We start from the raw sequence: 124,598 nt of genomic DNA, 5'->3' as shown, positions 1-124,598 counted from the left end.
CCCCGAAGCCACTGTCCCCTGGGGCAGGAAGCAACCAGAGCCAGGAGGGGGTATGGACGCCCAGAGAGGGCGGGCCAGCTGCGGGGGGGGGGAGGGCCAGCGGGAGGATCGGGCAGAGGCCCCCCCTGCCCTCCCGCCGGGCTCCGGTGGGAGCGAGTCCCCATCGCCGTGGTCACGCGTGGCTCGCGTGGCTGGATCATTCTGGAACTCACTTGCTGAGATCGCAACCCAGGCCTCAACCTCGGCGCCCCCATCTGTCCATCTCCAGCTCCTCGCCCGCCCTGGCCCACGCCTGGCCCCTGCGCACCCCTGGTCCCGGATCTGGGGGTGCTGGGCTGTGCGCCCCTCGCCAGCTCCCCGGGCCGCCCACGCGCAGTGCGGGTCAGGAGAAGCTCGTGTGGGGTCAGGAGAAGCTCGTGGGTCAGGAGAAGCTCGTGGGTCAGGAGAAGCTTGTGTGGGGTCAGGAGAAGCTCGTGGGGGCCAGGAGAAGCTCGCGGGTCAGGAGAAGCTCGTGGGTCAGGAGAAGCTCGTGGGTCAGGAGAAGCTTGTGTGGGGTCAGGAGCAGCTCGCGGGTCAGGAGAAGCTGTGGATCTCTGTTGCTGAGCTCGACTGTTGCCGTGGCAGGCGGTCAAGCAGGCTCCTCAAAAAGAGGTGCGGACCCGGGGGGGCCCCGCCTGTCCTCCCAGCCACTGGGGAGGCTGAGACCTGAGGCTGGAGGTTCAAAGCCAGCGGGGCGGGAAAATCAAGGAATCCGCACAAAGCCACAGCGGAGCTGGGTGCGGCCAAGCGGTAGAGCACCAGCCTGGGTACAAATCACCCCAAAAATTGAAAGGAAGGGAGGGGAGGGGAGGTCGTAGGGGAGGGGGGGAGGGAGGGGGAGGGAGGGAGGGGAAGTGGAGAGAGGGAGGGAGGGGAGGGGAGGGAGGGAGGGGAGGAAAGGGGAGAGAGGAAGGGGAAGGGAGGGAGAGGAGGGAGGGGAAGTGGGGGGAGGGAGGGAGGGAGGGGAGGGGAGGGGAGGGAGACTGCGTCAAGCTCTGTCCAGGAAGTTGCAGAGCGCTTGGTTTGGAAATAGAATCTCCGAGAATGACCAGGCAGGGTGCGGTGCTATTGTGGTGGGCCAGGGGGAGGGGGAGGCCGGGGGAGGGGGAGGCCGGGGGAGGGGGAGGCCGGGGGAGGGGGAGGCGGGGGGGGCGGTGCCGCCCTCCCCATGATGCCTTCCCAGGCTCCAAACCCCCAGCACTGGGACAAAGCCAGCCCGCAGCCCCGGCGTGGGGGGGCAGCAGGTCCTCCCCCCTCCCCCCCGCCCCCCTCCCCCACAGTGAGCGTCCCCTGGGTCCCGAGTGGCCCAGGCGGGGACAGGGCTGGCGCCACGTGTGCACACATGCACGCACACACACACACCCATGCACAGAGGGAAGAGTGGCAGGTGGCTGGTGGTCCTCATGCGGCCCCCCTCCCCCGCTCAGCCCCCCTCCCCCTCCCCCTGCCTGTGCAGGCCCCGCCTGGCTAGCAGCCCAGGGCTGTGTGACTCTGGGCCAGCACCTAACCACACACACGCACACACGCACGCACACACGCGCATGCACGCACACACACACACACGCCAGTCCTGGGGCTTGAACTCAGGGCCTGGGTGCTGTCCCTGAGCTTTTGGTTCTATGGCCTCCCGTTTGGGCTCCAGGGCCCTCCGCCTCCTGACTCGCTGGGATTACAGGCGTGAGCCGCGGCGCCCGGCCAAGCCGGTTTCCTGTGAGCCAGCGTCGGCTGAGTTGATCTACGTGGCCGGTACGTGGTCGCCGGTCGGTGCGCAGGGTGGGGACCGCCCACCTGTGCTCCGGGGCCCTGGCCCGGCGGCGTGCGCCCCCTCTAGGCGGGACGAGGCAGCACAAGACCTGGTTTGATAAACAGCAGCCGGGATTTGCACCTGTGCGGGCTGGGCCACCGGTGTTTCATCAAATGGAGACATGGCCCCCAAAGGGGCTGGGGTGCCGAGGGGAGGCGGGGTAGCAGAGAGGCACAAGTGCAAAGGCCCTGGGGTAGCAGCCAGGGAACTACTGCTTCATCTGCCCTTTGTTTCCTCAGTGCCAGGGCCGGGTTCAGGACCCCGGGCCCTCGCGGGCCGCTCTCATTTTGGTTTGGCTCTGCGTTTCGGTGGTGCTGGGGGTTGAACTCGGGGCGTCCCCCCGGAGCCCCGGCCCTGCCTCCTGTGTGTCATGTGCCGTTCACACGCTTCATATTCCCATCTTTCCTTCTTTAATGAAATAAAAAAAATTCCCATCACATTTCTAACGCTGACCACCCGAAGCCCCGGGGAGCCCGGCCGCCCCCGCCACGGCTCGGGGGACACCCGCAAGCCGCCCCGGGGCCACTAATGCGGCCCAGATGTGCCCAGAGGTGGCCCCGCCTGCCTGGACGCCCGCAAGGATCCTTTAGAGCCCCTCGATTTCCTGGAGCCGTTTGAAAGCAAAACCGGGGGTGGGGGTGGGGGGATCGAGGGGCCGGGCCAGACCCCGCGTGGCGTCACCCCGGGTCCCTGCCGCCCCCCCCCCATGCGCTGCCGCCCCGCGCACGGAGCAAGCTCTCAGCGTGGACAGGGATGGAGGGACCGAAGCTCTCCACCGCCGCCGCCACCTCGGTGACAGCGGATCCGGTGGCCGTCGAGGTACGCTGACTCCCCAGCTAGGGTGGGAATGGAGAGGAGAACGCCCCCCCCCGACCCCCGGGGGGCTGGAAGGGGGCAGCTCCCCGCCCCACCGGGTCTCCGCACACTGAGGACAGAGCCAGCGCCACCGCTGCGGCCTGGGGAGGAAATGGGAGGCTGGGGCCCAGGGCGGCAGCCGCAGAACCACCAGCAAGGAGACACTGTCCCGCCCGTCCTCCGACCTCCTCAGGAGCCTGAGATCTGAGGATCACAGTTCAAAGCCAGCCTGGGCAGGAAAGTCCCCAAGACTCTTCTCTCCAATGAACCACCAGAAAACTGGAAGTGGAGCTGAAGAGCTCAGGGACAGTGCTCAGGCCCTGAGTTCAAGCCCTAGTACCAGCACACCCAAACACACACACACACACACACACACGCACAAGCACGCGCACACACGCACACGAAGTAAACCTCCACCTCCCTTTTCCTCCTGACCCCCTCCACCCATTGTCACCCCTGCAGCCCCGAGGGGCCCCCTAGGCACTGAGCCGGGCCAGGGAGTGGCCCCGGGGCACAAACCCTGTCTGCCATCAGAGCCCCGGGCCAGGCCACTGTCACCTGTCACCGCGCACTTCCTCCTCCCTGACCCTCACCTCTGCTCCCCTAGCCGAGGACTGTGTCCAGGGACAGCGAGCCTCGGCTGCAAGGCCCGCGGTTGCCCTCCAGGCTGGACAAATGCCACCTCCCCAGCCCAGCTGTGGAGCAGGGCCGCGGTCCCCCGGGCGCCCGGGGGGGGGGCATCTTTGTCCCCATCCAGGCCTGGGTGGGACGGCAGCCTCCTCGCCTTCCCCCTGCCCAGCATGGTGGGGAAGAGGCTTACTTGATCCCTCCCCTGAGCGCAGGGCCACGACCAGGTGCCATCCACCGCGTGACACTGAATAAATGAATGAATGAATGAATGAATGAGCAAATGAACACCTCCTCTCAGTTGTGGTCAGGAAGCAGGCTCTTCCCCATTCCAGAGGCAGAAATTGGGGTGGGGTCTGAAGTGGGGGAGCAAGGGGGGACTGCTTGCTCTTACACCTACACCCTGACAGTCAGGAGCATGAGCCAGCCCTACCTGAAGTCCAGCGTGACTGGGCTCAGGGAGCTCCAGCTGGGTGACCTCAGGCCAGCCTCCCGGTGCTGCTCCCAGAGGCCCGTCCCTCGGGGCCTGGATGAAGTCATTCATTCCCTAGCATCAGCACCTCCGAGCGGGGCCTTGTGACCCCCAGGAGCCCACGGGGCCTGGGACACAGTAGGCCTTCACCCCCCAACTTCCTTCTGGGACGCCAACCACAATTTGGTGATTGTCGGAGAACATGTTTTCCCCTTTGGAGAGGAAAGCTGCAAGCCATTAAGAGCGGCTCCCGGCCTGCGGGTCACCATTTCCTGTTTAGAAGAAAGACTCATCTCTCCTTTGGAGTCTGGAGCCCCCCCCCCCCCGCCCGCGCCCCCCCCCCCCCCCGGCCTGGCCGGGCTGCGGCCACTGCCTGCCTGCGGATGGACAAGGCCCCCGCTCCCTGCAGGAAACTGGCACCTTCGGCACCTTTTGTCCTCAGAAAGGACGCTGGTTTTCTGCTGGCCCCAGGAGGCCCCCAAAGGTGACATCACCAGCAGCAGCGGCCAGGCCCGGCAAGCTGCTGTCCCCCCCCCATCCGAGCAGGAAGTGACCCCTACCCTCTGGCCTGGCTTCTCACCCTCCTGGCTCCAGCCAGCCAATTTCCTCGCATCAAAGGCCATTTGGTGCCCAGCAGCCAGACGAGGTGTGGAGCGGCCTCCCAGGGAGGCCCCGCGGGCAGGAAGGAGGCCAGGAAGCCCCCCAAGGGGCGCAAGCCGCAGCCCGATCCAGTGTCTCCTCCCAGGCCACCCAGCCAGGGGCTGCCACCCCCCCCCCCCGCCCAGGTCCCAACACGGCCCCCCAGGACCAAGGAGAGCTTCTAGTATATAAATTAACCACTTTATTGAATATCAATAAACTGTATATATAACTATACAAAATGTTTCCTTAATACAAAATGTTGCTTGTAATATAAATACCAGTGTACCTTTAAAAATGTAAACATCTTGCTCCCAGGACGCCTGTCGGCCCCAGAGGAGGTGTGGGGGTTCTGGGGGCCTTGCTGGGCCAGGCGATGGCTATCACTCGGTCCCTGAGGGTGAACCAGGCGTCACCATGACACACGGGGGGGCCGCCTCCAGTCCAGGCAGCCTCCTGCCCACCCCTGTGGGGTGGGACTGCTGCAGGGCTGCACCCAGGGTTCCTGGGGCGGGGGGCAGCGGGGTCCCCCGAGTGGGGGCGGGAGCGTCCCGGTCTGATGGCTTCTGTAGCTCAAAGCAGCTGCGTGGAACAGCTCTGGATGCGCACACCCGAGGCGGGGGCCCCCGGAGGCGGCTCCAGGGCGAGGGCCCGGCGGGGCGGCCATCCCGTCCCCACGGACGGCCCCGGAGGCCGGGGCAGAGGTCAGAGCCAAAGTCCTGCGGGCCCCACACGCCGCGCAGCTGAGAGGCGCGGGAGGGCGGGTCAGCGGGGGCCGGCGGCGCAGCCCGCCTCCCGGTGCTTGTGCAGGAGGGACATGCGGGAGAAGGTGCGCGCGCACGCCTGGCACTGGTACTTCTTCACCTCCGAGTGCGTCTGCAGGTGCGCGCGCAGGTTGGAGCGGTCGGCGAAGGCCCGGCTGCAGTGGGGGCAGGAGAAGGGCTTCTCACCTGGGGGGAGGGCAGAGGACAGGGGTGAGCGGCCGGATGACAAAACCCCAGAGATTCCCGGGGGCCCCGGGAACGCGGGCCCGGGGGGACCCCTACCACGCCGCCCTGTCCTGGGGCTGCTTCTCTGCCTCTGGGACTCAGGGTGGCGACTAAGAAGACTCACGACACCCCGCAGGTGCACAGGCGCCCCACGGACCGACCACCGACTCAGCCCAGAGGCACTGGGTCCTCCTGCGGGGCCCACGGTAGGAAGGGGGAAACTGAGGCAGGGAAGCCAAGCAGCATTTCCAGGGCGGGCCAGCAGGTCTCGGCCCTTGGCCCAGGGAGAGCGCGGGTGGCCATTCCTTCATTTACTTTGTCCGGGGCCCAGGGTGGAGAGGCAGACTGCAGAGGTCCCTCCGCCCACCTCACACGACGCTGCCGGAGAGCCACAGGCCCCGGCCTCCGGAGCCACCTGGGCTCCCAGAGGGGCGACAGAAGCCTGCGCCCTGACAAGGCTTGTTACTCTCCCAGGTGCAAACCATGCCTAAAGTGTCAGGAAGTGCTTGCAAGGCCAAAAGAAAATACGGTTGTTGTTTAAAAAAAACAAAGGCCAGACAGAACTCTAAGTCCGTGGCTCTCACCTATAATCGTGGCTACTCAGGAGGCTGAGAGCTGAGGATTGCAGTCCAAAGCCAGCCGGGGTGGACAAATCCAAGACACCCCAACTAGCCAGCACAAACAAAGCCAGAAGTAGAAGTGCGGCTCAAGCGCACCGCGGCCCCAAACTCAAGCCTCAGCACAGGCGCGCACACAAAGGCCAGAAGGCTGCAGGGGACCTGAGCCCTGCCTCTACCCAGCCAGCCAGGAGGGGACAACCCAAACCCATCAAGAAAACATGCAGTGAGCGCCTACTGAGTGCCAAGCACTGTTCCCTCACGCCCAACATCCTTCAGAAACCCGCGTACTTCTCTCCTCCTCTCAGCCTGTGCTGGAATGCAAGACAGGCCAGGGAAGAATCAACACGGCCCAGTGGGCGTGGCCAGGCCGGGGAGGGACCTTCCCAGGGGACCACGGGGCTGGGAGGCGCACCACCCTAGGACGGGAGGCCTGGTAGCATGGCAGGGAGAGACCAGGCAGCGGCTGCGGCCTCCCACCGGGCCCCCACATAAAGCCCTTTCCCCATCGTTAGCTGATGGTCAACGAAGGGCTCACGGAGCCCACGGCACCCTGTCCCACCCCTCCCGGATCCCCTCCACCCCTCAGAGGCCTTTCTGGTGCTCCTGGCAAGTGTGAAATCGGCACCAGGCTGGCGGGGACAAAGGCCGCCAAGGGGGGCACCCGTACATGCGATACCCCGGATTAAAAGGGCCTGTCACACCATGGGTAGCAGCTGCGGCAGGAACAGGTGCGGGCACCGCTGCCCGGTGCACCTGCTCCACCTCCCCCCACCCACTGGGCCGACCATTAAGGCACACAATGGGGTCCAGGAGGATGGCGCATGTCAATGGGGGTGGAGGGAGCCATGCCTTTGCATTAAAATAATGTCTGTGTGGGAGGGCCCCCAGAGCACCCCAAGGGTTCAACTCCCTCCAAACGGAGCCTGCCCCCTCGTTGGACCTTTCCAGGTCGGGCTATGTGTGCACTCAGTAGGAGAATGGGGGCCTTCCTCGGTGGGGTTCCGGGCCCCCACAGACTGTTCAGGTCAGCCACCGGGGCAAACGGCAGCCCTCAGGCGCCAGTCACAGGACCAAGCTGTGACCCCTGGGTGTTCTTCCTCAACAGTCTCTCTCTCGAGACCCCCCCCGCCCCCCGCATTCTCCACCACTCAAGTTCTGAAGGGGGAGGGGGCTGCCCAGCCTCACCACAAAGTTTGGTATTGTTTTTGAACCGCCAACATGTGGCGTCCCGTGGGGGGGGGGCAGCAGCTGTGAGAATCCTGACAAGGAAGGGGCTGTGAAGGGATTCGCCACCTTCCTGCCACCTTCCGGGGAAGCGGGGTGCCAGGCCGGAGCGGGAAGGCGGGTGGGGGCCGCCCCTCGCAGGAAGGCGTCAGAGGCGCCTTTCCCCGGACCTGACACCCTGACCCTGCCCATCTGCCAGGCCCGGAGGGGCCCCACTCGCTCCCAACACCTCCCAAGGGCCAGAAGGGAGCCGGGGCCTCCCGCTGAGGCGGGGGGGGGGGGGGGGCGGGCGGCGGGGACACTCACCGGTGTGGGTGCGGACGTGGCCCTGCAGCAGCCAGGGCCGGGAGAAGGCCTTCCCGCAGGTGGGGCACACGCAGGGCAGCGTGTGGCTCCGGATGTGCATCTTGAGGGCGCCCAGGCTGAGGTACTCCTTGTTGCAGTATTTGCAGTTGAAGGCCTTGCGGGCCTGGGGGTCCCTGGCCGCGGAGAGCTGGGAGTGGAGGGCCAGCTGCTTGGGCAGTTGGCCTAAGGCAGGGAAGGCGGCGTAGGCCTCGGCCTCCAGGGAAGAGGCCGAGGTGGACGAGAGGGTGGACGGGGCCGGCGAAGGCGGGCTGGGCGGCTGCGAGCCCTTCCCGCTGTCCTCATCCGACAGCGAGGTCAGCTCCACCGCCGCCTTGGGGCTCTCCTGGGGCTGCAGGGCACCCCAGGCCAGCGGCTGGACTTGGGGTAGCAGGAGGGAGTCCCAGATGAGGGTGGGCAGGGAGGCTGTGGGGTTGAGGACCTCGGGCGGCGGGATGGCGGCCAGCAGGTGAGCCTGGTCATAGGGCTGCTGGAAGGTGAACTCTGCAGGGAGAGAGGCCAGAGCGGGGTCAGCTTCAAGTCCATCTCCCAGCCCGGCGCGGGCACGGGAACGAGGAGCAGGGCGGGCCCGGCTCCTCCTCAGCCAGGTCCCCCGCCGGAGCCCCCCGGCCCCGGGACCCCCGCCAGGGCGCCACCCGCCGGTCCCCACCCGGCCCGGCCTCCGCCCCTCCCCCCACCCGGACTCCGGACTTCTCGGCCTCCCCTCCCCAGCCTCTCCGTCCGCCTCTCGGTCGGGCCGGACCACCGCCGGGACCCGGGGCTCCGTCCACCTGCCTGCGGCCGCGCGTTCCATGAGGAACGCTGGCCTGGAACGCTGGCCTCGACCCCGCCTCGACCCGGCCCCGGCCCCGAGCCCTCCTCCCCCGGGCGCCCCCCGAGGCGCCGGCGCGCGATCCCCGCGTCCGCTCACCCAGGGACGAGTCCTGCAGCTCGCTGTAGTTGGGCTTCCGGCGGGGGTCGGAAGGCTTCCTGACCAGGAAGGAGCGCGGCATAGTGGCCGAGGTCGCCGGGTCGCGGGGGTCCGCAGGGAGCTGCTCTCGCTAGGCCGGCTGCAGCGCGGGTCGCGCAGCGGCGCCGCCAGCTCCCTTAAGTACTCGGCGAGGGCGGGGCGGGGCGCGCGGGGCGAGGGGCACGCCCCTTTGTCAACAGCGCGCCAATCATAGACGCGCCCGGAGGAAGCCCCGCCCCAAGCAGGTGCGCCTGGACGGGCGGGGCTCGCGCCGCGTGGCGCTGGGAGCCGGCTCGGGGCTCCTCTCCCGCCGGCTGTGAGGGCGGCGCCGGTCACCCCGCGGCGGGCCGGCGGCGGGGCGCACCCGTCTCCGCGGGGAGAGACCCCAGTGCCCGGCCGGAGGGCCCGCCGGCCCCGGCCCCCGCTCGGCGCCCCGCGTCCGAGCGCCTCGGGCGGCCCCTGGCGGCGGCGCGGCCGCGCACCCCTGCGGAAGTGGCGTCCCGGGGCGGGCGGTGGGAGACGGGGAGGCGCGCCCGGGAGCCCGGCCACGGCGCACGCCCCGCTCCCGCCGCGGCGGGCGGGGCCCTGCAGACTCGCCCCGCCCGGGGTCTCCGCCGAGGCGCGGGGGCCGGCGGGGGACAGGCGGCGTCCGCGTGGGTCCCTGGGTGCTGGGCACCCCGCCCCGCACGCCTGCGCTCCGCTCCTCACACCCGGGCCTCCCACCCCAGGACCCGGGCACCTGCCGTCCCTCCGTCCTCCCCTCCCCCGCCGCCTGCGGCACCAGCAGCTCTCAGCCATGCAGAGGAGAAGCTGGGTGAGACGCCACTTCGTGCCCCCCCCTCCCCGGGCCCGGGTCAGAAAGGAAGGCTGGGTCCCTGTCAAGTGTCGCCGAGGTGTCCACGGGCCCAGCTGCCAGGAAAGCCCTCTCTCTCCCAGCAAGTCTGCTGGGCTCCCCGAGAGATCAAAAAACACCTGGAAACACCTTCCCGCCGCCACACCTCCTGATTGAGTTCCCTCGAGGGGGTGCATCTCTGGCATCACCACGTAAGGAAATCCTTCCCCCCCCCCCCCCTGCAGAACCGATGCCCGGCTCCAGAGCCACGCCACGCCGGCCGGGACCCCAGCACCTCCCACCTGCGCAACCAACCCTGCGGCAGAACCGAGCGATACAGAGTGCTGCGTGCTGACTGTGGCAGAGGCCAGAGACAAGCGTTCCAGACCCGGGCCTCAGACGAATATCTGAATGAATGGAGACAGAACCCACACACAAAACTGTAATTCCACGCAACATCCGGATGAAGGTCAAAAACAACGCGAAGCACAGATTCCCAGACAGTTCAAAAGCAGGCAGAGTAAAAAAGCGGTTATTATAAAGGTGATGTACAGAGCGGTGACAGTTATGTAAGCCCGGTATGAGTGATATATTTAAAACACATTAAGATGGAACATACCCGAGGCCCTGGTTCAGAGACTTTTTTTTTTTTTTTTAATGCAGTCACTTTCTCAGGCAGGACCTTAACCACCAAAGTCAAACCAAAGTCACCACTTTCGCCGGAGTGGCACCCCGCCCCACCCACAGCACTGTTATTGTTTGTGTGTAGCCCAGGCTGGCCCGGAACTTGATCCCCTTGCTTCAGGGCCAGGATTACAGGTGGTGCCGCCAGGCTCGGCTGTCAGTACCTACTGCCTGGTCAAAGCAGGTAGTAGGAACTAAATCCACTGCTTGTTGAGCGGCTGCCAGCTGGAGTCTGCACACCTCTCTGCCCTCAGTTCCCTAAGTGTAAGGAATAGGTGGAGAAGTAGTAGGGATAGGGACCGGGACCCCCTGCGGGCCCCTTAGCAGTCGCCAGCAAGCACCTGCATGGGGGAGGGGGAGGGGGAGGCTGCCTTCCGCCCACACCTGCTTAGATCTGATTAAGTTGTCCTGCTGCGCCCCTTCCCCTCCCTCCCTCCGGGAGGCCTGGGTGGCGGCTAGGCCTTCCTGCTGAGGTCCGGCGGTGGAGGGCACTGGTCCTCCAGCCAGGAAACTCACAGGAGGTCCCACTCCTTAGCACGGGCTGGCCTCGAACTCCAAAGTGTCCCGTCTGGGACTACAGGTGTGAGCTACCATGCCCAGGAAGGTGGCCCTTTAGAGACTGCCGCGTCAGCGCCTCCCACCCATGGGCACCCTTGTGCCCTGAGCCTTCCTAGCCCGAGGGGCCCGTCCTGGTCCACACGTGCCCCAGGCATGGTCCTCGGGCGCCCTCTGCTGGCCGTCCTGTCCCCGCTGGGCCCAGGGTCTGGGTGAAGCAGGTACCCGGGCAGCCCCTGGAAGACAAAACCCAATGGATGCCTGCATTGTCTACAGGTGCCCGTCTCCAAGAGCGGAAAATGTGACCGTCAGCCCAAGCGAAGGACCCGTCCCAGGCCTCCAGAGACAGCTCTGCAGATTGGTGAGTGTGTCCCTTTACATCACACACGGAGCCGCCACGCTCGCCCACAGCCAGAATCATAGTGTCCCGAGAATCCTGCTACCATTTACACAAAGCTCCCTTCATATTCTGGGCCATGCTTGTTTGTCAGCCATAGGACTTTTGCTCAAGGCTAAAGCTCTACCACTTGGAACCACGGTGCTGCTTCTAGTTTTCTGGCGCTTAATTGGAGATGAGAGTCATGGACTCTTCCTGCTGGGGCTTTGAAGGGATTACAGGTGTGAGCCACACCGTGGTAGTCGGGGCTGTCTGAGTTTGAGGCAGAGTCTGTGCATTCCAGCCTGGCCTTGAACTCACTTTGGAGGTGTGAACCACCACACCCAGATTATTTTGCACCCCCTGGTTTTGTTTTTGTTTTTAAGACCTTGCTATTAGCAGGCCACATGCTGAGCTGCACCTGCAAAAGCTCAGCTACTTTGCTGGGAGGAAGACTTTCTCTTTGAAGGTTTTTGTTGTTGTTAGCATGCATTTGTTGTAGGAGAGGGGACCGTTTCATTGTGACATTTCCATCTGCATACAATGTATCCCAATCAAACTACCCCCCCTCGCCCACTGAAAAAGTCATCCCAACAGGATTCATGGCTGTTTCCACACCCTCCTCTGAAGACTTTCTTCTTTTGCCCGTCCTGAGGCTTGAACTCAGGGCCTGGGCACCATCTCTAAGCTATTTTGCTCAAGGCTGGCACTCTACTACTTGACCCACAGCTCTATTTCCAGCTTTTTGGTCTCACCTGCTTTCCTGCCCTGCTAGTGGAAGGTCTGCCCCAGAGGGCTCCGTGCAGATACCACCCGCCCACCCCCCACCTAGTTAAGTCTCCACCCAGTTGCCTGGGTAACTGGCATACCTGGAGGCAGTTACCTCCCCCTTCCCTGAGGTCACATCCAAATCCACCTGGCCACACCCCCCTGCCCCTGCCCTACATAAGGCAGGGGCGGGATGGGGTCGCCCCTTCTCTCCGGCTACGCTTCATCTGGGCCACTGGCCAGCAGTTCAGTAATACTTTTCTCCCCTGCATGAATACCACATGGTGTTCTCCTTTACTGGCTACCTACTTTAAAAACCTAACAGCTAGCTTCAAACCTCAATCGTCAGGTCTCATCCTCCTGAGTAGCCACCCTCAACTGACCTTGAAGACTTAATTGCCTGAATTTTATCATCATCCTATCATTGAACCCCGGGGACTGAGAATCCACGGAGATGGTATTGCAGTGTGTTTCCTGGCAATTTCAATAGGCGGCCTGCACACACACACACACACACACACACACACGTAGTTTTATGCTTGCTTTTTTTATTTTTTAAACTTGGATGGTGCTCGTTAGGCACGTGCTCTACCACTTGAGCCACAACTCCAGTCTCCGCTACCCATCTTTGCAGAAGGCCAGAAGATAGGTTCTATATAAAACAATGTTGATAGGCTTGTCTATCAAGGTTAAATTACAGCCCCACCAGCCAGGGGTTGAGGGTTCCTTCTCCAAAGTTGGCCAATAGGGGCTATTGTCTAACTTTATCTTCACCTGACTGATAAGACAAATCCTGAGCGCCTGCTTGGCCATCTTCAGTTCACCAGTGTGCAAGGTTTCTGCTGCTTTTCTTCCTTTTCTTTCTCTCTTTATTTTTGCCTAACTCATCTTGAGCAACTTTTTCCATACCCTGGAGTCATTTCCATTTCTCCACGTTCCAAACTACTTTTCTAGTCCTTTGGGCTCAGGTTGAGCAAGCAGTCATTTCCCGGTGCGGGCCTTCCTAGGCTAACAGGTTGATTGGATCCTGACTCACCGTGCCTTGAACCCACCCTGGCTGCGAGTTTATCTTGACTTCAAGGAAAGGAGATTTTGACTAGGGAGCGTCCATGAAGAGGGGAGGCCCCACCTCGGCTTTCCTCCTTAATCTAGAAAACCTGTCCCAAAGGCTCACTCCTGCCTGAACACAAGCCATGGGCCGTGTAGCCTTGCACCCTGACAGACGCGCGAGCTGCTTCCAGGTCCCGCCCCGAGCGAGCAGGAAGCCCTGAGGGGAGCTGAGCTCGCCTCCTCCTTCCTGGTCCACAGCACCTGCCACGTGGGATGGAGAAAGCGCTGCCTACCCCAGCTGCCGAGCCAGCTCGGTTCCAATGGCGACGAGATGAGGCCCGGAGACATTCCACGGGCATTGCTCAGATACCAGCGAAGCAGCCCTGGAGAGACCGGAGACTGGTTGTGCTGGTCCCCGGGGAGGGCGGGGAGCCGCTGGCAAGGCGGCCAGAGGGGGCTCGGACTCCATGCCCGGCTCACGCTGCGGTCGCTTTTCCTCCGTTAGCGTCTGCGAGTGTTTCTCCTGCCTCCTACTCTCCAAGAAAAGCCAACATCTCCGGCACCACAGGGCAGGCCCTGCAGGATCTGCGCCCCCCCATGGCCCCACAGAGCCCCTGCTAGCCACAATGGACATTCCACCAAGGGCCCAGCCACCCCGCTTTGCCCTCCTTCCCTTCCTCTCCAGTGCCCTCTCCTCCCTGCCCTGCCTGTGTCTCTCCTCTCTTTCAGGTCTGTGATCGTGTGTGTGTGTGTGTGTGTGTGTGTGTGTGTGTGTGTGTGTGTGATGGTACTAGAGCTTGAACTCAAGGCCTGGGCACTGTCCTCCTTAGCTTATTCTGCCACAGCTCTATCTCTGGCTTTTTGGTGTTACTTGGAGATGAGAATCCTGCCCAGGCTCACTTCAGGCCATGATCCTCACTCAGACCCAGCCTCCAAAGTAGCCAGGCTTGCAGATGGGTGCCACTGCGCAGGCCAGATTTCAGTGTGACAGGAAAAAGGACGGGGAATGGGAAAGAGGCAAACAGTTGCTGAGCACCATACAAGGAATGAGTTAAAAATGGGAGGGAGGGAGGGAAGGAAGGAAGGAAGGAAGGAAGGAAGGAAGGAAGGAAGGAAGGAAGGAAGGAAGGAAGGAAGGAAGGAGCAGCTAGAAGTTCTGGAGAACTGGGCAAACTTAGGAAGGACAGAGTCCCCTGGCAGAAAAGGAAGTTGTCTGAGGCCTGGGGGTGGCTGGGCAGAGAGCTGGGCGGGGCCGGAGCGGAGGCTCTGCTACCTGCAGGATTCACCTGCTGAGCCCCGCCACGCCCAGGAGGCGTGGCCCAGAGCTGTAGACCCGGAGAGGCCGTTGGGTCTGTAGGCCTCATCCCAGCTAATCCCGCTGCAGAGGATGGGAGATTGGCCACCGGGCAATGAAGCTGCCAGTTCCCCCAGCACTGCCCTCTTTTGGAGGCGGAATCGGCTTGGGGCCCCCTCCCCACTCCCCAGGGCCCCAGCTTCCCACCTCTAAATTCTTACTCTGAGCCACAGAGGGTGCACGGTGCGGCGGTGGTAGAGAAATGCTTGTGTAGGAAAGGCCCTGAGATCAATTTTTTAAGTTAATTTACTTTATTCTAGAGATAATATACAGAGGGATTACAATTATGCCAATCAGGCTAGAAATGCAGCCTAGTGGTAAAGTGCTCGCCTCGTATACATGAAGCCCTGGGTTCGATTCCTCAGCACCACATATATAGAATGGCCAGAAGTGGTGCTGTGGCTCAAAGTGGCAGAGTGCTAACCTTGAGCAAAAAGAAGCCAGGGACAGTGCCCAGGCCCTGAGTTCAAGCCCCAGGACTGGGGGGAAAAAAGATTCATCAAAAATTAAAAGAAAGATTTCTTGTTTCCGTATTTTTTTTTCTTTTTTTTTTTTGGTCAGTCCTGGGCCTTGGACTCAGGGCCTGAGCACTGTCCCTGGCTTCTTTTTGCTCAAGGTTAGCACTCTGCCACTTGAGCCACAGCGCCCCTTCTGGCCATTTTCCATATATGTGGTGCTGAGGAATCGAACCGAGAGCTTCATGTGTAGGAGGCGAGCACTCTTGCCACTAGGCCATATTCCCAGCCCCTTGTTTCCATATCTTGGAGTTCATTTCAATATATATAAATATGAAGAGGCGTGTGGACATCATGCCTTTGTGATTCTCTTTTAAGAATATCCTCTTTTGGTCTCATTGTATCTAGAATCCTGTATAATTCCTCAGATCAGTTTTTTTTTTTGTTTTGTTTTTTGTTTTTTTAAAGAGAGGGGAATGAGAGCCAATAATTTTTCTTTTCCTTTTCTTTTCTGAGTGGCAAATGACTTTTTGCCAGTGCTGGGCCTTGAACTCAGAGCCTGGGCACTGCCCCTGACCTTGTTCCACTCAAGGCTAGCGCTCTTCCCCTTGAGCCACAGCACCACTTCTGGTTTTCTGGTGGTTAGTTAGAGGTAGGAGTCTCACAGACTTTCCTGCCCAGGCTGGCTTTGGATGGACCCTCAGATCTCAGCCTCCCGCGTAGCTAGGGTTACAATCGTGAGCCACCCCACCAGCACCTAGCTTCTGTACATATTTTGAAAGATGGTTAGTTACTTTGAGCCACAGCTCCAGGCTTTCTTTTTTTATGATTAATTGGAGATAAGAGTCTCACACTTTCCTGCCCGGGCTGGCTTTGAACCATGACCCTCAGATCTCAGCCACCTGAGTAGCTAGGATTACAGATGTGAGCCACTGGTGCCTGGCTATGATTTTTTATTTCATATATTGATTTTTATAAATTTTGGGGAGGATGGAATAGGGTTTGAAACCAGGGCCTCATACTTGCTAAGCAAATGCTGTCATTCGAGCCCTATTTTATTTCTTCTTTTTGAGGCTATGTAGTCCAAGCTGTCCTGGAGCTCGGGAGCCAATCATTTCCCTGGGTCAGATTTGGCTCTTAGCCAGGCGCTGGTGGCTCCTGCCGCTAGTCCCAGCTACTCAGGGGACAGAAATCCAAAGATCATAGCTCAAAGCCAGCTTGGGCAGGAACGTCCTTGACACGCTTATCTCCGGTTAACAAGGAAGAAGGGAAGCGGAAGACGGAACTGCGCGTCAAGTGATAGGGCACTAGCCTTGAGGAAAACAGCCAAGAGATAGTGTCGGGGTCCTGAGTTCTAGCCCTACTACCCCCCCCCACCGCCGCAACACACACACAGTTGGTTCTTCCTTTGGATTCAAGCCCTGCTCAGGATGTCCCTGTGCCCCCTACCCCACATCTGGCCTCAGTTCAGACATGAGTCCCTTCTGCCACCCGGGCCACGGGACCGCCACTTCCCAGCTAAGGAAAGCAAGGCTCAGAGGACACTCTGGCCGAGGGGCAAAGGGCCCTGTAATAAGCCAGCCAGGCCCACGGCAGGGAGGAGGCAGGGGACAGCCCTTCGGTGCTGCCCTCGAGCTCCTTTGTGCCCTAGGGTAGCGTTCTACCAATTGAGCCCTAGCATACTTCCAGCTTTTTCTGTGATTAGCTGGAGATCAAAGTCTCCAGGAAGCTCGCTTCCCTGGCTGGGTTTAAACCCTGATCCTCAGACCTCAGCCTCCTGAGTTGCTGGGATTACAGGTGTGAGCCACCAGCGCCCAGCAAAGGGATGTGGGTTTTTTTTTTCTGATTTTTAAAAATTAATTTATTTTTATGTGGTACTGAAGAATCGAACCCAGGCCCTCATTGCATGCTAAGCAAGCACTAAACCATTACCACTAAACCACATTCTTAGCCCTGACAGGTTTTTTTTTTTTTTTTTTGCCAGTCCTGGGCTTGAACTCAGGACCTGAGCACTGTTCCTGGCTTCTTTGTGCTCAAGGCTAGCGCTCTACCACTTGAGCCACAGCGCCATTTCCGGCTTTTTCTGTGTTATGAGGAATCAAACCCAGGGCTTCATGCATGCTAGGCAAGCACTCTACCACTAAGCCACCTTCCCAGCCAACAGGATTTTTTTTTAAATAAAAAGTATTCAAATGGAGCTGGGCACCAGTGGCTCACGCCTGTAATCCTCGCTATTCAGGAGGCTGAGATCTGTGGTTCGAAGCCAGCCCAGGCAGAAAAGTCCCCGTGAGACTCTTATCCCCAATTAATCATTAAAAAATGGGAAGTGGGACTATGGCTCAGAGTGGTAGAGTAGCCTTGAGTAAAAAGGAGCTTCGAGTCAAACGGGAGACTAGAGGCGTGGCTCAAATGGCAAAGCATCCAACAGCTGGGAGAAAGCCAAAAGGAAAATGGGATTTAGGAAACGGGCAGTCTTCCTATTCTTGTTGAATGCACGGACATCTCTGGCTCGGGTGGGGAAGCGGAGGAACGCAGAGGCCCGGGCTCACCTGGTCCATCCCCAAGCGGGAAGCAGGGCGCACGGCCACACCCGCGAGCGGCCCAGGCGGCTTCACCTGCGTCTCTCACTTATCTGCAAGATAGGGTGGCCAGATAAAAGAGGTCCATGAAATTTGAATTTGCTAGGATTTTAGCATAAGATTGCACAGAGCATTACATGCTTCATCTGAAATTCAAATCTCACTGGGCCTCCTGCAGTTCCAGTTGCTACATGGGGTCCCCACCTGGAAACCGGTTCTGACCAGCATTTCGGCACAATCTCCAGCCTGCGGACCAGAACCAGAACTTTCCAGATCTTCTTTGCTGTGATGACCTTTGCAGGCAGGCCTCTCGGCTCCAGCCGCGCCTGTAAGGTGCGTTCCTGAGAGTGGGACGCTCACGTTCACGGCGGGACGCGCACGGGCAGAGGACGCCATGCGCAGGCTCGCCCGCTCCTCGTGTCTCGGCGGCAGGCCCCGAGCGTGGCCCTGCGCTCTGCCTGCAGCTCATCAACCGGAAGCGCTGGGAAGGCCGCGTGCGCTCTGTCCTGTGGGGAGCAGCATGTAGGGAGTCTTCTGACGCAAGGTGTGGGGGGGAGAGCAGCGTCCCCTACCTGACGTTTCAGCTAAAGCCCTGGTCACCCAAAAGAACGGCTCCGGCGAAGGGCTGAGCCCGGGGGCCGGGCTCCACTGTCTTCCTCGTCTTCTCCCTGTGAGCTATGCTCCCCTTGGGGGTGAGGGTTGCAGGTGCTGAGGTTTGAACTCAAGGCCTGTCTCCCTCTTCCTTGGCTTGACTCAAGCCTCTATGCCACCTGAACCACGCCTCCACTTCGGGCTTTTTGCTTGTTAACTGGAGATGAGTCCCATGGACTTTCCTGCCCCAGCCTGGCTTTGAACCCTGATCCTCAGATCTGAGCGTTATGAGCAGCGAGGCAAGCGACGGAGCGAGACGGGTGATGGGCACGAGCGGCCACTACCCCAGCACGGAATGTTGAGGTTTGGCCACAATGGAGGCAAGCTCTTCCACCACCGCAGTTAAAATGCTCTGTAGCTTGTACTTAGCTGCACGTCACTTGTAGTTACATAGAGATTTAAAATCAATGACCCAAGCTGCTTGGGTGTCAAACCCTGGAGTCACTCTCTGGTTCAGTGTCCCCAAAGACGCCTGGCCCAACCGGCCAGCTAACACCTCACCGTGCACCGCACTGTCTACTGCTGTCTGCCCTGCAGCCAGCGGCCATGTAAACCTAAGCTAGGCCTGACCCTCTGGACCAGCCTCCCGGTGGCCTCCTCGGAAAAGGGGCCTCCAGCGGGCTCCGGCCTGGGGCCCTGCTCTTCCCCTCCTGGCCCGTGGCGGCGTGGTAAGGGCTTCACTTAATGTGTACACGAGGCCAACTGCAACCCGGGTCCAGGGCCGCATGGACAGGCACAGGTGGGAGGCAGTGACCTGCAGCATGGAAAAGAGGGGGTGTGGGCGGAGACTGGAGGTGCCAGACCTGGTTTCAGCCCCATTTGATTTAAAGATCCAGGGGACCAGGCCAGGAAAGGCAGCCCAGAGGTGCCTTAGGGCACAGACATGGTCCTGTGAGCAGCTCCGAGGGGTGGGGCGGGGGAGCCCCCCCAGTGAGAAGTGGGGGCTGTGCGTGTTTTCCAGGAGGCCCAGCTGGCGAGTGGCTGTGGACGCGGGGGCCGGGAGCCAGGCCTCGGGCCGGACAAGGGCTCCCACTCGGGGCCACCTTCTGGAGTCGCCCGGCCCAGACTGCAGCAAATGGTGTTTAATGAAAACACGCACGACAGCCTCCCAGTTGGATAAATTATGAAATTTATTTATACTTCACCTTTTAAAAGCCAGACAAATTTCACTTTCTGGAAAACCATCTTATTAGAAATACATGAAGTGCACTTAATACAAGGAGGAAGTTTCTGGACGCTGGGGAGGCAGCGCGTTCCTGTTCTTCTCGCCCTGGAGGAGGCGGTCGGCCACTCGGGAGGCCCTGGCGCCTCTCCAGGGATCGCAGTGCCCGCGCGGCCGGGCCGCGTCTCCCCGCACTCAGTGTCTGAGCAGGCCCCCCATGGCACCACCCCGCACCGCCCGGCGGCGACCACTTCCAACCTTAGCCACGGCCACAAAAATAAACCCCGCACCTCCCGTGCCGCGCCTAGAGACGTGAGACATGCAAGGAACACCCACCCCCGCCCTCCGGCCCCGCGCGGCCAGCTCCTCCAGCTGCTGCAAGGAAGCTTCCAGAAGAAAGCTGCTCTTCCCTGCCGGCACCAAGCAGATGCAGGCTCCCGTCACTGAGGGCACCCACAGGCGTGGGACAAGAGTGCGAGCACCGCCCCCCAGACCACGCACTTCAACCTGCCTGACCAACACGGCCCTCACGCACGCGCTTCCGCTAGCCTAAAAGGCGCCATGCGGGCATTGGAGATGGAACTTGATCATTTTATGGGTGTGCAAAAAGCACAGGAAAGCTGGGCACTGGGAGCTCACACCTGAAATCCTACCTACTCAAGGCTGGAATCTGACGATCACAGTTCGAAGCCAGCCCAGGCCTGAATGTCCGCAAGACTTATCTCCAATAAACTACTCAGAAAAAAGAAGTGGGGCTGTGGCCAGAGTTCAAGCCCAGGACTAGAAAAAAAAAAGAAGCACAGGAAAATATGAATCAAAACTTCCAGCATCGGATTGCGAGAAACCCAGCAGGTTCACCCCAGGGGGCTGCTCCCTGTCCCACACCGCGCCGTGGCCAGGTTCCCGCACCCAAGGGGGAGCCGGGGACCCTCGCTTCGTTGTGCTATTCGTGACCCAGAAAAGGTCCTGGCTGGCGGGGAGGACCTGAGCGCTGACCAGCGGAGAACAAACGGGAAGCAAGGCCAGGTGGAGGTAAAAGCTGGATTATTGTGCAGAGGAGGAGGCACCGCTCCAGGAAGGAGCTGAGGAGCAGTGAGACGAGGCCACGTGACAAGGGGGCTGGCTGCGGGAGACGCCTGCGCGGGGGCCGCCTCCGCCAGCGCTGGCGCTGCAGGGGTGTCACAGGGGAGGGACAGGAGTCGGAGGTCTCACGCTCAGCACGCCGTGGAAGCTCTAGAACACGAGACGGACAGCAAGGACCTGCTACTGATCCACGAGGGAGCGCTGCAAGACCTGGTTCATCATGTCCTCTTCATCCACCTCGTAGTCCTGAGGGAGACAGACACGCGCCTCTCAGGAGCGACGCCGGGCGCGCCGGCCAAGGGCCTCGGGGCGGGGCCGCCAGGAGCCCAGGCACACCGCGGGGCCGCCGGGAGCCCAGGCACACCGCGGGGCCGCCGGGAGCCCAGGCACACCGCGGGGCCGCCGGGAGCCCAGGCACACCGCGGGGCCGCCGGGAGCCCAGGCACACCGCGGGGCCGCCGGGAGCCCAGGCACACCGCGGGGCCGCCGGGAGCCCAGGCACACCGCGGGGCCGCAGGGCCGCCAGGAGCCCAGGCATACCGCAGGGCCGCCGGGAGCCCAGGCACACCGCGGGGCCGCAGGGCCGCCAGGAGCCCAGGCACACCGCGGGGCCGCCAGGAGCCCAGGCATACCGCAGGGCCGCCGGGAGCCCAGGCACACCGCAGGGCCGCCGGGAGCCCGGGCACACCGCGGGGCCGCCAGGAGCCCAGGCACACCGCGGGGCCGCCAGGAGCCCAGGCACACCGCGGGGCCGCCGGGAGCCCGGGCACACCGCGGGGGCGGGGCAGCGCGTGGCGCTGGCGCGCACTAAGCGCTCAGCAGCTTCTCGTGGCTCCGCGCCGGGCGGGGCCGTCTCCGTCCAGCAGAGAACGCGGCCTCCGGAGGCCTCCGCGCACGGCGCCGCCTCTCACCGCATCACAGCCACCTCGGGCCTTCGCGGCACGGTGCCAAGCGCAGCGGCCCCGTGTCTGCGCTCCGGACACCATCAGACTCCCCACAAACATTCTATTTGTTCTTGCCAGTCATGGGAATTGAACTGTAGGCCTGAGCACCGTCCCTGGCTTCTTTTTGCTCAAGGCCAGCACTCTACCTCTTGAGCCACAGCGCCACTTCTGGCTCCTCCCCCCCACCCCCCCTCCCCGTGTATGTGGTACTGAGGAATCGAACCCATGCATGATGAGTGAGCACTTGACCACTAAGCCACATTCCCCCCACAACAAATATTCTTTATAACAATGTGGAAAGAACTTTTATCCCCATATTCTGAAAAACAGCCATTAAGAACAAACATTAAAGCCAGATACCAGTGGCTCATACCTATAATCCTACTCAGGAGGCTGAGAACTAAGGATCACAGTTCAAAGCCAGCTCAAGCCGGAAAGTCCCTGAGATGCAATCTCTATTAACTACCAAAAGGCCAGAAGTGGAGCTGTGGCTCAAGCTGCAGAGTGAGCAAAAACACTCAGTGCCCAGGCTCTGAGTTCAAGATTCCAGACCAAGAGAAAAGAAAGCAAATACTGGTAAACAGTGAAAGCCAAACCAAGCCGGGACTTTGTAACGACCTGACCTTCCTAAAGCCCAAGGGAGAGGGGTGAGGAGGGAGCAGGAGCCCTGGGCTGGGCGTGCAGGCACACGTGCATCTGCCTACCCGACTGCGGTTACCACACACGCCCGCAGCGCGCCCCGCCCTTCCCGATCCACAGCTGGAGGGGCTGCGGAGGCCCGGGACTCACCACAAACGTGTCGTAAGAAAACTGGTGCCGGCGCTGGATGTGCTGTATGAAGTTGGCGCTGCGGTAGCTGGGGTCTCCCCAGGGCATCGAGGCACATATCGGGCACACCTGTCGATGGAGGAGGGCATCTTACACAGGGCGCCGGCCTCCGCCTCAGGGCCCCCGCCTGGCCCCACCTCCCAGGACACAGGGCCTGACACCACAGTGCGGGGCAGGGCGCTGCAAACACTGCAAAGCTGGCGGCTCACGCCTGAAATCCTAGCCCCTCAGGAGGTAGCGGTTCAAAGCCAGCCAGGCAGGAAAGTCCACTAAACTCTTTTTTTGTTGCCAGTCCTGGGGCTTGGTTGAACTCAGGGCCTGAGCACTGTCCCTGGCTTCTTTTTGCTCAAGGCTAGCACTCTATCACTTGAGCCACAGCGCCCCTTCTGGCTTTCTTTCATGTGGTGCTGAGGAATCGAACCCAGGGCTTCATGTATGGGAGGTAAGCACTCTGCCACTAGGCCATATTTCCAGCCCCCCATGAAACTCTTATCTCCAATTAATCACAGAGGCGCTGTGGCTCAAGTGACTGAGCCCTAGCTTTGAGCAAAAGGACAGAGGAACAGCGACCAGGCCCAGAGATCAAGCCCCAGGAGTGGCAAAACACGTACTGCCAGGCTCCTGCTCTGGCTAATGACGCGTGGAGCGAGGAGTCACGACACTGCCCTTGCGGAAGCCCGCGGAAGGCGAAAGTGCAGCCTTCTAACCAGCACAAGAATGGTCCAACGGCACAGGGAGCCCAGGGACTAGACGAGCGAGCGAGGCCAAGGAAGCGAGGGCAGCCTGCTTGCCGCGTGTGCTGACACACACACGTGTTCACGAGGCTCAAGCACAGTGCTCCTTCTTCGGGCTGCCCGGGCACGTGGCCCAGGCGGCCCCACGGCAGCCCCAGGGGCCAGCGTGGCTCAGGTGAGGGGTGGGAGCACCAGGCGCCCTGAGCACGGCCGCAGGGACAGTTCTCTCATGGCAGGCAGGGCAAACCCCAGTTTCTGCTCCCCAAGTCTGGCGCAGACTTCTCAGCCGCCTGGCAGAGGTCTGGGCAGCTGGCTGGTAGGGCTGGAGCTGTGGCTGGGCACTGGCTCCTCCCACTCCCTGAACCCAGGCTCCGCCCACAGCTCCGGGCCTCAGGCAGCGCAGGGAGCCTAAGTTCCGATGGCTCAGCCGTGCTGGGACAGTAAAGCAGCAGCTTCTCCAACACACCCGGGAGGCCCGGGACGCAGATGCGCGGGGCTCCTTAACGCCGTCAACTGCCTCCCTGACCCAGGCAACCCACTCCGTTCCAGCTCTCAAGCCCACAGAATCGTTGCCTTCCCGGACTCTGAACTCAGGGTGGCCCCACGTCCAGGCCCGCCAGGTCACCTCTCACGCTGCAGGAGGGAGTGTGGAAGAAGACCCCGCCCAGTGATCTCCCAATCTTGTTCTTATTTTCTAGTTGGTTGAAGGGCTCGAGCCTGGGGCCAGGGTGCTGTCCCGGAGCTCTTTTGCTCGAGGCTAGCATTCTACCACTTTGAGCCACAGCGCCACTTCTGGTTTCTGGTGGTTAACTGGAGATAAGAGTCTTAGGAACTTTTCTGCCCAGGCTGGCTTTGAACCGCGATCCTCAGCCCTCAGCCTCCAGAGTGGCTAGGACTGCAGGCGTGAACCACTGGCTGCTGTTGACAGTCTACTTCTTATACAATGCCCTAACTATACACAAAAAAGTAAATAAATTTTAGCCAGGAACGATGGCATGATGGTAGTCCTAGCACTTGAAAATCTGAAGCAGGAAGATTGAGTTGAAAAGTTAGAGACTACGTTGGGAAACCTAGCAAAAAATGTGTTAAAAAAAAAGAGGAAAAAAAGTTTAAAAAGTCCTAGATATGATAGAAAACAAAGACTCCAAGACTAGCATCACATTTTAGCAGAAGGGATAACAGGCAGAAATCCGAACTGGAGAGCAGAGACAAACAGAGTGCTCTCCACCAACTCCCATCTCTCCCTTCTCCCCCCACTCCTTTTTGTCTTTTTCTTTTTAAGCAAAGAGGCTTAAATAGAGGCTCAGAAATAGCGTCCAGGCCCTAAGTACCAGGACTGGCAAAAAAAAAAAAAAAAGTTCTTAGGATACACTAAAGTATTTACGGAGTAAAGGGTCATGGTACCTAGCTTAATTCCAAATAGTTCAGAAAATATGCATATAGAAAGCATGGCCAAGCAAATATTGGAGAAAGTGTGTGTCAATCCCTGGGCCTAAGCACTGGACTGGAGTTTTTTTGCTCAAAGCTGGCGCTCTACCACTGGAACCACAGCTCCATTTCCAGCTTTTTGCTGGTTAACTGGAGCTAAAAGTCTCATGGAATTTCTTGTCTGGGTTTTGAAGCCTGATCCTCAGATCTAAGCCTCCTAAGTAGCAAAATGTAGTAAAATGTTATTTTCCCGCTGAAGAAACCTCAGAGTCCACTGTACGAATTATGTCATTTTTCCTGTAGGTGTGAGGTTTTTCCCTTTTAAAGAGTTTAAGAAGGAGATGGCTGCTCTTACCACAGGCTTGGTGTCCGCGCTGTGGAATAACCTGCAGTGCTCCACGAGCCCTTCCTGGTCAAAGTTCCTCTCGGGGCAGTAAGGACAGGGAAAGGTGTAACGGTTCGGAACGTTCCTGCAAGACAAAAGGTGCAACCTCCCATCTAAACTCAGCACCAGATTCCCCCCCACCCGACCTGACACCGATACTTGCATTAATGATTACGCTTCCTTCCACTTCCTAAATCCACACACAGAAACACCTGCGAGGGAGGCTGAGCCGCTCACCTGGGCTGAAGGGACGCATCCTTCGTGGTGGCCTTCACGCCTTCCATGATGTAATTCTGGTACTTGGAGCAGGCAGCCACATGGGCCCGGATTTTAGACAGGAAGAACTTGATGAGAATCAGAGCCTATAGTTAGTGAGGACCTTATACCAGGCACAGTCCCAAAACAGGTAGGTAAAAACTAGAGCTACACCCCCCGGTGCACAAGCTGAGCACACTCCCATGCTAACAGACGGAGCCCTGACCAGCGAGGCGCTGCATTCCTGCCCGGGCTCAGGTTTCACCAAATCACCACCTCCGTTCTAAATGAACTCTCCTGCAAGTTTTCTTTGCTCACAGACATGCTCTCTGCTGACAGATGTGCTCCAAACCCCAGGTATGCGCTAAGTATCTTCTACCCTTGCACTAAAATTGGTCCTCTTACAGCAGCTATGAACCTCCATTCTTTTAACTCAGCATCCTGAATAGCTAGGAATACAGGTGTGAGCGATGGGTTTCTGGCTACCTGGCATGTTTAATTAAAGAAAAACTTCAGGGGGCTGGGGATATGGCCTAGTGGCAAGAGTGCTTGCCTCGTATACATGAAGCCCTGGGTTCAATTCTCAAGCACCACATATATGGAAAACGGCCAGAAGTGGCGCTGTGGCTCAAGTGGCAGAGTGCTAGCCTTGAGCAGAAAGAAGCCAGGGGCAGTGCTCAGGCCCTGAGTTCAAGGCCCAGGACTGGCAAAAATAAAACCAAAACCAAAACTTTAAGGAATCAAGAGGCAGGGGAGGGATACGGAAACGAAATTTTTGAGCCAGACACTTGTAATTCTGGCTACTCAGGAGACTGAGACCTGAGGATTGAAGTCTGAAGCCAGCTGGGGCAGGAAAGTCCATGACTTTTGTCTCCAATTAACCACCAGCAAACCGCAAGTGGAGCTGTGGCTCAAGGTGGTAGACCACTAGCTTTGAGCAAAAAAAAAAAAAAAAAAAAAAGCTCAGGGACACCACTCAGGCCCTGAGTTCAAGCCCCAAGACCAGCACAAAAAAATAAATACACCACATGGCACAGCACCCCGTGAGCCACTTACACCAAGTCACCCTGCAGGAAGAGATGCTAAGCCACACCCACGCCTGGGCCACTCACTGCGGCGCCAGGCTCACGGGAGAGGACTTGCCTAGTAATGTGAAGGCCCTGGACTACATCCCCAGCCCAAGAAAGAAACTTCCACCAGAGGCTGTCCAGTAAATCATTATTATAAACAATTCACAGTTTCAAAAGTGAAAGTTGATGAAATGCATATGATCCCATTGTGTGAAGACAAAAACAACTAGCTGTTTGCAAATCTTTATATCTACGTTTGCCAATAAAAAAAATAGTCATAACCCAGGTGCTGGTAGCCCACGCCTACAATCCTAGCTACTCAGGAGGTTGAGATGTGTGGATCATGGTTCAAAGCCAGCCTGGGCAGGAAAGGCTGTGAGACTCTATCTCCAATTAACCACTCAAAACATGGACGTTGAGCTGTGTGTGGCTCAATGTAGAGAGTGCTAGCCTTGAGCAAAAAGAACTCTAAGGCCCTGAGTTCAAGCCCCACCACTGTCAAAAAAGAAAAAAAGGCATGACTTTAAAACCAATAAGGTCACTGGAAAATAAGACAGATCTCTCCCTTCTCATAGCAGTTACAGTGAGCATGGACACATTCAGTGTCAGAGTTTGCCACTGAAATCACATGACTGCACACTGACCTTTGTGTCCCAATCCTTTTAGTGAATAGCTGAACCATTACAGTGCATCTCTAGTGACACAGAAAACAGGGCTCTCGGGCTGGGAATATGGCCTAGTGGTAGAGTGCTTGACCCATATACATGAAGCTCTGGGCTCAATTGCTCAGCACCACATATACAGAAAAAGTCAGAAGTGGTCCTGTGGCTCAAGTGGTAGAGTGCTAGCCTTGAGCAAAAAGAAGCCAGGGACGGTGCTCAGGCCCTGAGTTCAAGACCCAGGACTGGCAAAAGACAAAACAAAACAAAACAAAAACTAAACTAAACCAACTCATGAAAAAAGAAACAAAATCCAGTAAGGTTATGGGTCAAACAGCATAGCCATCGCTGGCATGGGAGCGTGCTGTCGCCTGGCACGCTCTGAGTGCAGAACGGACATGGCCAGTGCTCAGTGTACCCCATCTCAGCACGGAAAGACATTGACTTGTCCATGTTCTCCCACATACATTCTTACGGCAGCCATGGCAAGAAGTCTCTGTGCTCTCGATCTGCCGCTCGAGCTCCACAGCTCGGACGCCAGGTGCCAGAGCGCTGCGACACACGCCACAGAGAGGTTTCTTCGGCTTCAGACATTCCTGCAGGCATGCAGAGCAAAAGCTAGAACAAGACACACAGAGAACCTCCGTCATGCATTGTGGAGACAGAAAGACAAATGTGGCTCAACTCTTAACAGACACCAATGAAAAATGGATTAAAACTAACTCATTCCCTGTGCCCAACTCAACACCAAGTCCTTCTAGGACAGACGTGCGGCAGCGGGGTCTTCCGACACAACGTGTCAGGCTACCTGGCCGAGGTGTGGCCGGGAAGCCCTCTCTCCTGCGCCACCAGGGCACAGTCCCTACCACCAGGGCTGCTGCGAGGATGGGCAGCTAGCACACACGGAATACACGGTAAATGGGAAGTGGTGTAAAGAGGTGAGAGCAAAGCAGGATGGGAACACAAGGCCAATGACAGCTAACAGCAGCGAGTGTAACCGGGGTCGGGGCCGGCGCCCCTCCAGAGGCGGCCTCCATGCTGAGCCTACAGGAGGGGTGGGGGTCGGGGGGAAGAAGGGAACGATTCCAGGCCTAAAGGCTTAACACACATATTGCACTTGAGGAAATGATTTTTCCTCCAAAGTAAAAATAGCCAGGTTTCAGGGAAGATAACTGGCACTTGGTGAAGAGAGCTTTCATTGTGCTTTGTTTTGAGGTGAGGAAGGAGGAGAGAGCAAGTGCAAACCTAGCGGGATGACTCAAGCAGGGACCGCGGCACAGAGAGGGATCCAGGAAGTGATTCAGACGCAGAGGCAGCGTGACCTAGTGACTGGCTGGATTTGGAGAAGTCAAAGAGGAGAGACCTTCCGCCCCGAAGCCAGGCAGGTGATGAGGCTGAGATACGGCAGAAGGGATGGACAGCAAAGCAGGACGATACGCTGGGCAACTTGCCCACGCGGCTCAGATTTCTACAGCAGATTCAGCAAACCTGCCAGTAGGGCTGAGGACGGGGGGACATTGGGGGCTTAGAGTTCAATTCCTGCTACCAGCAAAAGGAGGGAAAGGTAATCTTTCAGCTTGACCACATTTTGCTTTCTTTCTCATTTTCTTTCCTCTATCATTGGATGCTGCCAGGCAAAAACTCCAGGGCAGGCTGGGGGCAAAGGGTTATATGTTCACCTCCGAGGTCAGGGTGGAGCAGAGACCAAACCCCTGTCTTCCCGATGCTACATTCTAAGTGGAGGAACGCACTCACATTAGTTTCATAGACTACACAGATGAAGGAAATAAATCAAGGCAGAGCTGCCTGGGGACCGGGCCGGCAGCATTTAACAGAGACCTGACTGTATGTAGGGCAGATGTGGTTGTGGAGTGCCAGAGAGTTGATACCATGTGCCAAGGTGTGTGTGGAGGGCAGAGAGCAAGGTCTCTGGGGCTGGGCTGGGTGACTACCTGGAGAAAAGCAAGCACCAGCAAGGGGCAGGTAGGGCCTCTTTATGGAGGCAGACCACAAGGGTAACCAAGCGGGCACAAAAAAGTCAACTCCAGCAACTTAAGGCAGCTCAGTGTACCCTATGCATAGCACGGTACAGCTCATCAAATGCACACAAGCAATGCTCACAACTGTTTGCAAATGCTTCCAACTGAACTACACCCCCACAAGCCTGTTTCTGAACTGCGTGTCTCGGGCTGACTTTCAGTTTCCACTTCCTACTACACCCTTTCCTAGTTCAGCCTTCCAGATACCCTGCCCTGTCACTGGGCTATACAGAAATTCCCTTTTCTTAGGCACTTCGCCACCTGCCCTTCCCCAGCTGAGTTTCACCAGACTGAGGAGGACGGGGTCCTTGGGGCAACCACAGCGGCAAGGGGACCGAACTCCCAGACACCAAAGTTCAAGCTCAAGTGGGTAGAGCAGAAAGCACAGGGATAGATCCAAGGGAGAGCTCTGGGTTAGGCTGTCTTCAAACAGCACTGAGCGGCTGCAGGTGAGGCGGGTAAGGTGCCGGGAGCGGACAGGCTCGGCTCCCATCCTGCTCCTTGACCTCTGACCCTGGACAAGTTCAGCGGGCTCAAAGAAACCTCCAAAACTGCTGCTTCCGGTTGGGTCAAGACTTTCCTAGAGGTCAATGCCCACTCCCCCAGGGCACAGTGGATCTGCACGGGAGGGGAGGGGGGCAGAACCACCTCCCTCTAACCCACACCGCCGCAGGGAGGGCAGAACACCCCAGCAGGTGGACGGCTCGGTGCGGGGCACCGGGGTGTGGTCGGGGGCGTGCTGTGGAGTGCTGCTCCCTGGCAAGGAGGAGGCAGGGGAGGAGGGGAGGAGGTCACGGAGTCGGGCGGCGGGAGCTGGAGGGGCGGTGGCTCACGCAGCTGGCGGGAGGCGCAGCCCCGAGCTGGACAGCGCTCGGTGGGTGGACCCGACGCAGCCGCGCCAGCGCAGCCGGCCCGCACCGCGGCCCGCACCACGACCGCGGGCGGCAGGCCCCGCGGGAGCCCCAGCCCCCCCCCCACCCCGAGGACGTTCACCCGTAGGGCGGGCCCGCCGGCCCCCACCGCCCGCCGCTCGTTTCCCGTTAGAACGGTAGGCAGAGCCGCGGCCCGGACGCCGCCGTGCGCGCGGGGAGGGCCTCCCTTCCCGTGGGGTCCCCGGCCCGGCGCTCCAGCAACTCCAGGGCGCGGTGCAGACCCGGACGGAGCGCCCCGGGCCGCCGGGGGTGGGGGGCGCGCGATCCCCGCCGGCCGCCGCCCCCTCACGCCCGCCCGTCGGGGCCCCGCTCCCCGCCCGGCCGCGCCCGCCACTCACACGTGTCCGCAGGGCACCTGCACCGGCTTGTCGTACACCTCCAGGCACACGGGACACGTGAAGCGGCCCAGGGGGTCCGCCTCCGCCGCGGCCGGCCGCGCCAACGGCGTAACGCCCTCCCGACACTGCTGTTGCGCCGCCATCTTGTCACCGCCGCCGCCTCCGAGCGTCCCGCGACGCCGAGGAGGAACGGAGCTGGGGGGGGGGGAGGGGGCGGGGCGAGGAGGCGGGACGGTGTCTGCGCGTGCGCGCGAGGGCGGGCTGGGGGCGGGGCGGGGCGATGCGATAGGGTGGGCGAGGCGTTGCTGCGCGGTGGGCGGGGCGGCGCGCCGGGGTGGGCGGGGCCGAGCGGGGCGGTGGGCGGGGCGGCGCCGGGGGTGGGGCTTCCCGCGCAGAGAGACGGGGAAATTGAATTGTAGCTGCGGAGTCGGCCGCCCCCACTGGAGAGCCCAGCCCACGGGGACCGCAGTTCATGAGACCTAAAGAAAGGACCACTGCCGGGTGTACGCGTGCACACCCAGCACAGGGTGCACACCCACGCTCCTCACCCACAAAGGGCGCGATTACGTGCGTGTGTATTGTTTATCCCAGCAACGGATAAGCGCCTGCGACCTTCTGATCCGATACTAAGTGTTCCGAAGTTTCTCTTTCTATTTTGTTATTCTTTTTTGGTGGTTCTGAACCATGAACTCAAGGCCCTGGCTCCTGCCAGCCTCGCCCACACTGCCGGGTGAACCTGCCGCCTGCCCAGCTTCTTTGTGTTATTTTGGAGCTGGTCCTAGCTGGCTTCAAACCTCCACCCTTCGGCCTTCCTCAGCCTTCCTAGCGGGAGGACCTGAATGAGCGCCCCGCCTGGATCTACCTTTTCTGTTTCCAAAATATTATTCTGTAGGTTCGTGATGGCCAACACTCGTAGCTGTTTACACTGAAGCCCACTTGTTAATTTTTTTTTTGCAGTGCTAATGATGAAACCACACCTTTGAGTGTGTTTACAAGTGCTCTACCACTGAGCTACACTCCCTACCACTAAATCGAAATGCATTTAAGCTAGCAAATTAGAAGTTCAGTGATGTTGGGCACTGGTGGCTCAAGCCTGTAATCCTAGCTGTTCAGGAGACTGAGATCTGAGGATTGTGTCTTGAAGACAGCCCAGGAAGGAAGGTCTGTGTGATTCTTATCTCCACAAAAATACAAAGAAAAATAAAAACACCCTCAAAAGTCGAGAGTGGAGCTGTGACTCGGATCTAGTGCTCAGGACCTGAGTGCAAGGCCCAGAACAAACACACACACACAAAACAGTTCAATTATTCAGCCTCACTAGTCATAATTCTAGTGAATAGTCACATGTGGTTGGTGACCTCATATTGGACAGAGCCAATTCTGGGGCTTGAAATTAGGGCCTGGGGGGCTGGGGATATAGCCTAGTGGCAAGAGTGCCTGCCTCGGATACACGAGGCCCTAGGTTCGATTCCCCAGCACCACATATACAGAAAACGGCCAGAAGTGGCGCTGTGGCTCAAGTGGCAGAGTGCTAGCCTTGAGCGGGAAGAAGCCAGGGACAGTGCTCAGGCCCTGAGTCCAAGGCCCAGGACTGGCCAAAAAAAAAAAAAAAAAAAAAGGAATTAGGGCCTGGGCACCATACCTACTACTCTACTACTTGAGCCTCACAGCACCACTTCTGGCTTTCTGGTGGTTCATTGGAGATGAGTCTCGCGGACTTTCCTGCCCAGGCTTGGCTTCACCCTATGAGCCTCAGATCTCTGAAGTAGTTGTTAGGATTACTAGCATAAGCCATTCTCACCTGGCCTGCAAAACCTATTTTACTGAAAGTATCACTGGATACTGAGTAATTGGGTACTGATACAGTGTGTGTCTTTTGGAAGGTAGGCTGATCAAATTCAGATTTTCACTGCATTATTGGGTCTCCCAGCACGTGAGACTTTCAAGGCTCAAACTGAGACAGTCCCCTGACAAACCAGGAGGGACTGATAACCTGCTGGACCGATTCCCAGGGAATCTAGGGAAACTAGGGATGGACCTGGGTTCTAGACTTGAAAGACTTGTTCTGCATCCTCTCATGTCCCTAAACTCTCCACCAGCTTCATACATTGATCTTGGTTTTGTTCTGCGTTAGTTTATTGAGGTAGGATCTCCCCATGTGGCCTCAAATTCATGATCCTCCAGTCTCTGCCTCCTGAGTGGAGGTCTTACAGGTGTACACCACCACGTCTGGACTCATGCATCACATAATAAATAAAAATTAAATGTGCATTAGGAATAGTCGAGACTAAGTAGAAATGAACTCAATCATCAGATCCCGAAAGCCTCAAGCCTCAAGGGTTTTTCAACCTCAGGACGCATGTGAAGTCTACCTTTGCACTTTGTAAGTTGGGCAGCATTCACCCGATTATCAGTGACAATGATGTAGATCTCACAATTGGATAGATCAGGTCATCTTGATTCCAGCAGATTCTTCAAGTCTGACAAAACCGTGGGAGCCAGGCAGAAGAAATGTTCACTGATACCACTAGGAGGCACTCGTGTGCCTTTGGCTCCCCCGGCCTACAGCGTGAGCACGGCTTCCTTCCCTTATTCCAGTTACCCCTAAGTGTTTACTGCCCAGCTGGTGGCTCACTACGCCTAGCCAGCCAATAAAATCCAGCAGCATCTCAGCTTGTAAGCAAGTTTGAAGAGCAGACACTGGCTAGGTGTCTACACAGTGCAGTAAGTCTGATAGCCACCTCTCCCCTAGCTTTAGCATGCTCTCTTCCTAGGCAACGATAGGCCCATGAAGTAAGGGTGGCAAATATGTAGCCCACCACCTTTCCCAACACGACATTCCTTTAGTACATTTATGACCATGTAAGGCAACAAGATCCCCTTCCAAGTGACCCCCCCCCTTGACACCAGCCATCAATCATAGCTGGACATGGTGAAGATCCTGGTCTGCAGGTCCCCACCTCCAAGACCTCCTAGGTTCTATATGTCACCCCAGACAATAGACCCCGCTTCTTCTCATCCCTCCCTGGTGAGAAGGGGTCTCGCCAGTCCCTTGGCTGGCAATAAACTTTTCCGTTGTTCTCTCGTACTTGGATATCTGCGCGGTTTCTGGCAATGTCTAATATATTCTAACACAACCAAGATGGGGGGTCAGGGACTAGTGATCACATGAAATGCTTTGGCATGGTGGCACACGCCTGTAACCACAACACTCGGGAGGCAGAGGTGGGAGAATCACCAGTTAGAGACCAGCCTGGCGATATAGGGAGGCCCCGTCTCAAACGAAAATGCTGCCTCTAGGCTGTGGCTCAGCACATGAGACGCCCTGGGCTTGAGCCGAGCTGCAAAAACAAAGGAATAAAAGGAGTCAAGGCCAGCTTGTGTTGAATGCCATGTTGTACATAGCTGAATCTCCCCCTCGCCCAGGAGGGGGCACTTCAGCCATTTCGCTGATCAGGAAATGGAGGCCAAAGAGACTAGGCAGTTCACCCAAGGTCACGCTCATTGAAGGGGGCAGAGGTGGGAACTGAACTCTGGCCCGCTGGCTAAGAGCCTACAGCTCCCTCCCACGTAGAGAAAACAACTCGGGTGTGGCTTTTCTCTGCTTCTAAGGATTAAGAAGTCCAAGATGTTCAGTTCCTACAGCCCTTCCCAACTCGCTCCTTGAGACTGTATCTTGCCCACCTCTGTTACTCTTTCCAGTGCCAGCAAAATAATCGAGTCCACCCCTATGAGCTGAGTCTCCTCAGAGGTAAAGCGTATCTGCCCTTGGCCAGCAGAGTTACCTTTGGACTCAAGGTGGTTTGAAAGTTTTGAAGCCATTGGCAGTTAAGTCCATATTGCAGGACAGAAAGCTTTTCTTTTTTTCTTTTGTTGTTGATTGTGGCGCTTGAACTCAGGGTCTGGCGCTGTCCCTGAGCTCTTTCGCTCAAGGCTAGCTCTCTACCACTTTGAGCCACAGTGCCACTTCTAGTTTTCTGGTGGTTAATTGGAGATAATCTCTTTATTTTCCCGCCCTGGCTGGCTTTGAACTGTGATCCTCTGATCTCAGCCTCCTGATTAGCTGGGATTATAGGCATGAGCCACAAGTATCCAGTCAGAAAACTCTTCCGGATTGTGATGAAGTCTTCTCTGGGGTTCCGTGGCTCCCCTGCCCTTCCCGGTGGAAGGTCACATGGAGCCTTTAGCCTGCAAGTTCAAGTTGCAGTGGGGCGCCAGTGGCTCATGCCTATAATCCTAGCTATTCGGGAGGCTGAAATGTGAGAATGGTGGATGGACCAAAGCCAGCCCACGCAGGAAAGTCCATGAGACTGGTGGCCAACTAACCACTAAAAAGCAGGAAGCAGAGCTGCGGCTCAAGTGGTATACGGCCATGTCAGCCTTGTGCAGAAAAGCTAAGGAACAGTGCCTAGGCCCTGAGTTCAAGCCCCAGCATGAGCAGACACACACACACACACACACACACACACACACACACACACTATGCTCACAGCTCAGAGGGAACAAGGATCCTGGAAGAAATCACTATCACTTAATTTCATTCAAGAAAAAAAAATCAAGATGACTGTGGGGATGTAAAAAAGCTTAATGCTCAGCCAAGCTCTCACCTGGGCCAGCTCATGCGAGCTATATGCAGTGGCTATTGTTTCCCCACCTCGTAGATGGGGAAACTGAGGCACGGAGTGGCATCACTGCTTTCTCATTGTAATATTTACTAGATGCTTACCGTGAGACTGCATCCTGCTAATGTCCTAGTACCATAGAGGACCAGGCTATAGCTAGTACTTAGTACTTAGCACCCATGGCACGTGTTTGCAGGCAGTTGGGTTTTCAATTTCTGGTTCTTGCCTTTGATTGCTTGCTTCCTTCCCTCCAGAAGAGCAGGGCCTGCGCGTGCTGGTCACTCCAAGCTGGAGTGACAGACACGGCCTCCTCCAGGACCCTCAGCCTGCCTTGTACAAGTCCCCGCTCTAAGCTCCACCCTAAATTAAAACTATCCTAATTAAAATTATCCTAAATTAAAACTCTCATATCCTTTGTTGTTATTGTTTTGTGTCATTCTGGGGCTTGAACTCAGGACACAGGCACTGTCCCTAGGGTGTTTTTTTGTTTTGTTTTGCTAGCCCTGGGCCTGAGCTCAGGGCCTGAGCACTGTCCCTGGCTTCTTTTTGCTCAAGGCGAGCACCCTACTACTTGGGCCATGGCGCCACTTCCAGCCTTTTCCATTTGTGTGGTGCTGAGGAATTGAACCCAGGGCTTCGTGCATGCTAGGCCAGCATTCTACGGCTAGGCCACATTCCCAGCTCTGTCCCTGAGTTTTTGTGCTTAAGACTAGTGCTCTACCACTTGAACCACAGCTCCACTTGCACCTATTTTAGGTAATTTTTTGGAGTCACAGACTTTCCTGCCCAGGTTGGCTTCAAGCCATGATCCTCAAATCTTAGTCTCCCGAGTAGCTAATTACAGGCCTAAGCCCACCAGTGCCTAGTCAAAGTCTTTACTTAATGTGACTGGGCAGCCCTTGAGAGCAGAGGCCGCATCTGTCTGGCTCCCAGTTCTGGCTCTGTGGTGTGGGGTTTGAACTGAGGGCCTGGAGCTCGCTAGGCCAGTGCTCTAGCCCAGGAGCCCGGCCTCTTGCCCACTCACACACCGCAGGCATTGGAGAGATCTGTTAAGAAGTAAAACTGCAGTGGGCTGGGGATATGGCCTAGTGGCAAGAGCGCTTGCCTCGTATCCATGAAGCGCTGGGTTCGATTCCTCAGCACCACATATACAGAAAAAAAAGCCAGAAGCGGCGCTGTGGCTCAAGTGGCAGAGTGCTAGCCTTGAGCAAAAAGAAGCCAGGGACAGTGCTCAGGCCCTGAGTCCAAGGCCCAGGACTGGCCAAAAAAAAAAAAAAAAGTAAAACTGCACACACCTCTGCTGCATGCTGGGAGCGTGCCTGGAACAGTGGTATGGTTGTGAGTGAAACAGACACAGTTCTGTCCTGTGGAGGGAGACAGCAGCTTCTGGAACAATCACACAAAGATGTATTTTTGGAATAATTGCACTGTAGTCCTGTCCTCGGTTGACATTAGACATTTACATGTATCCTTGGAAACTAGATAGCAATGGTTGATGTTTTCTTGCTTTTCTTTTTTTGTTGATCATGGGGCTTGAACTCAGGGTCTGGGTGCTGTCCTTGAGCTCTCTTGCTCAAGGCTAGTGCTCTTCCACTTTGAGCCACAGCTCCACTTCCGGTTTTCATACTTAACTGCCCGGGCTGGCTCCAAACCTCAATCCTCAGATCTCAGCCTCCTGCGCAGCTACGATGATAGGCGTGAGCCCCTGGTGCCCAGCTCAGCTTTCTCTCTCTTTTGTCTAATGGTAATGTTAAGATTTGAACTCAGAGCCCTGAACTCTTGCTATTTTTCTTAACCACTCATAACTGGTAGTCTACCATGTGAGCCATACTGCTAGTCTAGCATTTTACTGGTAAACTGCAGTTTTGCAGACTGTTTCTGCCCAAGCTGGCTTTGAACGTCGATAGTCAAGGTCTCAGTAGCTTGGGTTATAGACATGAGCTACCGATGCCTGGCTTTGTTGGTCTTTCTCCTGCTCAGTGCCCAGGATGTCTTGCACAGTTCTGCAGAACAAGTGACACGTATTCATTAATATGGATGTGGACACACCATTCTTCTACTGGCGTTTAATCAAGCTCTCATTAAGAAGGCTTCAAAGCCGGTCACTGGTGGCTCACCTGTAATTCTAGCTACTTAGGAGGCTGAGATCTGAGGATTATGGATCAAAGCCAGCCTGGGAAGGAGAGTCTGTGAGACTCTGACCTCTAACTAACCACCAAAAATAGCAGGAGTAGGGGCTGGGAATGTGGCTCAGTGGTAGAGCGCTTGCCTAGCATGCATGAAGCCCTGAGTTTGATTCCTCAGTACCACATGAACAGAAAAGGCCAGAAGTGGCACTGTGTTGTAGAGTGCTAGCCTTGAGACAAAGCAGCTCAGGGACAGCGCCCAGGCCTTGAGTTCAAGTCCCAGGACTGCTCCCCCACCCCCACAAAAGTTGAGCTGTGGCTCAAGAGGTAGGGCACTAGCCTTGAGCAAAAGCAGCTTAGGAACAGTGCTAAGGCCCTTAATTCAAGCCCAAGGACTGGCTGGTGCTGGTACTGGCGTGCGCGCACACACATACACACACACACACACACACACACGAATGCTGCTAGTCTTTGTTTTTGCCTTCCAGTGTGGAACAGGTGGCTGGCTTTGTGCACGTGTCTGTTTCTCTGACAGATGCCAGGAAATCCAATGGTTAAGTCATGGGGTAGCTTTTCTTGTTCACTTTTTGTTCAACACACTTCTGTATTGGACTCATGTGCTACTTTCATGATTTAAAAAAATACCCTAAAAAATAGAAAGAAGTAGGTAGGTTGTCCTGTTGGCTCTTGGGAAGGAAGGAGCGGCGTCTGATCAGCCAGTGCTGGTTACGTAAGCTCCTGGTCCTTATGTAAGAAAACCCGAAAAAGATACTTCTACCGTGTTCACACACCAATTGGCAGCTGAGTATGAAAGATGGGAACGGGGCTGTGTCCAGAGAGAGCTGACATTTTAACAGGAAGTGTCACTGACTTCCCAGGACTAGGGTTTCCTACTGGAAAAGCCCTTCTTAAAAGCCTGCTTCCCCCAAGCTGTCCAAGAACTGCAGAGCTAGAAGGGACTTTTCCAGCAGTCTCATGCGTGCAAGGCTTGCTGAAGGGCGAGTGTGTGACCTTGTAAAGACAAAGTTCAAAATGTAGGTAGGAGGGTTTTTTGTTTTTGTTTTTTGCTTTGGTTTGGTGCAGGTCCTGTTTTTTTTTTTTTTTTCCCAGTCCTGGGCCTTGAACTCAGGGGCTGAGCACTGTCCCTGGCTTCTTTTTGCTCAAGGCTAGCACTCTGCCATTTGAGCCACAGTGCCACTTCTGGCTTTTTTCTATATATGTGGTGCTGGGGAATCAAACCCAGGGCTTCATGCATACAAGGTGAGCACTCTTGCCACTAGGCCATATTCCCAGCCCCAGGTCCTGGGGTTTAAACTCAGGGCCTGGGCACTAGCTCTGAATTTTTTTTTTTTTCCTGAAGGCTAGCACTCTACCACTTGAGCCACTGCATCACTTCTGGCTTTTTCTGTGTATGTGGTGCTGAGGAATCGAACCCAGGGCTTCATACATGCTAGGCAAGCACTCTACCACTAAGCCACATTCCCAGCCCCCTGTCTCTGAACTTTTATTGCTCAAGGTTGGGATTTTTTTCACTTGAGTCACAGAGCCACTTCCGGTTTTCTGGTGGTTAATTGGAGATACAAGTCCCATGGGCTTTCCTGCCTGGGCTGGCTTTGAACTGTGATCCTTGGATCCTAGCCTCCTTAGCAGCAGTTGGGATTACAGGCATGAGCCATTGGCACAGGGCTCTGGGTGGGAGTTTTTCTCAGCTGGAAAATCTTTGCAGGTGATGAAGTACTTAAACAAATGCTGCTAAGTACACAGACCTGCAGGAGTGCTGGGGCATAGGCACTAGTAGAACTGCAGCTCCAAAATGTCCCTTAGAATCATGCCATTGACTGCTCGGACGACCCACTGCCCATAGCAGTGGCTCAGAGGGAGGCTCTGCAGCCTGGGGCATCTGCTGGGCACCTTTGGATCAACAAGCACAGACATCAGGACCCAGAAAGGAGGAATTTGGGAGCTGGCAGGGCTGTCAGGTTAAATATGTGTGCAATCTGCTGTGCCATGATAAGATGATGACAGTGCTGTGGGCGCTCTGGAGAAGTCAAGACTTCAGAAAGGAAGTGAGGATTGAGCTGGGGCTGGAAGCCAGGAAGGCAAGGGCGGGAGAGAGGTGCAGAAACAGACATCCACACCAGAGGGCAAAGGAGCGAGGTAGGGGCAGGGAGCCAGGAGCTCCTTGGAGAAAGAGAAGCTGGCTCAGGAGTGGGCTGGAGTCTCCTGTAATGGCACGTGCTAAAGCCAGAGACAGAACACCCCATTGTTTAGCCAATGGAAATGATGCTCCCGGAGGGGAGTGGGTGCCGGCACGCGGCAGGGAGCAGCCTGGCGGGCCGGGCAGGGGCGGGCTACTCACCGGCAGAGGGAGACGAGTTGGACTGACGTCCTCGTGGAGCGTGCGAGCACCGGGGGTGCTGCTACCGAGAGCCAAACGAGGGGGCTCGCTAGTCCGCACCTCTGGTCAAACTGAGGACAGGAGTCATTTTGCTTTGCGCAGGATGAAAAACAGACTGTATTTAATTAATCTTTACAGCTTGCAAATTGCTGTACCAAGCGGTTTCTGTATATTAATTGTGACAACAATCTCTTGAAGCAGGGATTATTATTATTATTATTATTATTATTATTATTAGCGGTACCGGGGTTTGAACTCGGGTGCTCCACCACCTGAGCATCGTCTCAGACCAATAAGTCTACTTTACGACGGTAAAGAAGAGGCTCAGACGGGTCGAGCGCCGGGCCCGGGCCGCACAGCCGAGGCTCCGAGCGGTCGGGCGCCGGGCCGCACGGGGGCCGAGCTCGCGCCGGGCCCGGGCCGCACGGCTGAGGCTCCGAGCGGTCGGGCGCCGGGCCCGGCTGGCCGGATCCCGTCTGGGCCGCGGCCTGCCCGTCTGTGAAGTGGGGTGGAAGGATCCGACCACCCGTTCCCGTGGGCGCGGGCCCTGCCCCGGAGCGCGGCGGTCCCGGAGGTGAGGAACCCCGCTTCACAGCTCCCGACCGGTTTCCATGACAACCCGGCCAACCAGCGTCCCGCGGTGGGCTGTTGCGTCACTTCCGGCTAGTTGACTTCCGGGCCCCCGTCCGAACGACCACAAGGCGTCCTGAGGTCCGAAGCGGCCTCCGAGAGCCCCGTGGCAGCTCCCCGGCTTCCTGCCTCCTCCTCGGCCGCCAGCTAGACCTCGGCGCGAGGCGGACATGGCCCTCTTTCCAGGCCCGGCGCGCAGCCGCGGCCCTGGCTCGCCTTGGGCCCGCCCATGCGCTCGTCACTTCCGGGACGAGTGCTTCCGGGTCGCTGCTGACCCGAGGTACTGGTTTCGGTGCCCTGCAGCCGGCCGGGCTCCGGCGGCGGCCGCGCCTCCTGCTCCTCTCCCTCGGCTGGGCGCCGGCGGCGGCACCTGGGGTGAGTCGGGGCGCGGTGGGGCCGCCTCCAGCCTCCCCGAGCAGGGGCCTCCCGGGGCGGCGGGGCTCGGCGGGGCTGGCGGGAGCGGGGACGCCCCCAGCCTGCGGTCGGGACCCCCACTGCGCTGGGGGCGGCCTCGCAGGCCCCCGGGGCCGGCCGACGGCGGCTCGGGGCCGCCCTGGAGGGCACCCCGTCTCCGGTCGGGCCGGGCCGGCGGACGCCCGGACCCTCCGGGGGGCGGCGCGCGAGGAGGGCCCGCGGGGCCGGGTTGGTGCGCGCTGCGCGACCTTGCGCGGGGCCCTGCAGTTGCGGGCCTCGCGCCGGGGAAGGACCCCGCGTGCCAGGCCGGGTGCCGTGCGGTGGTGAGGCCGTGCGGGTTGGCGCCGCAACTGACCTGCAGCTGGCGTCCAGTAGCAACAGCTCCTGGTCGGCTAGCTGCGGGGTACGGGCGGGACCCGGTGATCGATCCCGCGCCGGCCCGCTGTGAGGCCCGGGGAGCCAACCGTGAGAACGGTCCAGCCGATGGGACCCTCCGACGGCAGGCGGTACCGAGACGGAAATAGCTGCCGCTAGCCCGGGTCCCCGCGGGGAGGGAGATCCCGCCTCCCTGGAGAGGATCCCAGGACCCCTCGAGAGGCCGCTGCCCGGAGGAAAGCCGCCGCCTTGCTGCCCCACCCGGGCTCTTTTGAAAAGCGGGGAGGGCCTCTGTGGGTGTCTCGGAAGGCTGGTAGAGGCATGGGGCCTCTAGCACCCCAAGATGCCGAGCAAGTGTCAGGAGCCCCCTGCTTGCGAGTGCACGGAAGGTGGGGTGAGCCGGGCCTGCCTCCCACCCATCCTGTTTGGAGGCTGAAGCTGGACCCAGGATGTTTAAACCTGTAGATTGAGGCACTGGCACCAAAATAGCTTCTGCCTGTGCAGGGCGGGGGCGCCTTCCAGTGCTGCCGGGGCTCTTTCTGCTTGAATGGACCAGCTGAGCAGCCGAGGTAAGCCAAGCTAGGCATTGCTGCTCAGAATCATCTCAGTTTCTTTAGATATTTAAAAATCCGATCCTGACAAAAGCTAGCATCTCCCCACCTGTACAGTATCTTCACCTTAAAGGATTTGCTTTACAGAGGGGCTCAGGTTGTGGGTGCAGGAGGTGCCACCCAAGAGCCTTTGGCTCTGGGCATCTGCCTGTTTTTGCATTCAGGATTCATAGAGCATATCCGTCCCTGTCCCTCCCCCCCCCCCAACCTGGCACGGCTTGTCATTCCACTCTTTGGGTTGCTTAGAGAAATTAACAGCTTCTGTGGCAGGGCTGTCTTGCTCCCCGGTAACCAGGCTGTGTTGTGTCGCGAGCGTGTTTTCTTGTGCATGCAGAGTACTGGGAATCAAATGCTGGCTCTGTACTTGGGAAAGACACCAGCTCTGGCCGCCACAAGGCAGCCTGTATTCTCAGAAAATGTCTTCAGTAAGGATGATGTAACTGCTTCACCGCCGGCCGGTCTCTGGCCAGCCTCTTCCCATGGCCCTAGAGCTGACATCATAGGATGCCCTACTCTGTGTGGGAAGATGGGAATTTTACTATGACAAGAAGTTTTAGAAGTCAGCCCTGCCACCCTGCCGCCGGCATGCACTGTCGCCGACAAGCCTTTCCGGTAGCAGTGCTCACGGGGAAGCATCTCGGCCTAGCTAAAAGGCAGCATCTTGGTGTGAGACTCAGGTCTCGTCCCAGCTTCACCTCCTGTGGCCTTGTGATGAGGGGCAAGCTGGTTCTGTAAGCCTGAGCTTCCTCTTTGATGTGGGGGGGGGGGCGGGTCAGGTAGATTTCCTTGTGTTTTGAAGAGGATTTGGCGAAGGCCCTGTGAGTGGCTCCGATTCTAACAGTTCATGGGGGAGGCCAACTCTGTGTGCCCCAGTTCAGAGCTGAGCCTACCTGGCCGTGTTGGGTGGGTTACTTAGTGGCCGTGCCTCCATGTCCTCTTCCCTGAGAAGTGCAGTTGCCAGGGAAGCCTACTAGTTGCCTGTGCTCAGTAGGGCTCATTGTTGGTGTCCTCTTTCCTTTCCCTGACTGGCTCTTAGCATGTGCCTTTTTGCCTTTTCCCTCTCTCCAAGGTCGGCTCAAGGTTCCTCCTCTGGGCTTTGCAGCCTGGGCGGCAGGGCTGCGAGCACCAGCTGGACGCAGGTGGCCTGCTGGCCATCGCAGAGCGCGGAGCTGCGAGGCCGGCTGTAAAAAGCGCAGCCTCTTTGGGCTCGAGGCTGACTTCCTAGGAGAAAAACCATGGCAGTGTTTAGGGGGCGGCATGGTGTCCTTTTTCACAAAATGTATTTTTGCAGTGTTGGGTGGAGCCCAGGGCCTCTTGAATGCTAGGAACGTCGTGCTTTACCCCCGAGCTGTACCCTAGCCCCTTGATGCCATTTTGAAATGGTTTTCAGATGAACCAAAAAGTAGACGCTGGAACCAGAGGCAGGATAGAAGCTTCCGGTGGATAAAGAACAGCCAGTGCACCAGTGCATGACTGGTGCTTTTGATTGTTACGTGAGTGGACATGCGTTGGTAGATGCTTAGCTCTTTAGTGTTGTATCACGCTGTGTCTTCTCTGCCCGTCTCTACTTTGCCCTGGCTCCACCCTGGCGCTATCCAGGCCTGGGCCCAGATGGTGTCGTGTTGTATCAGGGTCAGAGACCAGCGTGGAATCTTGACTCATCTTCCACTGACCTTAGCTACTGGGAGCATAGCCCACCACACTCCCTGGTCTCCCCCTGCAGCTATCTCCCAGGACTTGGGGGCACCCACAACAGCTGAAGGGGGGGCCCATGGGTACTCAAATCCTTTTTTTTCTTTTTTTTGGCCAGTCCTGGGCCTTGGACTCAGGGCCTGAGCACTGTCCCTGGCTTCTTTTTGCTCAAGGCTAGCACTCTGCCACTTGAGCCACAGCGCCACTTCTGGCCGTTTTCTGTATATGTGGTGCTGGGGAACCCAGGGCCTCATGTATATGAGGCAGGCACTCTTGCCACTAGGCCATATCCCCATCCCTCAAATCCTTTGCATTGTTCTTTTCACCTGTTTCAAACAACTACTGTGTTAGGCACTGTGGGAGACAAAACAGACCCGTTCCTTGCTTTTGTGAGCTTACCATTTGCCAGGTAGTGGGGAGACAGAGAGGGAAGTAGGAACAGCAGGGGATTGGCGATTGCAGCCGTGGCTTCGCCGGATAGAGTGATAGTGAGGTACCGAAAGCTAGGACCTACTCAAGGTAAGGGTTTACAGGTGGCCCCTGAGGCTGGGGCTGGAGCCAAGGCCTGAACAATGAGTTGAGTCAGCTGTGGGGGAAAATGAGCCCATGCAGAGGGACCCGTGCAAAGGGCCTGAGGTCGCCAGGAGCCTGGCTTGTCTGTGGGTGGACATTAGCAGTGGAATGCCAGCCTGAGTGGTGCTGTGCCCTCTTGAGCCGTCCTGCTAACGCCCCCCAGAGTCTCCCCAGGACTGAGAGCCAGGCCACTGGCTCCCTGGCCACATCCAGCCCCTTGCCCTGCCCACCCAGGCAGTTGTGGGGCACAGTGCACAGGTGACCTCAGTTCTGAGCGGGGACAGCCACGCCCTGCCCCGCTTCTGTGGGGGAAAGGCAGGACCGGAGTGTGGGATGGGCGGGGCCCTTGGAGAGCACGGTGTGTCGAGGGGCGTGGCCCACAGAACCCTGCAAACTACCTAGTAAAGGCACTGCCCCAAGAGGTTGAGGGTTGGCCCAGGTGACCTGGAGGAGCCGCCCGGGTTCCGGACGAGGCTGCCCGCTCTGGGCCCTGGCTGCACTCCTCCCTGGCCCTGTCCTTGTCCCGGGTGAGTCCAGATGTGCCCAGCTTGGTGGCAGTGAGAACGCTGCTGGGTCCGTGCATGCCCTGCCAGTGGCTAAGCAGACCAGGGGTTCAGGTCCCGCCTCCAGCTCAGGACGGTCTCTTCTCCCCTCCTGCCGCAAAGCTGGCTGAGCTGGACACTGTCAGGAGGCACCCGCAGGGGGCACCCGTTGCCGCCCTCTCCCTTGCACTAACTCTGCAGTGGCTTCTTCTGGTTGTTTTTTTTTGCCAGTCCTGGGGCTTGGACTCAGGGCCTGAGCGCTGTCCCAGGCTTCTTTTTGCTCAAGGCTAGCACTCTACCCCTTGAGCCACAGCGCCACGCCACTTCCGGCTTTTTCCATGTATGTGGTGCTGAGGAATGGATCCCAGGGCTCTGTGCATGCTAGGTGAGCACTCTACCGCTAAGCCCCATTCCCAGCCCGTCTTCTGGTTCTTTGGCTAAATAAAATAGGAAATTGTAGTGGGGTGCTAGTGGCTCACGCCTGTCACCCTAGCTACTCAGGAGGATGAGATCTGAGAAGGTTCAAAGTCAGCCCAGGCAGAAAAGTCCTTGAGACTCTTTATCTCCAGTTAACCTCAACAAGCCAGAAGTGGAGCTGTGGCTCAAGAGCCAGCCTTGAGCACATAGAGCTCAGGGATGGCGGGTGCCCAAGCCCTGAGTTCAAGCTCCAGGTCGGGCCCTCTGCCCTCCCCCTCAAAGTAAAGGAATTGTACATGGCCGAGGGTGTAAAGATGAACCCTAGGGCCTTCACGACTGACCACACCCCCATCCCACTAGAAGGTTCCAGTTGCCCCTTCGGAGTGCCGGGGTCAGGCTCTGCTGTGCCACAGCCAGGGGTCCCGCCACTCCCTCCCCCCCTCCCTCCCTCTCTCCAGCCCTGCCCCCCACGGCAGCGCCTGCTGCAGGTGCCAAGCTCCTTCCTGCCTTAGGAAAGCCGGGTGTGGCGGGAAGGGCACAGACGCGTGGACTCTGGAGCCGCGGCCCCAAGGAGCCAGGCCGGTTCTGGGCTCAGCTTTGCCTCCGCGGGCCGAGCCATCGTGGCCCCCCGGGAGTGACCGGATCTCCGTGCCTCCCCTTGCAGGGCCTCCGAGGTCCCGGCCGGCGCCATGGCCGTGAGCTCAGCCAGGGCCCTGCCTGCAGCCCCGCGGCCATGGAGGAGGTAAGGTAGCCCCGCGCGGGGAGCCCAGCTCCATGGAGACGAAGTACAAGGACGAACTGTTCCGGAAGTACGTGCAGTTCCACGAGGGGCAGCGGCCGGGCAGCGATGAGTTCCTGCGCGTGGCGGCCTCCACCCTGCTCGGCCTCTACAAGGTGGATCCCTTTTATCGATTCCGGCTGATCCAGTTCTACGAGGTGGTGGAGAGCGCCCTGCGCGCCCTGCGCGGGTCCAGCCTGCGCGCCCTGCACGGCGCCTTCAGCGTGCTGGAGACGGTGGGCGTCAACCTCTTCCTGTACCCCTGGAAGAAGGAGTTCCGGAGCATCAAGGTGAGGCGGCCCCTCCCGCCCGTGGGTCAGCCGCGCGGGCTGAGCCCCGCCTGGGGCGGGGGGGGGGGGGGCGCCCCGGCCCTCCGCCACTCCCCTCCTGGGCTTGGCTGGGGCAATGGCGGGAGCCACTGGCGCCCAGCACCGTCTCTCCCGCCCCTCTCTCTTCCTAGACATACACGGGCCCCTTCGTCTACTACGTGAGGTCGGCGCTGCTGGAGGAGGACGTGCGCACCATCCTGAGCTACATGGGCTACGCGCCCGAGCTGGGCAGCGCCTACCGGCTCCGGGAGCTGGTGGAGACCCTGCAGGTGAAGATGGTCTCCTTCGAGCTCTTCCTGGCCAAGGTCGAGTGCGAGCAGATGCTGGAGATCCACTCGCAGGTGAAGGACAAGGGCTACTCGGAGCTGGACGTGGTGGGCGAGCGCAAAAGCAGCGGCGAGGATGCCCGCGGCTGCTCGGAGGCCCTGCGGCGGCGGGCGGAGGGCCGGGAGCAGCTGACGGCCTCCATGGCGCGCGTGGCCCTGCAGAAGTCAGCCAGCGAGCGCGGGGCCAAGGACTACTACAAGCCGCGCGTGACCAAAGCCTCCCGCTCGGTGGACGCCTACGACGGCGGCTGGGAGAGCCGGCGGCCGCCCCTCAAGGCCTCGCTGAGCCTGCGCAAGGAGCCCGTGGCCGGCGACGCGGGGGACGACGCGAAGGACGAGTTCGTCCGCCCACCCGCCTCGCCCCTGGCCCTGGCCAGCTCCCCGCACGGCAGCCCGGGGGCCATGCCCCCCGCCTCGCCCAGCAACGGCCTCGGCCTGCTGCGGGGCACCTACTTCTCGGCCCAGGAGGACGTGGATCTGTACACAGACTCGGAGCCCAGGGCCACCTACCGGCGGCAGGACGCCCTGCGGCCCGACGTGTGGCTGCTGCGGAGCGACGGCCCGGCCCTCTACCACAAGCGCTCGCCCCCCACCAAAGAGCCCGCCCCGTCCAAGTGCCAAAACTGCGGCCTGCCCTGCAGCTCCTCCCTCTGCCAGCGCTGCGACAGCCTGCTCGCCTGCCCTCCGGCCGCCAAGCCCGGCGGCGCCTTCCCGGGCAAGGCCTCCGCCCACGACGGCCTGGCCCACGGGGCCCCGCCGCGGGAGAAGTACGCGGGCCAGACCCCGGCCCCCCACGCCAAGCCCAAGCCCGCCGCCGCCGCCGCCGCCACCTCGCGCTGCGGGTTCTGCAACCGCCCCGGCGCCTCCCACACCTGCACCCAGTGCTCCAAAGTGGCCTGCGACGGCTGCCTGAGCGCCTACCACTACGACCCCTGCTGCCGGCGAGGGGAGCTGCACAAGTTCCTGCCCAACAGCCAGCTGAGCTACAAGAGCGCGCAGTTCCCCCACCTCGTGTACAGGTAGACCCCGCGCGTGCGCAGCCCGCGCCGCGCCGTCCCCAAGGGCTACGCCACCGCGCCACCGCGCCACCGCCGCCAGGCCGTGCCGGCCACCCGCCCGCCCGCCCCCGCGCACGGCCACCCCCACTCCGCGCGCGGCTCCCCGTCCTGTGGCCTGGGGGGGGGCGGCACTTCCGTTCAGTCGAGTTTTGCTAATCTCTCCACTTCCTGTAGGCTGGTTTGGCTCCGCCTCCCGGAGGCGGGGTCTCTGCGGGACTCCGCCCCCGGAGCCCCGCCCCCCGCGGCGGAGAACTAGAGCCCCGTTGGCTTGCGAAATGAGCCCTCCGGCCACGCGGGCCCGCGGCCCCTCTGGCCGCCCCTCCCGTGCGGGGCGCAGGGGCCCGTGCAGACCCCGACCCCGTCTGTGTGCACACGCCCCTCTCCCTGTTCTGTACATAGATATTTTTTTGAGATTTATTTTTAAATAAATATTCAACTTGCTGTGTTCCAAGTGGTTAGAAGTGAACGATGTAGCTATTTATAAACACACTGGGTTCCTTCGTCTTCCAAGGGCGGCTCCGCCCGCTCCGGCCGCCTCTGCCGGGGGAGCGCGAGGCCGGGCCGCCCCTTCCCCCTCCGCTGGAGCTCCGGAGCTCCGTCTTCCGCTACGCCTACCTCGGGGTGCAGCGTCTGGCGGACTGGCCCCCACGGTGTGGCCCGCGAGCCCCGGATCCGGGCCCCGGGGACCCTGGCCCTGCGGACTTCTCCAGGCTCGCCCCGAAGGAAGATGAGGCGGGGCGCGCGCCCGGCTCGGCCCTGCCCTCCTCACCCTGCGGAGACGCGGGCCGGGGGCAAGGCCGTCATTTTGCACTAGGAGTGGGCAGAGCAGCGACACACACCCCGCCTCGCACTTCCGCACCCGAAGCTCCTCGTGAACAGCCGGCCTCTGGGTTTTCCTTTTGGGGGTGCAGCGCAAGAGTGGGGCAAGAAGTTGGAAGTGGATGGCTCCTCCTGAACTGACGACACCCGGCTGCGTCCTGAGGCCACTGTGAATCCGCGGATGCTCTTCCAGCTCAGCCGAGTGGTTTTAAGGCTTTCCTCCTCCTCCACGGCTCCTTTTAGATCCATCCGGGAGACCCCGTGTGGATGTGGATAAAGCTGGATTTCAGCCACCAGCCCGCGGGGCGTCCGTGGTGGATGTTCCTCCTTTTCCCGTGTCACAGCTGGTGAGGTCTGGGCCACTCCGGAGAGCTCTGGTTTCCTAGTTTTCAATTTCCAGATTGCGCCAGCATGGCGGTCGCTCTGAGCACGGGTCCTTTCCGGCAGGCGAGCCGAGCCGGGGCCCTGCTGAAGGGGCAGGGCCGCGCCCACCCTCCTGAGCGGCTCTTCAGAGATGGGGCTGGGACTGTTGAGTAGATGCTAATTAACCATGCACATGTTTTGCATTTGATTTCTACTAAGTATTGAAATGTTGAGAGATGATTTTAAAAAATAATAAAGTGTCTTCCATTGTTAAATGAAGTGTTAGGGTTTTATGTCCCCTGTCCCTCCTCCGCATTTCCAAGTTGGAGTTGCTGTTTTGGAAGTCATATTTAGTTCACCACAAGACTCAACTTTTGTCCTCCAAGATTGACAATTAACAGCAGCCCCCAGGCCCTCTGCAGACGCCACACTCGTGTTGTGATCATCCAGGCTTCCTCCAGGTCCACCGTAGGGCACATCGGCAGCAGAACTAGATTTTGATCCATTGAAAATTCCATTTCTAACACCTTCCATCTCCAACTTCCCCGGGAGCCCTGCCTTGAGCCCGGCCCCGCCCTGGCCCTGCTGCTGTGGGAGCCTCAGCCCGTACTTAGCTTCTCCCCGTGCAGCTGAGAGATTGCCTTTGAAAGCCAGCTGTTAGAGCATTGCTTTGGTGGCAGGCACAAGGCAGTTCAATCCCTATTTTTTTTTTTTGGCCAGTCCTGGGCCTTGGACTCAGGGCCTGAGCACTGTCCCTGGCTTCTTCCCGCTCAAGGCTAGCACTCTGCCACTTGAGCCACAGTGCCGCTTCTGGCCGTTTTCTGTATATGTGGTGCTGGGGAATCGAACCTAGGGCCTCGTGTATCCGAGGCAGGCACTCTTGCCACTACTAGGCTATATCCCCAGCCCTCAATCCCTATTTTGAAAATGATAAATATTAGCCAGGGGCTGGTGGCTGTAATCCTAGCTACTCAGGAGGCTGGGATCTAAGGATCACAGTTCAGAGCCAGCCTGGGCTGGAAAGTCCGTGAGACTTATTTCTAATGAGCCACCAGAAAACAGGAAGTGGCACTGTGGTAGAGTGCTGGTGTTGAGCAAAAGAAGCTCAGAGACAGTGCCCAGGCCCTGAGTTCAAGCCCCAGTCTCTCACACACAAAAGCAAAACAGAAGTGTTAAGGGTGAGAAAAGTGCCGTGGTTCTAGCAGACCTGCTTTTCTGCACCAGTCCCAGAAACCTCGCTGGACGGGTCCTGAGGCAGGCCACGCAGCCACGGGAGGAGATGGTGTGTGTGGATCACGCACTGGGCTAAGCAGGGGCCCAGGGCCCCATGCTGGCATTGCTGTCCGCTGCCATCAGCTGACAGGAATAGTGGGTGCCTCAAGGTTCCCCAGACACCAGCCCGGCCCAGCCATCCAGAGGATGTGGGGACGGAGCAGATGGCTTCCTTTGTGTATGGAAATGACAGATGTATTTAACCATCACCAGGGGCGCCAGCTGTACAGAATTAGTCCTGATGCCAGCTCCAAGGGTCAGGCCGTGGCACCGTGTTCTGCCCACTTGCCATGGAGTGTGGGAGTAGAGGCACACACAGAGTCGCGCCCCAAACTCCAGTCACCTTTTCTCCTTGGTAATGGAATCCTGTTGTTTTGTTTTCTTGCGTCCTGGGGCTTGAACTCAGACCCTGGGCGCTGTCCCTGAGGCTCTCTGTGCTCAAGGTTAGCACTCTACCACTTGAGTCACAGCACCGCTCCCAGCCTTTTCTAAGTAGCTTACTGGAGATGTCTCACAAACTTTCCTGCCCTGGCTGGCTTTGAACTGTGATCTTTAGAGCTCAGCTCCTGAGTAGGTAGGATTACAGGCATGAACCACTGATGCCTGGCTCTTTGATATTTATTTTTTCTTTTTTGCCCAGTCCTGGGGCTTGAACTCAGGGCCTGGGTACTGGCCCTGAGTTTTCTTTTGCTCAAGGCCAGTGCTCTACCACTTGAGCCACAGCCTCACTTCCAGTTTTTGAGTGGTTAATTGGAGCTGAGTCTCACAGAGACTTTCCTGCCCTGGCTGGCTTTGAACTGGAATTCTCAGACCTCAGCCTCCTGAGTAGCTGGGATTCCAGGTGTGAGCCATGGGCGCCCAGCTGTTTTCTAGTTTTTGACCTTACAGGCGTGAGCCCCCAGCACCCAGCTAGGCCCTACATTTTGTATGTGGCATAAAGTAGGGGTCTAACTCCACCTTCTGCATGGCGATGTCGTTCTCCCAGCCCTGTTTGCTGGAGAGACTCCCCCATTGAATGTTCCTGGCAGCCTTATGGAGGTTTGACCATGACCACGAGGGTGTGTTTCCAGCTATTCTATTCCTCTGGGCTGCGTCCTGGGCAGGCCAGAACTCCACACTTCCCCGTGCCCGCTGGATGTGCTGTGGAGACAGCTCAGAAACCTCTTGAGGGCGGGGTCAGCAGCAAATATTTTAGGCGTTACAAGTCATCAAGGCTATGTAGATGCTTTTCAAGCGAGCAAGGACACATTCCTACTTTAGGGACAAAACCCCAAACCTGGACATCTTGAGCCTGTGCAGTGGATTTCTGTGGCCCTCCTGGCCTCCCGTTAGCCTTTGGCCTCTAGGGTGATTTCTTCTCCAGCCTGCTCCCCTCACTCCCCGGGGGGTCTGTGCATGACTGGCCCGGGCTGGTGTCCTGGGCTAGCCGGGACCCACCCCCATCTGATTAGCGAGCCACTCCCTCCTCCCCCGCCCCCCGGGGGGGCACAGCAGCCTGGAGCTCTGCTACGTGCCAGGGCCCCACACGGAGGCCCAGTCGGCTCCCACGTGTCCCCACACTTGCAGGTTCCATGATGGGGGAGAAATGGTCCTTGGAGCCCAGCCCCCTGTAGTGGTTGCTGCCTGTGGCTGGCAGCTGGGGGATGGCCAGGTCCTGTTGGCTCCCGGGCGTCTTCTGCCCCTCCTGCCTGGGCCGTGGCGGGGTGGGCAGCAGGAGACTCAGCTCTTGCCGCCTCCTGGGTTCCTTCAGCTGGGACCTTACGCAGCCCGACGCCCGGTCCCATCTCCCTACGGCCTACCTGAAGACAGCGTGGGCACCGGAACTGCCACTGCGAGACAGCGGGCTCAGCTCGAGTGCCAGGCTGGCGCCGCCCCACTGTCCCGAGCAGTCCCAGGCCCCACGCCTGGCACCGCACGGAGCCCGCTGCTGCTGGCCGAGAAAGGATGGGCAGGCAGGGCCCCAGTGGCATCTGGAGGGGAAAGCCGGTGTCTGCCAAGCTAGCTGACATGGTGGAGACCAGCTCTGATGGAGCAGCATCTTTATTCTAAATAAATAGCCAGTGATTTGACTTCTCCAACCACTTCTAAATGCTTAAAGACGACAAGACAAGCAGGGGCAGGAGGAGGCCGGCCCCCCCCCCCTCCCGCGGGGCAGCCAGGGGGGCTGGAGAGGAGGCCTGAGGCCTCTCCTGGCCTGCAGGGGGCGCAGGCCCCCAGGGCTGCACAAATCACAGGGGAGGTGGGTAGAGAACAGAAGACTAGGAGGAGGTGGACTGGGGGGGGCGTGCAGGGGACACCCCATCGGTGCTTCCCCCTCATGCACACCGTGGTGGCCTCTTTGAGCCCCCACTGCCACCTCCGCCCAGGCCAGGCCGGCTGCGCAGGGGGACGCAGCACGGTGACCCAGAGCGGCGGAGCCAGGGAGAGGGGTGCCCGTCTGCCCCTGGCACCGAGCTATGTCCCGCCCCGGAACCGTCAAGAGCCCAGGAGGAGCCTCGTGCTTCAGACGCCGGGCGTGGCCCGCTGGGTGCTGTCCAGCAGCGCGGGGGCGCTCGCGGCGGGCGCCCAGCACCGGGAGGAGCGGCTGGCTTCCCGCCTGAAGGTCTTCGTCTGTGGCAGGTCCAGGTGCGCGCGGCACCGTCGCATGGCACCGAGGGCAGCTCCAGGCCCGGGACCCCGCCAGCGTGGGGCCCGCGGGAACACGGCCCCCAGCGCTCAGGAGGCCGCATCCGGCCGCTGGGCTGGGGACACGGGTGGACGACTAACTCCCCGTTCACCAGCCTTCCCCGCGCACAGGGCTGGGTGGGCAACTGGGGCCCTGGAGACTCGGGTGGGCGCTCCATGGTGCGGGCCCCCGGCCCAGCCACAACCGCCCCTGCCAGACGCAGTCACCACCTCTACGCGTGCGTGCGTGGGTGTGACTCAAGGCCACGTCCACGTGTGTCCCAGGTGTGGAATCCCTGCTCTGCTCCTGCCCGGCGTCTTGAGGGGCTGCGACCCGGCTTGGAGGGCTGACGGGACCCAAGACGGCAGGAATGGAAGAGGGAGACGGGGACGGAGTCCTGAAGGGGGACGGGGCGGGCAGGAGAGCAGCAGGCGACACCGCAGCCTGGACCGGGGCCTCCGGCTGGCCCGTGAGGAAGGGCAGAGGCACTGGGGACAGGGAGCCGTGACTCACGCGGGCACAGTGCAGGACCCCGTACTGCTCACCTCGCCCACCAGGGGGCGCCGGCACCCCACACTGGCGTCCCTGCAGCTGGGGGGAGGCGGACTCTGGGTGGAGCGAGGCCCGTCGGGAGTGGGGGGAGCGGGGATACCGCTGAGGGCGCGTGATGTTGCCACGGTCTCTGGGTCCTGCCGCTGGGTCAGAGTGGCGGCCATGCCTGCAGCTCAGGATGGGGTGGCCTGGCACTCCCGGGCTTGCCCCCAGCAGGCAGAAGTGGGGGGACATTTACCTGGGGCTGTGGTCAGCCACTTAGTGGGCCGCCTCGGCGAGGAGTGTGGAGCTGACAGGCATTTCTGAACCGGCTACCTCCAAAGGCCTGGAACCTTCCACAAGGGCTGCAGCCACCTTCCGCTCCCCTGCCTTCCATCCCAGAGAAGCTGCGGGAGGCAGGCCCGCACCCCGGAGGCCTCGCCCTCGGGCCGTCAGAACAGCTCCTGCTCGTCGTCGTCCTCCGAGCCCGAGGGGCCCTGGCGCACCTCCTCGTACCACTTGTTGGTGAGGCTCTTCATCTGGATGCGCCCGCGGTGCAGGTCCTGGGGGGACACACGGCGCAAGGTCACGGAGAGGGGGCAGGAAGGACCGGGCCCCTGGGGGCACACGGGAGGGCCAGGGGGGTAGAGGGCATGCAGCCTCTGGAACAGACCTATTGCTTCAATTTTCCCCCAAAACCTTGGGGAACACAGCCCCTTCTTGTGCCTCAGTTTCCCCAGCTGTCAAGTGAGCTAGCGCTGGGTCTCCTGCGTGGCTGGAGGGTGCACTGGTGGCCCCCGCAAGCCTCCCGCAGCCTGCTCCCCCCGGCCACTCAGGTCCTGGGACAGGGAGGCCAGGGCCCTCTGGCCTGTCCCACCTCCTGGGTCAGCCGCCGCGTGAAGAAGGGGTTCAGGTACTTGGCGTCCAGCCACATGAAGCCCTTGAGGTCCTGCCGCCTGATGTAGTGCGCTTCGTACTCCTCCTCCGTGAGCTCCGAGAGGTGCTCGGACTCCACCGTGTTGCCCTGGGCGACAGGAAGGCCCCCAACTCTCAGCTGCTGCTCCCCTGCAGCGTCAGCACCAGCCGTTTTTAACCAATGCCCCTGCTGCTGGGAGATGCCCAGCAGCCCGCGGCCCGCTCTGACGTAAGAACACCTGTCGGAGGCTGAGATCTGAGGATAGGGGTTCAAAGCCAGCCCAGGTGGGAAAGTTCACGAGACTCTAATTAATTAATTAAAGCAGGAAATGGAGCTGTGGCTCAAATGGCTAGAGTATTACCCTAAAGGACAAAAGCTCAGGGACAGCACCCAGGCCCCGAGTTCAAGCACCAGGACCAGCACCTAACAACAAGACCCCGTAGGAAAGCTGGTGGATGGGGCAAGAAGGGCTAGCACCCAAGAAAAACCCAGAGTCCAGCCAAGATCGCCTCAGGGTCCCCCATCTCCTGCCCCGCGGCATCCCCGTGCAGGGGCCAGCTAAGGGGCTGAGGAGGCCCAGCCCTCCGGCCCAGCCTCCACCCGCATGCACGATTCCTGCCATCTGCAAAGGGGCACTGGGAAGGGCGGGGCGGCCCCGGCATGGGGGGAGGCCAGCAGCCGGAAGTCGAGGTGGGCGGTGGGGAAAGGAGAGTGTCTCCACTGCAGCTGGGCCCTGGGCCCCTCCAGGCCTGGCCCGCACCCTCCGTGTCCCGAGGGAGGCCCCCTCCCTGGCGGCCGGCCACTGCAAGCTGCCCTGCCCTCCGCAGGCCCCAGGGCAGTGTGAGCGAGCCCGGGGGCTGCTGGGATCTGGACCTTTCCAGGCCAGGTCCCTGGCGGGGGAGGGGCCCGCCGGCCTCTACCCAGCGCCCTTTGCCGCAGATGGACCGTGGGGCCGGTGCACAGGCTGCCACACCCGTGCTGCACAGGCAGAGAGGAGGCGGCAGGCGCCCCAGGGGCCCGCGCCTGCCCTTCCCCCCAGGCGGGGCACTGACCATCTTCTCGGTCTTGCTGAGGTTGACATCCTTCTTGCTCCGGCGGCGAGCCCGGGCGTCCTCAATGTCCATGAGGCGGATGAGCGGCATGGTGCTGCCGCCCAGCAGCAGGATGGTGAAGAGCACGATGATGATGGTGGTGGTGCCGATGAGCTGCCGCTTCTCCATGGGCTCCAGGTCCAGGTGCAGGCTCAGGGCGTAGGGGATGGCCCCCCGCAGGCCTGGGGGGACAGCAGCGGGTCGGGGCGGGGGCGGAGGGGGGCACGCTGTCACAGACCCCGGCAGTGCTCCCTGGTATCAACGGCTGGGCGCGGCCCAGGCTGGCCCTGCGCGGCACTCGTGCTTCAGCGCAGGGGAGCTGGGGTTACAGCCGGGCGCCTCTCTACCTGGTTCTCACACAACATACTGGGCTTATTTTGGTGCTGCTGGGACTTTTTTTCCCCCGGTCCTGGGGCTTGAACTCAGGGCCTGGGCTCTATCCAAGCCTCTTTGTGCTCTACCACTTGAGCCACAGTACTATTTCTGGCTTTTTCTTTTTTTTCCTGTTTCTGTGGTACTGAGGTTAGTCAAACCCAGAGCTTCATGCACGCTAGGCCAGCACTCTACCATTAAGCCACATTCTCATCCCCACACACAATTTCTTATTACCAGGTCTTAGTTATTTTTTATGCTAGTACTAGGGCTTGAACTCAGGGCCTTAAACTCTTGCGTGGCTTTTTTTGCTCAAGGATAGAGCCCTACCACTTGAACTCACACTTTCACTTGGTTTTTTTGCTTGTTGATTGGAGATAAGAGCCTCGTGGGCTCTTCTGGCTTTGTACCTCCGCCATGGGTATTAGTGTTCTAAGCAGCTAGTGTTACGGGGCGAGCCACCAGCACCCAGCCACACCACGTCTTTTGAAAGCAATCTTAAGACAGGCGTAAAGCTTGCTGTAAACGCAAGAACATTGTGAAGCATGTTGCTATATTCTAACTCATATGAAAATGCTTCAATCATAACACAAGAAAGCACAAAGAACTCTATGGATTCCCCCAAAATGAATGGAAGGATGTGTAGGGATCTGGTTCTTGAGGAGCCAAATCTCAAAGCTTTATAAAATCATTTTCATGCTTGGAAGTGTGGAGAAGAGTCTGAACAGCAGCCGAAATATTCCAAGAAACTGCTAGAACTCTGGCTGAAGGAAAAAACAGCCACGTGAGTGCATGGGGGCTGGGAGGGCGGAGGTGGGGTAGGTGTTCACTCGCCCTCTAGCACGAGGTCCCGGGCTGCACACCCAGCACTGCCACAAGCAAAGGCAGAGCGGCCACCGCCCGCCCCGGGGCCGCAGTGAGGGGCCCTGAGCACGTCCTCCGCCCCCGTGCGCCGGTGGTGGAGGTGGGCGCGCCGGGGCCTTTACCCCAGCTCTCCCGTCGGCTGACTCGAGAGGCGTTCGCTTACCGCTGAACCACATGATGAACATCATCTTCGGGGTGATTTTATGGTCGCGGAAGAAATTCAGCAGGTAGGAGAGAGGGAAAATGTTGACCGCTCTGCCAAACAGGACAAGCACCTGTGAGCACAAACCCAGTCAGCTTTGTGCTTCTCGCTGGGCCTCGGGCTGCCGCCGCGGGGTCACGCACGCACGCACGCACGCACGCACGCACGCACGCACGCACGCACGCACGCACGCACGCACGCACGCCAGCAGCTCCCGATCGCGAGGACGCGCCCGGCGCGCGCGTTGGGGCCGGCAGCGCCAGAGCCACAGGGCCGCGCGCGGGCCGGGGCTGACTGAGCCCTGACTGAGCCCACCCCACCGCCAGACGAGCTCCGGAGGGACGGCACCCCTCGGGGCCAGGCGGCAGACGGACGTCTACCTGGGTGTGGAGGGAACTGGGCGAAAGGAACCTGCCAGGGCTGCCGTGGCTTTGGCTCCCGCCGTCTCCAGAGGCCTCAGTGTCAATGACACACTGTCTGCGGGGCTGGGCGGGGGCTTCCTAGAATGCACGGGGCCTCTGGGTGACAAAAGCAACCGGGAGCCAGGGGCTCCACCTGTCATCCTAGCTACTCAGGAGGTTGAGATCTGAGGATGGAGGTTTGAAGCCAGCCTGGGCAGGAAAGTTCCTGAGACTCTATGTAACTAGCAAAAAGTCCAAAGTGAAGCTGTGGCTCAAGTGGTAGAGTGTTAGCCTTGAGCAAAAAAGCCCAGTGAGAGTTCAAGGCCCTGAGTTCAAGCCCTAGTACTGGCGCAGAAAAACAGAAGGCAACACGAAAGCAAAATAAAGTGTGCTGGATTCTCATAAGTATTTATTCATTTATTTGCAATTGGGACACATATGTAATTCTTTAGGCTTTAAGATTCTTTCTGTCAGTCCTGGGGCTTGAACTGGGGGCTTGGGCACTGTCCCTGAGTCTCTCTATGCTCAAGGCTAGCGCCCTACTACTTGAGCCACAGCACCACTTCCAGCTTTTTCTCTTTATGTGGTACTAAGGAATGGAAGCCAGGGCTTCATGCATGCTAGGCAAGCATTCTACCACCAAGCCACATTCCCAGCCCTAAGTTTATTCTTTATCTTTCCTTTTTAAACACAACCTCGCTATGTAGCCAGTCAGGCCTAGAACACATGAGACCCAGTCTCCTGAGTGCTGGAACTACAGGCATACACTACCATGACTGACTTTGCTGTAACAAGCACAGCAGTGTGCCTGGGAAGGTTAAGATAACAGTGACTCCTAGTGGTCAAACCGCTTTTATCCCGATCACATGCTAAGGGTTGTGTCTGACTTGCATTATGACTGGCTGCAAAGACCCATTTGCTTCAGTTATTTTTCAGGCAGGTCTTGAAGTTTGGCCTCAGACCTGCCTCCAGCATGCAGGAGCTCACAGGTGTGCAACATGATGCCCAGCTTACTGACCGAAATGGGGTCTCACTAACTTTTCACTGGGGCTGGCCTCAAACCCCAACCCTCCCAATCTTGGAATCTGCACTCTCTGCTTTTGTGTTGGTCCTGGGCTTGAACTCAGGGCCTAGGCCCCGTCCTTGAGCTTTTTTGCTCAAGGCTAGTGTTGTACTACTTGAGCCACAGCTCCACTTCCCACTCTTTTTTCTGATTTCTCTCCCCACACCCCTTTTTTTCTTCAGTCGTGGGCCTTGAACTCAAGGCCTGGTGGGCTCTGTCCCTGGGCTATTTTACTCAAGGCTAGCATTCTACCACTGAGCCACAGCACCACTTCCAGTTTTTGAGGGGTTAACTGGAGATGTGAATCTCACAGGCTTTCCTGCCCAGGCTGGCTCCGAACTGCAAGAACTGCAATCCTCAGATCTTCTCAGTCGCCTAAGTAGCTAGAATTACAGGCATGGGCCCAACTTCGTTTCCCTTTTAACTTTTATGCTTTTTAAAGGAGACATAGTATTCAAGGCCACTGAAAATTAAACAGTAAAAAGTCCTCTTTTGAGGAGATTTACTCATTAATTCCATCCCTTGCCCTTAGGGCATGTGTGGCCATTTTTGTGGTACATAGTTTGCTATACTAATGCTCTGCTGCTCAGGCTGCCTGTTTGTGACTTTGTAACAAAAGGAACTTAAACAGAGGAGTCTATGTAGCTGTTGAACTGTTAACAGTTACATAAATGAATCTAGAGTTATGTGGTTATTGATCTAAAAATAAGCAATTAACCAAAAACAAGGGATGTACTTACTATGCACCAGATGACAAAGGAAATTTCAAACTTGTGAGGAAAACTAAAAATGGACAGGCCAAGAAATGCAAACACACATGTTTCTGAAACAAATCAAAGAATGCGTTATTCATCCCAACCATTTTCTCCAGCAGTACGACACTGTTTAGTAGCAAAACCCAACATGTTTTTCTTTATTTTCTAGAAAATCCTACAACTGAGATTTCTTTCTTTCTTTCTTTCTTTCTTTTTCTTTCTTTCTTTCTTTCTTTCTTTCTTTCTTTCTTTCTTTCTTTCTCTCCCTCTCTCTCTCTCTCTCTCTTTCTTTGTTGGTCATGGGACTTGAACTCAGGGATCTCTTCTGCTCAAGGCTAGTGAGTGCTCTGCCACTTTAAGTCACAGTGCCACTTCCAGTTTTCTGGTGGTTAATTGGAGGTAAGAGTCTATGGACTTTCCTGCCCAGGCTGGCTTTGAACTGTGATCCTCAGATCTCAGCCTCCTGTGCCCACCTCTACAAGTGCTATTTTGGTTAAACTGTGTACTCTGATTCTCTGTCACACAGCCACTGTTTCCCCGCACCTCAGTATTCCCCATGCAATGGGTCATGCTGTCCCAGCCAGAGATGACAAACGAGGAACTTGTCCACTGTGTGAACACTGTGACCGGCATGGATGCCCACAGTGGCCCACGAGGCGGACAGTCTCCTGTCCACTTCTTCCTTGCGCAGAGGAAGTGACTAGCTTCGAGTTACTACCACCTCAGCGTTTAGAGCCTGGCTTCTGCCCAGCAGGACTGGTAGGGAAAGACCCAGCTCCAGCTCCTGGCTTGGCCTGCACCCAGGAGGGCCCAACGTGGACTTGCAGTGTACAAGCCGCCACTGTGTATTTTATTTTTTATTTATTTTATTTATTTATTTATTTATTTTTTTGCCAGTCCTGGGCCTTGGACTCAGGGCCTGAGCACTGTCCCTGGCTTCTTCCCGCTCAAGGCTAGCACTCTGCCGCTTGAGCCACAGCACCGCTTCTGGCGGTTTTCTGTATATGTGGTGCTGGGGAATCGAACCTAGGGCCTCGTGTATCCGAGGCAGGCACTCTTGCCACTAGGCCATATCCCCAGCCCCACTGTGTATTTTAGACAAAACACCTTATAAATTTTTAGGCACTTGGCCTAAACGATGATGCTGGTCGCTCAGAATAGCCTAATAGCTAGGAAGACAGAGCCTAGATTTTAAGTTAAACATCATAAACCAAGCAAGGCTGCTTTAAAACATTTTGGCAGTGTTTGCTCAGCAGCCACACACCCTGTAAATCAAGCCCGCAGCTGGAGACCCCTCCGTCCTCCCCTTGGCAGGCCTTATCCAGCAATGGCTGCATGGCCTTTCCGAGTGGGCATTATAACACGGGCACGTGCGCTCCTGCTTCTGGCGGGCAGCATGGATTCTAATTCTGCACCCTCACACGGCTGGACCCTGGCTGAGCTGGCCACTCTGGCACACGGCACTTCCCCTCAGGTTTCTCCTCCACAAGCTGCGGCATCGCCCCGGCATGTAGCCAGATGGCCGTGCTGGGCAGCCGGGTCAGGGAGGGCACGTCTCTTACATTTGGCCCAGTGCCCTCGGCCGGCCAGAGCCTGCTGTCTTCAGGCCCAGGCCAGAGCGCAGCAGTATTGCCCAACGGGAAACCTGCCTTGGATGCGGACAAAACAGGGGCTGACACACGTTTTGCCTAGGGCCTTTTGACTGTGAGGGCTTTCTGAGATGGGTGTCTGGGACGAAATACCCAGCAGCAGAGGCCTGCCATCTACTCTCACTTTGTGGCGAGAAGTCTTCAGCCTCTTCTCCACACAGCCAGCCCTGCCCTCCTGGCTCATCAAAGTGAGGCAAGTCCCTGGGAGCCCAGGGGCAGCTGAGGGGACTTGCTCCTCCTGTCCAGGAGGGGGAGGTGGGAGGAGGGAGAGGGGAAGGACCCAGCCATGGCGGCACTGCCTGTGGACACGGTGGGAAATGCCGGGACTCCTGTGCTGAGGTGCGAGCCAGGGCTTCCCACGACCTCTTTACTATGGTGTCTTCTCACCGACTCCCCAGCAATATCCTTCCCAGGGTAAAGTTTTGGAGGAGCGTGTCGCAGACGTCCTGGGTGAGCAGGTCTTCAGGTGGATAGTGGAAGAGCACGGGGCGGGGAGTGCGGTGCCTGCTGCCAGGCAGGGCCCAGGGGACTCACCGCACAGGAAGGCCACGGTGCGGAGGGTCTGCTGCATGAGGATCTGGGTGACCGGGGAGAGGTTGTGGTGGGTGTAGTGCGACATCACGATGCCCGAGAACAGGATGGCCATGATGCCTGGGGAGGGCGAGAGGCAGCGCGCAGAGGCCTGAGCAGACACCACACCTGCCACCCCGCGCGCGTCACAGGTGTGACCCCTGCACGGACGGGACGCTCCCACAAGTGCCGGAGCCTGGAGCAGGAGGGGTTTAAGAAGAAAGGGAGCCGGGTGCTGGTGGCTCACGCCCGAAATCCCAACTACTCAGGAGGGTGAGGTCTGAGAAGTGCAGCTCAAAGCTAGCCCAGGCAGGAAAGTCCCTGAGATTCTTGTTTTTTTTTTGTCAGTCCTGGGGCTTGAACTCAGGCCTGAGCACCGTCCCTGGCTGCTTCTTCTTTTTTGCTCAAGGCTAGCACTCTACCACTTGAGCTACAGCGCCACTTCCAGCTTTTTCTATATATGTGGCTGAGGAATCGAACCCAGGGCTTCATGTATACAAGGCGAGCACTTTACCACTAGGCCAAATTCCCAGCCCAAGTCCTTGAGATTCTTATCTCCAATCAACTACTCAGAAAAAGCCAGAAGTAGTGCTGTGGCTTAAGTGGTAGAGTTGTAGCTCTCAGCAAAAGATGCTCAGTGACAGCACCTGGGCCCTGGGTTCAAGACCAAACACCAGCAATAAATAAATAAAAAGGAGACTGAGAGAATCATGGTTCAAGGTTACTCCAAGCAAAAAGACCTTATATCAACAACTAAGCCAGTCATAGTGGTCCAGCTGCAATCCCAGATACGTGGGACACATAAGTGGGAGGATCTCAGTCCAACACTGGCACTGGGCAAAAAAGAGCAAGAGCTTTTTTTCTTTGTTGTTCTGTTCTGCTTTCGCGGGTCCTGGGCACTGTCCCTGAGTGCAGCGCAGTGTCTGGCAGTGGCACAAGAGTCTCCATTCCATGTAGGGAACTTGAGATATTTTTTAAAAAAATCAAATAGGATACCCAAATGTACAAGCTGAAAGTCAAATTGTAGAAGCCACGTTTTACCTCACTTCTCTCGTTCTGGCGCAATGGCCTGACTGGCTAACTTGGCATTAATCACAGAATGACTCACACACCGGCTGTTCAGCTATCTGTACACGCCAAGGCTTACAAAACCAGCAGGGCTGCAGGTGCCTGCCGCCTGTGTGCCAGAGGACTCGCGGGCCGGAAAGAGCACATTTCTGCTCACTCAGCCCCAGAGACTCCAGCAACGCTTCCTGCCAGATGCACGTGACTGGAGGGACGGAGGGACTGGGGGGGGGGGGTCACGGGGAGGAGAGCCGTTCACGTGCTCTTAGAGCGCCAAGCGGGCTCCGGCGGGCACAGGTTCCTCGAGGAAACCCCTGTGGGAGTGACCTCCCGTGCTGCTCAGGCTCCCCAGCCACGGAGCCGCCGCACACAGGCTCTACCACCAAAAGGCGACAGCAGGGCAAGGACACGGCTCGGGTGGCGCGCATGCCCAGCACGTGCCAGGGTGAGGCCGTGGGGTGGAGCCCCAGCGCTGCAAAGCAAAACCACAAAAAGAAAACACCCAGCTGGCCTGGAAGCCAACTCCACCCGCGGGCAGGGAGTCTGCGGCGCTCACCGGCCCTGGCTTCTGGGCCTTCACCAGTCCTGACCCTGCTGTAAAGTCAGCCCAAGCGGAGCCATGCGGTTGCCACAAAAAATGCCCCCATCCCCCCGGGAGGGGCTGGAGGAGTGGCCCTGCCCACGGGCCCTCAGCTCTCAGCCTTGGCGCTCATCAGCAGGGGGCAGAGTTGGCAAAGGGGGAGTTTGGCAAAATGAGTCCAGTACACTGCCGTCCCACAATAAGGGATACAGAGAGGGCACAGACATGACAGGAGACCCAAAGGGAGATCCTGTCAATAAAATGTCACTAGTAAGAACACAGATGTGGGCTGGGAATGGGGCTTAGTGCTTGTCTAGCACGCAGGAAGCCTTGGGTTCCATTCCTCAGTACCACATAAACAGAAAAGGCTGTGGCTCAAGTGGTAGGGTGCTAGCTTTGAGCACACAGAAGCTCAGGGACAGAGCCCCAGGCCTTGAGTTCAAGCCCCAGGACCAGCAAAAACAAACAAAAAAACCACAGATGTGGCCAAGTGCTCGTGGCTCACGCCTATAATCCTAGCTACTCAGGAAGCTGAGACCCGAGGATCACAGTTCCAGGCCAGCCCAGGCAGCAAAGTCTGTGAGACTTTGATCTCCAATTAACCACCAGAAAAGTGGAAGTGGTGCTGTGGCTCAAAGTGGCAGAGTACCTTGAGTAAAAGAGATAAGGGATAACATGCAGGCCCTAAGTTCAAGCTCCAGGAATGGCACAAAAGCAAAAAAAAAAGTAAAGCCAGGTGTAACCGTGTCCACTGAACCCCACCATGCTAACACGGCGTGACCTTGTGTGATGTAATCTCACTCCGCTGAGTCTTCTCACCAGCAAAGGAAGGATCTTCCCAGTGCCTCTGCCTCTGGGGGCCGAAGACACCCCAACCCCCACCTCTCTGAGCAGGCCGGTCAGGCCGCAGCCACGGCTTGTCCTGGGCTCGCCGTCACGTACCTGACAGTGAGATCCCCTCTGCCAGGCCGTAGGGCAGGTAGGCAAAGATGATCATCATGCCGAACTCCAGGGAGGGTGTTTTCCTCAGGTCAATGTGCTTCAGCACGTGAAGGCCGTCAAGGAAAAGGGACAGAGGGGCGCTGGATGGGGCATACAGACCAGCCGCAGCGCTGCCTTCCAGCAAACAAGGAGTAGAGAAGATGTGGAGCAAGCCAGGGGCGAGATGAAACCTGTCGTTACGGAATTTCTTCCCTGTGAACACAGGGCTGTTACAAAAACGGCATGTGCTTGGGGAATAACATCAGCTGAGCGAACTTCTTGACAAATGAAGATGTGGCGGTCTGGGGGCACCGTGGAGGACGGCACCCCCCGGGCCCCTGCCTGCCCCTCCTCCACCAGTGGCCTCGCCACTGTCTTTCCAGCAGGGTCACCACCACGGGAGGAGTCGGTGCCCATGCAGACCCTGCCCACAGACCACACCCAGGCTTCAAGCCCCCAAGCACTGGGCCACACTGAAGCAAAAGCCAAGTATGGAGGGAAATGCTCAACTGGGAGAAGCCGTCTCCTTTGCCATGCTGGGTACCGGTACAACGGGAGAAGCTGCCAGCTGACTACTGAGTCGGCTTTCGGCTCAACGACCAAGGACGGATGGGAAATATAGAGGATGGCAGAGAAACAGGCCTGGAGCCAGAGGGAGCTTCCGGTCCTGAGATCGCAGCTCAGGCGCCTGCACAAAGGGCCTGGAGCCTCTTTCTACCTCATCCTGGTGAACTTTCCCCAGCAACCAAGGCCAGAGAAACAACAAAATCAGCGTCAATAGCTTCACAGAGCTTTACTCTCAAGGCCCACATAAACACATGATCAAGATGGTTTCCATTTCATATTTTCAAAGAAAATTAGCTTTCAGTTTTCTGAATATGGCAAGTGGAGCAGTATAGCAGGAAGGAAAGCCCTGTGGCCACAAGTACAGTTCTCTGGAAGGGAGGAGCCCTGGCCAAAGTCATTCCTGAAACCTCCAGTGTGGTATCCTACATTTCCTGTGTTAAAGCTAAACATCCCTGAGCTGAGTTCTCTCCAACTAAGACTCAGCATAGAGATGTTCCTTGCACTTGTCGCCTGAAGGGATGGGAGGAAAGCGGGAGGGAACGGTGAAGGATGAGTCATCCCGCCCCAGGCTCCTCATATAAAAAGGATATTAATGCAGAAATTAAGCCAGTGAGAGTGCCAAGGGCCGCAGAGCCAAAGAACATTTTGAGGAAGTAGCCGAGGGCTTGTAAAAACGTTTGCCACCCACTGACATCTGACATATTTTTTCTTGTTAAACCTTCAGCTGTGCTAGGAAATAAAAAGAAAATACAAGTTCTAACGTTATAGGCAGTTTTAGAAATTAACTTAGAACCTCCCTTCTTGCTCCTCCATTCCCTCAGAGGTGAGGGCGAGGCCGCTGCCCCAGGACCTGGGGGGGGGGGAGGACCTTGAGGCACTGCGCTGTGCTTCGGGGGAAGAAGAGTCCACATCACAGGGTGCAGGAGAAGTGGCGTGTGGCTGAGGGAGGAGGGCAGGGGGCCCACGCTCGTACGGCACAGTGGGCAGTGCCCGGCGCAGGCACTAAAGCCCAGGAAGGGGATCTGGTGGGAGTGGGAGGAGGGGGGCAGCGGCGGGAGAGAGCAGGCAGCAAGCTGGTCCACCCAGAGGGCCAGGGGTGGCTGCGGGAATCTGCCAGGAAAACCTGACATGAAGACTTTGGCAAGAATTCAGGTGGGAACGGAGCGGCTGTTCACACTGAGGGAGGGTGGTGATATGAGGGGTGAGCTCACGAGGTTCTTGAGCCGCCAGGCAGGTACTCTACTGCTCAAGCCCCCCACCCCTCAGCCCCTAAACAACTCCATTTTGAGTGTAAGTGCTGACACAGAATGACTATGTTTTCCTTATACACGGAAACAAGTGCCATCAGCCACACACCAGGAGGCACAAACTGATAAGAACTTACTTGCTGCAATAAACAATTACACCTGCAAACAGACCAGATTGTATCAGAAACCCCAGAAGCAAAATGAGACCTCTTCCCGCTGCGCTTTCGAGATGGAGAGGTGGCAGGCTCACTGAGACCGTCAGCAGATCACTTGTCCACGTGAACGGCCAAAGCAAACGCTGCTGTCCCCAAACTCAGCTTGAGCAGTTTCTCCTGCCTGCGAGCGAGCAAGACTTCCTCTGCCTCCACGCCAGCTCTCTGCCCAGACCTTGCACACAGCCCTCTGAACTCTGCAGACCCCTTAGCCGTTCTGTAACAGAGACATTGCTATTGGGTGACTATACTGAGTGACCTGAGAGTTAATACTGGCAATAAGACTGGAATAAAAGAATCTGGTTCTGCCAGGTATCAGTGGCTCACACCTGTAATCCTAGCTATAATCTAACTCAGGAGACTGAGATCTGAGGATTGAGGCTTGAAGCCATTCTGGGCAGAAAGGTCTTTTAGACTCTTATCTCCAATTAACGACACAAAAGCCAGAAGTGGAGCTGTGGCTCAAGTGGTAGGGCACTAGCCTTGAGCAAAAAAAAAACAACCCAGGGACAGAACCTGGACCCTGAGTTCGAGCCCCAGGACCAGCACACACACACAAAAAGAATTTGTATTGCTCATGGTGATCTAGTGAACTCAATACTTGGCAAACTAATGCCAATGACAGTCACACAGCTTGCGGATTTGTTGTTCAATAAATTCCGATGTAAAAGACAGAAGCATACTCTAATGTCTCCAACATAGCTTGCTCACATATTGCAAAAAGCATGTGTGTCTAGACTCTTCTGAATACACATCGGCCCACAGCCCACCTGGGAGGCCACCAGTGGGGACAACTGGGGCTGTCTCTGGGAAAGTGGCGTGGAAGGCCATGACTGGCCAGGTCCCCACACGGACTGCTGACTACGTGCACGTGCAACCTCCTCCCTGCCAGCCACAGGCAGGCTCGGGCTGCTGCTTTCCTGCCATACAGAGGCAGCTGACATCTTACCTATGCTTCTGAACTCCACACAAACAAAAGCTGATGTCAGGCTCTTCTTGGCCTGGTAATTCCCAGGATGTTATTGTTCAGTGTATTTCTGTTTTCATGGTGCTGTTGTCTGAACTCAGAGCCTTGTGCTCACTAACCTACAGGCTACTTCTCCTGCTCAGGCTTCTCATTCCTCAAAGCTTACCACCATGCTGCTTCGGCATGAAAGCTGCAGATGCCAGAGCATCTACAGCAAATAACACAAGAACAAGTTGCCATAGGAACAAATGAAAGCTAAAAGTAATTTAAAGCTAAGGAAAATATAGATTTTAAAAGGATTTTTTTTTTGGGGGGGGGGGTAGTCTAGGGGCTTGGACTCAGGGCCTGAGCACTGTCTCTGGCTTCTCTTTGCTCAAGGTTGGCACTCTACCACTTGAGCCACAGCGCTTATGGTCTTTTTCTGTGTATGTGGTGCTGAGGAATCGAACCCAGGGCTTCATGCATGCTAGGCAAGTACTCCTCCACTGAGCCACATTTCCAGTTGCTGCTCTGCTCTCTATTGGTTACTTTTAGGTTTCCTCTGTTTCCAGGACCACTGGAGTGCACCACGACACCCAGCTTTCCCTGAACCCTGACACAGTCTTATGTCACAGCTGGCTTGCTTGGGCAGAGATGGAGAAAGGCAGCAGTGAGCCCATCCCCCAGAGGCTGGGCCACCAACCACGTAGGCCACTGGGCGGAAACCTGAGCCTTTGCTCCCACACTTACTTGGTTAGAACAATGGAGACTGCGTCGTTGAGAATGCTTTCTCCGAACACCAGCATGTTGAGCACAGGGTCCACATGCAGTGCATTGAAAATCGCAATGGTGGCCACTGGGTCCACAGCAGATATCAGGGAGCCAAATGCAAAGCTGGAAGCAAAGAAAAGGCAGGGCAGGGCCTGTAAGGCGTGTTGCTTGGTCCCCAAGGTAAAGCATGCAGTCGACAACTCCTGACACAACATAGGTATGCACTGTAGCTAGTGCCAACAGAAGATGGTGTATGCTCCCACTGACAGCAAAGGCTGACTGCAGGAGCTGCTAGAACAGCCTGGTTTTCCACCAGCAGCACTGAGACTTTACTCTGACCGTTGATGGATGGAAGACTTTGGCTGAAGTACTTCACACACTGCCCAGACTTCTTAGACAGAGCAGACTAACAAATGGGCTGCGGACCTGCTAGTCCTGACCTCTGCTGCCACCTGCCACAGGCTGTACGGTGTCACCCGTGACCAATTCCAGCTTCCATTCGACCTCTAAGAAAGTGCCAAAACCAGCAGGAGCTCCAGCAGCTCCAGGCCATGCGAAGCTCTCAGCCCTAATGCTGGCACAGCAGTCAAAAACAGAAGGCCTGCAAGTTCACTGACAAAGGGGACATGACCAGTGCCAGAGACGTCTCCTCAATCCCTCTGTGACCCATGAGGCCCATGGGCAACCCAGGCCTCCAATTCAGAGAAAGGTTAGACATGGCCCTTCTGCCACACGGGGTAAACACAGCTTCGGGGCCAGGCACTGTACTGGAGTCACCAGCCAGGGGCTACACCTTGCCCAGGGCAGGAAGTGGGTCTTGCCACACTGAGCAGCTCAGGGGAAGAGAGCTGCCGGCAGGAAGCACCTACTGCTTGGCCAGCCACATTGCTCTCTCGGATCAGTCATGGGCCCCAGGCTTCCACAGCAGCTCCCTCGCAGTGACTAACGTGAGCCTGCGGATGCCAGGCTGAGGACCCCCGAGCCCACCCGAGGGGACCCCATGCGTGAGAGCTCCAGGGAGTTTCCTGCTCTGGGTGTCTCCTCAGGATCTGTGCAGACCACAGGCCAATACACCTGCAGGAGGGAGGGCAGTCTGTCAGAAAGTGGAGGGACGATCACTCCCCTGCCAGCGGTAGAAGGTCCTGTTTGGTTCCCGTGGTCCACTGCCACCCAGACCCAGAGCGGGCCTCTCCTCGCCTTTATCCTCGCCCATGGCACCCAGAACAACATCACAAGGGACCGTGAGGGAGGAGGACACGGCAGTGGGTGGAAGCTGGGGCGGGCTGTGTGCTACGGGCCAGCTGTGCGCTGTGAGGTGCCTCCTCGGGCAGCACCCCATCTCTGGTCTTGGGAACCTCACACACTTTGTTAACACCGATGTCACAGTGGGTTCCAGGTGTGAGCCTGGGGCCCACGCGTGGACAGTGAAGACCATCAGCAATGCTGGACCGGGTCATTCGGGGCCGTTGACCCTGGTCAGGGAAGACCGTGTGAGGGAGGAGAGCCTGGGCCATCAGAGCTGCTTCGTGGGGTGAGAGCGAGGCTGAGACCCAGTAAATGGAAAGGCTCTCAGCACTGGGCCTTGAGGGTGTCCTACCAGAGCCCCCATCCTGGGGACACTTCACCCTACACACCATGAAACGGTCTTTTGCATAAACTGGCTTGTGTTCGGTGTGAGCACAGAAAGCAGTGACGTGCTTCGGCATAGCTGCTGTGGAACCGCAAGCACCAGAGCTGATGCTTGGGGTGGGGGCGGACAGGGGACGGTGGTGCCGGAACAAACAGAGCGGAGCAGTGACCGCTGCGGTGGGCGGCGCACAGCCCTCCACACAGCACCTCACCTCACCGTGTTCCCTGAGACCTCCCCTCCGTGGAAACCACACCGCCTCCCACGTGGCAAGTGTAACAGGGGTGAGACTTTGGTGTCCAGCTTTCAGTTGAATTTTTATGGTTTTTGTTTTGTGCTGACACTAGGGGGCTTGAACACAGGACCCAAGTATTGTCCCCTAGCTTTCTGGCTCAAGGCTGGTGCTCTACCACTTGAGCAACATCTCTACTTCCAGCTTTTTGGCAGCTAATTGGAGATAAGAATCTCAAGGACTTTCCTGGCTGGGCTGGTTCTTCAAACTGTGATCCCCAAATTTCATCCTTCTGAGTAGCTAGGATTATAGTATGAGCCACTGGTTCCCAATAGCTTGGGGGGGGGGAGTGTGTGTGGGAGAGAGAGTGTGTGTGTGTGTGTGTGTGTGTGTGTGTGTGTCTGTCTGTCTGTCTGTCCTGAGCATTTTTCTTCAAAGCTAGCTTCCTACAAAGTGACAACATGAGCACAACTCCACTTCTGGCTCTTTAATTGGAGATAAGGATCTTACAGGTTTTCCTGCTCAGGCTGTTCTCTTGAGTAGCTAGGATTACATGTGTGAGCCACCAGCACCTGGCCTATGCTTTTAGTTTTTTAAACCTTTACTAAAGCTAGACCACATGTCCATGTGGCAATTAGAGAGAGGGGCATGGCCACCCTTCAGCAGCGGTAGAGGCCTGTGGCCACGGCCCCACCTTCCTTTTATTAAAGACTCTGCCGCCCTGAGGCTGTGAATGTGTAGTCTAAAGCAGTCCCCACCCGCAGGACAGTCTCCGCACCCGCAGGACAGTGTCCGCACGAGGCCAGAGAAACACTGCCTGGCTCTGTCCCATTTGTGTAAGTGCAATTTCACAAAAACATAGCCAGCAGCATCTGCATCCATAGCCCACTGTCCCCCAAACAGGTTGCGGTATGTATGCTGCAACACTTTCCTGTACTTTTGATGGGTTGCAGACATTTCTTGCCACTTGCAGGCTATCTAGAAATACCAAGCACCAATTCTGCTTTGTCTCTAGCTCCACGGGGACAGCAATGCCACATTGGCTACTTGTTTATATGTCAGAACTTTCTTATAAAAACAGCTCCCAAATTCATGTCTCAGGCAGAGGATGGGGAAAGGTGTGGTAGGAGTGGGATCAGACTTGTTATCAGAAGAGTATTTCCCAGGAAGAGAGTTCTAAGATTCTAGTCCCACAGTGCCAGGCTGCAGCTAAAGACTGAAGCACTCGGCAGAACATGGTGGAACATGCTGTAATCAAAGTGTTGGGGGGGTGGCGGGGAGTAGAGGTCAGAGGAAGGAAGACAGAGTTACAGGTCATTCTGGGCTACACAGGGAGACCTTGTCAGGCCTGTGGTTCCTGTCTGTAATCTTAGCCACTCAGGAGGCTGAGATCCGGAAGTTTGGAGTTGGAAGCCAGCCTGGGGAGAAATGTCCCTGAGATTCCATCTCTAAAATGACTAGCACAAAGCCTGCTCAGGTAGTGGAGTACCAGTCCAGCAAGCAAGCGGAGCAAGCAAGAGGCCCTAAGTTCATACCCCAGTACCAGACAAGAGAAAAAAAGACTAAATCTCTGGCTACCCCACACGGAGGACAGAGACCTAACATGCAGCCATACCACCAGGTCACAGCTGGTGCTGAGAAGGGACAGAGGAACGCCAGCAAGCTGGAACCTGCTCAGGGAGGGCACACTTGGTTTGGGTCCTTTTTCAGACCTAGAGCTGGCATCTGGACCCTCAGCTTCCTAGGATGCTTCTTGCTAAGTAAGCCAATTAAGAAAATGTTTGGACTAAATCCTGGAGGGAAGCTGACTTCCAGTGCTCACAGGGGTGCTGTCAGGTCAGGAGGCCATCTACCACAAAGCCCTACCTCCTAATGCTCTCCCTGCCCGAGTGAGCACCCACTCACACTCCCACTCCACCAAGCAGCCCACTTTCCATGGTGGTTAGAGAGAAGACTGCAGAATCAGTTGTGGCTGACTCCCAGCAATAATCAACGGACTAGGGTACAGTATGTGTGGTGTGTGTACATGGGTGAGGAGCTGTTCAACAATTTCAATAAGCTGTGCTCTGACTAGGGGCTTCCACACTCCTCAACAGAATGTTATTCACTTCAGAGACAAAGTAATTCAGAATAGACCATACATTAGAACGCGGCAAGCAAGGGGACAGAGGAAGGCCACACCCAGGAAACAATGTGAGAAAAACACCCCAGCCTAAACAGCAGTTGCAAGGGTTACAGTGTGAAGGATTTACCTGTCTGTCATGTTGAGTTTAGAGATTACATCAGCCTGTAAAATAAAACACACAAACACACAGACACAAAAAATACCCCTGGAGAACAGCCAAGAAGGTTAAAATGTCTGTTAGTGCTTTATTAACAACTAATAAGGACATTAATCTTCAATCCCAAAGTGGAAAACTGAAGAAAGCTCACACGTTCTAGTAAGAGGTGCATGGCATCACCTCACAGCCCAGGTGTGGGAAGGAAGGCCAAAGCTGCGGCTTCCTTCTCTACAGTGCACACCCTCTGCGGCGAGAGAGAAGCTGAGCACTGAACAGATCTGTCCGGGAGCCGTGGAGGCAGCAGGGGGGTGAATGCCAGCTGGAATGGCTCTGGCCATCAAAAGAACAACATGGCCGCCAAACTAAGAGCTCTGCTCATCACTGGGTGTCTGACCTCGGCTTGGCCTTCAGCACAGGGGAGGCCAACACTCTGCGACTGAACACCCAGGAAAAGAAGTGGGCTGTGCAGGGACATGCAGGATGCGAATCTAGACACTGCCTTCCTTCCTTGGTTTAGCCCAAGCTAAGGCAAATTAACCCTCAGCAGAACACACAGCACCCACCGCTGTGAAATCGTTTCCTACGGTGGAAAATCCAGAGCTATGAATTCCACAGTGCACGGCTGAGAGTTGAGCAGCCAGATTCAGAATCATCTTCCATTGAAAAATACTCATTTTATTAAAGAACAACTTTTAAACCCTGACTCAGTCTGCCCAACTACAGAGGTGGTGCTGTTATTTGGAAACTGTGATATTACAGCTCTGACTTGTTTTTAGGTGTTCCAATTTAAGAAAGTATTGGTTTTCAGATAGAATCATATATTTGGGAGGATAATGAGAAAACAAATCACTCAATTCCAGGTATCACAGTTCTTGGGACACCTAGAGCAATCTCACACACTTCTACTGCACCATGATAAAATGAGAAGAGCTTTCCTCCTAGAAGGGCACCTGCTCCGAGACAGCCTGGCCACAACCCCCCCTTTCAAAGAGGTTTTCCTTACCTGACCCAGAAAATAAATTCCTCCACCTACTACAAAAGCAGAGATCGCCGTACCAAAAACAGCAAAGAGGGTGATGGAACCAATATTTTGAAAGAAGTTACCCTGTTTGAAAGAGCAGACAGCAAAGAAACAGTTAGAGGGCTGGGGATATGGCCTAGTGGTAGAGTGCTCACCTCATATACATGAAGCCCTGGGTTCGATTCCCCAGCACCACATATATAGAAAAGGCCAGAAGTGGCACCGTGGCTCAAGTGGCAGAGTGCTAGCCTTGAGCAAGAAGAAGCCAGGGACAGTGCTCAGGCCCTGAGTTCAAGCTCCAGGACTGGCAAAAAACAAAAACAAACAAACAAAAAACCCAAAGAAACAGTTAGAGAAGGTAGCCTTGTCAGCAAAAGCATGGAGGATTCTCACAGAAGGGCAAAGGCACCACGGGGTCCCTGTGTGGTGGGCTGGACACCCGAGTGCTCCTCTACTCATACCAGCTGCAGTCCCAGTGCCTGTCACTCCACGCCCTGCTTCCCTCCCATCCTCGCTCTCCCACTCCACTTCCCAAGTGTTTCCAGCCCTTCCCCTCCTTTCTCCAGTGCTCCCAAGATTCCCACTTATGCTCAGAATGCAGGTAAATCCTAACCGTCATGGGCCCAAGAGGCCTCTGAGTTCCCCTGGCACCTGGCTGTCTTGTCTTCTTGGAGTTCCAGTCACCTGGAACATGAATGAAGAATTTCCATCACTCTTCCTGAGAAAAGCCTTCCCTGGCCCCCGTCCCTGAGCAGCCAGCTCCCAGCCGAGTTCTGCTCTGCTCTCAGCTCAGCTGCGTTTCTCCATTTACCTCTGGAACTAGTGGACCAACCCTGTCTCTCCTATGAGGGAAAGGCTCAGCTTTTGTACAGCAGTCACTGACACAATGTCCAATGGAAGATGCCAATACACAGCTACTGCAGGAATCCACTGTGCTTTGTGGCTGATCAAGGTCCAAAATATAGACAATCACACTCCTTCATTTAGTTAAGAAAAGATGCACTACCATAAGGAACATCACCACTGTGGGTACGTCAAGACCGTCTCTTCTTTCTGCTGTCCAGGTCTTTAAAGTAATCCTATCTTTCTCAGGCACTATCACCATCAAAAATGTCCTAATCAAATAGCATAGAAACACCTTCCAGGCTTCTACAGGATAAAGGAAATAGGCTCAGTAGACTCTCTGTGGGCTCTACTTAGGAGCCATCATCCAGGGGCCTGGATGACCCTGTGTGGGTGGTGCGGAAAAGGATGTGTCTTTTGCTCCAGACATCCCCAGGCAGCCCGCTGAGTCGCGGTCTTTGGGATGCTGCACGCACTAGAACCGCTGTCCAGGACCAACCTGTCTGCCCTTGCGTCCTCAGCTGATGCCTATGCTGGCACGTCAATCTCCAGGACAGAAAAGAATTTCAAAACCTCATAAGACAAGCAGAGTGACTTGTCTTCGTTATTTCTACACAAAGCACTTTCACAACAACAGCAACAATAAAACTACAGCGGAAATTTATAATTACAGATTTGGGCTTAGAGATAAATTACTGTTAGACAGAAAGCCATGAGGGATGGAGGTGATTATGAAGTCCAGGGAAAGCAACACTGGTGCATGAGCAGAAGTGTAATTATGAGTTGGTCATTACTGAAGTGTGCACTGCCATATCATATCAGTCTATGAATTGTTCTTGGCAGGTAGCAGCCTTGTTTTTTTATTTTATTTTATTTTATTTATTTATTTTTTTTGGCCAGTCCTGGGCCTTGGACTCAGGGCCTGAGCACTGTCCCTGGCTTCTTCCCGCTCAAGGCTAGCCACTCTGCCACTTGAGCCACAGCACCGCTTCTGGCCGTTTTCTGTATATGTGGTGCTGGGGAATCGAACCCAGGGCCTCGTGTATCCGAGGCAGGCACTCTAGCCACTAGGCTATATCCTCAGCCCTTGTTTTTTATTTTAATAAATCTACCTATCTATTTTTTTGCCAGTCCTGAGGCTTGAGACTCAGGGCCTGAGCAGTGTCCCTGGCTTCTTCATGCTCAAGGCTAGCACCCTGGCACTTGAGCCACAGCACCATTTCTGCCTCTCTCTCTCTCTCTCTCTCTCTCTCTCTCTCTCTCTCTCTCTCTCTCTCTCTCATGCTGAGGAATCGAACCCAGGGCTTCATGTATACAAGGCAAGCACTCTATTGCTAAGCCATATTCCCAGTCCTTAGCCTTGTTTTTTAAATTTAAAAATAGGCTTGATCACTCAGTCTTGATCTGTTTATAGGGATCTAATTGTGGCAGTTTTATTTATCTGGATGCAAAAACTCTATTCAAATTCAAGCCATCTCACTAACAAATTTGCCCCACCAAGCAACTTTGTTTCTCTCTGACATGATTAACACCCTGTTCCTTACAGGATATTTTTAAATTTAGCGAATGGGTAACTGCCCGCTTAGTGTGTATCAGCTGAAGGTAATCTCACTAAAGTGCAATCCCAGTGCAGGTTCCCATTGATATACTGTCTTTTTATCCAGGCACTGGAGGCTCACATCTGTAATCCTACTTACTCAGGAAGCTGAGATCTAAGGATCATAGTTTAAAGTCAGCCTGGGCAGGAAAATCCTATTTTCAATAACCATCAAAAAGCTGGAAGTGGAGGAATGGCTTAAGTGGCAGAGTACCACTCATGAAAGGAAAAAGGTAAGCAGTGACACGAAGCCCTGAATTCAAGCCCCAATAAACACATGCATACACACACACATACTTTTCTTTGGGTGGATGCAATTTATTTTAAAAAATTGGAAAGCTAGGCACTGGTGACTCATGCCTATAATCCTGGTTACTCTGGAAGCTGAGATCTGAAGGTCGCAGTTTCAAGCCAGACCCAGCAGGAAAGTCTGAGAGACCCTTATTTCCAATTTACTACTCAGAAAAAGCTGAAAGTGGTGCTAAGCCTCAAGTGGCCTAGAGCACCAGCCTTGAGCATAAAGAAGCTCAGGGACAGTGCCCAGGCCAAGTTCAAGCAGCAGGACTGGCAAAGAAAGAAAAAAGAAAAGTAGCAGCCTCATCTGTATGTTTTGTTTTGTTTTTACCAAAACTCTACTGATAAGTTTTTTGTTTTGTTGTGTTTTGTCAGCTGTGGGGCTTGAGCTCTGGGCCTGGCCGCTGTCCCTGTGCTCTTCATCTCAAGGCTACCACTCTACCAACTTGAGCCACTACCCCCCTGACAAGTTTAGCTTCTAAATTTAATAAGATATTATCATTACTCCTCGTTATAGTATGTACTAAATAATAACATTCCATTTATTTAGTGTGATAGGTACTACTTTGCCTGTGTTCTTTTCATCTAGGGTAAATCTCAAAGCAACACTGGAAAAAAGGGTTTTGGACTTTCTTCTTTTGTGTTGGTGCTGGGACTTGAACTAAGGGCCTGGGCGCTGTCCCTGAGCTCTTTTGCTCAAGGCTAGCGCTCTATCACTTTTGGCCACAGTGCCACTTATGGTTTTCTGGTGATTAATTGGATATGAGAGTCTCATGGACTTTTCTGCCTGGGCTGGCTTTGAACCAGGATCCTCAGATCTCAGCCTCCTGAGTAGCTAGGATTACAGGTGTGACCGACCCACTGGCACCTGATTGTGGTTTTCTTTTTAATTTTGTTTACTACAAGGAGCCTGAAGGGGGCAGCACTTGATCATAATTGCATTTCCTGGGCTCCAAAGTCCAAGCTCTTCCACTCCCAGGGTTGGTCTATTTAAATAGCTCTTCCAACATCACAATTTTTTAAAATTAAATTTTATTGACAAGATGATGTACAGAGGAGGTAGAGCTACATAATAAGGTAATGAGTACATTTCTTATCATATTTGTTACACCTGCCCTCATTTTTCTTTCCCTTTCCTAGTTCAGATAAGCATATATATCTATATATACATATAGATAGATAGATAGATTGATATGTAACATCCAGTGTACCAAAATCATATACATTAACCACCTGGGGTATGCCACAGGAAATTCACCTGGTACATAAAACCTAACGACAATGATAAAATCCTCCTGTTTCCATCTCTTGGAGTTCATCTTGCTTAGCCTCATCCGATATAATCATACCAACATCACAATTTTTACAAATCACATTCACAAAATACCTGCCCCACTACTGCTGTAAACTGATCAGTTTATTTTTACTTTATTTGCTGATCCTGGAGCTTGAACTCTATGCCTAGGCACTGTCCCTGAGCTCCTTAAGGCTAGCACTGTACCACTTGAGCCACAGTGCCAATTCTGGCCTTTTCTGTGATTAATTAGAGATCAGAGACTCGCAGACTTTCCTTCCTGAGCTGGCTTGGAACCGCAATCCTTAGATCTCAGCCTCCTGAGTAGCAAAGATTACAGGAGTGAGCCATTGGACCTGGCTGAATCCGTTTATTTAAAAACAGATTATTTTCTTTAAGTGCGATTAAGGAAAATTCACACAGGAAGGGTAACCAGGCACACACACAGATTTAACAGAAGCAGCTCTGGCTATGGCCGGAAGCATGACATTGGGGGCTGGAGATCGGAAGGCAGCAGGGAGGCAGGCCAGGACAAGGCGGAGCCTAAGCACAGCTTCTGATGCCGCTGACCAGCCTTCCAGCCAGGAGGCAGAAACAGGGCAGACCAAGTGTGGGATGAGGTGGACAAGCCAGAAGAGCCAGAGGACTAGGGAAGGATGAGACCCCAGCCTGGTAAGCCAGGGCCAGGAAGAAAGAGACTAGGGATAATGGGGACTATCACTGAGAGTTGAAGCCCAGGATAGGGACCTGAGAGGAGATACAAAGAAGGGAGTAGCCCAGGAAGGCAGAGAGGCCTCCCAGGGTGAACTGAGAGAAGCATGTGCCTCCCAGGCAGGTATGTGTCCCTGTGGCTGCAAGACCCAGTCTGTTCTCTTCATATGTTGTAGCCTTGGTTCTGGTCCTGGTCCTGGTCCATGTGCCATTTAAAACCACTTTGCGGGGCTGGGAATATGGGCTAGTGGCAAGAGTTCTTGCCTTGTATACATCAAGTCCTGGGTTCAATTCCTCAGCACCACATATACAGAAAAAGCCAGAAGTGGTACTGTGGCTCAAGTGGTAGAGTGCTAGCCTTGAGCAAAAAGAAGCCAGGGACAGTGCTCAGGCCCTGAGTCCCAAACCCCAGCACTGGCAAAAAAAAAAAAAAAAAAACAACCCACTTTGGCCATCTTCCCTGATACAGTACCCCTCAATAGACACATAGGTTCAATGGGTCAAACCACCTAACACCACTGGAGCAGACCATCAGCCAATCATATCTATGTTCTCCAAAAGCTCAAAGGACAGAGCCACCAATGCTAAATAAGCATCCTAATTCTTAAGAAGAGAAGCCATCCATACCTGTCTCTTACCTTGTGTAAGGAGTACCCAGACTCAAAGATGATAGGTGGAAGCAGAAGGAGAAAAAACATGTTTGGCCGGAACATTTCTTCCTCCTATAAATATAAAGTGCATATTTTTAGAAGCATAGATTTGTTGTTGTTGTTGTGCTGGTCCTGAGGCTTGAACTCAGGACCTGGGAACTATCCCTGAACTTCTTTTTGCTCAAGGCTAGCACTCTACTACTTGAACCATAGTGTCACTGTGGCTTTTTCTGAGTAGTTTATTGAAGATAAGAGTCTTGTGGACTTTCCTACTTGAGCTGGCTTCAAACCTCAATTCTCAGACCTCAGCCTCCTGAGTAGGTACAATAACAGGCATGAGCCCCTCACGCCCAGCGTAGGAGGCGTAGGATTTTTATAACTAAGAAATCGATTCACCAGTGAAGAGCTGAAATGACTTTTCTCTTGGGGTCTGACTCAGCACAAAGGATTGATAATAAAACCAAGCAGAGACCTCCCTCCCGCCCCCCAGATTAAATACATCTAGAATGTAGGCCAAGAAATTCCAAGGGGTGAGCAGCATGAGAGGTGGTATGAACGGTGTGTATATACCCCCAGTGGTACAGCATTATTTCCTTAGTGAGCAACTCATTCTAACATAGAAAATTTCAATCCATGAATCACAGTTGAAAAACCAAATCCACACACTGGAATCTTCTAGGAAAAATGGTTTATACTTCCCAACACTCAGGAGGTAGAGGCAGGATTCTGAATTTGAGGCCAACCTGGGCTACACAGCAAGACTCTTTACAAACAGAAAACAGCCTGCCTTCTAAACAGCTCCGCCAGAAACAAGCAGCTCAGCCACGCTCTTACAACTGTGCTGTGACTTGGGGAAGTGGTCATGAACCCCTGGCCAGGCTTTCAGACTTGACCCTCAAGCGACCTTAGGACAAGCAACCTAGAATGCAGTTGTCCTTGGGGCAGAAAGTGAGAATTTCATTTTCTACACCTAAGGTCCTCAAGCCTACATGGCAACTTGTCATGCTAGGCTATGTAATACTGCCACCAAAGCCCCATTCCTATATTTCCTGTTACATCCTGAAGTCTGATTTCTGATCAGAATCTTATTCACAACATATTCTTACTTCATAATGTTCAGCTGTTAGCATAAAGACTAAAATAGTATTTAGAAAAGAGGATCAAAATAGAAGCAAATGATAACTTCTGAAAATACCTTACTAAGTCTTAAAATAAGCTCATGATTCAGACAGGGCGCCATGAAAAGGAATGGGCCCATTGGGGCACCCTGAACCTCTGTTCAGATTCTTCAGGAGTTTCAAAACCTAAGCTCTCTATTGCGTAGCTCAGCCCCCTGCTCCGGTCTGGGGCCACTGGAAATCTCAGCAGGAACCTAGTATAGAAATTAGTTCTTTGAAAATGTAGGATCTCACCTTTCATGGAGGCAAGATCACGTGTACTAGGTAGGACCCTAAAGTAAAAAAAAAAAAAAAAGATACTGGGAAGAGATTAAAGAGGACAAGGAGTCAGGGAGAGAGCCCACACAGGGGCACGATGCGAGTCGTCAGGCCCACCACCATAATCTAAAGGAGGCAGGGAAAGATGTTTTTTTGACACTTTGATCTCCAACCTTGACCTCAAGACTGTAGAGTTTTTCTTTTTTTGAGCCAGTCCTGGGGCTTGAACTCAGGGCCTGGGCACTGTCCCTGAGCTTCTTTTTGCTCAAGGCTAGCATTCTGTCCCTTGAGCCACAGCACAGCACTACATCCAGCCTTTTCGGTTTATAAGTATGGTACTGAGGATTGAACCCAAGGCTTCATCCATGCTAGCTAAGAGCTCTACCATTAAGCCACATTCCCAGCCCTCACCTCAAATTGTGATCAATTACTTTTAGTATTTATGAATTCCTTTAGTTTTTGTTTTGTTTCGGTTTTTTTTGCCAGTCCTGGGGCTTGGACTCAGGGCCTGAGCACTGTCCCTGGCTTCTTTTTGCCCAAGGCTAGCACTCTACCACTTGAGCCACAGCGCCATTTCTGGCTGTTTTCTGTATATGTGGTACTGAGGAATCGAACCCAGGGCTTCATGTATACGAGGCAAGCACTCTTGCCACTAGGCCATATTCCCAGCCCTCCTTTAGTTTTTGTTGTGAAGTATTTTAGTTTTGCAATCAATTGTGAATATTAGTTTTGATGGGTACACCAGTTTGGGTTGGCAATTGTTGGTTGGAACTTGAATTATATCACCCCAGGGATCAATGAATTTTAAACAAAGCAGGCAAGTGGGTAACTCAGACACAATAGGTGGGATTTGCAGCTTGCAGTGCCTCCCCAGAAGGGACGCTCAGGGTGGGTCCCTTTAACAAGATAGATAGGTGAAAACACTGGGGACAAAGTGCTCTTCTGGCTCTTTCTTTCTACCTCAGCCCAGAGAGAAGTCTAGAAATACCAGTAGTCCCACACACACCCTGGAATTCACTGACACGGATTATCTCCTGAGTACTAGTATTTGTTTTCTGGTATTATTTTATAACAGGTTCAAACTAAGTTTAGGCCAGACTAAGGCTTCTTTTGTGAATTTTCTTTTTGTTTTAATTGAGTTATTGTCAAAGTGATATACAGAGGGTTATAGTTTCATATGTAAGGCAGTGAGTACATTTCTTATCCTTTTGTGAATTTTCTACTCTACATTTCTTTCTTTCTTTTTTTTTTTTTTTTGGTCCAAGACTGGGGCTGAAACTTGATGCTTGCTTTTGCTCATTGGCTGGCGCTCTACAGCCTGAGTCACGCCTCCATTCCCCCAACTTTACATTTCATCTAGGAGCACCTAGGAGCTGTGTCAAACTGCAGGCTTCAAGGAAGAGATTTATAACTGCACAATTACTAATCAAGACAAAAATCTGCTTGTGATACATTTGCTAACCTCTCAACTCAAGATGGATTCCCAAGTTTAGATTAAAATTCAGGTTACAAGTACTTTTTGTCCTCCAAGATGCTGTTTATACTCTGACCACCATGTGAACACAAGGACATGTACACCAGTCAATTGAGAGCAGCGGGATGCGGTGGGAGAAACACTGACTATACAGGCCAGAGGGTGTGAACACAGGACACCTCAGCTACGTCTTGGCTCCTGCCTAGCTCTGACAAGGTGCACACCCCAACACGCCCCAGCCTCCAGGTACCTCTTCCCTCACCTGTAAAGTGAGGTGAGGATTTACCCTTCTGACCAGGCCATCCTGAGATCTATTCAGCACTATTTAAAGTGCTAAAGTTCCACACTGCTGGACAAACACCTCCTATTACTGTCACCAGTCAGAACGGAACCAGAGCAATAAATGTTTCTGATGTCCAGTCTTAGTCTTTTCTCCACAAGGTAAGCCAGCCCAGTGATATAAAAATAGAATAAATGGGGCTGGGGTTATGGCCTAGTGGTAGAGTGCTCTGGGTTCAATTCCCCAGCACCACATATATGGAAAAAGCCAGAAGTGGCACTGTGGCTCAAGTGGTAGAGTGCTAGCCTTGAGCAAAATGAAGCCAGGAACAGTGCTCAGGCCCGGAATTCAAGCCCCAAGACTGGCAAAAAAAAAAAAAAAAAATAGAAGAAAGGTGCCGGTAGCTCGTGCCTGTAATCCTAGTTACTCAGGAGGCTGAGATCTGAGGACAGCAGTTAGAAGCCAGCCCAGGCAGGAAAGTCCATGAGACTCTTATATACAATTAACCACTGAAAAACTGGAAGTGGAGCTCAAAAGTGGTAGAGTGCTAACCTTGAGCAAAAAGAGCTCAGGGTCAGCACCCTGGACTGGAAAAACAACAACCATGAAGTGAAATACAACTTGTATCTGTGTTCATTTGGAACAGGGTGGGGGGTTTATATTTTTTCCAAAAACCGAGATATAAAGATATCCACCTCACCCCAGTTAGAATTGCCTATACTCTGAACTCAGGAAACAACAAATGCTGGAGGGGCTGTGGGGAAAGAGGAACCCTTCTCCATTGTTGGTGGGAGTGCAAATTAGTACAACCACTTTGGAGAACAGTATGGAGGTTTCTCAAAAAGCTCAATATAGACCTACCCTATGACCCAGCCATACCACTCCTAGGCATCTATCCTAAACAGCAAAATCCAAGATATCAAAAAGGCATTTGTACTACCATGTTTATCGCGGCACAATTCACAATAGCTAAAATATGGAAACAACCCAGATGCCCCTCCACAGACGAATGGATCCAAAAAATATGGTACCTATACACAATGGAATACTACATAGCGATTAGGAATGGTGAAATATTGTTATTTGCAGGGAAATGGTCGGAACTCGAACAAATAATGTTGAGTGAGACAAGCCTAGAACACAGAAAACAAAGGGGCATGATCTCCCTGATATATGACTGTTAACAAAGGGAGATGGAGAGACAGTAGAGACCAAGTCTGTGAATACTGTATATGTTCTTGATACATTGTATATTGCATATATGTCAACCTGACCTAGACAAGGGATAGAAAAACAGGTTGTAAGATATCATAAGAAATGTACACACTGCCCTACTATGTAACTGCACCCTCACCCTCTTTGCACATCACCTTGTAAAAAAATTTATGTCCAATTAATAAAAAAAAAAAAAAAAAAAAAGAGCTCAGGGTCAGCACCCTGGACTGGAAAAACAACAACAACCATGAAGTGAAATACATCTTGTATCTGTGTTCATTTGGAACAGGGTGGGGGGTTTATATTTTTTCCAAAAACCGAGATATAAAGATATCCACCCGAGGGGTTGGGATTATGGCCTAGTGGTAAAGTGCTTGCTTGGCATAAATGAAGTGCTGGGTTCAATTCCTCAGCACCACATATATAGAAAAAAGCCAGAAGTGGCACTGTGGCTCAAGTGGTAGAGTGCTAGCCTTGAGCAAAATGAAGCCAGGGACAGTGCTCAGGCCCTGAGTTCAAGCCCCAGGACTGGAAAAAAAAAAAAAAGATATCCACCTGAATGTACTAGAATGTTTAAAAACTAATAGGCAGGGCTGGGAATGTGGCTTAGTGGTAGAGTGCTTGCCTAGCATGCATGATGAAACCCTGGGTCCAATTTCTCAGCACCACATACACAGAAAAAGCCAGAAGTGCTGTTGTGGCTCAAGTGGTAGAGTGTTAGCCTTGAGCAAAAGAAGCTCGGGGACAGTGCTCAGGCTCTGAGTTCAAGTCCCAGGACTGGCAAAAAAAGAAAAAATGAATAGGACATGGTCAGAGGTATGGGTCTGGAGGCAGAGCGCCTGCCTGGCAGGCGAAAGGCCCTGACTTTAAAACCTACTACTACATCCATATATACATACGTTAGATTATATATCAAAACAAAAGACCCAATATTGTACACTGGTAGCTCACATCTGTAATTCTACCAACTTGAGAGTCTGAGATTCAGAGGATCACAGTTTGAAGATAGCCCAGGCGGAAAAGTCTCCAACTAATCAGTTAAACAGAAAGTTAGATGTATAGCTCAAGGGGTTGAATGCCAGCCAAGCAACCAGACTGAGCAAACAAGCAGAGCAAGTGTAAAGCTCTGAGTCCAAATACAGGTACCAGCAAAACAAAAGCCCCCAAACATCCTAAGAGGGTTTTGGCACTGATAGTCAAATAATGATAAAGCCAGCCAAACACTGATGTTAAAGAAACTAACTACAACACCAAGTTGTGATTGTATCACATTACAAAATAAACAGGTTAACAAGCTTACCTTCCAATTTGCCAGCTTTTTAAACTCTATAATTTTTATGACAGCTCCCATGAGAATACCTACAAGAGACAACAGAGAGCTCAACATAAATTAGATACAACAAAGATTACTCCAAGCTGGGGACTGGTGGCTCATGCCTGTAATCCTAGCTGCTCAGGAGGCTGAGATCTGAGGATTGCAGTTCAAAGCCAGCCCAGGTAGGAAAGTCTGTGAGACTCTTATCTCCAATGAACTATCAGAAAACTGGAAGTGGTGCTTTGCCTCAAGTGATGGAGTGCTAGCTTTGAGTTGAAGAGCACAGAAACAGTGCCCAGGCCCAGAACTCAAGCCCCATGACTGACAAAAAGAAAAATCACTTTAGCTTATTCTACTCCTTTTTGTGTCTCTCAATGGTCTTCAAGTTCTGCGAGTTTTATGACTGAAAACAGGAATGAAATTTGGTATAAAGTTTTAGCAGTCACCTGAGTTTCTTGACTGCCTCTGAGGCAAACACTGACAAAGTCTACATAACTCTTGGGGGGGGGGGGCGGGGAATGAGAAGGGGAGAGAAGGGAGAAAAAGTTCTGTAAGGGCATTTGGCCTGGACTGGGAGATGTGCCACCTCCTGGCATTTTCCCTACGCCCATCTACTTTTAATGTTTAATGGTAGAAACTTTTATAAGCCAGGTTTATCCTCTGCTACTTATTGCTAAGTTACCAAAAAAAAAAAAAAAAAAAAAAAAAAAAAAGGTCTAAAGCCAAGCATGGTAGTGCCTGTAAACACAAGAGAGACCTTGTCTCAAAAAAACAAAGATTCCCAAAATACCCATGATCACTTTCTTAGAGATGAAACCCAGGAGGATCAGGGTTCCAGGCTAGCTGAGGCACACTGTGAGACCACTTCTCAACCAACAGCTGGGCCTAGTGGTGCATGCCTATCATCCCAGCTATGTGGGGAAAATGAGGTCTAGGGGCTCAGAGTTTTGGACCGGTCTAATGTGGCTATTGGTTGGTCATATCCAGCTTTAAGTTTAGATATGTTCCTCATAGTCCTAGTCTCTCTCTTTTTTTTTTTTTTTTGGCCAGTCCTGGGCTTGAACTCAGGGCCTGAGCACTGTCCCTGACTTCTTTTTGCTCAAGGCTAGCACTCTGCCACTTGAGCCACAGCGCCACTTCTGGCCATTTTCTGTATATGTGGTGTTGGGGAATTGAACCCAGGGCCTCATGTATACGAGGCAAGCACTCTTGCCACTAGGCCATATCCCCAGCCCTAGTCTCTTAAGAGCAGTTCTCATAAACAGACTTTGAATTTTCTTTCCTTTTTTTTTTTTTTTTGGCATTCCTGGGGCTTGAACTCAGGGCCTGAGCACTGTCCCTGGCTTCTTCTTGCTCAAGGCTAGCACTCTACCACTTGAGCCACGACGCCACTTCTGCCTTTTCCTATATGTGGTGCTGAGGAATCGAACCCAGTGCTTCATTCTTGCTAGGCAAGCACTCTAACACTAAGCCACATTCCCAGCCCCCCAAAATTGACTTTTTCGTTGAAGGCCTTTCCTACAGCAATTGCAATGACCACATGGCATCTGTTCTTGGTCCTGTTTATGGACTGCACTGTATTTATTGATCTACGTATGTCAAACCTTCCTTGCATCTCTGGGATGAAGCCAATTTGATCATGGTGTATGATTTGTGTGTGTGTGTGTGTGCTGATATTGGGGTTTGAACTGGATCTCACAATCTTGCTTGCCTTCTTCACTCAAGGCTGGCACTCTATGTTCATCAAAGAGACTGGCATCCATGTTCACCAAAGAGACTGGTCATAATTTTCTTTTTGTTGTGTCTCTAGTTTGGGGATGGATGTAATACTTGCTCCACAGTGTGAGTTTGGGAGTGTTTCTTCTAGTTCTACTTCATGGAAGACTTGGAGGCGTACTGGTGTTAGCTCTTCTTTAAAGGGCTGATAGAATTTCACAGTGAGTTCCATCTGGTCCTGGACTTGTCTTTGTTCCATTACTGTTGCTTCAAATTCATTGCTTGCTATAGATCTGTGGGTCATGAGGCAGCTCTACAGCAGCACAGGTCGCTACATACCAGGGAAGAGGAGCCCAGGCATGGCTGAAGCCAAGGTACACCCGTGGCTCTGATAGGGAGGAACAGCTGAGGCCAGGTGTTAGGGGGGTCAGGTTGAGGTCAATCACGTATGGACACTGTCAACTGTTTTCCAGGTCATGCTTTCCTTGGTTTCTGGGACCCTATGAGCAACTATCAGAACTCATGGCAGTTCTGGACCGATCAAATAAAAGCTCTGATCTCCCATTGGCCCTCAAGTTAGCTAAAAGCAAGAGGAAACCCTGACTCTGCTGGCCCCGCCGTGTACCTGCATCTTCCTCTGCGCCTCCCTTTCCTGCAGTCCCGGAAACCAGGAATGACAGAACTGATGGCAACATCAGCAAAACGGAACTGAGCTAGAGATCAACCAGGCCACACTTTGCTGGGACTGCCTGCCTGATTATGTACACCTCACTCGTCCACCGAGCTCAGCCAAAGCAGCCACTAAGCATCCAGTCACTCCTTCCCTTGCTGGCTGACCATGCTGCCTGGTATGAGGCTGTTAGAAACACCTGCTGCTACGCCCTTTCATCATTTTCTTTAGCTACTTTTACCCATACCAAAAAGCATCTCAACTAATACACAACTCCTGCCATTCCAAGGGTAAGATGCAATTTTTTTAAATGTATTTTCTTTTGTCAGTCTTGGGGCCTACACTCAGAACCTGGATACTGCCCCTGAGTTTTTGTGCTCAAGGCTAGTGCTCTGCCACTTTGACCCACAGTACCACTTGCAGTTTTCTGGTGGTTCATTGGAGATAAGAGTCTCACAGATTTTCCTGCCCTGCTGGCTTTGAACCTTGATCCTCAGAACTCAGCCTCCTGAGTAGCTAGGATTACAGGAGTGAGCCACCAGCACCCAGCAAGACCCAATTTAAATGGACTCAAAATAGTGGGCATGGGAATGCACAACTGTTGGCTCAAGTAAACAGAAAGCTCTACAATGACATCGAGAATCTGGGCTCCAACTCTGCCCCTGGCAGTATCAGGCTTGCATCTTTAAGCCCTACTGATTGCAAGATGGCTATCGGTACTCCAAGCACATTCTCAAATAGCCAGCTTCAACACAAGGAAGGAGAATTTTCTCTTGTTTCTATCAGATCCAGGGACACATGCCCTTGGTGTCCCTCACTAAAATGGCTTTTCCCTCTGTCTCAACCCCTCTAAATCAGTCATGGGAAAAGGAGTGGAATTCTCCTGATGACAGGGACCAGAGATGACTGGGTGGGGCCCTTCTTCCTTTGGTCAGCTGGGGCTCTTCCTCCAGGAAGAAGAGGGCCAGGACCCTGGCAGCCAATGATAATCTACTGCCAGCTCCAGTATAAATGAACAGTGGTGTCATGAGTCTCCAATACCTAAACATTCATAACAGAGGACGTTCCTAGCCAGATTATAAGCATTATCTTTTTAATTTCCATGTGCACCATAGCTAAATAAACACCAGCTATAACTGAATGAGGGGTGGAACTAATTCTTGTAATCCAAGCTGCTCAGAAGCACAGAGCAGGAGGTTCGTGAGACCCCATCTCAACCAATAAAAAGCTGGGTGTGGTGGTGCATATGTCATTTCAGTTTTCAGGAAGTATACATAGGAGGACTGAAGCCAGCCTGGGCATAAACATCCCACTTAGAAACATAACTAAAGCCAAAGGGCTGGAGGCGTGGCTCAAACGGTAGAATGCAAAATCCCGAGTTCAAACCCTAGCAAAACACACAGACATACACATGGGATCTGACCATAAAAACTGAAAATCCCCTGAAGAAGTTTGTTGTTTTTTTGTGGTTCTTTTTGCCAGTCTTGGGGCTTGGACTCAGGGCCTGAGCACTGTCCCTGGCTTCTTTTTGCTCAAGGCTAGCACTCTGCCACTTGAGCCACAGCACCACTTCTGGCCGTTTCCTGTATATGTGGTGCTAGGGTATTGAACCCAGGGCATCATGTATACGAGGCAAGCACTCTTGCCACTAGGCCATATTCCCAGCCCCCACCCCTGAAGAAGTTTTTAAAGACTTGATTGTGCTTCCAGAATAATGGGTCTTGTTAGCTAAGGTTGTTAGAATCTGAAGAACCAGACAAATGAAGAACAAGAACTGGTTCCCAACCCTGTACCCAGAGTGATACCAGAGTGATACATGCAGGTTCCCTGACACACAGCATCACCTGGGAGCATGCAAGAGGGCAGTGTGAGAGTTCACCAACCCAAACCACACAGCTGTGAGGTCCAGGGGAAGCAAAGGGGTCTGCAGCAGGTGAACAAGGCTGATGGAGAGGGCAAGGCTGGTCAATCGAGTCTGAATGTTCACTTCCAATACCCACCTAAAGCATAGCTATACTCTCAAAGAATTCCTCCATAAACCAAGACTGTAAGGTGAAGCAAACAAACTGATAATGCATCATTGTGGATAAGAAAATTAAATGTCAATAGGCCAGTGGAATCTAGTACAAGTAACTAAGATATGAGAAATTGGCAGAAGCCTTGGAAGACCTTAGTAAAAATGTTACTGTATCTGAGCATCTCTAACCACATTTTAGCTGTAAGTCTAATACAACTTAAAGTCCCTGCTTTGGCTGGGTGCTGGTAGCTCACACCTATGATCCCAGCACTCAGGAGGCCAAGGCAGGAGAATCTCTAACTCCAGGCTAGCCTGGGCTACATAATGAGACCCTGTCTCAAAAAGCAAAAAGAAGAGGGTTGGAGGCGTGGGTCGAGTGCTGGCAGAGCTCTTCTCCAAGCCCCAGGGTCCTCATCTGCACAATGGAATCCTAGCATCTGCGCATGGCAGGCTGCAGCTGGGATGAATGGCACCAGGTTGACCACATGTGCTGTGGTTCCTGTGCCAAGGCAGCACTTACCTAGAGAAACAACGGCGACGCTCTCAGGCAGGAAGTGCAGCCTGTACCGGATCAGCAAGTGCACCAGGGTGATGCAGATGGCTGTGGAGAAACAGAAGGTGCAGCTTCAGTGCCGACTGAACAGCAGCCAGCGAGGCCGTGGCGTACTGCAGGGCCGCCAGGATGAGGCCGGTGCCAGCAACACCGTGAACATCAGCTTTTCCCTACTGTCTCACTTTTTTTTTTTAATTTTATTGTCAAACTGATGTACAGAGAGGTTATAGTTTCATACGCTAGGCATTGGATACATTTCTTGTACTGTTTGTTACCTCCTCCCTCCTTCCCCCCTCCCCACTACTGCCTCACTTTTTAACCTGGAGCCATGCTTACTTGCTTGCATAAATGGGTTTATTACATTTTCTCCATGTCTCTGTGTGCCTGATCTACTTTGGCTTTTCAGTAGCTGAGTTTTTAGGAAGCTGAAAAGCCTTGTACAACCATGTAAAACTATTCATTTTCCTTACTGTGAGGAATGGTCCTGCCTTTTTACAGTAATTATGGGATGGAAAGTTGAGTAATGAGGAGGAAGTGAAATCACATAAATGACTACAATGGAGTATGTAGACATAATTTTGCCACCACCAGGTGACTGGCTCTTTTAACACAGAAGGAAGTAAGGGTATTTCACAAACAAGAAGAAGTAAATACTTTGGTGACAAGAACACCAAGGAGATTTTATTTTTTTCAGTTCTGGGGCTTGTCTAGGCCTGTCCCTGAGCTCTCTGGCTCAAGACTAGCGCTCTACCATTCCGGTTTTTTGGTGGTTAATTGGAGATATCACAGACTTTCCTGCCCGGGCTGGCTTTGAGCTGTGACCCTCAGATCTCAGCCTCCTGAGTAGCTAGGGTTACAGGCGTGAGCCACAAGCCTAGCCACAGAGATTTATAGATGAGCCCCCTTGCCTCTGGGAAGGCCACAGCTGGCACTGAATACCCTCATTCCCACTGTTACCCCATTCACTCCCAGACCTCTGACCTGACTCTAGCTGGATTTTCTTCTTGGCTTAGACTTGAAAACAGCAAGGCTTAAGGATGAGGCAGCAGAGGTCAGCTGCATCCTGCCCTGTGTGAGTTCTGAACCCCCACCAAGGCACATCCCCACCTGGGAGGGGTTGGTCTCCTCAGTTTCCAGGTAGGAATGATGTCCAACTCCCCAGAAAGGCCCAGGGGTTCACTCATGGAAGAAGAAACTGTAAGAGCACTTGAAGGAAAGAAGTATTTCTGGGCCAAAAAGTCTATTTTCACCTAACCACTTGTAAGGGTAGGCTGTGGCACTAACGTTATTATAATTATTCAAGCTTCCTTCTCTGCTTAGGCACCTGGGGGGTCTTGATTACACTTTATTAACCACACGATTACTTTAGGGGTAGTGAAGATCGTTTTGTTCTTAAGGAAACACGTAAACACTCCACACAGCCATCAATGGGCCACCCTCAGAGACCACACTGACCAACTGGATTTCTTCAGTCCCACCAGACAGCACCAGGTGTGTGGGTGTGGGGGGGAAACACTTGACTCCTTTTTTGTCCTGTGCTTTAAATCACCAATCTGCTGTATTCTTTTAATATAAATCTGTTTAAAAATAAATATTTAGGGGCTGGGAATGTGGCTTAGTGGTAGAGTGCTTGCCTAGCATGCATGAAGCCCTGGGTTCGATTCCTCAGCACCACATAAACAGAAAAAGCCAGAAGTGGCGCCGTGGCTCAAGTGGCAGAGTGCTATTTTTGAGCAAAAAGAAGCTAGGGGCAGTGCTCAGGCCCAGAGTTCAAGCCCCAGGACTGGCAACAAAAAGAAAAAAGAACAACAACAAAAAAAATTGGGGTTGGAGGTGTGACTCGGTTGGTAGAGTGCTAGCCAATGAGCAAAAGCATCAAGTACCAAGTTTGAGTCCTGGTCTCAGACTTAAAAACAAACAAACAAAAATTAACTTTAAAAGTTTATTACCAGTGAACTGAACACCTCAGGGGGGGAAAGGGGGAGGGGGGAGGTGGGTATGAGGGACAAGGTAACAAACAGTACAAGAAATGTATCCAATGCCTAACGTATGAAACTGTAACATCTCTGTACATCACTTTTATAATAAAAACTTTTAAAAAAAGTTTATTACCAGGGGCTGGGAATATGGCCTAGTGGCAAGAGTGCTTGCCTCCTACACATGAAGCTCTCGGTTTGATTCCCCAGCACCACATATATGGAAAATGGCCAGAAGGGGCGCTGCGGCTCAGGTGGCAGAGTACTAGCCTTGAGCGGGAAGAAGCCAGGGACGGTGCTCAGGCCCTGAGTCCAAGGCCCAGGACTGGCCAAAAAAAAAAAAAAAAAGTTTATTACCAGGGCTGGGAATGTGGCTTAGTGGTAGAGTGCTTGCCTAGCATGCATGAAGCCCTAAGTTCAATTCCTCAGTACTACATAAACAGAAAAAGTGGCTCAAGTAGTGGAGTGCTAGCCTTGAGTAAAAAAGAGCTCAGGGACAGCACCTGGCCCTGAGTTCAAGCCCCATGACCAACAAAAAAGAAAAACTGAGCAAAGCAGTCAGGCACTGTTGGATCACATCTGTAATTCTATCTACTCAGGAAGCTGAAATCTGAAGCCCACAGTTCAAAGCCAGCCCAAGTAGGAAAGTCTATGAGACTCTTACCTCTAATTAAGCACCAAAAAGACAGAAACATTAGCCTTGAGCAAAAAAATGCTCAGGGACAGCACCCAAAAGCTTAGTTCAAGCCTCAGGACTGGCACATACATATGCACACAAAGAGCAGTAAGTTCTAACACATGCTAGAACACGAAGAGACCTTTAAGACATGATTCTAGGTGACTAAGCCAGGTACAAAAGGCTATGTATTATACAATTCCATTTACAAAAAATGTGAGCCAATTGATTGACTGCAGAACTGGGGTTTGAACTCAAGACCTCACTTGCTTGGCTTTCTTGCTCAGCAGGCATTCTACCACTTGAGCCATGTCTTTTTGCTGGTGAATTGGAGAGGAAGTCTCTCAGATTTTCCTGCCCAGACTGCTTCAAACTGTGAAGGTACTCAGCTACTTGAGTAGCCAGGACTACAGATACAACCCACCATGTAAAATATTCTGAATTGGCAAATCGCTAGAAACAGAAACCAGAGGTAAAGAAAAGACACAGTGACTATATCTTTTTTTTTTAATTGGCAAACCCATTTTATTTATTTATTTATTTATTTATTTAGCCAGTTGTGGGCCTTGGACTCAGGACCTGAGCACAGTCGTCCCTGGCTTCTTTTTGCTCAAGGCTAGCACTCTACCACTTGAGCCACAGCGCCACTTCTGGCCGTTTTCTATACATGTGGTGCTGGGGAATCGAACCCAGGGCTTCATGTATACGAGGAAAGCACTCTTGCCACTAGGCCATATTCCCAGCCCATGACTATATCTTTAATGCTTTCCTGGTCTTAACAGTTTACTTTCAAAGTGATAAAGATACCTTGGAACTAGATAGTGGTGCTGGTTGAACAACACTGTAACTATAGTTAGTTAGATATAGTATAGTATGTGTGACTGAATTGCATACTATTTTTGTATACCTTAAAATAGCTTAAGTGGTATATTTTATGTTTATTTTACTACAATAAAAATGAGGTAGAGCTGGGCATGGTGGCACATACCTGCAATACCAGCATTTGGGGGACTGAGCCAGGTAAATTTACAAGGCAAGCACTCTACCACTAAGCCATATCCCCAGCCCGAGTCAGGTAAATTTATAGTTCAAGGCCAGCCTAAGCTACAAAGCAGGATCATGTCTAAAAAAAAATAAATAAACAAAATTAACAACAAAAAATGAGGTAGATATAAAATACTCAAATACAGAAAGATCATCAAGGGATCACACACCTGTAATCCCAGCAATGAGAAGAAGGTATCATGAGTTGAGATCAACCTTGACTTTAAAGTGAGATACAGTCTCAAAAAAAGCAAAAAAAAAAAAAAAAAAAAAAAAAAAGCCAGGTGTTGGTTGCTCATACCTGCTCATCCTAGTTACTCAAGAGGCTGAGATCTGAGGATCGTGATTCTAAGTCAGCCCATGAGCTTGGGACAGAGCCCAGGCCCTGAGTTCAAGCCCCATGACTCACAAAAAAAAAAAAAAAAAAGATGAGGGGGGAGGGGGGAATAAGGGAGGACGTAACAAACAGTACAAGAAATGTATCCAATGCCTAACATATGAAAGTGTAACCTCTCTGTACCTCAGTTTAACAATAAAAATTTAACAAAAAGAAAAAAAGTAAGAAGACTGGAAGGGATGACATTGATCAAGATTCATTGTATTTATATACTACTCTGTTGAGTACTCCTTTGCACAACTATTTAAAGATAAAAATAAATTTTAAAAAATAGAAAAAAAAAAAGAAAGAAAGATGAAAAGGCAAGTTTACAGGACACATTTGTTAAGCTCCAAAGCACATGTACCTACCAAGTACTTCAGGGAAGAAACAGAACAAACACAGGTGAAAACACCGTGTGAGGTGAGGGAGGGCACAGATGCTGTGAAGTAATAAACTTTAATTTTTCAGTCTGTAACTGCAATAGACATGTCAACTTTAATAACTCCAGTAAGTTCAATGACTCATAATATGCACATGCCAAAATGATGTTAATTGTTAACTAACTGAAATCTGTAGCCATGACTCAAAGTTGTTTCTTGTGGAGTTCAAAGATCATCAAGAGTTAAATGCAAGTTGGCAGACTGCAAGCTCCTCAAAGGCCACAGTGACTAGAGTCCTTTGCCTTCTCGTGTGACATGACTATGAGACACAAAGGATGTGTTGAGCTGAGTTAACAAAACAAAGATGGCAAATGAGTTCCAGGTCAGGAGTTCCTGGAGTTGGAGTCTTTAGCTCCCATTTCCTGCTTGGGGAGGAAGAATTGCTTCTCTTTTGTCTTTTCCTATTTTTCTCTTTAACCTTGTTATATTAAAATAAATCCTTGCTAAACTTAAAAAACAACAAAAAAGCAGTTCATGAGGTCTAGAACAGACTACAGACCAATTGTATGGTCTTTAGTGAGTCAGAAAGCCTTTTCCTTTTTAAAAAAAAAAATCAGATTTATCTTGTTTGCATATCTAATCGTGAATGATAGTAATATACAAGATCAGAGGGTGAACTGACTTAAACATCCTGGGTTCAATCCCCAATACCCAAAAAGAAAAGAAAAAAGAAAGCATCAGGATGGAGCAGGCCCAGACCAAGGGATTGCACGTACCCAACTCTAGATTCGCCTTTCTTTGCAGAGTCCATTTCACTACTTTGTTTTCTTTTTAAATTAAGCTGTTGACTTAAAAAGAAAAAACTTCAGTTCAGTCTGCTCATAGACACATATAGTGGAGACACCACTCATAAGCTGTCACGAATCCTGTGAGGGAGGGGCTGGGAATGTGGCTTAGTGGTAGAGTGCTTGCCTGGCATGCATGAAGCCCTGGGTTCCACTCCTCAGTACCACATACACAGAAAAAGCTGAAAGTGGCACTGTGGCTCAAGTGGTAGAGGGCTAGCCTTGAGCTGAAGAGCCCCAGGCCCAGAGTTCAAAGCCCCATGACTGACCAAAAAATACTAATAACAAAAAATAATAGTAAAAATAAAATAGTGTGAATCTGGGTTAGGCTTATGTTCCCTTTGAAGACAAGACCACCCAAGAGAAATACAAAGCACTGCTAAGTTCTGTTTAGCCCTTCCTGACCCCTATTATACCTGCCACTGGCAGGACTCTGCCAGTGTAGAAAGAATACTATGAAACCAACTATGTAGGCTCCACACCCTGAAAGTTTCTGTGAGTCTTACTCTATCTACCCTGTCTTACAAACAAGGATTACTACAAAAGCTTTGTGGTCTGCCTTTACACTCCCCTAAGAAGCTGACCACAGTGTAAAGAGACTAAATACTCAATCCTTCAAGAGGACTATAGGTTCTGAAGATTTCTTAGTTAAGGAAAGAACTGCCTTTTTTCTTTGTACTTGACAAAGCAGAAAACAAAACACAAAGCTGACCTTGACTGCTGAAATAATCCAACTAGAAATACAACCCAACTAAATTTACAGTAAAAAAAAATCACCACAACCTATTAAATAGACATGGGACATTGTATACTTCTGGTGTGTATATTTTCTCAGTTTAAAAACCCAGGCTGGGTATGGGGGCACAAACCTCTAACCCTAACACTCTGGAAGCTAAGACAGGAAGACTGAGAGTGTGAACTACAAAGCAAAACCCTGTCTAAACAATACGCCCTGTATCCTTGCTACTCAGGAGGTTGAGATCTCAGGATCATGGTTTGAAGCCAGCCTGGACAGAAATGTCCACGAGACTCTTATTTCCAACAAACCACCAACAAAAAAGCCAGAAGAGCTGTGGTTCAAATGGTAGAGCACCACTAGAGACAGCTCCTTGGTCTCAAGTCCAAGACACACACTGGCACAATAAAATAAAATAAACATTACTGGGCACCAGTGGCTCACATCTCTAATCCTTCCTCAGGAGCCTAAGATCTAAGGACCTTGGTTGAAGGCCAGAACCAGCAAGAAAGTCTGTGAGACTCTTATCTCCACTACAGTATCAAAAAACAAAAGCCAAAAGTGGAGAAGTGGGGCTTTGGCCAAAGTGGTAGAGTGCTAGTCCTGAACAAAAAGAAGGCCAGGGACAGAGTCCAGGTACTGAGTTCAAGCCCCAAGACTGACATAAAAGTAATAAATAAACTCCTTCTGGGTGCTGGTGGCTCACACCTGTAATCCTAGCTACTCAGGAGGCTGAGATCTGAGGGTCATGGTTAGAAGCCAGCCCAGGCAGGAAGTCTATGAGACTCTTATCTCCTATTAACCACCAGGAAACCAGAAGTGACACTGTGGCTCAAGTGGTAGAGCTCTATCCTTGAGCAAAAAGAGGCTCAGGGACAGCAGTCCAGGTCCTGAGTTCAAGCTCTACAACCAACAAAAACAAACAAAGAAAAGCAGTGAAAAAAGAAACATTTTGAGCAAGAGTTTGGACTTCAGCCAAACTATAAACTCTTTTTTCCTAGGTCAGATAATCCAAAGTGGTTATATAGTTTCAACTGGGTAGAGTTGTGTCCTGTTTTCTGTCTGCTGAGGCAGAGTTTCTGCCTCTTATCTAAAGCTCTTAACTAATGTCTAACACCAAAGGTGTTAGCCTCTCTTGTCTCCCACCAACCAGCCATGCCAGCCACTTGACTTCTCTGGCCCTAAATGTCTTCACTCACTCAAGGAAGAGGGCAGACAACACGAAATTCCAACTTTGATACAGTGAGTCCATTTAAACAAAAATATTGCATATGAAAATAAGGGTGTAAGTAGTATAGATGTAGGATGAAGGCCATGATCAGGGCTGGTGGAATGAGATGAATTCTGGGCAGGACAAAGCTTCTGATCTTGCACTTAGCAGAAGGTATTTTTTTTCCTAAACTAAAGGAAATATTTACATGGACTAATAAGCAGAATGGACAAAATTCTACTCCAATTCTGCCAGGGTCAGGAGGTTGAAAGCCTTCCTATTTGACTCCCTTACCTCCTGTCCCCCCCACCTCCACCCCCTCCCAATTCTAGGAGAAGAATCTAAGACTCACTAAATCAGATGTATTAGAGCTTTCTCAGAGGCTGAGCTTTGGCCCCAAAGGATCTATGGCTGCCTAAAGCCCAGGAATGCCTTGCTATGAGCTTCTGAACCAATGGAAGCCACATGGGAGAAGACGGGGCAAGGTCAGCAGCGGTTTAGGTGAACCACAGAGACACTGGGGCCTGGACTCACCCAGGACAAGGAGGCTGAAGAAGATGGTCATGCCACTCGACTGCTCCTCCTGCTGAGCCTGCTCCCCAGTCTGCACTGGAAGGATGGGCTTGGCAGGGGTCGGCAGCACCAGTTTCGTTGTGATACCCAGGGTGGTGTGGAGGGTGACATTGAAACTCTCATGAGTGGCATTGGAGAACCTGTTGGAGGACACAAAAAGCAGAATTAGATAATAGAAAGAGGCTCTAAGCATTGGCACACACACACACCTAGCATAGTTTTATGGGATTTGCCACCAGCAAAGAGAAGGCCAGGCTGAGATGAAGGAAACCTCTCCCTGTAATACAGGGAGGGGTGGCTTGGGTGCTTTGAAATACAACCGCCTAGAGGACCAATCAGGGAGTCAGGGCTGCTGTAGAAAGAAAATACAGCTGGATGGGCATAAACTCATCATACCTGCAGGTCCCACACCATTCACTTAACACCTTCATTTCCTAAGTTCCTTCTTCTCCTTGCATTATTTCTGCAACCTGAACCTACTCAGTTGATCCCATCAGAATGCCCTACCTACTGTACAAAACCCTCAGATTCCCAAAGGCTTGAGATGCCTACTCTGTAGTACCCCCAAACCACTAAATTTCACTCACCCACAGCTTATATGACATTTTCTTTTCTTATAGTGTTGAGTTGTAAACTAGTGCAATATTGACATCATAATCATTGTAACTCTAAGCCAGTAACTGGTGGCTGACACCTATAATCCACCCTACTCATCAGGCTGAGATCGGAGGATCACTGTTCGCAGCCAGCCTGGACAGTCAAGTCCATAGATTCTAATCTCCAAATGACCAGCAAAAAGCTGTATAGCTCAAGTGGAACACTAGCCTTGAACGAAAAAACTAAAGGGCAGAGTTCAGGCCCTGAATTCAAGTCCTAGCAATGGTACGAAAAAACTGTACCTAGGATTACAATAGTTCATATATACACATCCATATGTATATGAATGTATATGTATATATATATTTATTACAATATGTGTTACAATAATTGCAACTGTAATCACGTTTGTTTTGTCAGTCCTGGGGCTTGGACTCGGGGCCTGAGCACTGTCCCTGGCTTCTTTTTGCTCAAGGCTAGCACGTTCTACCACTTGAGCCACTGTGCCAATTCTGGCCTTTTCTATTTATGTGGTGAATAATCGAACCCAGGACTTCATGCATGTAAGGCAAGCACTCTACTGCTAAGCCACATTCCCAGCCCATCACATGTATTAAAACAAAAAAGAAAAAATTAGGTGCTATTTCTGGGCCTTAAATTCAGGGTCTGGGCACTGTCCCTGAGGATCTTTTTGCTCAAGGCTAATGCTCTACCACTGAGCACTACTTCCAGAATTTTCAGAGTAGTTGGTTCGAGCCGAGTCTCAAAGACTTTCCTGACTGGGCTGGGTTAGAACCGTGATCCTGAGATCTCAGCCTCCTGAGTGGCTAGAATTACAGTCATGAGCCACTGGTTTCTGACAATAGTTCATATTTATTGAGAATGCTTCATTCCATGAAGTAGGTTTAACACACCATCCACTCAAGGTTCCTTAAGTTGGCCAGTGTTTGTCAATGGAAGAACCGAGGTTTGGCTTTGTGGAACGCAGGAGATGCCCGGTAAATACGGTGAGCTGATGACTCGGCCTTCCAGTTGGCCAAGAGACATCTTAAATGTTACCAGGATAGAGCCAGGGGCCCCTGCCTACACGTGCTCGGCCCACCCGGACAGGGCATCTAGAACCCGCCATAGGTGCCCTGCCAGCGGGAGGGGCTGGGCACGACCCCCGAGGGCCCCCTGCCAATACACCCCAGCCACAGCCTCTCTTCGGGTCCCGGGAGGGAACGTCGTTACTGACTCGGCGGCCTTTGGAACTTGAGGTCGCCCTCCCGCCCCTTCTTTGTCCATTCAAGTTTCAGCTCCAGGGTCACTGACTCCGCGCGGGCCCCACCCCACTCCGTTTCCGGCTCGCGTGGAGCTCGCCGCGCACGACAGCGGGCCCCGAGGGCGGCTCCGGGCCGCCGCCTCCCCGGGCCGCCGAGACAGACGGAGGCGCTGGGTGGAGGGGACGTGGGCGGGAGGCAGGGCGCGCGACACCGCGGGGCTTCCTCCCCGGAGGGGCCGGGCCCGCAGCGACCCCCACGCGGGCCCCCAGCCGGAAAGGGATGTCGGGCGGCGGTTTGCCGGCCTTGCCCACCGCCGCCGGCTCCGGCCCGAGGCTCCGACCGTGGGCGCAGGCCCCTCCCGCCCTCGGCCCCGCCCACTGGCACCGGGAGCTCCGCCTCCGGGGCCGCCGCTCGCCGTCACCCGCCGGAGCCCGGCCCCGCCGCCTCCGCTGCCCGGGAAAAGCCCACTCACTCCTCCTCCGCCATCTTGTCCCCCTTCCGGCGGAGCCTCCAAGACCACCGAGTTCGGAGCCGTAGGGCTAGCGGGACCCGCGGCTGCTTCCGGCTTCCGCCGGAGGCGCGGGCGGGGGGGGGCGGGGCTTCGGCCGCGCGGCGACCCTCTAGCCCGTCGGCTCGGTGGCCTGAGGGCGGGAGCCGCGTGCGGGAGGACCGTGCCCAGCCTGCCCGTCAGCTGCCGCGCGTGGGGTCCGCCCCCGGGGTGGTGGGGCGGGGGGGGGGGGGGGAGGATCCAGTTTGTTTGGGGTTTTTTTGGCTTGGTTTTTCGGTCGTCTCTGCGCGGAGACGATTTGGAGGTCACCGCGGCTCCCCCACACCGAGGGCATGCGCGGTCTACCGGGGCCCCGGGATGCCCTCCGCTGAGAACTGAGGAGGAAGGGCACCCCGCTCCTGGCCCCGGCTGAGGTTCGGTTCTCGGGGCGGGTCGTTCCTCTCCATCCACTTGTTGGTTGAGCCAACTACAAGGCGTTGCTTACGTGGCCCTCACTCCCCAGCTTCCTGAGGAGCGGGGTCTATAGGTGTGTGCCCCCACACAGGACTTCCCCCCCCCTTATTATTAGTATTATCACTTATTGATACTATTATCGGTAGTATCATTTTATTATTATGACTACTGCTAGTGCTGCTGGGGATTGAACCCAGGGCCTCCAGCTTGCTAGGTACCACTCGCGCGAACACCTCAGCAAGCCTAAAGAGAGGCTTTCTATCTATGTTCCTAGTAAGACCTTGCAGTGTTGGGCTTCAGGAAGCAACAGGACTGAGGCTGATAAAGAGGGACCGCCATGAGGAGGGCTGGCTTCCCCTCCCCAGCCAAGTGCCCACACCCTCTGGGTATCAACAGCTGCCGATGGGGTCTCTCCGACTCTCACGTGGCTCTTCCATACCTACCATGGGGCGGCAGCCAGCCTGAGCTTAGCACCCAGACGCTCCTGCACGCCAGGCCTGTGGTGGCTTCCAGCCTCAGTCACAGGGGACCTAGAGAACTCACCTTGCCCATTACCTCTCTAAGGTGACCTAGATCTCTCTCTCTCTCTCTCTCTCTCTCTCTGTCTCTGTCTCTCTCTCTCTCACACACACACACACAGAGTTCCCACTCTTGTCAGCAGCTGCATCTGCCTGCTGGAAACACCTAGGACAGTTCTGCCTTTACACCTGCTGAGAGCCCCTTGCTTTCATGCTGTGCCCCTAGGTAACTTGGGGCCACTTTTCCCATGTTGAGGCTTTTGTTTAACCTTTGCCTGTGCACTAGGCCCTCCCTTGACGGACGGCCCTGTTTAACACTTATGGCCCACACCTTGCCCAAATCATTTTTCCACAGGTCTAAAACATTGCTTTGGTATCTCCCTTGGTGAAATGGGACCTTTCCTTATCTTATCTGCAGTGGCAAACACTACCCAACATGCAGTGAGTTCATTGTCCCGGCAGGTGCATAGGAGAGTACTGAAGACTGAAGGGCTTCCTGTAGGCAGCAGAACAACAGGGCCTTTGGTGTTCTGGAGAGCTGGCTGGGGGTGGAGAACTGGAAGGTTCTCCCCTCCCACCACCACCAGAGAGCGTTTTTGCAGGAATCTGGGTGATGCATCCAAGGCAGCACCAGTAGGTGCAGGTGGAAAGCAGGGTTTGTTTACAGAGGGTGGCGGGCAGGAGTCAGAGAAGACAGGAGGGTTTTTTGCTTTGTTTTTTGCTGAGGAGCCAGGCTAGGAAGAAATCTAGCTGATGAAGACCCTGAGATCTCTGCCCTTAGAACTGTGGTCAAAACTAAGAGATGAGCCAGGTGCCAGTGGCTCATGCCTGAAATCCTCACTAATCAGAAGGCTGAGATCTTGAGACTGGAGGTTTGATACCAGTCTGGGCAGGGAAATTTGTGAGACTCCTTTTTGTTCCCTTTCTTTCTGTCTTTTTTTTTTTTTTTTTTTTTTTGCCAGTACTGGGGCTTGAACTCAGGGCCTGAGCCCTGTCCCTGAGCTTCTTTTGCTCAAGACTAGCACTCTATCACTTGAGCCACGGCACCACTTCCAGCTTTTTCTGTGTATGTGGTCCTGAGGAATCGAACCCAGGGCTTCATGCATGCCAGGCCAGCTCTCTACCACTAAGCCACCTTCCCAGCTTCCTGTGAGACTCTTATCTCCAATTAACCACCAAAAGCTGGAAGCGGACCTGTGGCTCCAGTGGTAGAGTCCCAACTTCAAGCAAAAAAGTTCAAGGACTGTGCCCTGGCCCTGAGTTCAAGCCCCAGGACCAGTACACAAAACAGCGAAGAGAGAGAGAGAGAGCGGCACACCTCCAATATACCTGACAGTAGAGTGCTGAAGATAGGCGGCCCTACTCTGACCCTCCTGCTCCCGCTTCCCCCCATGCCCTCCCCCTGACGTCACCCTCTTCACTCACTCCTGTCCCCCTCCCCCATGACGTCACCATCTTCACTCACTCCTGTCCCCCTCCCCATACCCTCCCCCATGACGTCATCCTCTTCACTCACTCCTGTCCCCCTCCCCCATGCCCTCCTCCATGATGTTACCCTCTTCACTCACTCCTGTCCCCCTCCCCCATGCCCTCCCCTGACATCACCCTCTTCACTCCTGTCCCCCTCCCCCATGCCCTCCCCCATGACCTCACCCTCTTCACTCCTGTCCCCCTCCCCCATGACGTCACCCTCTTCACTCACTCCTGTCCCCCTCCCCCATGCCCTCCCCTGACATCACCCTCTTCACTCCTGTCCCCCTCCCCCATGCCCTCCCCCATGACCTCACCCTCTTCACTCCTGTCCCCCTCCCCCATGACATCACCCTCTTCACTCACTCCTGTCCCCCTCCCCCATGCCCTCCCCTGACGTCACCCTCTTCACTCACTCCTGTCCCCCTCCCCCATGCCATCCCCTGACATCACCCTCTTCAGTCGTGTCCCATTGTCCCTGGCAGATTCCGCGTTTCTCTCCGTTGGAGTTTTCGGTTGGGATTAGCTGAATTTAGCAGGGCTGGGAGCGGTAGTACGTACATGTCTGTAATCTCAGCACTCTGGGAAGTTCAGACGGATCTCATATTCAAGGCTAAACTGGCTTCCACATAAAAGACCCTGTTTCAAAACCAAACCAAACCCTAACAGAGAATGGGGTCAGGATCTGCCGGTGTTTATGGGGCCCCTTCTACTACTTTTTTTCTTTTTTTCTTTTTGGGAAGGTGGTTGGTCTTGGGGCTCGAACTCTGGGCTTGGGCCCTGTCCCTGAGCTCTTCAGCTCAAGTGTAACACTCCACCACTTTGAGCCATAGCACCACTTCTGGTTTTCTGGTGGTTAATTGGAGATCAGAGTCTCAGGGAGTTTCCTGCCCTGGCTAGCTTTGAACCACGATCCTCAGATCTCAGTAGCTGGGATTACAGGCACGAGCCACTGCCTGACTTCTACTACTTTCATACTGTGGTATGAGGTCGCTGCTTGCTTGACTCCTTACATATCTTTGCAGTAGATACTATCATAAAGTGCAGCACAGAGAAGTCATGCCATCTGTCTGCAGTCACACAACTAGCAAATGTTGAGGCTGGGATTCAGGCACAGGGAAGTCTTGAACCAGTAGCTCTGTTGCTCGGTAGGACTCATTTCTGGGCCTCTAGAATAGAATTAACAGCTACTCCTTCCTTTTCCCAGGACATAGTGAGAATGAACCTGATAGCAAGGATGGGGACTTGGACTCTCTGGGGCATACCTGTCAGCTGATGGCTTAAGGAGGGAATTGCCCAGGTCTGTCCCTCTCGGCTCCCTCCCAGCCTTCACTATAGAACCAGCAGTCAAGCCCAGGCCAGCTTTGCAGTAGCCCGGGGGCTCCCAGGCTGGGCCTCTTCTGGGCTTGCTGCCACCACTCAGACTGCAAAGCACCTGCCCTCAGGCCTCTGGGCAGGTTCCAGGCTTTTCTCACCAACTCCTGGGAATCAATCAGCAGTCCAGATCGTTGCCCCGGGAAGACAAATAAAGCCATTCCGCTTGCGGTTCCTGGGGCACCTGTGCCGTGTGCCAGGCCGAGAAGTCGCTAGCACAAGGTACAGAGTGCAGAGTGCCAGGCAGCCCTGCTCCCAAGCCGGGGAGGCCTCGGCCCCCTCAGACCGTTGGGATCCTATGACAGCACCCCTTCCTCAGAAGGCTGTGAGGGAATTAGAGAGTCTGCCTGGCAGCTCCAACCCCCAGCTCCAGTCTCCACATTCGGCTTCTTGTTATCTTGACATGAACACCAGCTCCTCCAGGGGCCCCTCTCGGACTCCTCAGTCTGAGTGAAGCCTCGTAGTTCAGCAAACTTTCTCTAAAGAGCGGACAGGAACGAGCTTTGCAGGCCCAGGTTGCTTTGACTCAATCTGATGGACATTGAGGCTTGAGCATTCTCTTGTCGTTGTATGCCACGAAATACTATTCTTCCTTTGGATTTATTGTTGGCCATTTAAAAATGTGAAAACAAAGCCGGGAGCCGTGGCTCCTGCCTGTAATCCTAGCTACTCAGGAGGCTGATGTCTGAGGATGTCTGTTCAAAGGCAGCCGAGTCGAAAAGTTCATGGGACTTACATCTCCTATTAACCCTCGGGAAGCCAGAAGTGGAAGTGTGGCCCAAGGGGGAGAGCACCAGCCTTGAGTGAAAGAGCTCGGGGTCGGTGTCCAGGTCCTGAGTTCAAGCTCCAATATCGGTGCACGCACACACTCACACACATACACACACACGCACACAGCTGACTCCACTCTCCCCAGCCTGAGGGTCTGAATGCCCCCTGACCCCAGCTCCTGGAGCTGACTGTTGGGGTATCTCACAGCCCCTGCAGCCCCTTCCCGGGCACCTGTGACACCACACAGGGATACTAGGGTTGTTTTGAGGGTTTTTTTTTTGCAGTCCTGGGACTCCAATCCAGGTCATGGTACATGCCAGGCAAGCATTGCACCGCTGAGCCACGCCCCATTCAGTGGCTAGAGTTTGGATATGGAAACTTAATGTGGGACGAGGTGGTTAACGCCCTCACCCATCGTCATTGGGAAGAGCTCTGTTGCTGCTGGACACGGGGTTGTCACAAAGAGGTTTGGCCTTTTGATCCCACCTTGGGACAAAATAGCTGCTCAAGCCTCCAGAATGATGAGAACGGAGTGGCCTTCCTTTATGCGAGGCTCTGTGTCGGGCGTGGCATGCCAGAAATGGTGAAGAAGAAAGCTTTCTCCCAGCCTGGCACTACCGTGGAGCCAGACTCCCTGGACTCATCATCTGACTTGAACTTTCACCCCTTTGTACAACTACTTAAAAACAAACAAACAGGGCAGGAGCGGGAGGCTAAAGACCCCGGTAGAGACGGGGCCAGTGGCTGCGTGCCTGGTGATCTTGACAGCCCGCTGGGCTGCCCTCTCCCCCTGCCAGTCTTAGCTCTCCTCACCTGCATTCTTTGGGCAGTGCCAGCCCACACGCTCCCCTCCAGGATTGCTTAGGGCATTCACACTTCGGAACACACCAGATCTTGATTAACCATGCTCATAGATCTCGTGCTTCCCCCAGTGGCCAGCCCTCTCGCGGGCCTGTGGGGGGGGGGGGCGTACTCAGCCCTCTGGTTGGCAGGGAATAGAGGAGTCCCATTTTCCCTTTGGAGAAGACAGGGGTGTCAGTGATGGAGAAAGACTAGACAGTGAGGCTTTGGGGAAAAGACACCATATAAGCCTCTCCTTCTGCTGTCTGTGCCTCTAAGCACTACGAGGTGGGCGGTCCCGGAGGTTTTCAAGGCTTCTGCTGAGATCATTTTGGAGAATTGAAAGCAGGGGCAGTTAAGTCGTCAACACCTGCAGAACCTAGGAGAGCAAGGTTCCCGGACCCCTGGAACCCCCCTCCCCCCCCACATACACCTCAGGATCTGAGGCACCATATATCCTGAAAGTAAAATTCAAGGAGGGGAGGGGAGCTTCGAGGGGAGGGAGTCAATTATTGAGTGACCAGAAGGTTTTTTTTCTTTGTACCAGTCCTGGGGCTTGAACTCAGGGCCTGTGTATGAACTGTTTCACTCAAGACTGCCACTCTACCACTTGCCCACACCTCTCCTTCCAGCTTTTTTGGTGGTTCGTTGGAGATCAGAGTCTCACAGACTTTCCTATCCAGGCTGGCTTTGAACCACAATCCTTGGATCTCAGCCTCCTGAGTAGCTGGGATTACAGGTGTGAGCCACCGGCGCCCGGCAAGAAAGAATATTTTTAAAAGGGAGAAGGCAAAGAGGCTGTGTGTCCGGCTACCGTCAAGGACATGAAAGTGACCTGTGGGGAGGAAGGAGGAAGGAGGGCTGGGGCTTGGTGACTCATGGCGCAGGGAGTAGGGTGTGTAACCACTGAGACAGCCCGTGCCTGAGTCAACAGGATGGTCGTGTCTTCCTAGGTGACCAAGGTGACCGGCAGCCACTGTGGGGCAGGCCTGGGCACAGGGTCTATGCTGTGAGAACCTCTGAGTCGGTGTGTGGCCGTGTGCGTCTCTGCCTGGACCGTGGGGTTCTGAGGTCCTCATGTTCTCACTAAGAGTAAGGACATGTGGAGGTAGAGGCCAGGCAGATTGATCAATGGAGGCATGTGGAGGTAGAGGCCAGGCAGGCTGATCAATGGAGGCGTGTGGAGATAGAGGCCAGGCAGATTGATCAATGGAGCCATGTGGAGGTAGAGGCCAGGGTTTTTAGTTAATGTTTTTAATTTTTATTTATTTATTTTGTGCAGGTCCTGGGGCTTGAACTCAGGGCCTGGGCACATTCCTTGATCTCTTTTGCCCGAGGCTAGCACTATACCATTTGAGTCACAGCTCCACTGCTAGCTTTTGGCTGGTTAATTGCAGATAAGAGTCTCACGGGCTGGGAATGTGGCTTAGCGGTAGAGCGCTTGTCTAGCATGCATGAAGCCCTGGGTTCGATTCCTCAGTACTATAGACGCAGAAAAAGCCGGAAGTGGCTCTGTGGTTCAAGTGGTAGAATGCTAGCTAGCCTTGAGCAAAAAGAAGCTCAGGGATGGTGTCCAGGCCTTGAGTTCAAGCCCCAGGACTGGCACACACACGTGCACGCGCGCGCGCGCACACACACACACACACACACTCACTGACTTTGCTGCCCAGGTTGGCTTCAAACTGTGATCCTCAGATCTCAGCCTCCTGAGTAGTGAGGATTACAGACGTAAGCCATCAGCACCCAGCTTCAGGTAGGCTGATTTGTAGAGCCAGACTTGTTTGAAAATTACATTCGTTTTACAGGGGAGGATTCCACTGTTACATTTCCACACCAGCCATCCGTCTATTTTCTCTCTCATGGATTTTACTCATTTTGAATGTTTCATATAAATAGAATTTTTAAAAATATGGCATTTTGTATCTGGCTTCTTTCACTTAGAATAACATGCTGTTTTTAAAAACTTTCTCATTCTCTGTCTTTCCCATTAGATAGTGGGGACTCCAGGCCCCAGACAGTGCCTGGTAGAGGCCATTAACTGTGGGCTGGCATCTACTGTGTGCCTTGGGCTCGGAAAGTTCCTTCCCAGAAAGTCAGCTCCCTTAGCCGCCTGGCTTCCTGTCTCCCTGGGGAAGCGTGGGCATTTCCTCCCGCAGGTGCTGTGCAGGGGAGTGGTCTGCTTGGGAGACATCTCCTCTTTTTTTGTTTTTGGTCCTGGAGCTTGAACTCAGAGCCTGGGCACTGTCCCTGGTTTTTTGATTTTTGGTTTTTGCTCAAGGTTAGCACTCTAACACTTTGAACCACAGCTGTTTCTAGTTTTCTGGTGGTTCATTCAAGATAAGAGTCTCAGGGACTTTCCTGCCCTGGCTCACAATTCTCAGGTCTCTGCCTCCTTAGGAGCTAGGATTTATAGGGGTGAGCTTCTCTTAATCTATTAGTCACGTCCCTCACTCCAGAAAAGGACTCCCCAAGCACAGGGCCTTGACCAGAATATCTGGATGCATTACCTGATCGTATACACTCACTGAGCACTTTTATTATCCTCATTTCACAGAAAGGGAACCGAGGCCCAGAGATACCAACCGAATTGCCTGAGCTCCCACAGCAAGTCTGGCTTTGATCCAGAGTTTGTCGGATTCCAGACTCACAGGGTCTCAGGCTTCAGCCGGGCTGTATGTAAGCACTGAGAGTCCGTGAGGCCCATCTCATTAATTCCACCGTGCAGATGAGACCCATGTGTGCGGAGGGGAGGCTTCGCAGAGCTGTCTAACATGGCTCTAGATTAGAGCCTCTAGATTTCCCATGGGATGGCCAGGCTAGGGCAGGTGAGCTTTGAGTGAATGAATGACTGAGTGAATGAATGAATGAATGGTAGCCTGTGTGGACTCTGTTCCCAGTGCTTTCATCCACTGGCAGCCACATTTCGGTCTGAATCGACATCACCGGCCAGGGCGGATGAGTTCTTGCAAAGGTCAGGGACAGGAAGATGACACAGTCTCCTTATCACCGTAGGACGAAAGGATGCCTTGCAGATGAATGAGTGGAGGGAGGAGCCAGCCTTGAGCCTCACAAAGAACTGTCTAGAAAAGGGAAGGGCTCTGCTGACGTGGAGAGGAAGCTGCCTGGGTGGGCCCTGCCAGGTCTGTCCTGGGGGGTTTCCAGTTGCCCCCCCTGGCTGCTGAGCACCAGGGTCATCCTACCCAGCACAGGCTGGAACAGAGGCTGGAAAGATACCGGGAAGCCAGACACCGGTGACTCACGTCCTAGCTACTCAGGAGGCTGAGACCTGAAGATCACGGTTCAAAGCCGGTCTGGGCAAGTAAGACTCTTATCCATAATTAACTAGCAAAAACAAAAAAGGCCAGACATGGAGCTGTGACTCCAATGGTAGAGTGCTAGCCTTGGTCACGAAAGCTCAGAGACGGCACCTAGGTCCTGGGTTCAAGCCCTAGGACTGGCACTAAACTAAACTAAAATTACAGTTAATTGTGAAACACACACACACATGCACAATATTTTTGGAGGGATAGGATCCCAGGCTAGACCTCTTGATCCTTCTGCCTCAGTCTCCCAAGCAGCTGTGATTACAGGAAAATGCCACCATGCGCAGCCTGGAGGGATCGCTGTTTTAAAGTATGCGTCATTCAGCCCGAACAGTTTCAGCTGTGTGCGACAGAAACCAGTGTTAGGAACTGCTTGGGCTCTCTCCACAGAGACAGGCGTGAGGCGGGGCTTGTCCACAGTCCATTGTCCCTCTGGGCCACTGGGGACTCAGGGTCGTGGTGGAATAGAATGGCCCATGAAGAGGGCAAGCTTCGTCACAGGGCTGCACGGGGCTTCCAGGAAGGCCAGTGACGTGGGAAAGCCCTGGGATGCTGTGAGCAGAGAAGAAGCAAGGACAGGTCTCAGGGCAGCCTCCTCAATCTTCCTCCAAAGCATGACTCCAAAATCTACAAAAGGAAACTAAAAATGCAACAGGTGTATTTGAAAGATGCTCTTAAATTCTAGGTCCTAATAGCCCCCCACACTGGACTTTGGAAGCGATATAATAGGTTTATTCAGTGTCTTCCTAGGCTGTGGGACCTTCAATACATGACTTAACCTCTCTGAATCCTTCTATCATGTGTCAAGTAGGGGATAACAGCATAGTACTTATTCAGGGGCTGGGAAAATCCCGAAAGAAATCAAAACACCATGGGAATAAGCTGGAGCTGCATCTATTGCAAGAGAGTGCTCAGTATTGATAAGGCATGCATATTGGATAAGAGTGTGAACTCGGAGCTGGGCACCAGTGACTTAAGCCTGTAATCCTAGCTACTCAGGAGGCTGAGACCTGAGGATCACGGTTCAAAGCCAGCCAGGGCAGGAAAGTCTGAGACTCTTATCTCCATTAACCACCAGAAAACTGGAAGTGGAGCTGTGGCTCAAGTGGTAGAGTGCTAGTCTTAAGCTGAAGGGCTCAGGGACAGTGCCCAGGCCCAGAGTTCAAGCCCCGCCCCGCCCCCCCCAACAACAAAAGAATGTGAACTTGGCTGGGTGCCTGTGTCTCATGCCTATAACCCTAGCTATTCAGGAGGCTGAGATCTGAGGATCACAATTCAAAGTCAACTTAGGAAGACAAATCCAAGATACTCTTATTTCCAGTTAACCAGCAAAAAGCTGGACTGGAGGCATGGTAGAGGGCCAGCCTTAAGTGAAAAAGCTGAAAGCCTGAGGCCTTGATTCAAGCCTAAGTATCAGTACACATACACACAAATACGGTTAGACACACCTGTTCAAGCATGGCCTTTCTCCCTCCTGGCTGGGCAGATAATTTAACCTGTCTGTGTCTCAGGCCATGGGGTGGCGGGGATTTAGAGCAATGACTGATGGGATTTAGAGCAATGACTGATGCGCTGGACCCAGTTGAGCAAAGTGGTTTATTTATTACTCAGTTCTTTCCCCTCTTGGGCCTCAGGAAGGAAGAGACAGGGACAAAAGGCTGCTATTGCAAGAATAGCAAGCGTGTAGCAAAGACAACAGACCAGACCAGACCAGACCAGGCTCCATGATGGTGCTGGAATCGGGAGCCGTATCTGGTGGATGGCAGAGCCAGGCAAGAGGCTTAGGAAGGGGTCTTGGTGCCTTCGCAGGAGGGCTGTCTTTGCGGCCGGGCGCGGTGCGCCTTTGTGAATGCTAAGCGCTTCCTCCCCGCGTCTGTGGTCTGTCAGACACTGGCAGTGGCCCAGGCTGCAGGGCGCGGGCGGGCATCCTACCCCCGGCCGCCAGCGTCTGCGCCTGCGCCCCCGAGGCGAGGCAGTGCCCGGGCTGCTGCCCCTCCACACAGGTGCCATGAGCCTTGAGGTGAGTCTGGCCCCTGCCTTTGAGCTCTCCCGCCCAGAAATCTCAGAACAGAAACAATATCTTCCACACCAAGCCCTTTCTGAATTTCTGCCCTACTGGAATCTGGGGTAGTTTGTTACACCAGTCCCCAAAGGGGAACATTCTATGAAATAACCACTCTGCAGTCTTTAGAAATTCCAACGTCGTAACAGTCAAAGTGGACAGGTGCAGTGGAGCAGGCCTGTAATCCCAGCACAGGGAAGGCAGAAGCAGGAAGATTCTGAGTTTGAGGCCAGCCTGGGCGACGTTTGAGACCCATCACTCCCCAAACGCAACAAAACAAAAAAAAAGCAAAGCAGAGGAAGCCTCCCAGATGACAGAACCCTAAAAGGACACAAGAATGAACCCCAAAGTGCGGACCTGACCTGGTCCTGTGCCGAATGGACAAAAGGTCATGGTCTCATGGTACACACACACCGCAGTAGGATACAGAGAGTGGGTTAAAGTGTGTGTGCTACCTGGACTGACTGTGTGTGGGGGGGCCCCAAGATTCTATCTGCACAACAACACGACGGAACCACTCAGTACTCATTTCTCAGGGTTACAACCTAACCCCGTAGTTTAATGCGACGTGGGACAGTGTGCCGTGGAGATAACATTTCCAAATTTGGTAGCAGTGCTGTGCTCACAGAAAATAATCTCCTGTTCTAAGGACACAATGCTGGAATAGAGAGATAAATGGATGCGATTTTTGCAAAACAGTATTGATTGCACATGGAGCAAGGAAGGACAAAGCTGGGCACCAGGACCTCACACCTACTGTCCTAGCTTCTCAGGATACTGAGATCTGAGGAGCATGGTTCTAAGCCAGCCCAATAAACTACCAAGAAAGCTGGATGTGATGCTGTGGCGCAAGTGGTAGAGTGCTAGTCTTGAGCAAAAGCAGCTCAGGAACAGTGCCCAGGCCCTAAGTCTGGCAAAAAAAAAAAAAAAATTAAAATGAGTAGCTCTGGGGAAAGGGTGCTCTGGGATTCTCAGAATTATTCATGCAACATTTCTATAAATTGAAAAGGTTTCCTAAGCCACACGTGCCATTAGTGGTTGTGGTCTGGGAGGGGAAGTAGAGAAAGGAACAAGAGAACGGCTGGAGGGAGGAAGGGAGTCTCCTCTATTCCTCTTCCTCCTCTTCTTTTTCTTCCTCCTCCTCTTTTTTTTGGGGGGGGGGTGTGTGTGGGGGGCTTGTCAGTGAGGCTTGAACTCAGGGCCCGGGTGCTGTCCCTGAACTTTCTTTTGCTCAAGGCTAGCGCTCTACCACTTGAGCCACAGCGCCACTTCCAGGTTTCTGGTGGTTCATTGGAAATAAGAGTCTCATGGACTCTCCTGCCTGGGCTGGCTTTGAACCATGATCTTCAGATCTGAGCCTCCTGAGTAGCTAGGATTATGAGTGTGAGCCTCCAACGCAGGGCCTGACGGGATTTTTTTTTTTTTTAATCACTGTGCGCCTTGTGCGGAGGAGGCGACTGAGGTGCAGAGACTGGAGGCTCAAGGGGATTCCCAGGATGCTACCCTTGGCCTTGCCTCAGAAACAAAACTCAGCGGGGCAGGACCTCAGACTTGAAGGAGGGGAGGCTTCTAGAAGGCTTCTCCATTGTTCAAAGAACAAGAAAGACAAAACCAAGCATTTGGCTGTGGCTTCTGGGTGTGGGTCCCAATGGTTACTGGGAGACAAAACTGGGTTTAGATTGGAACCTACCCTGCCAGTGATCCTTAAAAATTGTTTATTGAACCTCAAGACAAAATAAAATAAGATAAAGGTGCCTGCCCCTGGCTGGGTGGCTGGGAGTTAGGGAGTGTTCTGGGGTGCGGGAAGGGGTGGGTGGGGAGTTTCAGCATTATACTTCTGGTAAATTGTGCAAAGTGACCTCAGAAGAGATCATCCGGCCTTTCCAAGTATCTGAAAACTTGAACACAATCATGTTCCTTTGTCAGCATGTTCTTTCTACATTTCCCTCCCATGTGGATGGTTTCGTACGCTTTCTCAAACGATATGAATGTCACTACCCATCGGCCAGCAGGGCCTCCTGGGCCCAGCCCAGATTTCTATGGGGATACTTTGACTAAAAGAAGGAGCTTGGGGGGCTTGAGTGGGGACAACACAGAGGTTGGTACAGTGAGGAGGGAAGCAGAGGGGCTCCGGGAAGCCCTGGCGCCATCATTCAGGGGAGTCCCGGGACCATTTTCTAACACTCCCCCCATCCCTTTATGAATCTTGGCCAAAAGAGACAGGATGAACTTTGTTAGAGGGCAGCTGTTGAGCTCATTCAAATGTGGCTATTTTGCACGAAACACCTGGCCATACTAGACACTGGCAGCTCACACCTGTAATCCCAGCTACTCAGGAGGCTGAGATCTGAGGATTATGGTTCAAAGTCAGCCTGCGCAGAAAAAAAATCCAATTAACTGCCAAAGAGCCAGAAGTAGAGGCGTGGCTCAAGTGGTAGAGCTCAAGCTTGAGCACTGTAAGGTTCACCCGGAAGGAAACCCACCACATGGTTCAGGCATAAGAGAATTTATTAAGGGAGAGCAAACTGCCAGCCGGCACAAGAGGGAGGTGTGCGGAGACAGAGGGGAAGGAAGAAGAGAAAAAGAGGAAAAGGAGAGAAAACGAGCAAGAGAGAGTAAGAAAGAAAAGTAAAGAGAGTGAGAGAGAAAGGGGAGTGGGGACTGCGTTGAGCTGGTTCTATAGGGAAAGGCGGGAGGTAGGCCAGGTGGATTGGACGTGACCTTGGAGAAGGGGGAGATCAGTGCCTCCAGGTGTGCCAGTTACCTAGGTAACTCGGGTACTGGGTGCAGACTTAAACAGGTGGGGGCATCTGCAGGGAGCCTTCCCAGGGATGAACCTTACATTCCGGCCTTTTAATGATTATGAAAAAGGGCACCGATTCTCTCTGGCTGCTTCCTGCTGGCAAGGGGCATGGACATTAGGGGTAAAAGGCGGAGATGTGGCCCCTCCGGGAGAAGGCAGGCAGTAGCTGTCTCTTGGTGGTAGATGCCAGTCCTTGAATGAAGCCTGGAAGAAGTCTCATGAGGCAGGGGCTGCAACCCGTTAGGAATCGACCACAAATACTTGTCAGAGTTATTTCCCTAAAACTGTCCACTTTTTCCTTGGCTTGTGGAGTAGATCAAACGCAGAATGGCTAGACTTTGAGAGGGAGCCTGGGGGGGGGGGGGGGGGTTGTCCCTGGAACGCAGCCCGTGTCGCGCTCTCAAGGGCACAAGCCAAAAGATTGGGCCATTGAGACTGGTTTTCTAGGCAGTGAATGTTTTTGACTTTGTGGGGTGGTCTTGTGAGGACATAGGAGTCCATGAAGATGTAGATGGGGGTCTGCAAGGACGTAGACGGGGTTCATAAGGACGTAGACGGGGTCCGTAAGGACGTAGAGTCAAATTCTCGATTCAGGCATTCCTGGAATAAGAACAGACTGGCCAAAAAGCCATCAGAGGTCCCTCTGGGGTGGTCGGACAAGCAGAGGCCCTGTAGACGGAGCCACTCACCAGACTCAGAGTCGTGGTGGTGTGGGTGCACAGCCAGCAGTGGTAAAGGCGAGAGGTCCGAGGGGAGGCTCCTTCGGCTTCTGACAGTTTGGTCCGAGGAGGGGCGGTCAAAGAGGCAGATTAACCCTCAAAAGAAAAGAGGGAGAAGGAGACCCAGTGGCTCCTGACTCTGTCCCCTCCCGAGTCACAGCACCAGCATGGGACCCTGAGTTCAAGTCCCAGTACTGGCGCGAGTGTGCACAACAAACAAACAAAAACCCTGGCCAGATGATTTTCGAGTTAGCAGCCTTCACCTTGGGGAAATCTGGGAGCTTCTGGATCGATCCTCGGGGATCCGGTGACATCCCAGGACCACAGTGAGGATCCAGGGGTGAGGCAATCTACAGGTACACGGAGGCCACGTTGGCTGGCACACAGAACCAGTGCCAAGCTTGGGGCAGGAGAGTGTGGAGACCCCATGGCTGAGTCTTGGGTACTGCTGCGGGGTTGGGGAGCAGCGGGACGCTGGTGGAGTCCGGAGTCGCCTCCTCCTCCTCCTCCTCCACCTCCTCCCTCTCCTCCCCCTCCTCCCCCTCCTCCTCCTCCCCCTCCTCCTCCTCTTCCTCCCCTCCTCCTCCTCTTCCTCCCCTCCTCCGTCCTCCTCCCCCCTCCCCCTCCTCCTCCGTCCTCCTCCCCCTCCTCCTCCTCCTCTTCTTCTTCCCAGTCCTGGAACTTGAACTCAAGGCCTGGGCCCTGTCCCTGAGCTTTCTTTGCTTAGGGCTATCACTCTACCACTTAAGCCACAGCACCACTTCTGGCCTTTTCTGTTTATATGGTACAGAGGAATCGAACCCAGGGCTTCAGGCATGCTGGACAAGCATTCTACCACTAGGTCACTCCCAGCTGAGTCAGCCCTATCTGATTCCCCACCCCCCATCCTTCTCATACTTTCCATAACAAGACAAGCCCTAGGCCCAAAGCATCCTTTCCGGGCCCTTTCTTCCGTCCTCTGGCAGAACTCAGCTCACCTATGAGCTTTCAACTTAAAGGTCAACTCCTCCAAGAAGCTTTCTGCCCTGGGGCTGGAGAGCAGGATCTCCATTTTCCTTTGGAGTTCAGGTATGAGCCAATCCGAAGCATCCATTTCCTGGCCTTGATGATTGGTTCCTGGCTGGGGGCGGGGCTCCAGCTGGACCCACAGTGCTGACTTTCTTGCACTTCTGCTGGAATTGTTGAGGAAGCTGACCTCTCTTTCAGCTGAAGTTGCTAGCCTAGAGTCACTGTGTGGCATTTTCATCATTTGAAAAAGAGCTTGTCTAAATCCAAAACAAAACAACAACAACAAAAAAGGCTGAGTTGAAACTTGGAGAGTGAGAAAAGAGATGGAGAAATTGGGTGATTGTTGTTACCTGAACAGAGTCCTGGATCCAGCTGTGCCTGAAGCTGTGGGCTTATTTCATGACTTCTCAGAAGACTGAGATCCAGAGGATTGCAACTGAAAAGTCTGTAAGACGCCATCTCCAATTAACCAGGAAAAAAAAAAGCCAGACTGGAGGAGGGGCTCAAGTGGTAGAGCACCAGCCTGGTAGGATAGCAAGCAAGATCGGGAAACCCAGAGTTTAAGCCCCAGCACTGACCCAAAACAAATGAACAGTAACAACCAAAAGATAACAGCAGGGCTGGGGATATGGCCTAGTGGCAAGAGTGCTTGCCTTGTATACATGAGGCCCTGGGTTCGATTTCCCAGCACCACATATACAGAAAATGGCCAGAAGTGGCGCTGTGGCTCAAGTGGCAGAGTGCTAGCCTTGAGCAAGAAGAAGCCAGGGACAGTGCTCAGGCCCTGAGTCCAAGCCCCAGGACTGGCAAAAAAAACAAAAAACAAAAAACAAAAAACAAAAAAAAAAAGATAACAGCACCTTCTAAATCCTTTACTTCTGGAATTTTCTATTTAATACTTTGGGCCAAATTTAACCACAGGCAACTAGAACTACAGAGAGTAAACCTACAAATGAGGAAGAAAGATGCAGTTAAAAGTGAGGGTTACCTTGGTCCCCTAATAAATATTTGTTAGATGAATGGGTAAATGTCACACCTATAAATAGTTGATGAATGAATGGCTGAATAAGAAAACAGTTTGGTACAGAGAGACTAAGCTGAAGGTGACCCCCCCCCCACCGCCCCAGGAGGCCAGCTGGTTTCCCTGAAAGCCTGGGCCTTGGGCCAAGGTTTTATTTCTCTCTGGGATGGGCCATTTATCTGGAAGTCCTTTCCCTGCAAACCTCGCACGGTGACTCACCCAGCTTTTCATGGGCAGAGTCCCTAGTGACCATGCCCCTCCTGCCTGTGGGACTGTGTTCAGTCCACTCCAGTGGTGGTTGCCTGAGGCCCGGGGCTCTGGGTGGCCAGGCGTGCCCAGGGAAACAGCCTGTCCGCAGGCAGCAGCCTCGGGAGCAGCAGGTGGTGTGAAGAAGCTGCTGGCCCTGAGCATGCGTGCAGTCCTGCCCTTTGACTTCAGAACCCCCTGGAGGAGGGGCAGGCTGGGACAGCCCTGCGTGTACAGCGAGGCTGAGCTCCTCGCTCTCTCGTGTTTATGAGCCCAAGTACATATGCGCACACACACGTGCACAGGTGTGCAAATCTTACTTATTCAAAGTCAATCACAAACTATCTGTGCGGAGTGCAGGCACACTTGCACTTTCTTGCTTTCTCTTCTTCCTCTATTTGTATTCTTGGTTGTTTTTTTGTATATTTTTATTATTTTGTTTTCTTTAGGAATTTGGCAGGCTTTCTTAATTATTTATTATATTAATTAATTTTTTTGCCAGTCCTTGAACTCAGGGCCTGGGCACTGTTCCTGAATGTCTTTATGCTCAAGGCCAGCACTTGCAGCTATTTACTGATCAATTGGAGATGAGCCTTGTGGGCTTTTCTGCCTGGACCAGCTTTGAACTGTAATCCTCAGATCTCAGCCTCCCTAAATAGCTAGGAAAACAGACATGAGCTACTGTTGCTGTCCTATCTGTTTTTGTTTTTCTCACAGTCTATGTGTCCTTGAGCAAACCATAAATCGTGAGTGCTTCTTTGGTCTCTGAAATGGGGACAATTCTTACACCCTAGGACTTGCTTGGGGGAGGCCGACAGGCCTAGCATAGAGCAAGAAGAGTTAGAGCAACAGGTCTTAGGCAAACCCCCGCTCAACTCCCATTCGGGGACACCCTTGTTCTCTCTCAGGTACTCAGCGAATGACGGCGATCTCATTCACCTGGTTCACTAAGCCAGCTGGCCTCACTGGGCAATGAATGAAGTATGGCAGTAGAAGCCGGTGCTGTTAGACAAGCCGAATCACTTCAAAGCAATGGGGTGCATGAGGAGGGCCGCCATGAGGCAGGAAGGATGTTGGCTGTGGCTTCTGGGATTTCCTGGTCATCCACAAAGCCATCTTGGGCCTTTTTCCCAAAAGGCCTGGGATGGGACCCGGTCACTGTTTAGTCAGGACCCCTCCTTGGGGATAATGAGTCTGAGACGTCTAATTCCAATACACCTGGACAAGTCATCCAACTTCTTTAAGCCTCAGTTTCTCTCTGGGTGAAATGGGGTTAAGATGGCTAGCTTTGAAGCCAGGCATCAGTGGCTCATACCTGTAGTCCTAGCTACCCAGGAGGCTGAGATCTCAAGATCATGGTTCAAAGCCAGCCCAGGCACAAAAGTCTGTGAGATTCCAACAGACTACTGAAAAAGCCAGAAGTGGAACTGTGCCTCAAGTGTCAGCCTTGAGCACAAAAATGCTCAGGGACAGAGCTCTGGCCCTAAGTTCAAGCCCCAAGTGTGGCACAAAAAGGAAAAAGGAAAAAGGCCACCTTTGGAGATGAATGATACAGCAGCTGAATGGTAGATGGAGGGAGGGGGGGGTTGCCCCTAAGGGACATTTGGCAACTCCCTCGGAGACACTGGCTTTCACAACTAGGAGATGTTTCTGCTGGCATCCAGTGGGTGGAAGTCCCCGTGTTGCTAAACCCCCAGAGTGTGCCATGCAGCCTCCGCTTCAAAGGGTTTTGTGGCTCGGCAGTGCCAGGGTTGGCAGATCCTGGGTTGTGACTCAGTCGCCGTGCGAAGCTCTTGTTGAGGGCAGCGAGCGTTCTCCACTGACTTGGCACACAGTTGCTCACAACATAAAGGCTTTGCCCCAGCCATGGGGGTGGCGCTAAGCCCAGGGTGGGCTGGCGAGCAGGGAGAGTGTGGGCACAGGGAGGGGAGAGTGCCGCCAGTCTCTCTGGGACACGCTGGGAGACGCCAGCTGGCTGGCAGGGCCGCAGGGCCTTCTTTCCACAGGACACGTGGCTAGGGAGCTCGAGGGATGCCCCAGATGGCCAGCAACAGCCACGGGTGCTCTCCAAAGCGGCTTCTTATTACAGGTGATAGAGTGGAGAGAGAGTCAGCTCTCCTAGTGGTCCCAGGGTGATGGGGGTCTCCAGGGCACACGTGGAAACGTCTGGAGACTTGGTCACCAAGGGTGAATTATCCTCCTAGCATTTAATGGGCACCTCTGCTTTCAGGGTTTATCTCCCAAATAGGTGCTTGTTTCAGGGCCTGCTCCTAGGTACCCCAAGCCCAGGGTGAGCCTATCTGTCACATTGCCCATTCTCAGTCCCTACAGCCCAATGGGACTGAACGCCACCCACCCAACACTATTTTTTTTAGTATTATTTTTAATTTTTTTTTGCACCAGTCATGACACGCCCCTTCATTCAGATGAGGGACCCAAGAGTTCCGGCCATTCAGTCAAATGAAGAACGCGAGTGCGGGCTGGGAATCCGTCTGTCCGTCCCTCCATCCATTTATCACATGTCCGTCACATGTCTGTCCCACACATGTCCGTCCATCCGTCACATGCCCATCTGTCTGTCACATGTCAGCCTGTCACATGTTGTTCACACGTCAGTCACGTGTCGTCGCATGTCCACCCCATGTTGGTTGCATGTCAGCCACATGCCAGTCGCATGTCCGTTGCATGTTGGTCTCATGTCAGTTGCATGCCTGTCACATGCTTGTTGCATGGCAGTCGTATGTCAGCCATATGTCAGTCGCATGTCAGTCACATGGCAATCACATGTCAGTCACATGTTGGGTGCGTGTCTGTCACATGTCAGTTGCATGGTGGTCACATGTCATTCGCATGTTGGTTGCATGTCAGTCACATGTATTCCGTGTGCCGATCACATGTCAGTCGCATGTTGGTCACATGACAGTCACATGTCCTTCACGTGTCGGTCACATCACATGTCCATCCGTCACATGTCCGACCATCGCATGTCCAACTGTCCTTCCATCACATGTCTACCCGTCTGTCACATGTCAGTCCATCCACCACATGTCCGTTCGTCCATCACATGTCTGTCCATCTGTCACATGTCCACCCGTCCTTCCATCACATGTCCATTCATCACATCCGTCTGTCCATCACATGTCTGTCCGTCCATCCTGGGCTGAGGCTCAGAGGCGCCTCGAACCCTGAAGCGGGCTGTGGCTCGGGGAAGACCCGAAACCGGAAGTCCACCCACCACTATTGGCGAGGCCCCAGGCAGAATCTGTCCAACACTGGGTTCATCTTTTCCCTCCGTTCCCCAGCCTCCTCCGGCCAGGCAAGCTGCAAGTGCAGCTCTACCATCCCCGCGCTTCTGAGATTTCCTCTGGTTTTCTCTGCTGTTGGTTTGGGGGTCCCCCCAGTCCTTGAGGGTGCGTCGGAGGACAGTCAAGCTGTCATGAGAAACACCAGGCCCTGGAGTGTGATCGCTAGATAAGCAGTGTGCGCCTTCCTTTCTGAGGTGGGGCCCCCAGCTCTCCCACTCCCCACAACCAGGACCAGCCCCCAAGCCACAGGCTTTGAGTTTGGTTGGGCAGCAGTTGCCGCCTGCGCTTCCGTTGCTTTGGCAATCCTGAGCAGCCACAAACGTTCTGGAAAGTGTAGTGGTCAATGTAGCCAGATGGAGAAATCACCTGCCCTGAGTTTACTCAACTCCAGGTCATGAGGAAAAAATGTGAAGTATTTCCCTCCACGGGGGCCCATTTGGCTTAGGGGTAAGTTCTGTTTCTCTTATACCCCTCACCCCCACCTGGCAGAATTAAAATACAACCTTCCCCCAGGCCCAAGTCAGAGCTTCCTGGGCTCCTAGGTAGGACCACGTGGCAGGGGGAGGCACCAATTTTAGGGATGGGGACCAAAACTTGTCTCTCCTCCTTCTCCTCTTCTTCCTCCTTCTCTCAGGCTTCCCCCTCCCTCTGTTTCCCCCTCGGTTGTGGGGCTTGAATTCAGGGCCTGGGTGATGTCCTTGGACTTCTGTACTCAAGGCTAGCACTCTATCTACCACTCTGAGCCACAGCTCCACTTCCAGTTTTCTCGTGGCTAATTGGAGAGAAGAATCTCAAGGACTTTCTGCTCAGGCTGACTTCAAACCTCGATCCTCAGGGCTGGGGATATAGCCTAGTGGCAAGAGTGCCTGCCTCGGATACATGAGGCCCTAGGTTCGATTCCCCAGCACCACATATACAGAAAATGGCCAGAAGCGGTGCTGTGGCTCAAGTGGCAGAGTGCTAGCCTTGAGCGGGAAGAAGCCAGGGACAGTGCTCAGGCCCTGAGTCCAAGGCCCAGGACTGGCCAAAAAAAAAAAAAAAAAAAAAAAACCTCGATCCTCAGAACTTAGCCTCCCCAGTAGCTGGGCCAACAGGTGTGAACCACCCGTGCCCAGCTCCTCTTCATCTTTTTTGTTTGTTTTTGCCAGTCCTGGGGCTTGAACTTAGGGCCTGGGCACTGTCCCTGAGCTGCTTTTGCTCAAGGCTAGCACTCTACCACAGTGACACTTCAGGCTTTGTCTGTTTATGAGGTACTGAGGAATGGAACCTAGGGCTTCATGCGTGCTAGGCAAGCCACATTCCCAGCCCCTCTTCTTTTTGAGTGTTTCCCTCCTTCCAGGCTGGCCTGGAACTCAGGCCCTTCCTGCTTCTACCTCTGAGTACTGGGATCTCAGAGGTTCCGGGGGTGCTCCACCATACCTGGCTTGAGAATTTGCCCTTCAAATGCCTTCCAAAGTTCAAAGGATTCTTTTATTTGCAAAGGATCAGAAACAGGGCTGGAAATTTGTTTATACAAAGGAGCACTGGTTGACTGAAGTCACGGAGCAGGACTGGCTCCAGGCCTGGTTGTTGTGGAGGTTCCCCATGCAAGCACCATCCCAGAACACCCCTCGGACACACAGTCACGGACAGCGAAAGGGGGGTGACGGTCAGCAGAGGGCTGGCGGGCTGGCTCTCTCTCGAGATAGAGAGGAGCAGCCTGTCCTTGAGGAGGAGGTTTAGTTTTATAGTGCCAGGGGAGCTGGAGACGGGACAGCAGGGCTGAGCGTGGGCAGTACTCCACAGCTGGACAGATCTGCATTCCGCTGATGCAGCTGCAGGCAAGAGATACCTGCAGCTCCAGGAATAGGGTTGGGGCTAACAAGAGGACCTAAGATGGAGGCAGTCAAACCAAAATAGAGGAGGAGGCGCTAACAACCCGCACGATCTGTCTCTTCCTGTGGCCATCAGTCCCCACTTGCTAGAGCTAGTCACTGTAGTTGCCACTGTAGTTCACGGCTGTGCCCCGCCAGGCCTTGCTGGGAAAGAGGGTTTCAAGTCCTAAAAGCTCCCAGGCCCTCTGAGCATGGAGGTGGGTCCTCTCCAGTGATGACTACATCCTGATCTGATCTGTGAAGTCTCTGTCCCCTTTCTCCTACTTTGTTCACTTGATCTTCAGAGAAATCTTAACCTTGAACTAGGCCTCTTGGCCTCTCTCACCACTAGGCGTTTAGCACTGAGTAGAGAGCTCCCTCCACCCAGCAAGAGGGGCCCGGGTGGCTGGAAGAAGTGACTTAGACTCAGCCTCCTTACTTCACTGTCAGCTAACTTGAGTCACCATGGAGTGGGGGAGGAAAGAAAAGGGAAGGCAGTTTGGTGGGTTTCAGGTTGCCTATGGGCGGAGAATGTTCCAGATTCCTGATCTTCCATCAACTGTCCACCTGGTAATGTTGCTAGGAAGAGGGAGCAACTTGGTCCCTTCTGGTGGCATTGGGAGGACCTCGTCCTTTGAGACTGCGGAGGGAACATCGTCTAAACCTGGGCTTGGGATGCTGTGTGAGGAATGGCAGCTACTTCAAACAGCCAGGAATCTCTGAATGAGATTGACAAAACCTGAAGAAATGATAGGATTAGCTGGATGCTGACCACAGGGCTGAGCATGAGCGGTAGTCAATTGGGAATGGCCAGACCTGGCCAACCCTGTGGTGATTGGGCTTTTATTTATTATTATTATATATATATATATTTTTTTGGCCAGTCCTGGGCTTGGACTTAGGGCCTGAGCACTGTCCCTGGCTTCTTTTTGCTCAAGGCTAGCACTCTGCCACTTGAGCCACAGCGCCACTTCTGGCCATTTTCTGTATATGTGGTGCTGGGGAATCGAACCCAGGGCCTCATGTATATGAGGCAGGCACTCTTTGCCACTAGGCCATATCCCCAGCCCTGGGCTTTTATTTTTGAGGTTAAAGAAATAGCAGTGTTGTTGTAGTAGGGCACACATGCCTCCGTGGGCTGCTGTAGGGAGATTGAGCCCCCCACTAGAGAGCCCTAACATTTCTTTAGACCCACTACAAATAGAAATAGCAAGTGACAGGCAAGGGTGTAAGTTCCTGCCCAATGACAAGGTAGACAGGTATGGGCACTAGATAAGCATGCTAATGAGCCATTTTCTCTTGACTTCCCAGCTTTAGTTACTTTTGAAAGGGCAAGCACGAGTGATTCCATGCAGAGTCTGGCACCGTGCCCTCTTATCTGAGCAGTTCTTTTCAACTGCCTCTGGATGGTCCCATGTCACCAGGATGAGATGAACTTTGTCCCAGCAGCTCTGGTTTTTGCTTGTTGCTGAGATGATGTGTCCCAGTGGTCAAAATCCCACGTTAGAGGGGGGTGACTGACAGGTCAAGTGAGAGTCTGTGCCAATAGACCCTTTTATTTCCAATTTAAGCAACAAGACCAATGGAAATAGTTTCTAAGCAGGGCTTCCCTGGAACTTATTTTTTATTTTTTGCCAGTCCTGGGGCTTGAACTCAGGCCCTGAGCACTGTCCCTGGCCTCCCTTGCTCAAGGCTAGCACTCTGCCACTTGAGCCACAGCGCCACTTCAGGCTTTTTCTGTGTATGTGGTGCTGAGGAATCGAACCCAGGGCTTCTTGCATACTGGGCAAGCACTCTACAGCTAAGCCACATTCCTAGACCTTCCCTGGAACTTATTAAGAATAAAAGTTTGAGTTTGACCAATAAATTTATCCCTCTGTGGGTTTGACTATAAATGCTGTGGAGGATCAAATCTGTACTAACGAAAGATTTAACTGTATCATTATGAAAGTTTAAAGACACAACTAATGTGTTTTTTACTATGGTGTTTCTAAAACGGTTTCTTCTTGGGTGCAGTCTACTGGGGGTTCTATTTGCTTCTTTTAAGCAGGTAAGATTTTCTCTCTTAAGACTGAGGAAGTTCTTGGGCTGGGAATATGGCCTACTAGTGGAGTGCTTGCCTTGTATACCTGAAGCCCTGGGTTTGATTCCTCAGCACCGCATATATAGAAAAAGCCAGAAGTGGTGCTCTGGCTCAAGTGGTAGAGTGCTAGCCTTGAGCAAAAAGAAGCCAGGCCCTGAGTCCAAGCTCCAGTACGGGCCAGGAAAAAAAAAAGTGAGGCAGTTCTTAGCTATTATTTTAGTGAATAGGTTTTCGGTGCCTTTAATGTTAAAGTCTCCCCCCTCCTCGTGGATCCCCATTATGCATAGATTTGATTTCTTAGCAGAGTCTGCCAATTTCTGGACTTCTGTTTGGTAGGTTCTGAGTGTTTTTTCCATACTTTTGACTTGTTGTTCTAGCTCCTCTCTTTTATCCTCAACTTATGAAGTTCTATTTTCCATTTCATTTATTCCTTTATCTATGGATTCCACTGTGATTTGCACTGTAGAAACTGAGCCATTTTTGGTTCCAAGACCAGTTCTCATAGTGTCCATTTCATCTTTTAATGAGGAGTATAGTGTGTCAATGTTTCTCTCCATATCTTTCTGGGAGTCTTGGATTTTCTTTGTCATGTCTTCTTTGTGTTCTTGAAGTTGTTTTTGCATCTCCCTTTCTATTTTATTGACTGACTCTCATAATTTCTTTAAGTGGTTCTTTTGTCTTCCATCTCTTCTTCAACCTCACTGGAGTCCTTCCTTGGATTGTTGTTGACTAGTGGATTTGGTTTGTTGTCTGTTGCTCATGAATCCTGTAATCTGTTGTTGTGGTTTAGACATTTGGGTTCAGAGCCTGTCAGGGCTGTGGTCCCAGCGTGGCCTGCTTGTGCCTGACAAGCGGGAGCTTGGCTTGGACTAGTTCATGCTGGGTAGGCTAGCTCACACTGGGTCCCCGGGCCAGCAAATACCTCTGTGCGTGCTCGGCCCAGAGCTAGCTGGAGGGAGCTCGGTCAGGTCTGCAGTGAGGACGGGAGAGGTTAGATCTGGGTCTCCGAGATGGATGTGCACTGGGTCATTCCCACTGACCAGCCGCTGTCTCTGTCTCGCTCTGATTCAACTCTCTAGCTATTTTTTTTTAATGTATACAGCACTTTAGGATACTAATTACAATGGAAACCATTGTAGGTGTCACTAAGCAATTTTTATTATAATGAAGAATGCAGGAGCACAAGCCTGGTTGGAGTCCTTTTTAATTCTATATCCAAGGTGGTGGGTTATATACTTTGGAAACAGAAACATTAGACAGCAAAGAATAGTATTTTAGTTTTACATACTTATTTAAAAGGTGATCCTTTGAAGGACCTTGACATAAACACGTACATGAACTTTGGTTTAGTTACTACTTAGTTTTACACTACTGTACAGTATTAATTTTGACCTTAGGGAAAACCTTTAGATCAGTTTGTTACATCACAATTACATGCCAATGTTACCATTTTATAAGCTCTGTCATAAAACTCAAAACATCCCTTTTCCTTTCCCTCCCTTATCTTAGAAGATTTGTATTCTGGAATAATCTTTATAAAACCTTTGATCGAATAATATAGTTTTTTTTTAGTGTAATAACCTGTAGACACATTTGTTAGCACACAAATCTGATGACCTTCTTTGCTCTTTGAGTTTAAAACTGTCCATTTTTTTCCTTTTGGCCCATGGATCCAGTTAATTCTTGACAGAGTTCTCATGATGAATGCCCTCCTCATTCAAGACGCTGTCTCTCTGTTTCTCTGTGTCCCTGTTTCTCTCTCTTTCAACAAACAGTGCCAAAACACAAGACAGAGTCCTCAAGAAGAATCGTCTCTTTTCTTGAGCCTCTGTCTCTGTCCCTGTCTTTCTCTCTTTCAACAAGCATCATCCCAAGAAACTAATTCTTTTTTTTTTTAATTGGGACTGGGGCTTGAATACAGGGCCTGGGTGCTGTTCCTTAATTTTTCAAGGCTGGTGCTCTACTTAAGCCACAGCTCCATGTCTGGAGATCAGAGTCTCACATAGTTTCTTCACTGGGCTGGCTTTAAACCATGATCCTGAGCTCTCAGCCTCCTGAGTAGCTAGATGCACAAGTGTGCACCACCACTACCTGGATCCTGGAAACAAATTTTGATTAGTGTGAGCTAGGACCTTGCCTTAGCCACTGAGATGTCAGGGGGACCTGCTGGAGTTTCGGGGAGAATTTTTCTCCTTGTGAAAATGGACTTGTGGTGGCTCCGTTGGGAGCACAGAATTCACCTGTCACCTCAAGATCTTAAAAAATCTGGAAAAGATGTCCATGGAATCTCCACTGGAGCAATTGAAAGGCAGAAGCCTTTGTTCTTTGCTTCAGCAAAAATCCCAGGGCAGGGGCTCATTGGCTAGGGCCAAGTCACATGTCCATGCCTGAACCAATCATGGAGAAGAGGGGGGGAGATGAGATTCGGAGTCATATCTCCACTCCCAGCACCAGCTGCTGGTGGCTACTCTTGAAGTGTGCATCAGCAGAGTCACTATGAGTGATTAGCATGGAGGGTTTATTTCACCGACCAGATGAGTCATTGTGAGTGGTAGGCATAGGGGGTTTGTTTCAGTGGCCTGGTCTCCCACAGTTGTTGGAGGAGTACTGAAATGAAGGCTCAGAGGAGGACTTGGAGAACCACAAGAGTCATCAACCAAATTGGAAAACCAAGCACATCATCAGGCTGCAAAATAATACCCCAGTGGGGAGTCACAACGAGGCCCACAGAAGCAGGTGCCTCGGAGTCTGCAGCCAAGCATCCATGGGGCCATGGGCCTCTGCCAGCTTGCAGTCAG

General features: G+C 53.9%; 4 protein-coding genes and 1 long non-coding RNA gene across 8 annotated transcripts; 1 reads left to right on the top strand and 4 right to left on the bottom strand.

Annotated features, from left to right (window-relative positions):
• Positions 1 to 4,686: 4,686 nt before the first annotated feature.
• On the bottom strand, positions 4,687 to 8,676 carry Snai1 (snail family transcriptional repressor 1). Its single transcript, XM_048349615.1, has 3 exons — positions 8,543 to 8,676; positions 7,576 to 8,115; positions 4,687 to 5,386 (listed from the first exon to the last, which is right to left on the bottom strand). The coding sequence occupies exons 1-3, from the start codon at positions 8,622 to 8,624 to the stop codon at positions 5,202 to 5,204; spliced, it is 807 nt and encodes a 268-aa protein (XP_048205572.1). The 5' UTR covers positions 8,625 to 8,676; the 3' UTR covers positions 4,687 to 5,201.
• An 11,130-nt stretch (positions 8,677 to 19,806) lies between these two features.
• Positions 19,807 to 42,636, bottom strand: LOC125353884. The gene is made up of 3 exons (XR_007211373.1): positions 42,617 to 42,636; positions 37,884 to 37,885; positions 19,807 to 19,917 (listed from the first exon to the last, which is right to left on the bottom strand). It is a non-coding gene; the product is annotated as an uncharacterized LOC125353884 (long non-coding RNA).
• Positions 19,911 to 29,900, bottom strand: Rnf114 (ring finger protein 114). The gene is made up of 6 exons (XM_048349616.1): positions 29,743 to 29,900; positions 26,901 to 27,051; positions 24,687 to 24,793; positions 24,420 to 24,534; positions 21,864 to 21,971; positions 19,911 to 20,376 (listed from the first exon to the last, which is right to left on the bottom strand). Exons 1-6 carry the CDS (start codon positions 29,883 to 29,885, stop codon positions 20,311 to 20,313), a joined length of 690 nt encoding a protein of 229 aa, XP_048205573.1. The 5' UTR covers positions 29,886 to 29,900; the 3' UTR covers positions 19,911 to 20,310.
• Positions 39,788 to 46,690, top strand: Spata2 (spermatogenesis associated 2). 2 transcript variants are annotated; one of them, XM_048349612.1, is made up of 3 exons: positions 39,788 to 39,893; positions 44,807 to 45,210; positions 45,381 to 46,690. In XM_048349612.1, the coding sequence occupies exons 2-3, from the start codon at positions 44,917 to 44,919 to the stop codon at positions 46,596 to 46,598; spliced, it is 1,512 nt and encodes a 503-aa protein (XP_048205569.1). In that variant the 5' UTR covers positions 39,788 to 39,893; positions 44,807 to 44,916; the 3' UTR covers positions 46,599 to 46,690. The 2 variants fall into 2 exon arrangements, with proteins under 2 accessions (XP_048205569.1, XP_048205570.1); XM_048349613.1 differs by lacking the exon at positions 39,788 to 39,893 and adding an exon at positions 40,343 to 40,876.
• Positions 46,691 to 51,109: 4,419 nt separating this feature from the next.
• Positions 51,110 to 98,014, bottom strand: Slc9a8 (solute carrier family 9 member A8). Of its 3 annotated transcripts, none has more exons than XM_048349610.1 (16): positions 97,916 to 98,014; positions 95,543 to 95,721; positions 87,730 to 87,810; positions 82,792 to 82,850; positions 77,075 to 77,158; positions 71,680 to 71,781; positions 70,647 to 70,681; positions 66,515 to 66,658; positions 63,950 to 64,088; positions 62,754 to 62,859; positions 60,131 to 60,247; positions 57,933 to 58,015; positions 55,690 to 55,801; positions 54,252 to 54,472; positions 53,161 to 53,307; positions 51,110 to 52,846 (listed from the first exon to the last, which is right to left on the bottom strand). In XM_048349610.1, the coding sequence occupies exons 1-16, from the start codon at positions 97,927 to 97,929 to the stop codon at positions 52,736 to 52,738; spliced, it is 1,734 nt and encodes a 577-aa protein (XP_048205567.1). In that variant the 5' UTR covers positions 97,930 to 98,014; the 3' UTR covers positions 51,110 to 52,735. The 3 variants fall into 3 exon arrangements, with proteins under 3 accessions (XP_048205567.1, XP_048205568.1, XP_048205566.1); XM_048349611.1 differs by lacking the exon at positions 97,916 to 98,014 and adding an exon at positions 92,994 to 93,065 and having other exon boundaries at positions 95,543 to 95,658; XM_048349609.1 differs by lacking the exon at positions 97,916 to 98,014 and having other exon boundaries at positions 95,543 to 95,845.
• Between the last annotated feature and the right edge of the window lie 26,584 nt (positions 98,015 to 124,598).

The sequence above is a fragment of the Perognathus longimembris genome, chromosome 6 (assembly GCF_023159225.1).
Source record: "Perognathus longimembris pacificus isolate PPM17 chromosome 6, ASM2315922v1, whole genome shotgun sequence".
NCBI lineage: Eukaryota > Metazoa > Chordata > Mammalia > Rodentia > Heteromyidae > Perognathus > Perognathus longimembris.
This window is presented reverse-complemented; position numbering and strand designations above follow the sequence as displayed.

Excerpts from the sequence above, each read along its gene's own strand:
- Snai1 (XM_048349615.1), bottom strand. The coding sequence starts at position 8,624 with ATGCCGCGCTCCTTCCTGGTCAGGAAGCCTTCCGACCCCCGCCGGAAG. Across the intron at positions 8,116-8,542 it reads GCTGCAGGACTCGTCCCTGG|AGTTCACCTTCCAGCAGCCC; the intron begins GTGAGCGGACGC and ends CTCTCCCTGCAG. Across the intron at positions 5,387-7,575 it reads CCACGTCCGCACCCACACCG|GTGAGAAGCCCTTCTCCTGC; the intron begins GTGAGTGTCCCC and ends CCCTCCCCCCAG.
- Rnf114 (XM_048349616.1), bottom strand. The coding sequence starts at position 29,885 with ATGGCGGCGCAACAGCAGTGTCGGGAGGGCGTTACGCCGTTGGCGCGG. Across the intron at positions 27,052-29,742 it reads CAGGTGCCCTGCGGACACGT|CTTTTGCTCTGCATGCCTGC; the intron begins GTGAGTGGCGGG and ends GTCTTGTTCTAG. Across the intron at positions 24,535-24,686 it reads GATGCGTCCCTTCAGCCCAG|GAACGTTCCGAACCGTTACA; the intron begins GTGAGCGGCTCA and ends TTTGTCTTGCAG.
- Spata2 (XM_048349612.1), top strand. The coding sequence starts at position 44,917 with ATGGAGACGAAGTACAAGGACGAACTGTTCCGGAAGTACGTGCAGTTC. Across the intron at positions 45,211-45,380 it reads AGGAGTTCCGGAGCATCAAG|ACATACACGGGCCCCTTCGT; the intron begins GTGAGGCGGCCC and ends CTCTCTTCCTAG.
- Slc9a8 (XM_048349609.1), bottom strand. The coding sequence starts at position 95,774 with ATGCTTAGAGCCTCTTTCTATTATCTAATTCTGCTTTTTGTGTCCTCC. Across the intron at positions 82,851-87,729 it reads CGTCGCCGTTGTTTCTCTAG|GTATTCTCATGGGAGCTGTC; the intron begins GTAAGTGCTGCC and ends TGTCTCTTGTAG. Across the intron at positions 52,847-53,160 it reads CGCGGCGGCTGACCCAGGAG|GACCTGCACCGCGGGCGCAT; the intron begins GTGGGACAGGCC and ends GTGTCCCCCCAG.